Below are 144,179 nucleotides of genomic sequence, written 5' to 3' on the forward strand. Positions count from 1 at the left end.
TCGCAACCAAGTTGGAAATAACGGACAAAATCCTGACCACAAGTTGGAAATAAGGGACACATCCAAACCATAAGTTGGAAATTACGGACAAAATCCTAACCACAGTTTTGAAATAGGCTAAGGAACAAAATCCTAATCACAATTTTAAAATAAAGGACAAAATCGCAACCACAAGTTGGAAATAAGGGAGAATCCTAACCATAAGTTGGAATTAAGGAACAAAGTCCTATCCACAAGTTGAAATAAGGGAGAAATCCTAACCATAAGTTGGAAATAAGGGAGAAATCCTAACCATAAGTTGAAATTAAGGGAGAAATCCTAACCATAAGTTGGAATTAAGGGACAAAACCGCAACCACAAGTTGGAAATAAGGGACAAATACTAACATAAATTGGAATTAAGGGACAAAATCGCAACCTCAAGTTAGAAATAAGGGATAAATCCTAACCATAAATTGGAATTAAGGGACAAAATCGCAACCACAAGTTAGAAATAAGGGACAAATCCTAACCATAAGTTGGAAATTACGGACAAAATTCTAACCACAGTTTAGAAATAGGCTAAGGAACAAAATCCTAATCACAATTTTAAAATAAAGGACAAAATCGCAACCACAAGTTGGAAATAAGGGAGAAATCCTAACCATAAGTTGGAATTAAGGAACAAAATCCTAACCACAAGTTAGAAATAAGAGACAAATCCTAACATAAGTTGGAAATTACGGACAAAATCCTAACCACAGTTTCGAAATAGGCTAAGGGACAAAATCCTATTCACAATTTTAAAATAAAGGACAAAATTGCAACCACAAGTTGAAAATAAGGGACAAATCCTAACCACAAGTTGGAATTAAGGAACAAAATCCTAACCACAAGTTGGAAATAAAGGACAAATCCTAACAAGTTGGAAATAAGGAACAAAATCCTAACCACAAGTTGGAAATAAGGGACAAATCCTAACCATAAATTGGAATTAAGGGACAAAATCCTAACCACAAGTCGGAAATAAGGGACAAATCCTAACCATAAATTGGAATTAAGGGACAAAATCCTAACCACAAGTTGGAAATAAGGGACAAATCCTAACCACAAGTTGGAATTAAGGGACAAAATCATAACCACAATTTGAAAATAAGGGACAAAATCCTAACCACAAGTTGGAAATAAGGGACAAATCCTAACCACAGGTTGGAAATACGGGACAAAATCGCACAAACATTTCTACTCATTTTCCATCTTCAGAACACGAAAAAAACTACTAATAGCTACTGTAGATAAAGATGCTCCATTCGTATGCTGCATTAAATCACTGTGACTGCCATGCGCTATAGAAAATTCTATCTTTTCAACCTTCTTTGTAGCTATATATTACCACATACATCACGTCAGGGCACTTTTGCTTGAAATTCTCGGGCCTTCACGATGGTGTTGTGGTAAAGTCGTTTCTTTGCAATGAAGGGGTCCTGGGTTCGATACCCGTTGGAGGCACATAGTGTTTCGGATCCCACCTTAAACTGTTGGTCCAGTCCCGATTAACCTACCAGCGCATAAAGCGGACTTAAAGCTCAAACTCAAAATTAGACATTTTCATTAGCTCGTACAATTTTCCTCGTAAAAGGAAAGATTGTGGAAAGAATACATTAGAAACACACGCTCAATTACAGTCATTATAAAAAAACGAGGTGCTAAATCCTAAAGCTAATTGATCTAATTAAGGAACTAAACGAGCTATTCACAGCTCGTTACGTATCAGTAAACCGGCTCCCGTCTACCCATAATGCATTTCGATATGATGAATTTGTTGCGTCAGGTTCACTCTCTCGCAACACGGGTTGATCTTCCTTGACCTGCCTCGCCCAGTGCCTTCTTATAACAAGGCCCGTGCAGGGACTGTGTTTACAATCCACGTCATTGTCGGTAGGCCTTGGAGCGTAACGGGATATCAACATCACAGTCCGCGGATTTCACTACATTGAAGTTACTACACTTTATCCACACACACTGCGTTTAAACTATTTCAGTTTTCTGCCTATTCAACATACATTGTGTTACTGATCTCGTGTTGCTATGCGTAACCTTCCGATGATGACGTGGCGTGTAAACAAGGAATTTTTGCACAGGCCTTGTGGGCATGTTTCAGCAGTACAATCATGATCTCGCTACCGAAGGTTTCGGATTCGTGTCCCGGGCTTGGTGTTTGTGAGTGTCCCTTCATTGATTTTATTTTTAATCATTGTGGTCACGATGTCGCTTTGTAATCTGATCCCAGGTTCGATACTCGGGGAGACAAGTTGCATAGTTATTCGCAGCCCACTGCAGATCCAGTTCCGATTAGCGTAACTGTGCATAAAGCGGACTTAAAAACAAAAACTCAAACTCAGTCATCCATATCGTCGCGATTAGCCAAAACTGAATGAAAAGCAACGGAAAATAAGATAAATCCATATAAATATGAGACAGAACTCTCGGGGAATATATCTCGGTGTCGTCTCGATTTCTCGGTCTCGGTATATTCATGTTGTTTCTATATACGTACAAACGTCAACCTCTCTTTTACGTCTCATTTTGCAGACTATGAAGGTTCTGGCGTTTGAACTCACAGTCCGTGTGTGGGGCTTGGGTTATGCATTGCTCATGTATGTTTGTTGCTGTCCTCTCACCAATTTCATCTTATCACTTTTCATCCTCATCTTCGCGATCACCCAAATTGGCTGAAATGCGAAGTAAAATAAAACGATCAGGTTTTTACAATAGAAAGAAATACAGTGTGTCCGTAAACCTTAGGCGGGGTTTGAAAGCTACGTATTGAAAGATACATGAACAGTAAACGTTCCAACCTACATTACAACTCATAGAGTTGTCTTCTTACGTGTTTAATGCAATTCGATGTGTCTTCCATTATAGCTCTTTTCAGTTCTTACGGCGGGCGCTCTAGAATCTGGCAGGGGAAGTGGGGAGCGGGGATTACGCAACAAACCAACCAGACAACAGCAGTGGCGCCGAGACACACAACGCGGCCGGAAAAAGTGCTACGTGAAACTCATTGTACTGGCCGCTACGTTTCTTATCGTGCTGGATTGGTCGCTTCCCCGCTCCCCACTTCCCCTGCCAGCTTCTAGAGCGCCCGCCGTAAGAACTGAAAAGAGCTGTAGTTGGCCTACACTCCAGTTCTTGCCACAAAATACTACACTCAGAGAACTAAATGCATCATATCGATTGATGCAGCAGAATGCATCGATTAATGTACTAAAGTGTGTTTCATGGAATCTTCAAAGAATCAGATTCACATTTGATGCATTTGGGTGCATGTTTGTATGTCGTGAAGAAAACACAAAAGTGCATAATTTGATTCAAGTGAGGATTTCTTTCAGTCGAGATGCACTTCGATGCATCAGTTTATGCGTTTTGATGCACCTTCCTGCATCTATTTTGATGATTCACTTAAACGTTTCGTATCAGCTACATAAACTCTGTAGCTTAGACGAAACTTTAAGTGCATCGTCCAAAAAGACGCAGGAAGATGCATCAAGGAACATCAACTGATGCACTGAAGTGCATCTCGACTGAATGAAATCCTCACTTGAGTTAAATGATTCACTTTTGTGTTTTTTTCACGATATACAAACATGCACCCAAATGCATCAAATGTGGATCTGATTCTTTGAAGATGCCATAAGACACACTTTAGTGCACCAATAGATGCATTCTGGTGCATAATGGCCAAGCTTTTCTATCCATCCACTCCCTTGAACGCTGTGGAAATGTCATAGCCTATCCAGTGGAGCGATTTCCGTCACCGTCGTGTCACGTGACAGGTGTGCATCCCAGGTCTTCTCCACACCTCCGAAAGTCTTGGAGACGATTCTCATTGCAGTGTAAATCTCATGGTTTTATTATTTTTTTCTGATACTGTAGGATTCTGAAACCCCTGCCATGACTTTACAGCAAGGTTGTTAAAGATTCAGGAATTGTACATAAATTCAATTCCGGTCCAGGAGAGAAAATCAGCAAGCGTAGGTGGGTTCTGGACGTAAAGAACCTTTTTCATCTGTAAAGTGTTTCAATTCGGTCCAGGAACCTTTTTGCGGATGAATTTAAATACGGTCCAGAAACCTTTTCTCCGAATGAATTTAAATGCGGTCCAGGAGCCATTTTCCGATTAAATATAAATACGGTCCAGAAACCCTTTTTCCGGATCATTATAAATGCGGTCCAGGAACCTTTTTTCAATGAAACAATAAGTAACTTGGACCGAATTTAAATAGTGCGAGAAAAAATTCCGGTCCTGTTACGGAACGCAACCCTGCTTTACAGACACCCTGTATTTCTTAAATGTTTCATGAGTACCGAACCAAGATATTTGAAATTTTGCAGTTGCACACTTTTGACATAAGATAGTGAATAGAAATCAAGGCACTCATATAAAAAACACTCCCCACATGCTTGACGCCGACTCCGGAGCGCGACACTCTAACCCCTTCACCGCTGCTCTTACCGTAATGAGCCACTCGTGTCTACGCAATGGGAGACAAAGTGATCGAGGCGTAGCAGAAATTGGTTATGGTACTCGGGGAAAGAAGGTGTTTTGGTTAACAGTTGATGCACATTATATTATCCTCGTAATGGAATAAGTGGTTTGCTCCATCAGAGCCCGCCAAAAACCTTTTAGCGGGAAAAATGTTTACTCCGCGCCGCCAACAGATAGCGCAGCGGTCGCTGGCAGTTTCACCGGTGGGAAAGGATCGACCACTTTTTTTCACGCACGTTCTCACGCGAGGCTTAAATAGATCGTATCTACAAGTGGGAGTCCCAGTCTAACCAGTGTTATCATAAGAGCACAGCGCAATGATACATGCACGAGCATGCACGCTCGCGAAATCACTTAAACAAACCAAGAATTAAAGGTGTTTTTTTTTTAAAGCATAATAATGTTTCCGTAGACAGGAAGAATCATAAATTATGCTTAAAGTTTAATGACATATTAATCACAAGATGACAGTGAAGGTCATAAAGGTAGTATGAATAGAACTGAGATTAAAATTTAATTTTTCGAATTTTTGGAGCACCTAATGAATAGCATAGGTTGTGTGAATAGAACTGAGAGTTTACTTTCATTTACCTAATTGTTGGAACACGTGCTCTGTGTGAATGATTTGGATGAATAAAACAAAGATTTTATTTTCATTTTCCCAATTGTTGCAACACGTACTCGACTTAATTTGGGCAGGTTGTGTGAATAAAATTAAGGTCCTATTTTCATTTTTCGAATTCCTGGATCACATACTACACTTCACATGAGTAGGTGGTCTGAATAAAACTAGGGCGAACTTATACCAATACCGATCTATCAGTATCGGAATGTATCGGTTGGTTTATATTTACCGATACCTACTGATAGCTTCCAGGCATTTTGGTCTACCATGGGCTCCGCAACCCGCAAAAATGCCAAGCGACACTTTCGCGGATTCTTATTATCCTGGGAGTTATGCAAAATGCGAGGCTTCTTTTTATTTTATGCCAGTTTTGCATGGAAAAGCTTAATTTTGTGATTACATAACATGTAATTTTATATTCTTATTCTTCAATATTTAAAGCAACTTGGTAAATTGATGCCAGCAGAGTGACCTTAAGACATAATAAATATATACATTATTGTGACATAGGCAAATATGAACAAGCATATCGTCGTAGCTGTACATATAATCATATAAGGTTCCAAAAGTTCAATATAGCAGTTCCGTTGGACATTATTGCTTTATTACATGCACAAAGTTCCTACGGGAACAGAGAAAGTGATGTATTTTGTCGATCTGGGGAATATTGTCGATTGAAGTTGGTATCACTGATGCATGGCGGAAGCCTGGAAGAGAGGAGAGTGCCATCATCAAAGAAATCACTAAATGGGTCCACCTTTTGTTCATTTTATGGCAATTTCTTGCGAGTTACCGCAAAAACCATTCCTTTCTGAGGGACCCTGTCCATGCTGGTCCTCGCCCCAGGCCTCTGAGTGCCCAAAGTCTTCATGGCAAAAACCGAGCCGCTTATTTCTCTGCTTTTGTAAGTTTTTTGGCGCAAAGCCGCAAAGTTTCTTTACCTTCAGAAGTCGCCCGAAACCCTACAAAGTCACCCCCCTTCGTCGGTTTTACCCAGATTGCACCTGAAGGGCAACGGGCGAAGAATTTCCCCCCAAAACATGGCGGCAATAAAGTTGCCTCCCCTACTTTCTTCTTCATTTTCTTTCACCCTTCCTCGGGAGGGTTGAGCTTGGTGGATTGTGTGGCTTTTATTAAAAGGGGATAGGAGGGGGGAGGGGGTTTGATGAGTGGATGTCTCTATTGGTATCTTCGCTGCACCGCGTATCTTAATCTTCACACTACTTGTACAGTCGACGACAAAAGTAAGTTGCGGCTTTAAAATAAACCACTCAGACAAAACTGATTAGTTTCAATTATCAAAACACTTTGGTTTGAGGTTTTCTCAACCATAGAGAAATAATTTTATAGCAGTTACGACATTTGGTAATTTTGACCAAATTATTTGGCAACTCAAAACAAATGTGGACGATTACTAAAAAAGAATTTGGTACTGGTGAACAATCATTTGTGTGCAAGATTACTAAAAATAATTTGATCCTGGTGTGAACAATCATTTGTGCACAAGATTACTAGAAATAATTTAGTCCTGGTGAACAATCATTTGTGTGTACGATTACTAAAATAATATGGTACTGGTGGACAATCATTTGTGTGCACGATTACTAAAAATAATTTGGTCCTGGTGAACAATCATTTGTGTTGTGTGTACGATTACTAAAAATAATTTTGTCCTGGTGAACAATCATTTGTGTGTACGATTACTAAAAATAATTTGGTTCTGGTGAACAATCATTTCTGTGCAAGATTACTAAAAATAATTTGGTCCTGGTGAACAATCATTTGTGTTGTGTGTACGATTACTAAAAATAATTTAGTCCTGGTGAACAATCATTTGTGTGTACGATTACTAAAAATAATTTGGTTCTGGTGAACAATCATTTGTGTTGTGTGTACGGATTACTAAATAATTTGGTCCTGGTGAACAATCATTTGTGTGTACGATTGCTAAAAATAATTTGGTCCTGGTGAACAATTATTTGTGTGTACGATTACTAAAAGAATTTGGTACTGGTGAACAATCATTTGTGTGTACGATAACTAAAAATAATTTCGTCCTAGTGAACAATCATTTGTGTGCAATATTACTTAAAAAAATGGTCCTGGTGAACAATCATTTGTGTGCAAGATTTTCTAAAAATAATTTAGTCCTGGTGAACAATCATTTGTGTGCAGGATTACTAAAAAAGAATTTAGTACTGGTGAACAATCATTTGTGGGACTTGAAAAAACACAACTCTTGAACTGATCGTGTTGATTGGTAGGACTCACGATTTCGTTTCTCCAGGTTCAGGGTTCGAGTCCCGGCTTGGAAATGGGTGTCCTATCATCAATTTCATCTAATCATCACTCATCCTTACCGTTGTTATTTGCCAAAGGTAGCAGAATAGGAATGTTAATAAGTACGATACCAGATACAAATAGTTTCAATACTAATGCTAGTTTCTGGGAAGTGTGCAATTTGTTCACAGTTTTCAATAAAAATTTACACTTTTCACTTCAGTTTTCACTTTTGTTTTCCTGCAAATCCGCAAATTCTGCTTCAGAACGAAAACATTCTCTCTCCTCGCAAGGGGAATGATTCAACATTAATAGCACCTAATGAAAGGTCATTTGCATGTTTCGTCACTCACGTTCTGTTACTTTAAAGGAATGGGAAAGATGTTTAAGTTTATTGATACACACACATTCGACGAGAGATTAAATACTTCGTGCAGAATTGCGTTTTTATTGCTAAATGAGAAAACAAGTTATTTTAGTGTGTTGTGCATACGTGCATGTGTAGCTGAGGGAGAGAGATACATGTGGAATGTTGCCCGATCCAGAATTTTAACTATCGTGTCTATTTACGTGTGTGTGTGAGAGAGAAGGGTGTTATAATCCATGTTTTTACAAATCAACGCCTTCTTCTTTTTTCCCTCTCAATATCTCTTTTCTCCCCTGTTCTTTTTTCTTTCTCTCTCTCTCTTTCCATATACGTCTCTCTATGCTCTTCCCCTATCATCTGAACTCTTCCTCTATCTCCTGTTGCCCACATTGTTCTTCTTCTATCTCTCTCTATTCCTATCTCATCTTTTTCTTTAATCTCTCCTGTTTCTATCTTATGCTGTCTTTCTATTTCTCTATTTCTCTTTCTTTTCCTCTCTCCATCCCAGGGGCGATTTTAGTTACATGGTGCCCCTAGGCAGAAGAAAACTTCGCCACCTCATATACCGGGTGGTCCAAAAGTCCCGGAACGGTCACATATCGTGAGAAATACACATCGAATCGGAAAACGAAAAAATACGTGTTTAGTAAGTGAAAGAAAGCTATTCAATGATATCACACTTGATTAGTTTTAAATGGAAACCCCCATTTTGTATTGTAGAATCGGAAAGAGGACTTCATTCAGAGTCCCAAAAAAAAAAAAGAAAAAGTGAAAATTTCATGAAACCCAAAAAAATTTCAAAGGGCGATCTGCCCCTAATTGAGCTAGACTGAAAGCGATTGCAGATTCGGAATCTGCACGTTAAGACCTTTCAATAGAGTATATGGAAAGGGGGGGGGGGTGTTACACCGTTCCTAATTGAGCTAGGAGAATGGTTGATAGCTCGTTGTACTCGGAATGAAGTCCTCTTTCCGATTCTTCAATACAAAATGAGGGTTTCCATTTAAAATTTCACAGTTGCCCCCCGCTCCACCCCCAGTCGGCAGGGGTGGGGAATCAAGTGTGATATCATTGAATAGCTGTCTTCCACTTATTAAACACGTATTTTTTCGTTTTCCGATTCGATATGTATTTCTCACGATATGTGACCGTTCCGGGACTTTTGGACCATCACGTATATTATACAACCAACTAACTACATTAATAACAATAATATATGCATATTGAACTCACCAAGTGCTAGTAATGCAATGAGTATTTTACTGTGAGCCTTGTTTTGTTTTTGTTTTGTAAACAGCGCAACAATTTTGTGCACTCCTTCTCACTACCACTGCCCCAGCTTCTTGTCTTTCACAAATTTTCGGTGTTGACAACCAGTAAGCTTTACCCGAATGTCACTCATTTTTCACGAGTCAAAACGGAAAACCACAGAATCACAAAATTGAACGTTACAAATTATACTAATCAGCCGTTGCCTGGCCGCTAAATATTGCATTGTCTCTTTGCGCTTGTCAATTGTTGTAATCAATAGAATAAGAAGTGGTCATGCTGTAACTTATCATCACTTATTTAAAATAAACATTTTAAAGTGTTAAAATTGTAACTGTGGTGTATTATAAACGCAGAGAAACGAAAGCATTATCAAACATTAATGTGCCTTTTCCAATAAATTTGCCATCATTATTGTACGAACCAGATATTTGCATCTGATATATTATACTTGCTTTTTAAAGACAAGCTAATATGAAATTTTAAATTTTTATTTTATAATGAATGAGTGTGAAATATGTAAAATGTTACTTAAGAATGTATCTGAACTTCATACGTAGAAATGTACACGTAAAAATGTCTATTTATGAATTTAAAATTAATGCTGGGCGCAAACAGCCAAATGTAAATAATATGTATTGATGGTGATGACACTTCAAATATGTATAGCCTTGATTACTGTTGACAGTTAAGGAAATCAGTACCAACGTTTCTATTGTTGTCTAAGAATTGATGTAACATGTAGGGCTTATAAATACCGGTACAAGTGCAATATTTGTTGAGGTTTGCAATAGAAAGCGATATATGCGTATAGGGGGTGATATTTTACGTATATTGACTCTAGTTTGATGATAAATACATTACCTTGTAATATGAGTTCACATGGGTTTTACTCTTAAACTCTTACTTAATAGTCTGTCTAGGCATTAAGAATATCCCTACCCTATGCCCTTTCCTTCCTTATTTCTCTTACTTCTCTCTCTCTCTCTCTCTCTCTCTCTCTCTCTACTTCTTTTCTAGACATATGTTTCATTTCTCTCTCTTCTGTTTGTACTCTTTCTCTCTGTTCTCTTTTGCTCTACCCCCTCTTCCTTTCTCTTCCTCTATTCCTCCACTCTTCTCTACTCTAAGCAGTTTCTTCCCTTGTTCTCTTTCACTTTGTTCCCTGTTTTTCTTCTCCTCCTTCTCTCTCATTTTCTCCGTCAGTTCCAGAGGCGTCTCGTGAACGCATGCGGTGCATGCTGCGCATGCGTCAATTGTGGGAAAAAGGAGCTTGCTCTGCGACGACATTCATGAGCGTTTCTACATTCTACTCTCATCATATAGGAAAAGTATTCATTTTACACGAGAGCGCTCAACTAAGCTTATATTACATTTCTTGGATCTGAAGTGAAATAAAGTAATAATTATTTTCCCACAATTGACGCATGCGTCACTCCAACAAATGTAATATAATCTTAGTTAAGCGCTCTCGTGTAAAATAAATACTTCTATATGAAGACATTAGAATGTAGAAACGCTCATGAATGTCGTCGCAGAGCAAGCTGTCCTTTTTCCCACAATTGACGCATGCGCAACATGCACCGCATGCGTTCGCGAGACGCCTCTGGTCAGTTCTTTCCCTTTCTCACTCTTTCAGTTTCTGCAGTTATGCGTCTCCTTTTCCCTTTCTCAACTTCGTACTATTTCTCTCATTGCACATCTTCCTTTCTCTCCTCTTCTCTTCTTCTTCCTCCCTCATCTCTCTCCTCTCTCTTGTCTGTCTCCCTTTACATCTCTGAGAAGCTTTACCCTCCTCCACAACCTTTCCCTGGAATCGAACCTTTGACCAGTGATTTCGTACCGCGCCGCAGAGACCGTACAATTACTGCGATACAGACAGAGTATTCTCACTGTAGCCTCTGTAAGATGGAAACACTGCGGACGAGACGTGAAAGAAAACAGGCTGTGGTAATTCCCTGTTAACTACTGAAGCTGAAGAGACACGCTGTCTGAGTATGCTCGAGTGAATTATACAAGGCTGTTTTCTTTCGCACCAACTCCTGTTCGCCGTGTAAAAACAAGACGGGAAAACTGTTTTCACGAATGGAAATTTTATTTGATGACTGAGTGGTGCTCACGTTTATGCTCAGAAAGCGATTATATAAAGTGAATTCTCATGGCAATCCTTTTTCTTTTCTTTATGGGGAAACTAGTTTTCTTTTTTGTTCTTGTTTCCAGTTGTATTTCTTGACTCACGCGTGCATCTTCTCATATTAGCTTCAGCTGTTTTAAAAAAAGAAAAGGTAGATTGCATGTAAAGAATGGGGTGGGAAGCGAGTGCGAAATTAGACGATAAATGGTTACATAAGAGTAAGGTTCGAGTAAGATATTAAGCTTTGTTTCATTGGAAATTTATTTTGCCCTGGTTTGTTTCCCGGCTAAGACACATTTTGATGGTTTTTGAATCACAGTGATGCAACTGTGAACGGTAGCTTACGACGATTCTTGAGTCCCTCTCCCTCGTTTGGTAAAGTTCACCTGAACTGTACTTTGTCCCGTTAGCTCTGGAGCACGGGCGCGCATAGCGGCAGAGAAGAGGGCAAATCGAGTGGGCAGAGCGATGCAGTACACAGCATGCTGCGGAGGCTGGTAACTGCAGTTGATTTTCCCCTCCACGCAATCCCATTCCCTCTAACGTGTTCGTTGGTGGAGCCGTCTCGCGTCACTACTTGCGCAGAAACTTATTTTCGTTCGCCTGCTCTAGAGTTACCCGACACAGAGTATAATCCTCTGATTGGCTAAAAGGAACTGAACCTGGAGAAGAATCGAACGAATCTTTGCATCGCAAGGAGACAGCGTTAGCTAGTAGCTAGGGATGGACGAAATTTTATATCGCGATCGATATATCGTCAAGATATCGATATTTTTCCGTATCGTGATATCGGCGTTATATCGTCTCCAGTATACACCGCCAAATATTGTGACTATATATCGCCAAAATATCGTTAGGATATATCACCAACTCGATATACATCACCAATACATATATAGTGACGATATATCGTTTAGTTAATATTGCCTCGACCATATTTTCTTCAATATAGCGATATATCGTCTGGACGATGAGGTAACTAACTCTTCCTTAGTTGTAAATGCATCTCTCCTTCTAAGTATCTTCTCGACATACAAGTCTAGTCTCAACTAATAAGTACATTTCTCGGTCTCGTCTTGGCTAAAAAGTGCTTGCTACGTTAGGTCTTGTGCCAGCCAGTCTCGTTGAGTAATGACCGATCTTGCCTCGAATAACAAGTGCCTATCTAGTTTGTTTGTTTAAGTCCATTTTATGCACAGAAAGGCTAATCGGGACTGGACATACAGTTTAGACTAGGATCTGAACCACTATGTGAATCCACAGGATATCGAATACTTGGACCCTTGATTAAAAGGAGACGACTTCATCACCACGCCACCGCGAAGGCTGCAGATGTCCCGTTAAGTTTCATCTCGACTGGTAAGTGTATGCCCCAGTCTCGTCTATACTGTTAGGTTTCGTCTCGCCAACAAGTGCCTGTCTCTTTAAGTCTCGTCTCGGCTAGTAAGTGCATGCCTCAGTCTCGTCTATACTATGTTAGGTCTCGTCTTGCCAACAAGTGCCTGTCTCGTTAAGTCTCGTCTCGACTGGTAAGTGTATGCCCCAGTCTCGTCTAGACTATGTTAGGTCTCATCTCGCCAACAAGTACCGGTCTCGTTAAGTCTCGTCTCGGCTAGTAAGTGTATGCCTCAGTCTCGTCTATACTATGTTAGGTCTCGTCTCGCCAACAAGTAAAGGTCTCGTTAAGTCTCGTCTCGACTGGTAAGTGCATGCCTCAGTCTCGTCTAGACTATGTTAGGTCTCGTCTCGCCAACAAGTACCGGTCTCGTTAAGTCTCGTCTCGACTGGTAAGTGTATGCCCCAGTCTCGTCTAGACTATGTTAGGTCTCGTCTCGCCAACAAGTGCCTGTCTCGTTAAGTCTCGTCTCGACTGGTAAGTGCATGCATCAGTCTCGTCTATACTATGTTAGGTCTCGTCTTGCCAACAAGTGCCTGTCTCGTTAAGTCTCGTCTCGACTGGTAAGTGCATGCCCCAGTTTCGTCTAGACTATGTTAAGTCTCGTCTCGCCAACAAGTACCGGTCTCGTCAAGTCTCGTCTCGGCTAGTAAGTGCATACCTCAGTCTCGTCTATACTATGTTAGGTCTCGTCTCGCCAACAAGTGCCTGTCTCTTTAAGTCTCGTCTCGACTGGTAAGTGCATGCCCCAGTTTCGTCTAGACTATGTTAGGTCTCGTCTCGCCAACAAGTACCGGTCTCGTCAAGTCTCGTCTCGGCTAGTAAGTGCATGCCCCAGTCTCGTCTATACTATGTTAGGTCTCGTCTTGCCAACAAGTGCCTGTCTCGTTAAGTCTCGTCTCGACTGGTAAGTGTATGCCCCAGTCTCGTCTAGACTATGTTAGGTCTCGTCTCGCCAACAAGTACCGGTCTCGTTAAGTCTCGTCTCGGCTAGTAAGTGCATGCCTCAGTCTCGTCTATACTATGTTAGGTCTCGTCTTGCCAACAAGTGCCTGTCTCGTTAAGTCTCGTCTCGACTGGTAAGTGTATGCCCCAGTCTCGTCTAGACTATGTTAGGTCTCGTCTCGCCAACAAGTACCGGTCTCGTTAAGTCTCGTCTTGGCTAGCAAGTGCATGCCTCAGTCTCGTCTATTACATGTTAGGTCTCGTCTCGTCAACAAGTGCCTGTCTCGTTAAGTCTCGTTTAGCTAGTAAGTTCATGCCTCAGTCTCGTCTATTACTTGTTAGGTCTCGTCTCGCCAACAAGTGCCTGTCTCGTCAAGTCTCGTCTCGGCTAGTAAGTGCATGCCTCAGTTTCGTCTAGACTATGTTAGGTCTCGTCTCGCCAACAAGTGCCTGTCTCGTCAAGTCTCGTCTCGGCTAATAATTGACTGTCTCGTTAGGTTTCATCACAACAAACAACCAAGCGCTTGTCTTCTCTCTTTATCTGATCTCAGCTCCTCCAAACTGTTACTCCATTGCTATTAGCTTGCCTGGACATCAAGTAAACTTAAGAGAAATGAACTTGGAGAAACATTGCTTCACCTTGAGAACAATTATCAACTCGAAGGAAATAAGATGATAATATCGATGTTGTAAATCGTTTAAATCTGCGTGTCTGCGTGAAAATTACGCATTCCCTTCCAAACTCCTGTGGATGACTCTTTTATTAGTGCAGATTCGGTGTAGACAAAATCGTGCTGAAACATGCTCTTGATAAATTCGAATCGTGAGAATGTCCTGGTAATAAGCGGGCTTCGGGTTTGATCGGAGAAAGGCGGGGATGTGTGTAGTACAGCTTCACCACCGAGGAAGCCGTCACGTTTTATAAATCCAGTATTTATTGCTGCGAAAATACTCTCATGATAGTGGGATATTTGCGTGCAAGATCTTCACTTGATTCATGGCTGTTTGAGGAGGAATTTGATGGGAAGAAAATTGTGTCACGTTTTATAATAAATACTTGGGTGTCATCGACATTTGTATCTTTCAGCAGTGGCGTATTCATGATTTTATTTCGGGGCCTAGTTCTTTTTTTGTTTATCGGATTAGTCTTGCACGAGTACCTTATATCGTACAAGGCTAAACGGTGAAGTTATCCCCATCATGGCCTTCCCCCGTGGAGGCGTGGTTAGCACATCGCGCTACGAAGCTATGGATCCCCGGTTCGAATCGTGGCCTGGGCATGGATGTTTGTGAATTAGCCAAAAGTGGCACAAAAAGTGAAGTAAAATAAATCAAATCAATCAATCAATCAATTATCCCCACCATAATTAAGGAGTTCCGGGATTGACGCGCGGTAGAGGCACTTTTCACATTGATTCGATTGATTGATTTGTTGTTTTTAAGTCCACATTATGAACAGATAGGCTCTGTAGGTCCAGTCCCGATTAGCTTATCTGCGTGCAAAGTGGACTTAAACTTTGACAAATATACAAACACACTTTGGGATATGAACCGTGCCGTGAAGGAGCACACATACTCGATCTCGACCACTGTGGAGGTGATGTGGTAAGCACCACACTCTGGCAGTCGTTACCCGCGATGGTTGTCCCCAGGTACTCACTGACAAGAGGATGTGTGAGCCCCAGATCTTATCCATGCTTGATTTAGCTGTTGAAATAGTTACCACCGTAAATCATCTTCCTGGGAATCGTACCCAGATCTCCTGCGTGGCAGTCAGTCGTCTACCGACCTTTTTTTGCTATTAAATTAAAGCCTTCTTAGTGGTAGTTCCCCCCACCCCCTCAACATCACATCAATTTAACTCTTTTTGTTCTACTTTTTCGTTCAGGACTTCTGGACACAAACACAGATATTCATGCCTTGCCCGGGATTCGAACCCGGAACTCCTGGCGTCGTAGCGCGCTGGGATAACCAGTCCGCCACCCAACTCGACCACTGTAGATTATACAGTGCGGAAATACATTGCTGGGGGTGAAATCGAAAGTTTCGTGTTTTACAAATGCATATTGTGTCATTTTTCCTTACATAAACTCCCGTGTTCCTCTACTATTGTATAGCAGTGTTGCCACATGAAGGGAAATTTCCCCTTTTGCAGGGAAATTCGGACCGAAATTTTAGTCGAAAGGGAAAAGGAAATTTCGATGAAAAATACCACAATTGCAGGGAAATTTTAAGGTCATCTGACTACATTATTACAGTTTATGTTAATTTTGAATTCATATCCACATTCTTATGTTCTTTTTTCTTTTTTTGCTATTCATACTTCTTTCTGCTCCTTTAAGGTTATTGTACATTGCTTTTACGCATCTTTGGATAAATAGTAACGATGAGGATTAACGATTAAAGGATTCCTGACCAGGATTCAAAGTTGGGACATCTGGTCAGGAAGTAAGGAAACCGAAATATATATATATATATTTAAAATATTTTTTATTCAAACGAATAACGAATTCAACGGAATACTTAGCTACGTACTACTACTGCTTCCACCACCACCACTAATAATGCTGCTACTACCACTACTAATTATTATTATTATATAATTTGCTTAGGTGAAGGGAAAAATTGGTCCAAAAAGGGAAATTTTGGCCCTTGGTAAGGGAAATTGTGCGCTCATATTGTGGCAACACTGTTGTATAGTCGTCTTGTACGTAATAAAAGGGTCTCTGGTTCAGTACCCGATATGCCCCATTCCGATAAGTCTGTCTACCGACCTCTGCGGCGCTGTGGTTAACAGCACCAAGGGTCCCCGGTTCGAATCCCGGGTGTACTTGTGAGTGTTTCTTCATCAATTTCATCATATCATCACTCATCCTCATCGTCGCTTTTAGTCAAAATTGGCAGAAACACGATGCTAAAGAACCAAAGTAATTAAAGAAGATAAGACTCTCTGAGCATAAAGTAGATATACGACAAACAACAAATAAATCCGCCCTCTCTTTGTGATATGACTTGAGGAAATTTCGGGAGGAACTGAAGCGCTCCCTTAGATACGCCACTGAACTGGAGCGTATATTGAAGCAAATTCTGTGCAAGATTTCTCCTCATGTGTACAATGTCACGCATGTCACAGTATTTCGTCCCCATTCGGGGTCGCTGCTATGTAGATAAATCACGAGAAGAACACACGAGACGATGAGCTGTTATATCGTAGCGCTTCTTGCACGCAGCCAGATCCTTCTCTGAAGTGATATGTGGACGCGCATTGTCGTGCTGTCACTCCCCACAAAAGCAGCCAACCTGTGCCGGGCGAAAGTCTAGGGAAAAATATGCAGTCGGCTGATCATCGAATGTCCATTGAAACGTATGCAGCAATGAAACAACCGTAGATCATATCAATGGCCGAGAGAAATCCTTTCTCGCTTCGGACTTAAGCCGTTCGCGGTATCTGGACGCACCGAGCAGGCATTAACGAACAAAAGACGGTGTGGAGACAGTTATGGATGGGATGAAATACACGAATGTGTCGTAGAAGATTTTGAGTTATGAATGGAAAGGTGAGGGGGTCTACGATATATGGGGCTCACAGAATATTACAATGTGTCACTCCCGGGCTATTTTACGGCGTCTTCGACTCGATTTACGGCGACAGGACCGCCAAGGTATCAAAGAATCTTATCTCGAAGGATGCACGTCTGGGGAGTGATGCCATCCTCCGAAACCGCAGGCAGCTCTTCTGCTAATTTGGGTCTTCCTGATGCGCTTGCCTCGGAAAAGGGGATCATATTCCAATGTCTGCTGGCGGTGATTTCAACGAGCCAATGAGAGCGTTCGCTCGATCGCCTTGAAGCTTGTTCGTCTTATCGTGTTTCGGGCTGAACCCATAGGGTCATCTTCAGATGACCACATCCTTCGAGATGTGCATATGGAGGAACGTATGTAAATTCGTCCACGTGGAGGTCCTCCCCGATGGCGTCGTTTCCTCGTAATCAAGGGGTCCTGGGTTCGATACCTGTTGGCGCCACGTAGTGGTTCGGGTACCACTTTAAACTGTAGGTCCAGTCCCGATTAGTATAAAGTGAACTTAAAACACCTAATATTCCTCTAAATATATACGTGTGTTTGTGTGTGTATAAATTCTAAAGTGGCTAACATTTTCGAAACGGATAAAACATTGATAGCATCTATTTTAATTCCTATTGATGACCAAAAGGAATTTCACCTTTCAATCCAACACAAGTACCATTATTAAATACCGCAATTCTACTAGCGTCAGGAGTAATAAACTGCGACTACCTAACCGCTCATATTTACTCACAACATATACCAGAACAACAAAAACCGTTTGCCACTATTAAAATAACTACCCCATTTATTCCTCACGAAAACACATGGTGCAAGTATGGAGGTGGTGTATTAAAGGTACGTAGTGACTCATTAGAGGGTTGTGAGGTGAGGAACTCGGAAATTTAGATCGAATACCTCATTGCTGGACAAGTATCCTAATTTCAGAAAAAGAAATTTGCAGTACACATTTTTATTTTACATGCCACCGTATTCTTCCTATTCTAGCTGCTTTAATTTGGGAACTTCTGTATATACTCGCACATTATTTATTGAAAGCAGGACAAAAAACAATCTTTTGGAATAACTTTCTAATTTAATGGTTAGGCCTATATTGTACAGTCACAAGCACTCCTGTATTGTAATAACCTCATTGCATTAGGGCGTTACTTCTCAGAAGAGGTCGTGAGTGTACTGCAAATAATCATGTTGAATAATCATTAATATTAAATAATGAAGTTCTATTAGAGTTCTTACCTTTAAATGTGTCAGGCGCTGATAGGCAAAATAGGCACTAAAGATTGACGTATGCCGTAGCAGCTTAAATAGGTAGTTACGGGAACAATAAAATGTGTATATAATGTTGGTTGTAAACGTAGTTATCTACTGAATGTCAACAATTTCTTTCTGAGGAAGCATTACTAGCACAGGTGACCCGTTCTCGGTCTAGTTTCGATTTTCAAGTGCGTGTCTCGTTCGCGTCTCGAATTGCATGTGCGTGTCTTGCTCGTGTTTCGTTTGCAAGTGCGTGTCTCGCTTTGCAAGTGCGTGTCTTGTTAGCGTCTCGATTTCCACGTGCGTGTCTTGTTCGCATCTCGATTTCCACGAGCGTGTCTCGATTGCGTCTCGTTTGCAAGTGCGTGTCTCGATCGCGTCTCAATTTGCAATTGCGTGTCTCGTTCGCATCTCGATTTTCAAGCGCTTGTCTCGTTCGAGTCTCGATTTCCACGTGCGTGTCTCGATCGCGTCTCGTTTGCAAGTGTGTGTTTTGTTCGCGTCTCGATTTCCAAGCGCGTGTCTCGATCGCGTCTTGATTTCCACGTGCGTGTCTCGATCGCTTCTCGTTTGCAAGTATGTGTTTTGTTCCCGTCTTGATTTCCACGTGCGTGTCTCGATCGCGTCTCGTTTGCAAGTGTGTGTTTTGTTCGCGTCTCGATTTCCACGTGCGTGTCTCGATCGCGTCTTGATTTCCACGTGCGTGTCTCGATCGCTTCTCGTTTGCAAGTGTTGTTTTGTTCGCGTCTTGATTTCCACGTGCGTGTCTCGATCGCGTCTCGTTTGCAAGTGTGTGTTTTGTTCGCGTCTCGATTTCCAAGCGCGTGTCTCGATCGCGTCTTGATTTCCACGTGCGTGTCTCGATCGCGTCTCGTTTGCAAGTATGTGTTTTGTTCGCGTCTTGATTTCCACGTGCGTGTCTCGATCGCGTCTCGTTTGCAAGTGTGTGTTTTGTTCGCGTCTTGATTTCCACGTGCGTGTCTCGATCGCGTCTCGTTTGCAAGTGTGTGTTTTGTTCGCGTCTCGATTTCCACGTGCGTGTCTCGATCGCGTCTTGATTTCCACGTGCGTGTCTCGATCGCTTCTCGTTTGCAAGTGTGTGTTTTGTTCGCGTCTTGATTTCCACGTGCGTGTCTCGATCGCGTCTCGTTTGCAAGTGTGTGTTTTGTTCGCGTCTTGATTTCTACGTGCGTGTCTCGATCGCGTCTCGTTTGCAAGTGTGTGTTTTGTTCGCGTCTCGATTTCCACGTGCGTGTCTCGATCGCGTCTTGATTTCCACGTGCGTGTCTCGATCGCTTCTCGTTTGCAAGTGTGTGTTTTGTTCGCGTCTTGATTTCCACGTGCGTGTCTCGATCGCGTCTCGTTTGCAAGTGTGTGTTTTGTTCGCGTCTTGATTTCTACGTGCGTGTCTCGATCGCGTCTCGTTTGCAAGTGTGTGTTTTGTTCGCGTCTCGATTTCCACGTGCGTGTCTCGATCGCGTCTTGATTTCCACGTGCGTGTCTCGATCGCGTCTCGTTTGCAAGTGTGTGTTTTGTTCGCGTCTCGATTTCCACGTGCGTGTCTCGATCGCGTCTTGATTTCCACGTGCGTGTCTCGATCGCGACTCGCTTGCAAGTGCCTATCAGAACATAAGCTACATCAATTTTCCTAAATTTTCTGTAAACGCTAAAATCATTGCAAGCTACTGCCACGAGACACAAAAGCAAGCTTAAAAAAAATTTGAATGTAGGTTTTTAACACTTAAATGATATAGAAATAACTGATTAAATTATTACTATTTTTAAAAATGGTGAAGCTATAAAGATTTGTTGATATATTGCGGAATGACCCATGAACTAACGATCGAAACAAAAATATCTTAGAGTAAGTTTCCATTTTGTATCCATTTTACAGAGACCCATCTCGATCTCGTGTTTTGTCTCGAGAAGTATCGCAGGATGTTCTTGGTACCACCACTATAGACTATAAAAGCAATGCAAAGTAAAATGCAATCCTTCGACAGTCTTGAGCAGCCTTAGCATTACCATAGTCACCCTTATCAAACCTCCACTTGAATATTTAACTTAGGGTTGTTCCTTCATGGCTTGCAAATGAGAACATGATGTGTCTGAGAAGAAAGAAACGACAATTTCTTAAGGTGGGGCTCCGAAAGGCCATACCAGACGCCCAAACCGTCTCGAACCAATGACAGACGCTGAAAAACGTTGTGAAAAAACACCACGTGTAGAGGGGAACCTCGGTAGCAACTCGACTTGTAAATCGCGTCAGAAATATTACCTGGTACAAGGCAGAGCGTGGCAGTTAATCTGTCCGAACACGCGACTTATCTCCTATTTTCGATCTATATGAAGGGGATCCTGACACTTTATTCCTGCGATACACGTATCTCTCTAACGCCCTTGGCTTTTCGTGGTTCTTAATGTCTGTGGCATTTGAACAGTTTGACAGACGGAACTCCAAACCTGAAACGTTAGACAACTGTATAGCGTGGTGTGTAAAAGTGTTGCCAAGTCAAGGCATTTCGTAGAGCCCTTCCTTAATTTGTACACTCATCGTCAAAAGTTGTTGAGTTCACCGTAAGGAAAACGCCTGCATGGTTAGGCAAATTATTTTAGATTGCTGTATACCGGATTGCATATCGTTCCAGGATGAGAGAGTAATTAATTCCTGCGATACACGTATATCTCCAAAGCCCTTGGCTTTTCATGTCTGTGGCTTTTGAACACTGACAGACGGAACTCCAAGCCTGAGACGCTAGATAACTGTATAGCGTAGTGTGTAAGAATGTTGCCAAGTCGGAGACTCCCGTAGAGCCCTTGCTTAATTGGTACACTCATCGTCAAAAGTTGTTGAGTTCAGCGTAAAGAAATAGCCTGATCCGTTAGGCAATTCTTGTATATTTCTGTAAACTGATTTGCATATCGTTCCAGGATGAAAGAGTAATTAATTCCTGCGATACACGTATCTATCCAACGCCCTTGGCTTTTCATATATATGGCTTTTGAACGGTCTCTGAAACGCTAGACATGTATAGCGTGGCGTGTAAAAGTGTTGCCAAGTCAAGGTATTTCGCATACCCTTTCCTTAATTGGTACACTCATCGTCAAAAGTAATTTAGTTCAGCGTAAGAAAATCGCTGCACAGTTAGTCATTTTACTGTAGACCAGATTGCATACCATTCCAGGATGGAAGACTAATCGTGACTATAGTACACTTTGTCCCGGCAATCTCTGGAGCAAGTGAACGAAACCAAGTCATTGCGCAAGTAGTGACTTGAGAGGGCTCGACCAATGAACGCTTGAGAGGAGACGTGAACGCAAGGAGGAATCGCGGCTGCAGCTGTTTGCAACAGCGCGCACTTTGCTCCGCCCACTCCCTTTCTCCCCTTATCTACCACTTTCCGCAATCTTGCTCCACAGGCTCCCGAGACAGTGTAATTGTATGTAGTCTGAAAACGTGAAAATTCAGACATGACTGTAAAGATTTTTCTGATACGTGGAAAATAGAAATTCGAACGCACACCTATAATAAACATAATGAATAATTAGTATAATGTTGTTGCAAATTGCTGTACACATTGATTGATTCAGTAATTAGGTTTATTTTACTTGGCTTTTCTGCCACTTTTGGCTAATCGCGAAGATGAAATTGATGAAAGGACACTCATAAAGACCTTTATTAAAGCCGGGTTTCGAACCGGCTACCCCTGGCGTCGTAGCGGGCTAGCTATGATAACCATTCCTTCACGGGCATATAGCCTACATTGAGATTGTTTAAATGGAAATGTAATATACAATTTTAAAATATTATTATTAATTGTAAACTGTTTACGTATACTAATACTAAAATTACTACTACCACTATCAATTATAATAATGATAAAAAATAATTATTAACCCTTTTACAAATAACCATTAACATTAAGCAATAGTTATCACTGTTATTATTAAACTATTAAAATTTTACTATTCTTTGAGGTACTAAAAGTTGAAGCGGTCCCATGGTGATAGGCTTTAGTCACCCTGCAAACACGTAATCTGTCCATAGGCGACTTTGGTACTCATTCTAAGCATAAAAGTGGACTTAAAATTGTCAAACATTTTATTTTGAAACTGGACAAGTCTTTCTAAGCATAAAAGTGGACTTAAAATTGCCAAACATTTGATTTTGAAACAGGACAAGTCTTTCTAAGCATAAAAGTGGACTTAAAATTGCCAAACTTTTAATTTTGAAACAGGACAAGTCTTTCTAAGCATAAAAGTGGACTTAAAATTGTCAAACATTTTATTTTGAAACTGGACAAGTCTTTCTAAGCATAAAAGTGGACTTAAAATTGTCAAACATTTGATTTTGAAACAGGACAAGTCTTTCTAAGCATAAAAGTGGACTTAAAATCGTCAAACTTTTAATTTTGAAACAGGACAAGTCTTTCTAAGCATAAAAGTGGACTTAAAATTGTCAAACATTTGATTTTGAAACAGGACAAGTCTTTCTAAGCATAAAAGTGGACTTAAAATTGCCAAACTTTCGATTTTGAGACGGACCAAGTCTCGTCAAGTCGCCATCCATAGTTCGAACCACCAAACACGCTGTTTTAGCAGTGACGACAAAACCACAGATGTTCCACATGTCGTGGGTGGCGCTGTTTAGCCAGGCACACTTCCTCCTCGATACGTGACACTCGAGCCATTCTTCAAGGCGGGGTCCACTGGTGCCTGGTGCAGGCTGGTTGGTGCTCGGTTTATCTCCGTCCAGCCGGACTGATGTATGTGAACCAGGTGACTTTTCCCCTCTTCCCTCGAAAGGAATATGTGGCGTGGAGATTTGGGGAAGGAGACGTGGGGGACTTTTGCATGATGCGACCACCACGCACTAAATCTCTTGGAAGGATTCTTCAGGATAAGGCGAGAACACTCCGCATTTGTGTTCGATCGTGGAAAGGGGCGGTAGCTTTGCAGCATCTCAGCGGGGGGGGGGGGGGGGGTAATATCGTTTCCGGAGAAATTCCCTCAAGGGAGAAACTTTTTCACCCTCGTAACGTAATAATCCTCGTTCTAAGGGAAAGTTACTATTTCGAAATTGTTCCTCTTTATCTATCCAGAAATGTCACTTTGTATGTATTTAATTTTCCTTGTAGGCTAATGAAAAATGTTCTGTTTGCTTGTGAGAATGTCCTCTTTTCTTATGAGAATGTTCTTTTCTCTTGTGAGAATGTTGTTTTCTTATGAGAATGTTCTCTTTGCTTGTGAGAATGTTCTGTTTGCTTGTGAGAATGTTATGTTTGCTTGTAAGAAGTTCTGTTCTCTTGTGAGAATGTTCATTTGGTGAGATTGTTCTCTTTCTATTGAGAATGTTCATTTTTTTGTGAGAATGTTCTCTTTTCTAAGGAGAATGTTTCATTTACCAATAAATTATTCAAATTACAACCTAAGCAGCCACCAAGTAATACGTTCAAAATTTTCTAATTTTTCGATTCCTCTCTTAATAAATTTCCCTTTACACTCCGTAAAATCGTGTTACACTTAGATCAAAACTTCTGGATAAACCATGCTCTTCGTGGCCATTTATTTTCTATTTGGATTTCTTGTTTGTGAAAAACAGAGAATTTTAAAGTCGAAAAGGGATTTTGTTTCTGCATACGACAGGGAAATTTCCCGCTGGGCCAGGAACATCACTGTCACGCCAGAAGATCTTTTGTGTTGGCAAGAACGACCAACCTAATCATGTTCTCATCACGGATGGATTAATACATATGACATGCCTACAAAAAAAATCCTCCAATTAAAAACTTTGAACCGCCGCTGACCAATCAGGTCCCAGAACCGGATTTTTGTCTTCGGTAACCGCATCCAAATTCTTTTTTTCTAATTAGAATCAGATGTTTGGGCTGCTGGGTCCGAGATGAAGGCGTCTCTAAGCATCCGTTTTCCACGTTATTTAAGATGGACAGAGACTTATAAATAGTGGTCATTAGTGTGACAGGCTAGTATCCTGCGCGGATGTTGGCGGACATTTTTATATTCGATCGTAAAACGAGTGGAGGAACCAAGAAATTTAAGCCGCGTCCTTCGTTATTAGACAACAAGGAACCAGACAGTATGTCAGTAAGTTATTAGGCTTTGGGGCAGTCAAGATAAGAGAATTTGAAGTTGGAGAAACCAGTAATACGGAAAAGATTGGTCAATTTTTATTTATTTTTTAATGACAATATTTCACTTAAGACATATGCTTCTGCTGAAGTCCGGAATGATTATTCTCAATAGCGAGTGAACAATATGGAGCTGCGTTTATTGCGAAAGCTTGATGCTTGATTTGTGTGTGAAAAAAAATGGTTTTATTGAATCAATGAAAATTGTTTGGCTTGGATTTTGTGTAAGCGTATGTAGATCCATCTAGCGGCTGAGATTCAAAGCATGACCCCAAGACGTCCCTGTGTACATGCTCTGCGAACAATTCTAAATAGATCTAATTTCCCACAAGAAAACCAGTGTTGTTCTTCGAAACTTGGGGACTGTATTGAATTGTGTAGTTTTTACTAACTTATTTGGAAATATGCCCTATTACTGAAACTAGTTAAATGCATGAGCTCAAAACTCGATTTGTGCACGAAACAAAAGTGGTTTTGTGGAATTAATCAAATGTTTTGGGTTTGGATTTTGGATAGGCGTAAGTAGTGCCATCTAGCGGTTGATATTTGTAGCATGACCCAAAGTCCCTGTGTTCATGCTCTGTGAACAATTCTAAATAGATCTAATTTCCCACAAGAAAACCAATGTTGTTCTTCGAAACTTGGAGTCCTTATTGAATATAATAGTTTTTATTAAATTATTTGGAAAAATGTCCGATTACTGAAACTAAATTGATGCTGGATCTGAGAACACGTAATTAAACAGGTGCCTCCCCGATGGCGTAGTGGTAACGTCAGCACCTTGTAACTAAGAGGACCGGGGTTCGATACCCGGTGGACATAGTGGTTCGGATCCCACTTTAAACTGTAGGTCCAGTCCCAATTAGCCTATCTGGGCATAAAAGTGAACTTAAAACACAACTAAAACCAAACGCAATTAAACAACACGCTTCACGAGTTGTACGGTGTCTACGCAACAAATTTCATCCTTTTGTAGATATGCATGTGTGCCAGTTTGTAATATATGTGAGCGGTACGCTGGTATACAGTATGAGACTTTCCACTACGTAAGGTAAATTTTGACTTTTTAATTTTCAAGACACTATAGCTATACAATAAAAGCTGAGTTATCAGCATCACTTACAGATGGGAAGAAAAAAAACAAGCCGAAACTCGTTTATTTCAATTAAGTGTTGCATTTAAATTATGCAAAGACTCATCATTGTTCATCGCAGACAAAGGGTATTACATTGTTGCTTTCACCTACATACTTACATGATGGACAAATTGATAAAAAGTGGTAAAGGCGAGAAAACAAAAGTTCTCTTGCTGCACCCCCCTTTTTACTCCCCACTTCTCATGGCTCATTGTTGCATACATGCATAAGAAACAATGGTACATGCACGCATATGGAGATTCTTTCCTGTACGCCTGTCATAGCCATTCGTTTTGTATGTACAGTGCATGCGTCCATAAATTATTGAGCATTTTACAAATTGTTATACAGCATGTCCACAAAGTAGTGTTCGATCGTTTGCCTAGATTCAATACATTATAATTATACAAAGGATCGGTTCTAGGCATTTATAAGCTGGAGCGAAATTCTTTTGGGAGCCCACCTCCCTCCAAATCAAAACCTGCTGTACTGAAGCGTTCTTGTTCATGATTTACACTCTATCTGGAGCAGGCGAACGAAAACAAGTCTCTGCGCAAATAGTGACGCGATACGGGTCCACCAATGAACATGTGAGAGGAACGGGATTCCGTGGAGGGGGAAAGCGACTACAGTTACCAGCCTTCCCAGCAGCGTGTACTCCTCCTCCCTCCTTCTCTGCCTCTATGCGTGGCCTTTCTCCAGAGATAACTGGGACAGGTTATAGGTTGATACTTATTATGCAATTTTCAAAAATATTTTGTACGTAATTGCTTCACTCATATTTAACAATTTGTCACGTGTGATTTTTCTTTAGTTTTCATGAAAATAATTGCATGAAAGTAACAGAAAATACACATTTATCAGTATCTGTTGAAAAGAGGAGAAAGAGAAAACTCGTCCATAAGGCAAATAAAAGTGTATTAAAAAGTACTTCTCATTTTAGTTATGTTATTATTGTTGGGAACTATTATCAGTGTGGTATTTGAAAGTTACCAGTGGGGGCTTTAGGACAGGCTAAGGCAATATTTAGACGGGGGAGCTTGCCCATCATATCTCCCCCCCCCCCCCAAGATACATACTGACTACCATTATGGTATGTATGTTCAGGTCACTTAAACTAAAAACACCGCTCTGCCTTATCACTCAGTCTGTACATCGAATTACAATTCATATTTTATATCCTGACCAAAATAATTTAACATTACAGGAATTTTAGCCATTAATTCACAAGATGAAAAGATTCTCTCTTATTGTTATGTTTAATTTTGATAAACTCTGCGCCTCCTCAAGGGTTAATACAAACACAGAAAAGTAAATGCATCAGCTGAAACAAAAAATGCATAAAGTCTGCAGCTCAGACTTAAATGTTTAAGTGCATCATCGAGAAAGATGCATCAAAAATGCATCAGCTGATGCATTAAAGTACAGCTCGACATGGAAAGAAATACTCACTTTCATATGATGTACTTTGGCGTTACCTTTACAAATGATATACAAAAATGCATCAAACTGTAAACCTGATTCTTGGCAAAGTAAAAAAAAATACGCTTTGCTGCATCCATCGATGCGTTTCTGGTGCATAAAAGAGATTTGATGCATTTAGTTTAATGTGGAGAATGCCAACTTACAATGTTCTCTACCTCTAGTTAATTAAAAATCATTAATAAAATACTGCATAAAAACTTACTCTTACAGTTAATAAAGAAAAGAAGATAATAAATTACTGAACGAAGTCACAATACTCTGCATAAAAGTAGACATAAGTTTTGCACAGTACAATAATATGATTCAATTGTTGTATCCACTATAAATGCTAAAAAAATTTAATGTTACCATTTAAAATTGAATGAGAAATTCGGAAGTATTGTCAATCTATGTTAGTTAATTATGCAGCGCCATCTCTTATCTAAACATTCAATGTGGAACAAGGTTATCAATATTTCCGTTGACTTTCAGATCTAAACGTTTGTTCAGATTAGATTGGAATGAGTGTCTTGTGATAAATGCCTACACAATATTTGGTTTCATATGTATATTCAGATACCGTCTTCGGTCATGTTAAGCTGGCGTTACGCAATCTGTTTCCCCATTTCGTCAAATTGCTTTTGCGCATGCGCCGATACTGGAATGTTTGAATAGAACCGACCCAAGGAAGAATTGAATTTTCTTTTTTCTTTTTACTTTATTATCGTTAGGGTATGCAAATGCCCTGTCAGTTGCTGAATGAAGTTTGCAAAAGAAAAATTAGGTTCAAAAAATCTTTAATATTTTCTGTGAATTCCTTACGGACTCAGTTAATATCTGTTTTCAAATTGAAAAATTATACATGAAAATATAATGTATATTTGATGTTGAAATTAAAGAGAATATAGAAATTGATAAATGTATTACTTTTCTTATCATATATTGTAAAAGAATGCCTGCCTTTTTTTTTTATAAAGTGAACATTGAAATGTTACGTGATAGTTTGGATTTGAACATAGGTCAATTTACTAACTTAATTTTGACAATGCATTTCCTAGGTGTATTATAATTTATTTATCGTTATTATAATTACTTCAATTTCAGTGCTGAACATAGAGTGACATCAAAATACTACAGGAATATAAACACAAACTATCTCTTACTAAAATATTTATTTATTTCGTCTTCTTTTACATGGCGAAATTAAGGCTGTGGAGCCTTTTCTTCCACTTGACCATGTTTACAAAAAATTTTGAATGTGGAATATTGAAAAATTGAAAAAAGAAAGAAAATATATATAAAATAAAAAATATATAAATATATAAAAATAAATAAATATATATATATATTATGATTTACACTTACGACCGGATCAAGAAAGTTTGGGGCGTTACCCCCACACCCCCTATACGCCTTCATGGCGTGGTGCTAAGCACAGGGGAACACTTTACTTTTTTTACTTTACTTTATGATTTACACACAAAAATCATAGGCTAAATCCATTTCAAATAAAAAGAAATTTCATTTCTGCTTACGGTAACAATTATGCAGAATTTGAACATTAGTTACTACCCCGGTTTGGTAATTTTTTGTGCTAATAAAGTCTTATTTATTTTCTATTATCTAGCAATTAGAACAACGATGTGGCTAAGTTCTCTGATTCATAATTTTGATAATAAGAAATTGCCTCCCCAAAATTTTCAGTGCCTTGAGGAAATGTTTACTACTTAAAACTTGAAATAAACCTCCAAAATAATGTTATTTCAAAATTTTTGCATGTAGACCACAATCGGTTTCATTATTTTCGATATTGCACACACAGAAATGCGTCATACCTATTTGAGGAACCAGAAACTTATCGATTGATCGACTAAAGTGTGTTTTTTTGGTCGTTGCCAAGTATCAGCTTTACAGTTTCATGCATTCTTGTGCATCATTTATGAAAGTAACGCCAAAGTGCATCATTATGATGCAAGTGAGATTTCTTTCTGTGTCTAGCTGTAATTTAATACATCAATTGTTTCGTTTTTGATGCATCTTATTACATCTTTCTCGATTATGCACTTAAACATTTGGACTGAGCTACAGACTTTATGTATTTTTTGTTTCAGCTAATGCATTTAATTTTCTGTAAGTACTTGTTGGGACAGACTAAGTTCTATACAAATGTAATAATAATAACAATAATTTTATACTTATTTTTTTTAACAAACCGTTACTATATATTAATTAAAAAACCTTCAATGCACATACATTTGTTCCTGTATTTGTGTGGTTAATATATTATATATTGAAGAGCGTTAATATTTAGAAAACAATATACATAAGTCATATTAAATTATGTATCCACACACACACACATACCTACATAGCTACATATATATTTTCAAATTTGTACCCTTCAAACGTAGGAAGTCCGTGATAAAATTTAAAAATGAGGCACGCTTTGAAACCCGATGCCGGCCGCCATGATATTCTCCCCGCGCTGGGCGGGCGTAGACGGGAGGACGCGCGGTTGCCATGAGCGACGAGTGGAGGCCTTCGCCGATAACTCTTCCCGTCACCCCGCCCCTAAGATACGCCGCTCTCGACCAGCGGAAGACTCGACGGTCGGCCATGTTCCGTCGGACCTCAGAAGGACCAGCCGTGTCGACAAATTCACCGTGAGTATCCAAACGTTTTATTTCTCATGTCGCACTTTCTTTTGGTGTACTGCAAATTTGGAGTACCTCTGAGGTACACGTAGCGTGTAGGATCCGTTCCGAAAAACCGTCGGGAATTACTATCGTGCCAACCTCCCGTGCCGGAGTGGCTAGCGCAGTCCGTTACGAAACGGAGAGTCCCATTCGCGCGATAGAAAATGCAACAAATTTTAATTCATTTATCTCCTGGCACGATGCATTTTGATGCATCCAGAGAAAAATGCACCGTTAAGGTGAATAACGAGGCACACTGGAATGCATTTTTGTGTATTTGAATTCAAAATTAATGCAACTTTTTTGTGCGTTCGTACTTTCATTGCATCCTTAGTCAAAATGACTGGACTTAATCCCTGTTTTTTTTCTTTTATTCGTGTTAATTTCATGCTACAGATTTGAGGACAAAAAGTTCTCTCAAAAAATGAAACTGAAAATTCCCAATATTTATTACTTTATGCACCACATGACATTATTTCATCTCCACTCTGACGTTTAGGATGGATTAATTACATTTTATAGATTGGATATGATGTACTTTTCTTCGGAAGATGTTTAAAAAATATTTGACTATTACACTGCGTCGAATAATATAATTACGAATAATATTTCCAAAATCAGATGCATTTTAATGCATATTCAATATGGTGCTTTCAGATAATATTAGCTTAAGACTACAAATTTTATGTATTTCTTATAATTATTACGTTTGCTATTCTTTGTGTACCTTCCAATCTTGGATAAGACATACTCTGCAAAAAATTGTCTGGATCTAAGATCGTCTATTTTCGTTGCCATCCGACAACCGTAAAAAAATGTTCATGGCCGTTTGTAAAGTATTAAAAGCCATTTCAAGTTCCCCTCATTCTTGTATTTTTAATGGTTCAATTTATAAAAATATATTTTTGATAAACGCAACTGTAATTTATAATTATTATCTATCTTTATGCGTGATAAACTTTTCAAATTTAAATAAAAAAAAACGGTTGCGTCCAGTTCGTTTAAAAAAAAGTAACAGGTAAACCGTTAATTTTTTACGGTGGATAATTGTAAATTTTATAGTAACTTCTAATAGTGTAGACGAGTCATAGTTTGTTCTTTCATTTATTTCATCATTTATTCTGATCGTGGCGACACTGCGTGACAGTTTCAAACTACAAAAATACAAATTACCTTATTGTTTAGAGATTCTAGCGTTATTGATTTAATTTGTTTTCCGTTCTATACATTCTTCTCTTCCTATTTTTCTAATCAATTCCAAATTTTGTGCGTACCTGATACTAAAGTATAATATTATTTTACTACAATCACATTTTTAAAACAATCCAAGATTACACTCGACATTGTCCGTTTTGCTATTAAAACCCACAATGAGGAAATGTCAATAATGTTGAAAAGTTGCATAAAATACTTAATATATCTGAAACGTATAGCATAATTTAATCAGTTCTCATCCCAGCTTTCTAATAAAGGGATGTGTCGTGTTCGATTACTGGCAGGAGAGGGTTAATAAATATAACGTCCGTTATGTGATATATTATTTATGCGTTACCAGTAATCCAAAGTTGGAACAGTTGATTTTTTCTATTTTTAATAACAGTGCCATCTTTTGTAAATTATACATATTAATTATTGCAAATAACAATTTTCTTCAATTGAATATATCGATTGAGTTCTACATTTAGTGAAATTAAAACACATTCACATATTTTAAGCTTGGGAGTATTTTTGACAGAACTTGGAAAAATAAAATAACTTACAAGACGACATACAAAGTTAACGAATCCTTGCAACAAATGATGCGGTGAAACGAGCAAATCAAAGTTTTATGTCAGAAATAGCATTAAGTTTCTAATTGAAATACAATAAAAACATCGTATAGGACATGTGCATTGAACTTTCTTCTCTTTGTCCTGATCCGCTATATAGTATTGATCGTAGATGTGTCTGTAAAGATGCAAATAAATACACGGCGCTGTTTTGTTATTTGATTTTAAAATGCATGAAATGTGTTTGATGCTGGGTTATTCTTTAGTAACAAAACGATAAAAAGCTATAAATTCAATACCGGTAAGTAAATAGCGCTCAGGAATCAGCTTAGGAGTTATGTTCACTATATAAATTTGCATTTTTTTGTAACAGTGTCCGAAGGTATATTTCTTCTTATCAAAGATTTTTCATCATTACAATAGATTTGTGAGTGTTATGTAATAAACGACTGTAACAGTGCAAACGTTTTGTGCCTGTATTTCATAGTTGTTCATAGTCAGTGATGCTATCGTTAAACTGTTTCCAAAAACATGTACGATCTGAGAGATTTGCGTAATACTGAAATTAGAAAGAGGATTCCCAAAGTTTTTGTGGGAAGAATTGTTAGCAATTGATACTTTGCGAGGGCCTTTCCGATGGCGTAGTGGTAACGTCGTCGCCTTGTAACCGAGGGTTCTGTGAGGAGACATGTAGTGCTTCGGGTCCCACTTTGAACTGGGTCCAGTCCCGATTAGCCTATTTGTGCATAAGAAAGTTTGATATTTTTCGAAATAAAAATAAACTGTGTTCACCTCAACGTTGATCATAAGTGAAAAACATGAATTTTACACAATTGTAATAATATTAAACGTGATGCATTTGCGAACTAAGATGAAGATCATTAAAAACAAATTCAATTCTAAAAACTTCCATTTCTTTATATTATTATAGAATAAGAGGCACAGCTTGCCTACCTTCCACAACAGCAATCGACGTGAGTGTACCAGTAACAGCGTCGACGTGATTTAAGGGGGGTGAGCAATAGAGTTATTCATAATGTCACATAAACATGATCTTTTAGATCTCTGAATCAACATTTTTTAAAGTTTTTAAGTTTATAACTGCTATTGTTTCAAATTATTGTTTGTAAAATTTTAAATTTTGGAAATGAGCTGGGAGAAATCGCCTTGCTATGAGTATAGGCAGAATTCACATTTAATTGCTTCATGAAATTTCAGTTCACTACTGTACGTGAATATTTCGTTCACTTATTCAAACATTAGTACTCTACAAATTTATATGAAACAGTCTTTACTATCTATTCTTTCCAGTTGTCTTTATTTGTTTCTTATTTATGGGGCATGTGATGACAATGATATTTTTTTTAGAATTATTAAGGTAGTTGAGCAAAATCCTCTTTCCAATAGATGTTGAACATTTCCATTAGCATTGCTGTATTACGAACCATTAATGTAAGAAGGGGGAGGAAGTTCCAAAATTGCAATTCTTAGCTGCATGTTTCAGGATAATTACAAACTCAGGTTGGTATATTCTTGCTTCAGAAGATGATCTGATTTGATTTGATTTTTGTTATTTAAAGTCACTTTTCTGTCAAATTTGATTAACCGCAACGATGAGTATGAGTGATGAAGGAACACTCACAAAGAACACCCATACCCAGGCCGGGATTCGAACCGGGACACCCGGGTTCAGAAAATGAAAACGGTACATTTGGATGCACAAGTATGTCCATGACTATTTTCCTCAGTGTTTCCTTTGCATTTGAAGAGCTGATTTTTAAGTATGTTGAATCAGAACCTCTCAGGAGCTTGTTTTACGTTTTGCTTCAATTGGTAGAACAAATAGAATGAACACAGTGATGGAAAAGTTGCTTCGTAATACTTACGCATCCCACTGTACCTTTCTGCGACGACATTATGCTTAGGTTGAAAATGATGCAACAATATTATTATATTTATCCCCCCCTTATCATACGTTTTACTAATCTATAAAGAAAATCATAAAAACCGTCTACTAACCGTAAGCTTCATCTATTCAAACCGTTCTAAATACGAATCAATGTTGGCTTTTTCCCACTTCGAATAGTTCCAAAATCCCATAATCGACGCTAACTTACTATATTACGAACCACGGTACTATAATAATGCATATAGATTCTATTTTATATAAAACCACAATTTAATCTACAACTAAAAATCATGCAACTTTACATTACTGCATACTTGACAACGAAAAACAATAATTCAACATCGACTTGCAAAGACATTAATAACATTCGAGATGTTCAATAATCAATCCATCTTCTACAAGTGTCACAAGTCTATGTCTTCTTAACTTAAAAGTTAAACTCTTCTACATAGAGTATCAAATGTCAAGTATTGTATTTTTTAAATCAATGCAGAACTGCAATTTACATACCTAGTACAGCACAGGATATTATATTATTAATATTTTCAAGAATTATGTACTGATTTTCGTATCATTCATTGTAAAGTGGGATCCATGAGTATTACCGTGCAAATTGTCCATGACTATTTTCATTATTTTTTTCTCTTACATCTCATGTGTTTTCAAGTGATGGATTTTTATGTATGCTGGTGCAGAAGTTGTCAACAGCTTGTTTTGAGTTTTCTTTAATTCTTGAAACTCTTATTGGGTCAAATAAAGTGCACGAACCTGGTGATGGACAATTTGCACGGTAATACTCATGGATCCCACTGTACCTGTTATGCACACTATATTTAACATCAAAGATTGTGCAATAAACAGAGAATAAAATGTAAAGCAAAATCATAGAATAATGACAATTGCTAAACCTCAATACATCAGGATTTATTTATAATTAGCCTACAGAGAACAGCAATTGGTAAACATTATTTTCAGTAAAATATGATACTTTTGTTTACGTATTTGCTTCAATACATCTAGTACCGGTAATTAATGTATTGAACAGAATGAAAAATAATTTCAAGGTTGGATAAAATTTCCGTTACTGGAGTGAGAAATTTAGTAATATTGTTCAATAAATCGAGAAAAAGGATCGAACAATGCATTTTACAACTTCGTTTTCATTTTATTGTTATTATTATATGTGGGTACAGAACTTGCTTTTGCTTTGAAAGTATGCTTTTGAACAAAATATCCAGTTAAAGAGCATAAACGTGTCTTATAATATAATATATATTTCCATTCAAGTTGAATTATTGCATTATTTACTCGGTTAGTACATAAAGAAAATTTTAAAAATAGCCAGTACTCAATTTATGATTTTTAAAAGTATCCTACACTTATGGAAAAGTGCGTAATTTACTTTGTTTTCAAATTTATTAACTATTTATAACCTTTTGTAATTCTTTGTTAATAGCGATGATGTGAAGTAAGTAAAAAATGATAAAACAAGCACTATCCTGAGATTCGAATAAGGAATTCGTATTTAGGCATATATTTTTTAAGTGTGTGTGAAATAAGGTGGAAGCGTTTAACTATTTCATTGTCTCTGATATTCGTGTTGATACGAAATACAAGAAGCCTGTGTTTGTAAGGGGTAATTTGATATTCCTCTGTTTTCTATTCATAATAAAACTTAAAAAATGTTACAGATTAGATGTAGAATTTTTTTTCGATGATTACTCACACACTCTAGTAGACCTTTAATTTATTTCAAGTGGCCATATATTTTTTTATTTGTTTTTTGTCGGTTGTTCTTTGGTGCACACAGAACCCAAAATGTGTCAATTGACACATATATATTTTGATTTCAATAACACGTTAACGTGCATAAACTGCAAATGATGCACCTTTCAGTGTGTCAAAATACACATAGGAATGTACTAAAGGGTATTTTTATGAGATGAAGTTCCGTGTGATGCACTAAAATGCATCAATTTGGAAGATCAGACAAGATCATTTCGAAGATAACAAAATTACACATTTAACTGTGTCAATTGACACATTTTGGGTTCTGTGTGTGTGCGTATTGCACTCATGATTTTGTTGTTTTATTATAATTTATTTTAAGATGATTTGCATATTTTGTGGGGGAGAGGATATATATATATATATATATATATATATATATATATATATATATATATAGTAGTGAAGGTAAATAGTGGTAGGGTTCGAATCCCGGCATAGGTGTTTTTTCTGAGTGTCCTTTCATCGATTTTCATCTTCGAGATTATCCAAAACTTACAGAAAAGCGAAATAAAAATTATAGAATATTTCTGCATGCTTGTTGCCTCATCTATTTCATCATAATTCTTTCTAGTCGCGATTATTTCAAAGGACGATAGTAGGATACCCCCACTACACACACAAATACAAAAAATACGAGCTGAATGATTTGAACAAATAATAATTGCAGGAAGCGCCAGTGGTGCAGACAACTCGAAATTCATCAAAATGAAAAACGCGAATTTATTTGCATTTATCCATATTTTATACATTTTGGTGTGTTAATAGAGTCAGAAAATGCATATTTATATGCCAGTTTACATCCTCGTGCGGCGAGACCATGTGACAATATTTAATACAAAAATGTTTGTATTTGGTATTTTTTAAATGATATGACCACCGTGCACAAGCTAATGCAAAGCACGAAAGTGAAAGACGTGAAAACATTTGCAATTTTAAGTTGTTTTTTTAATAATAGATGGCAGTATGAATAGGACTTGACAAAGTGTGATTTTTCTTTTGCAAAATATAATAAGGATATAAGATAAATGATCCCTGTAAGCAGTAGGAAAAGCACTAGCCCCGCGACAGGTTAAGTTTGCATCAACTTTTCACATATATAGACCCAAACGTGCGCGCTGAAAATAGTTCCGCTGCAATCCTGCCTATTTTCTCACTGTCTGTGATATGAACAGCTCGGCGGTTAAGGCAAGACTTGCACAGGAGATGCTGAGCGCTGTTCTAGCGTGGATTAATACATAACATCTGCTGCAAAGTTAACCTGTCGCGGGGCTTAGATATCTCCTCTTCTCATTCTTACGCAACAGTTTGTCAACTACATGGGCTTGCCTAGTGTTTGGCTTTTCTTAGAATGGATCCTGCTTGCAAAGTATAAGAATTATAGGTGATTGTTGTACTGCACTCAACATGCATAATTCCTATCATTTTTTAATCTAAGGATTGGTGTGTTATTCGCAATATGATTGCGTATTTTCTTATACTTTATCGGACTTTGAACAGCATTCCTTGAGAACAGAGTCCATAGGCCTATAAATTTGTAATTGGCTTACTGAATTAAAAATTAGCGAAATGTACTTACTAATAGGTCTATACTCTAAGAACTTGAGTAATACGTACTGTGAAATATATGGAGTATGCTTAAGTTTCTCTGTTTATTTCTCTACAATGCGATGCGATGCAATGCGATGCGATGCAGGATAAAGTAATTCTTCCGAAATTCTGAAATTGGTATGCCACAAGGATGGTAAATGGAGGTAGATTTCAAGCATCCTGTAAGGTAGGTAATGTAAATTGAGTGCAGTGCGATTAATCTCGTTATCCCGTGCTTCACAACCACTGGCGTACGCAGGGGGAGCTGATAGGGCTACAGCCCCCTCCAGAAATTTCGAGAAAAATGACAGCAGGAAAAGCTCAAGTGGTAAATTCCCAACTTCTCATTTTTATCATTGAACAAAAAAACGTAGCTTCAAAATAATAATTACGAAATATTTTATACTGTATCCCGTCCTTACTTAGAACGCAGCTATTCTTTCTAATATATAAAAATGGATGTATGCATGTATGTATGTATGTTTGTTCCAGCATAACTCTCGAACGCCTGGAGCGGTTTCAACCAAACTTGGAACACGTATCACTTGCAACCTCGAAAAAAAATACTGTTTGGGTAAGACACCCCTGGCACCATTAGGGGGAGGGTGGGAAGGGGTGACATGAAAAATAATCGAAAACGACCGATATTAGTGTGGAATCCATAGTTTTCGGGGTCGCTAAGATGAATAGTGACACTCCCAATGCCATTCAACTCCAAGTTAATTTTACACTATAGTTACAATTCATTATATTCCTGTTTAATACAAGATTTGGATAAATAAATACCCGGGCAATGCCGGGCAATCAGCTAGTGTAACATAAACCTTTACAATTCTAGCGCTAGTGCTCCAAACCGCAGTAAAGAATTTCTATTTTAATGACTGTAGCGGTTGTGCTCAATGCGACTTTCGATCAGCATCACAAAAGCAACGTATCAAAATTAGCCAATTCGACAGAGGACCACTTTTCCTTAAGGTTCGTGGGTGGTCATTTCTTCATTCACCCTGTATTTCTTTTGAAGTCCAATGTCCGCCAAAGTATACGCACAGAAAAGTAAATGCATCATATCGATTGATGCACTAAAGTGTGTTTTATGGCCTCTGCGAAGAATCAGATTCACATTTGATGCATTTTTGTATGTCGTAAAGGAAACACAAAATTGCATCCTATGATACAAGTGAGGATTCCTTTCAGTCGAGATGCATGAGTTGATGTGTTGTGACGCACGTTCCTGCATCTTTTTCGATGATGCAGTTAAACGTTTGGTCTGAGCTACATATAGTCTGTAGCACTTTGGTGTTTCTTTTACGACATACAAAAATGCATGAAATGTGAATCTGATTCTTTGCAGAGGTCATAAAACACTTTAGTGTATCAATCAATGCGTTCTGGTGCATCAATCGGTATGATGCATTTAGTTCTTTCTCCGTGTGTATAGAAGGTACATTTGAACGAGGTTCCTGATGCACCCAACGTACAGTAAACGCTCCTTACAAACTGCAGCAAAGGGCGAGAACAGAAGCATGGCATAAGTCAAGAGCAACCCTCCAAAATGCGCATTTGGAGCTAATAAAAAGTTTGTTTACCCAAATCCGTATTTGCTGTAGTCAGGTAAAAAATATATAAATAACCAGCTTCGAGCTGCGACATAAACCCATCGACCGTGAGATAGCATTTGCATGTACATATTTCAATAATTCACCCATAATGCAACAGTAATGCGAGCGTGACGTTTAATCACCTGGCGAAGTAATGTAAGTGCATAATTATGCCATCAACACAATTTCATTGGCCCATTTAAATCTGACAGACGGAATGGCGTGGCTTATTTATGACGTCAGAACTTTTCATTTCCGACCTCTACCCCCTCCCCACACTTCTTTCTCCCCCCTTCCTTACTCCTGTCATTTCAATTAAACTGCCGATACATGAATATTTCATTTATTAACAAACATATAAAGCACTGAATGTGACTTCAAGCGCCTACAGCGCACGTTGATGTGGCAGCTACCGGTTACAAAATGAAGAACTTGGGTCTTACGGGATAGTTAAACCCTGTCCGAGCTAACTGTGGAGCAAGCCCGCGCATAGCGCCAGAGAAGCGAGGGAAATCGAGTGGCCAGAGCGAAGCAGTACACGCTTCTCGAAGGCTGGTAATTGCAGTCGCTTTTTACCCCCTCCACGCAATCCCGTTCCTCTCACGTGTTCATTGGTGGAGCCGTCTCGCGCCACTACTTGCGCAGAGACTTGTTTTCGTTCGCCTGTTCCAGAGTTAGCTGGGACAGAGTATAGGTTTAAGCCGCGAATGCACACAGAAACCTGAACGCATCAAATCGATCTGATTCACTGGCGTACGCTAGATTTTTTTTTGGGAGGGGCTGGAATTGTAAAGGTGGATAATACATAGCTGGTTTCTAGGAGCACAATAAAATATTTCATATATTTAAATTTGTCCACTCTCAAAAATGACAATCGGGGGTCATTTCACGGAAGATTTGCATTTACCACTGTTTTTTTTCCCGAATTTTTCAGTGCTTTTATTTGAAAATGTCAATTTTCTCAAAATTTAGGAGGGGCTGTAGCCCCATCAGCGTCCCTTTGTGTACGCCAGTGATCTGATGGAACAGAAAAGTATCGATTGATGCACTAAAGTGTGTTTTTTGGCCTTTGCAAAGAACCAGGTTTACAGTTTGATGCATTTTTGTGTATCGTTTTGTAAAGGTAACGCCAAAATGCATCGTACGATGCAAGTGTTTCTATGTCGAGCTGTACTTTTATGCATCAATTGATGCGTTTTTGGATGCAACGTCCTGCGTTTTTCTCCATGATGCACTTAAACATCTGCTCCTAATTATAGTCTTTAAGCATGTTTTTGTTTCAACTGATGTAAAGTTAAGCAGTCAATACAATATCCAAGGTTGTTTTCAAGTGGAGGGTGAATCCAGTATGTCTTTCACCAAGTCCCTAACAACGACAATTCCAACTCACTGTACAGCCACGGACATGTGTGGTTTATGACAAACCCATTGATTTTCAATGGAATCATTTCAACACACAAGTGCCCGTAGGCGGATATGGCGGCCATTTTTCAATATGGCGGACACACGAGATTGAAGCCTCTGTAAGCTGGTTTCTTTTACTAAAGATTAAATTCTGACGTTGAATAGCTTGTCTGTGCTGTTTAATATTGATGACAGTAACGAAGAAATATTTCTTGTGTGTGTCAGTTTCAAAATTAACTTTATAAATTAATCTTTCCGGATAAAGTAGGTTTCCGAAGTGCCTGCTCATTGTACACAGATTTCGACTCTATTGTGTTGTAAATGGTATTTTTATTTACTTGCAGGGGCGTAAGGGATGGCACTTTCTCAAGACACCTAAATGTCAAGCTCTCTTTCACGTAGTACCCTCTGGACTGCATTTTGCAGGCTATCGTTGACATCTGGATCCATGGTCCTTATAATCCTATGTGGAGATTGTATTTTGTACTGTCGATATGTGTGTGTGATTGTCCATTCATCCATCTTATCAATATCGTCACGATTAGCCAAAAGTTGCTGAAAAGCGAAGCAAAATAAATCACAGTCAATCACTTTTGTTCTTTTAAGTTCTGAGCAGTGGCATGCCCAAGAGGAGGTTGGTGGGGACCCCCCCCCACCACCATTTGGCCCAGGATTTCTAAAAAAAATGAACGTCAAAGGCAGAAAAGATGGCATAAAGAAAGCTGACATAAAATATATATATATAAGCTTAACACCACCCCCGCTACTTTCGAAAGTTTTGTGCACGCCACTGGTCCTAAGTTTGACTTCATTTCTTCTTCCTTCATCCATTTCAATATTTTCATCTCCATCGTCGCGAAAAGACAATAGTGTCAGTAAAGCGAAATAAGATAATATAAAACCCAATCAATCAATAATTTTCTTGGAAATCCTGAACAGTGGCGTGACGAACAGGGCTTCGTGGGGGTCATAACCCCCCTTGGACAAAGGTAGGAAAATATGGCAAAATGAGGGCTCACGAAACCCCTTTCTTGAAAATTCTGGTTCTGAGTTTGACTTCTATACCGGAAACTTATTCGTGCATCAGAGAAAAATAATAATAATGGGGGGGGGGGGCAAAATTCCTGAACAGTAACGAAAGTAATTAAGGGGAGGGTTGTAGGAGGGGGGACACTTTCTGCAGAGGAGGTAATTAAAGCGATATTATTTGTCTTTGTGCTTAAAATGAGCACAGGGCGTCGTTCCATCCCTTAACGACCCTGCAGCGCCGGACTTGGTTCCAACTTCTCACTAGCAAGTCGTAAAAGGACGCCGCCTGCAATCACAGTTGCTATCTATTTGTAAACAGACATTACGCGCCCTTCCACCCCCCTACTCTTAACCATGCCCACGTCCGTGCACCGTCTCGCAAGTTCCGAAATGCGGGAGTTTTGTCGGTTTAGGCAACATACGCTGTCGTATGGGCTACTGCTGTTGCTATGGCGATTTAGATGAAGAAAATGGTGGTACCAATGTGCTTTGGGGAGTGTGTGTGTGTGTTGTATGTGTATGTATATATATATATATATATATATATATATATATATATATATATATATATATATATATATATATATATATATATATATATATAGTATCTATTGATGCACCAGAACGCATCCAGCGATGCACCAAAGTGTGTTTAAGGCCTCTGCGAACAATCAGTTTTACAGTTTGATGCATTTTTGTGCATTTTTGTATGTCGAAAAGGAAACACCAAAATACATCCTATGATGCAAGTCAGTATTCTTTATGTCGAGATGAATTTTAATGCATCAGTTGATGCGTTTTGATGCACTTTCGTGCATCTTCCTTGATGATGATGCTGCAGACTTTATGTAGTTTAGACCAAACGTTTAAGCGCAGGAAGGTGCATCAAAACGCATCAACTGATGCATTAAAATGCATCTCGACTGATATGAATATACTCACTAGCATCATAAATGATGCACTTTGGTGTTTCCTTTACGAATGCACAAAAACATCAAACTGTAAACCTGATTCTTCGTAAAGGCTATAAAAACACATCTGTGCATCAATCGGTGCGTTCTGGTGCATCAATAGATGTGATGCATTTAATTTTCTGGATGTACTTGTCTCTTTTACCATGCAAAATTTGCCTTTTGGCGAAGGATTACCTGGCTGTAGATATCCGAAATGTTCTGTGACTTGAAAACCAGTAGGATATAACATGAAACAGTAACTGCATAGCATCTAAAGATTTTGCAGTAGTTTGCGTGAGCTATTCCTGTCAGATTTCAGGGGGGTACACTAGCGGTGGAGGGTGTAGTAAGACTGGAAGTTCTCTCACGAAACCTCCACAGAGGACAACTTCCACTGTTTCTTGTAACAGAATACGAAAGTAATACCAAACGTAGTAATAAAGTAAAAACTGTTTAATTCGTGCACTCTTTTAACCTCTCCCTCTGAAATCTTAAGTATCATTTCATTATAATTTACGATCAATTTTTGAGCTTTATTGCTCGTTTTATAGTTTTTACAAGCCATTATATTATAGATAACATTTGCCTTTTCCTCCCAAAACAATATTACACGTTTATTGAGGGACGGCGTGTGTGTGTGCTAGCGTGTGCTTCTTTGTTTTTTAAGCTTTCGTTTTTCCTTCCGTTGAAGGTGCCACATGGTCCATGTTAACCGACATGTTTGCTTGTGGACATGTGTAACAACATTCTTAATCGCATAGTGTTGTTAGTGTTATTATAAAGTCAAGTTGAATGCAGGTCGTCGGTACATGCAGAACCCAAAATGCATCAACTTAAAGTTGATGCAATTGTGTTGCATCAACTTGAGGTTGATGTATTTTTTGTGCATCAACGTGTATCTTTGGTTTCTTTGAAATCATCGTGTCCTCATGGAACAGCAGCTGATAAAAATTAACTTTGGTGCATTTTTGTGTGTATTTTGATGCACCAAAAGTGCATCATTAGTAGCTAGTGCACTTTGATGTGTTACTGGGGTCAACATATTTGTGTCAATTTACACATTTTTGGGTACTACATATATTTAAAACTGAACTCCATGGCACGACAGCCATCTATAGTTTGCACTTTGGACTGTAACAGTGGCGCCAGACAATTGCTATGTTTAGAGCTTAGAAAAATACATAATGGGCTTGGAGGGAGGGAAATCAACAGTCAGTATGTTTCAAACACATTAGTTACTGAATTTTTTCGTCGCCAAACAGTGTGCTGTTGCCGTCGATGAAAAACTATTATTACTGTACTATTTATAAGTTCAGCACAGGGTTAAGTAAAGGGTCCAATCCAAAATGTTTACATAATGTTTTGTAGTCGTTTCTGTGGTAAACAATATTCACTTTGAGACACAGCCATTTCACAAACTGCATTTGAACGCTCTCCACTTCGTCTTGCCATGTTGTGTACTGGGGATTCCATATGGGAGTGCAGTATTCGGGTGAAGGGCGAAAAAAGTGTAATGTGTATTTTTACAACTGTGGGCCCAGAAAAATTAAACAGAAAGTTTCTTCTAATGAAACCAACTAGTTTTAAACACTTTTTCACCATAGATTGATAATGGGTATTGAAAGACAGGTCAGATGTGAAGTGGACACAGAGGTCAACCACACCACTTGTACGCCTCACCGTCGAGCTGCCAATGTTATACATGTATTTAGCGAAGAATATTTTTCCAGGATTTGCGAAGGTGAAACTAATCTTGTATGGATTGATTTCAGAACAAAATTTAGTTACACATGGATATTTTACGAAAGAAAGAAAACGCGGCATTGAAGGAAGCATTTTATCACCATTTCTACAACTGTTATTTTTTTTTACGATGGTAACGTCACAAGCACATAAACGTTATACAATTTTACATAGATAGGGAACAAAAGTTATTGAACAGCAACGTGAACAGTAACATTTGAAGTTTAAAATACATAATAATTATAATTGTACATTTAAAAATGAACACAAGAGAAAATGGACTTGTGCTGTAATAAAGAACACCTACAACAGAGCTAATATCTCTGAGTGACTGTGATATAAAAGTCCTGTGAAACCTTAATGTGTAAACACCTAACAAAAAGGTTTGATTTAGTCGCATAAACCTAAAATAGGTTCTAACAAAACTTCATCGGTTGTTGCGTTTTTTAAATGCAACTTTTTCTTTCTTATTTACCTGCAAAGGAAAAAAGTTAAAAATCTGAAATCCGAGATCTAGTTATTCCCCCAAACATTCTTCTTTTTACGGCTGAACTGAACAAAGTTTTCTTCTTTGATTTGGTTTATTTCACTTCGCTTTTCTGCCACTTTTGGCTAATCGCGAAGACGAGGATGAGTAATGATTAAGGCCCGGGACTTTATGTTATAACATATTTTTCATTTGGCTTCGGATCTAATATTGGGGTGAGATCTTTATATATCTGATGAAAATCAGCCGAAATAGAAAAACTTGACAAAGCATATTTTGACTTATTTCACCAATTTCGCGTTTTTACAACATATTTCTTCAATTTTGTTGTAATAAGACATATTTCTGTATAATTTCGTAATTCTCTCGCACATAATCGGTTATTTCATAATTTTTTCTTCCTAGCTTTAGCACAACGGATAGTTCATATTGTCGATGGCGGGATATGGAAAGGTAGGAAGAAAGGTGCCGTCCTTTCTTAGTACAGAACAATAATATCCCACTTTTTTATCCCTCCGACAATTGATAGCCATGCAAACATTATTCAGGAAAAATGTTCTCTTTCATTGTTGCACGGGAAGTAAAGAAGTTTCGTTCTCATTTCTTTGCCTTTTTCGCTTTTCACAAAAATCAGTCAAAAGTAAAAATAACATTCGGTTCATTACAACCCCTATACTCTACTCTATCGGGTATGGGAGAAATTCGAGACTACTGTTGTGCATATTTTTGGCTTTACTGGGAATATTTCTGCATTTTTCTGATATATTTGTAATTTTTCATGACATAATTACATACATATTTTACAGTTTTATAGGACATAAAGTCCCGGGCCTTAGTAATGATACAATGAAATTGATGAAGGGACACTCACAAACACCCACGCCAAAACCGGGGATTGAACCACGGACCTCTGGCGTGCTGTGCCACGGAGACCGGCGAACTGAACAAAAAAAGAAACATCATTTGTTTCCAGACCAGGATATTCCCAAGCACATAACGTCGCAAAAATTATTTTCCTTTCGTGCCTGAGGAGAGAAAGCAGATGACGAAGAACAAAAGGGGGAAGGAGAGGAGGAGAAGAGGCATGTGTGCGTGACAAAAGAGCAAACGTGCGTTTTCGAACACAAATGTCCCGAACGCTGTTGTTCCCGTGCCCATAACAGCTCCAATCGTTTCTTGTGGTGTCTACAAGTCCTTTTCAAATCCTTCCCGTGTAAAACCAACACCGGTGTACTATGGAACTTGGTAGTAATAGAAGCCTGATATTCCCCCAAACTAACCTTATACAGTAAACCCTCACTAATCCGAAACTTGAGTTTAGTACGAGAATGCTCAAGTTTCAGGTCACAGCGCACACAAGGTTCTGGGTTTGAATCCCAGATAGAGAATAATTGTTTCTTTACGTTGACCCTCCACCCTTACCGTTGTGCTTATGATTATTATTTTTAAATCATCTAATTGAGAATTCTAAAGTTTAATTCGTGAAACCTTCCGAAACAATGTATTTTATTCAGTTTAGGAGACGTGGCGAAGGGGTTATCAGAGCACGCTACGACGCCAGGAGTCCCGGGTTCGAATCCTTGCCTGGGCATGGGTGTTCTTTGTGTGTGTCCATTCATCAATTTCATCATATCATCACTCATACTCATTATGGAGATAAGCCAGAAGTGGCATAAAAGCGAAATAAAATAAATCAAATCAAATCGATCATTCCATTTTGAATGAAATAAGAGAGTGACGAAATATCTCTAAATGAAGAGAGATAATTTATAAAAAATGTGAAGAAATACTTTACATGCAATACTGGGTGAGCATAAAGTCTTTCCCTGATTATGAATATTTATATCTCAACTTCCACGGTAGACAGGCAAAAAAAACCTAAGGCAACAAGTAGTGCAATACATCAAGTTTTTCCCATTTCTTTGTTTTGTCTGATTCCCATATCATGGCCACCGCGTTCGCCGGACATAACCCCTCTTGACCTTTTTTTTATGGGGTTACGTTAAGGACACAGTGTTTAGTTCACCAGTTCCTGATATGCAAACTCTTCAGACACGAATACGGGATGCTATAGAGACGGTGACGGAAGAGATGTTGGCAAAGACATGGAGAGAAATTGAGTATCGCCTAGACGTTCTAAGGGCAACAAAGGGAGCACATGTCGAAGTGTACTGATAAAAAACTTTATGAGTTAAGCTACCATTTCCAACAAACCGCATATCTGTATCTAGCATAATTCTTTAGCAATAAAAGTTTGTAATCAGGGAAAGACTTTATGCTCACCCTATAGAAATATGACTCATGAGTTTTCTTAATAATACAATCATTTACAGACAATACAACACTCTGTCTCAAGGGCCCCGGGTTCGAATTTCGGGCTGGGAATGGGTGTTCTTTGTGAATCTTCATCAATTGCATCATATCACCACTCATTCTAATATTCGCGACTAGCCACAAGTGGCAAAAAAAGGAAGTAAAATGAACCAAATCAGTCACATATTTTGTGCCAACTGCCTCAAAGTCTGCAGAGACTTCAACACAACGCTATACTCTGCTTCAGAAATCTGTGAGGCATGTCCGCACATAACGGTAGAGAAGGGGAGAAAGGGAGTGGGCGCGCTTTCCCCTCCATGCACTCACTTCTCATCTCATGCGTTCATTGGTCGGACCTCTAGACTCTACACAGAGTTGCTACTTGGGCAGAGACTTCTTTCCGTTCTCTTGCCCCAGCGACTCCCGAGCAAGAGTGTGGAAGTGGACATTCCAATACTCTTATCCAGGGCATCTCTGGAGGAACGCTGCGTATATAACGCCCCGACTAGCTGCTCTCAGAGAACTAAATGCATCATATCGATTGATGCACCAGAATGCATCTATTGATGCACTAAAGTGTGTTTTATGGCTTCTTCAAAGAATCAGATTCACATTTGGGTGCATTTTTGTATGTCGTGAAAGAAACACCAAAATACATCATTTGATTCAAGTGAGGATTTCTTTCAATCGAGATGCACTTCAATGCATCAGTTGATGCGTTTTGATGCACTTTGATGCTTTTTGATGCACCAGAATGCAGCTTTTTTGATGATGCACTTAAACGTTTCGTCCGAGCTACATAAACTCTGTAGTTCAGACCAAACGTTTAAGTGCATTATCCAAAAATATGCACGAAGGTGCATCAAGAAACATCAACTGATTCATTGAACTCGATTGAAAGGAATCCTCACTTGAATCAAGTGATGCACTTAGGTGTTTCTTTCACGACATACAAAAATGCATCAAATGTGAATCTGATTCTTTGAAGAAGCCATAAAACATACTTTAGTGCATCAATCGATGCATTCTGGTGCATCAATCGATATGATGCATTTAGTTTTCTGTGTGTAGACCGAAACTCGAACGCGGAACCTTCGATATCAACATCTTCAGCCCTGACGCTTTTGCTCACTAGGGGTAGAAAACAGGTGTAAATAGTCCGTAATTGATAAACAAGCTACATTAGGCCACTACCGTTGTCCATGTCAAGGTCGGGATAGACTGGTTTGGAAAAAAAGCCCTTCGCCAGGGACGAAACCGCATTCTTGAAGGGCTTTTGACACAGATAACGAAGGCGGTGAGGACGCCTCTCAGCCCTATAATATCGGCCATTACCCTCTATTACCTTCTATAAAACTCTAAACTTCGGTGGGAAGGGGATACGGCTGTACAAGGAGGAGAAAAAATGCCGAGCCGTCCAGCCGCGTATACCTGATGCTAGAATTGAAGCCTTCCGCTTGATTCTTGTAAAATAGAGGAAACACTTTTTCGAAAACAGAATGCCGTCGTTTCTGTCGTTAAATCGGCACAAAACCACTCAATCAGCTTTGGAGTGAGTTGGTTTACGTTGTCTGGTGCTTAGCTTATCGAGTTGTTTTGCTTTTTATTTCTGAAAAGAAATGACAGTCACTGTAACAGTTTTTACTTGGAAAGCCAGACACATTTCTACAAATGTATCTCGGGCCAGTTGTGGATGGGTGGTCACAGGTTTTCCCGACCAAGTGTCTCAGAATAAATAATAATAATAATATAAACGTTTGATTTAATAGTTAATATAGCTTATAGGTCTATTAATAACATGCAAATTAATTAATATTGTATTGTTATTTTTACATGAATAGGTTAATAAGACGGTTTTTGAATAGAGATAGCTAACAGCACGCATTCATTCGCGTTCTTAGAATCGCCAAAAAATGTAACAAAAACAACTGTTCTTGCAAGGAAACTAATGTCAAAATGATAAAGAAATTAATATTTATTGAACAACAAAAAAGGATGTTAGATCCAGTTGGCGAAAAATAAAGTTCCTGTTTAATATTTTATACATAGCATATTATTATGAATAGTAGTGTCTCTTTGGTACTGTCAAAGCCGTATGATCCAAATCTAAACCTTGCCTTCCAGGAAGTTCGGCGGAAATAAATAACCCTCGATTATGCAAGAAATGCTGATAAGTACATGGTGTCCGGATTGAAACGACCTAATGGCACATTTAGTACATTTTTCGTACATTTAGTACATTTTTGTACATTTAGTACAGTTTTAGTACATTAGTACATTTTTAGAATATTTTTGGTACATTTAATACATTTTCACATGAGTCGCACGGTAATACTCGATTTCCGTCCAGGTTGCCTGTACATTCAGAGAACTAAATGCATCATATCGATTGATGCGCCAGAACGCATCGATTGATGCACTAAACTGTGTTTTATGGTCCTTGGGAAGTATCATATTCACATTTGATGCATTTTGGTGCATGTTCGTTTGTCGCAAAAGAAACACCAAAGTGTGAAAGAATTCAGTCGGACTACACTTTAATGCATCGTTTGATGCGATTTGATGCACCTTCCTGCATCTTTTTTGATGATGCACTTGAACGTTTCGTCTAAGCTGCATAAAGTCTGTAGCTCACACTAAACGTTGCAGTGCATCATCGAAAAAGGTGCAGGAACGTGCGTTAACTGATGCATTGAAACGCATCTCGACTGAAAAAAATCCTCTCTTCCATCACTTTGGTGTTTCTTTTGCGACACTCGAAAATGCACGAAAATGCATCAAATGTGAATCTGATACTTTGCAGAGACCACAAAACACACTTTAGTGCATCAATCGATATGATGCATTTAGTTTTCTGTCCCAATGACAACTGTAATTCTTTCACGAAGATGTTCCATAATTGTCACTTTGGTTGGATACACTGAACATCCTCCGTACGACTCGTGGGGCGCATGTAGAAATACACTAAAAAAGGGCCCCACTGCGCATGAAGTGGGCTTAAAACATAATTGGACAAAAACTGTAAGATTGATTGCATCCACTTGTTTTTGTGTTTCACCTTGCAGCGTACCGTCGCCGTACGCTGTGTTTGAGTCCTGATTAAGACATGTTCTTTCTGTATCCTATTCTTATTAATTACAACAAAGATACGTCGATAAATTGCAAAACAAATTGACTGTTCTGATATCCAAATTTTCTTTCTTCTAAGGGGATTGTTTTGTGATGCGTTAGTTCCAGGAGTGTTTATTTCGATGTTAAACCGCTTCTTTTACGCTTATATTTTCTATTAGCTTTTTCTTTCAAGCGTCGCTATATCTTCTTACGTATATTTTGTTTCGTATCTGCCAATATCGCGGTTTTAATTCACGGGTCCGGTCGCGTTTAATCATATCGCACTTATTGTTTTCGCTGTATCTTTCGTTTGCACCGATCTGCACAGCTAACAGTGTTGCCATTTCTAAATCGGCCTGGAAAACTCGAATGAAATATTACAATATACATATTTCATTGTGCTATAAAAAGGAAATGAAGAAATATCGCCCTTGTATTTCTCTGAGGTCTGTTATATATGGACTGTAAATTTAATTCTGAATAATGAAGATGAGAAGAGGTATGGGTCTGGTACGCAATGTTTCAATCTTGTGTGTGAATACCACAATTAAAGACCTTTGTTTAAAATAGAAATGAAACAATAGTAAAATAGACGAAATTAGATATGAAGATAATGTTACCAATAATTAAAATTTATCTATGAAATAATGTTTATAGAGTAAACGATGAATACATAAAGCGTTTATTAAATTAAGCATGAAATTTCATACCGGTTGCCTGTAGAATAAATAGATGTACTATCCTCCCTCTCCACACGCACACGCACAATTTATGTGTGTGTGTGTGTGTGTGTCTGTGCGTCTCCCTAATGGCGTAGTGGCAACAACGTCTCAATGTAATCATTGAGTCCCGGGCTCGAACCCGGTGGAGGCACACAGTGGTTCTGATCCCAGTTTAAACTGTAGATCCAGTCCGAATTAGCATACACACACACATACATATCATCCGACCTCCGAGACGGAGTGGTTACCACATGTCTCTACACACAGAAAACTAAATGCATCATATCGATTGATGCAGCAGAATGCATCGATTGATGCACTAAAGTGTGTTTTATGGCTTCTTCAAAGAATCAGATTCACCTTTGATGCATTTGGGTGCATTTTTGTATGTCGTGAAAGAAACACCAAAGTGCATAATTTGATTCAAGTGAGGATTCATTTCAGTCGAGATGCACTTCAATGCATCAGTTTATGTTCCTTGATGCACCATCCTGCATATTTTTTGATGATGCACTTAAACGTTTCGTCTGAGCTATTATGTAGCTTAGACGAAACGTTTAAGTGCATCATCAAAAAAGATGCAGGAAGGTGCATCAAAACGCATCAAGTGATGCATTGAAGTGCATCTCGACTGAAAAAAAAACCTGACTTGAATCAAATGATGCACGACATACAAAAATGCACCCAAGTGCATCAAGTGTGAATGTGATTCTTTGAAGAAGCCATAAAACACACTTTAGTGCATCAATCGATGCATTCTGCTGCATCAATCGATATGATGCATTTAGTTCTCTGAGTGTACGACGCCAGCGGTCACGGATTCGAATTCGACCTGGGCATAGGTGTTGTCTAAGTGCCCCTTAATTAATTCCATCATGCCATCATACATATAAGATGTGTTTGTAGTAAATTTATAGTGCATACTTATTTAATGTATTTACCATATTGTACATAAATTGAGCAAGACTGAGAACAAATAGCTACGTAATAACAAGAAAAAAACTTCGAGAATGGCAAACGTGTCAATATTGTACTACAAGCAGATATTTCGTATTACGGGATAGTTCCGTGGTACTCGGCGTTTCAGTATTTAATGAAGCGTGCCCGGAACGCCTTCTGGAACGCTTGGTATCAATGATAGGAACGCCGCATCAGGCGGCATGGCTTTCCATTCGCCCTTCGTGTTCATATATCCTGAATGCGCATTTCACGATAAGAGTCAGGATGGCGATTGGGCGAATCAAGAGTCGCAATTAAAGCATATTTTGATAAGTTCTTGCCTAATTTCCCTCGGATTGTTATTTTTAATCGTACTTCTCTGTGTCTTTTCAGATCTGTGCGACCGGGTCTCCTGTAGCCGTATCAGGAATTTCACGGAAGATAGTCAAAAGCGCCGAAAGGTAAGTTGGCATGTCGTTTTTCCCTCCCGTGTCTACCCACAATGCACTTCACAGCATTGTTTCCAACCGCAGGAGCTTTTCACCGTAATTTGCTACACTATAAAATAACCATCGGCGGAAATTTTTGTAGGGGCGGTCAAGGCGTTGATGTAAGCTTGAGTAACTAGAAGTTATTATCAAATAACAATTATTGTTAAAACTAATAATAGCAAAGTATTATTTTATGGAAACTTTATTATTATTAGCTCCATGGAGAGGATGCTGAATGATTATTCGACAAGAACGGTTTTTCCTTATTTTTTTCACATTTCATACAGTTATTCTGTTTTGTTATATACTTTAGTACTTGTTTACAAAGAAAAATCCTTGTTAGGGATAAATTATGGTCATTAAGTTTCAATGACGGCAACGGAGAGGGGACAAAGGGGGCCGATGGCGTCTCCCAGATAACCCCCCTCTCCCAGCCAACAAGAATATCTCAGAAAAGGGTTCGTTTGCAATAACCAAAAAATAGTTTATGGTGACCAAATATTAGTTTTAAAAGGCAACAAACAAATGATTGTCCACCAGAAAGAAATTATTTTAGCAATAGTGCACATTTTCAACATTTAGTTAAAATTACCAAATTAACTAAATGCTACCAAATATTTTGTTTGAGGTTGGCAAAGAGCTTGCCGAAAGCGTTTTGTAAATTCAAGCAAATTCGTTTCTTTCTCTGCAGCAAGGTAAGTGTTCTTCTAGCGCATTGTTTCTTTTGTATGGTATTTCTAGAGGCAGCTCCCCCTATCTAGAAAATACCGCCCTACGGCTCCTAACTATTTTTTTCTGGAGTCCTCCCTGTATAATTTGTGTAGTCCGACCTCTCACATGAAAATCTCATTTTTGGAATTTCGAAAACTCGTGGAACCTTTTGGGATTAATTTTTCAAGCACTCCCTCCCCCCTTTTGGTTATTCTACTGGAACACAACTTAACTTTATTTCTGTTATCGACAATGAAAATAATAATGAGACATTTGCAACCCCCCCCCCTCCCAGGTTGAAAATATACGATGCCTCCCTCGCGGCCCATGAAATTGAGGAGTAGAGTTACATTAAGCTTATAGTCGTGAAAATATGTACTTAAGACTTGGTATACACTAATAGATCACTCCTTATGATGTTAATGCGTATCTGCCCTTTAACACTCATGTGTGCGTTGCACCACTTTTGGTGGCAACTGAATATCGTATTATTCAGGGTGATCCGGATTTTTTTTTAAATATAGCTAAAAGACATACAGTAAAATTTCGGTAATTCGAGTCTCGAAAATCCGGTGTTCCGTATAATCCGAGCACAAAAAAGATTTGTGAAGGGAAACGGTCCAACGTGCAGAAACACAAGACACTTGATCATTTTTTTAAAGCATAAATTCAATAGTGTTTTAACATTTCTTTCCCTAACATCATTGTTACTGCTGTACTGAGCAATGGAAGTACGATATTCATATCCTATTTTTAACATACTGTAGTGATATATTGTTTTTTTCTTTCGACTCTTCTGTCCAGGGTTCGAATCCCTGCCTGGTCATCGGTGTACTTTGTGAGTGCCCCTTCATCAATTTCATCATATCATCACTCATCCTCATCTTCGCAATTAGCCAAAAGTGGCAGAAAATCGAAGTAGCTAAAATCAAACTAACAAATAATTTTTCGACTCTTCCAACATTCCCTAGATTATTCCGTATTAGACTTCTTTGTAATTCAAGCTAGTCATTTGCCCGCATGATGCTGGGTCAACAACCATTACATGGGCGTATCCAGCGGGGGCAAGGACGCACTATCTCCCCCCTTGAAAAACGAGTGGATACAAGTTTCAGTCTCTTCCTTGCGTTTTTTCGTGGAAAATAAACTAAATGGTGTTTCCTTATCAAATAATTCAAAATTAAGCAATACCCTCGCTGATAAATTGCTGTTTGCTTCCCTTGGGAAAAAAATTGTTTGCCTACCCTGGGAAAAGGTAATATGAAACAGTTTACATTCAGAACTCTCATGGAAACATAACAATATTTAATATTACTGTTGTTTTGTTATGGCATGAATAAAAAATATATGTGCTGTCGTAAATTTGCACTATACTGAAAAATGAACGACAATGATTAAATAATGACTTCTCGTGAATTGTAGTTAAAACTTATGCGAGAAAATGTATAATTTTCTTTGTGCAGTGTTTTTTTCATTTAATTGTTGTTAATAAGAATATTAGTGTGCATTTATTTTTCACCTCCCTGTTCCTGAAATGAAAAGGTCAATTCGCACAAATTCGTGATTAGGGACTTTACCGAGAAGTGGTTGGCAACACTGCTTCACAGTCTTCGTAGCATGCTCGCCTCCATTGTCACGCTATATCCGAGACTCGTGATTTACGATCCTTGATTACACAGTTGTGAAGGCAAAGACTTTGCGAAAGATTTCTTTTCTTCTTCTTTTAGAATGACGACGCAGGATCCGAAGCATTGAGCACTGAGATAAGTCAAGGAAACCACCCTTTGAAGTCAGGAATGCCTTCAATATGTTAAACCACACGCGCCATCTTGCGTATGTAACTCGAAACAAAAGCCAGCGATATGATGTCGGAAGGGGACGTTGAAGGGGTTATTTTACTTGATTTCTAAATCGTAACACAACAGACGGAGCACATTTGGGTCATTCGTATGCAAACGAAAATTTGAGTTGGCTCCCCGGTTCACGCACACTGGCCGAATCCAATGTAATCTTTAGGCCCAGTCTCGATTAATCTTGCATATCATTAAACAGACTACAAACAAACTTTATTAAAACCTTTAACAAACAATAATAGTTCATGAAAAAGTCAACAAAGGAAATAAAAGTAAAGGTAAAGTGCTCCCCTGTGCATAGCACCACGCCATGAAGGCGTATAGGGGGTGTGGGGGTAACGCCCCACACTTTCTTGATCCGGTCGTGAGTAGGGGTGATGTGATCAGCATCACGCCCCTGACCGCCTTTACCCCCAGGGTTTCCCCCAGGTACCCATGTTATTCGACGCTGGGTGGGCGCCGGGGCCGCTTCCATAGTTAGAAAAGTTCCCGGGTTTTAACCGGCCGGGGATCGAACCCGGGACCTTTAGCATGGTAGTCAGACGCGTTACCGACTGAGCCACCGCGGCCAAAGGAAATAGAATTTGTATTTATATAATTTTTGTGTTTTTCACTTTCTTCACTATATCACAATTCCAATTTCAGGATCCTACCCAATTCCAGAATCCAATATCATAATTCCAATTCCAGAATCCTATACCACAATTCCAATTCCAGAATCCTATATCACAATTCCAATTCAAGAATCGTATATTACAATTCCAATTCCAGGATCATGTATCACAATTCCAAGTCCACGATCCTACATCACAATTCCAATTCTAGGATCCTATATCACAATTCGAATTCCAGAATCCTAACACCACAATTCGAATTCCAGAATCCTAACATCACAATTCGAATTCCAGGATCCTACATCACAATCCCGAATCCAAATTCCCATGTCAGAATCTCTAATCCATTATCCGATTAGTGGATTCGCAACCCAAATCCTGGATCTTGTATCGGTTATAGTGAATTCAAAATCTGAATATTCATTATTCCAATCCATTGGAATCCAATATTCTAATCTTCCGATAGACCCATCCCCTAGTAGTTAAATCCACAACTCCCCCACTTCTCATTAAGTATTTCATTGATTAAAATGCAACAACCATGTTTGTCAAGTATTTGACAGGCCACTATGGGACAAGCAGGACAAGATATAGTTGAGGAAAACCACTCGGATGAAAAGGAAGGATCATTTCTCATTTGGTGCCAGTAAAGACGTCCATGTGCTAAATAGAAGAGGAATCATAAGTGACATAGTGCAACGAGTGGGGAGATATTTGTGGGAAGTGAGAGAACGAGGAGGAAAGGCGATAGCGGATACCGATAAGAGCGAAGAAACCGCACGAAGTAGCCTTAGCTATAATACGTGGACTGTGGAACCAGCATTGTGCAATATATATATGTTCGTTTGTTTTTGTTTCATATTTTCAAACATTTGTCAAAAGAATAACCAATGTGAATGAACATGTAGTGCGTACAGCCAACGGCTCGCACATAGAAGTTCAAATATATATAAATAGCTATGCCGTGTCTGGTCTTTTGGAACAACAGCGGCACGTAGGAAGGATCGAACCAAGATACGCCGAAGGAGAATGGAAGTCCCATCGCATGCCGTGAGAGAGAAGCTCGCGTGATTCACGCCGCTTAGGGACACGGCAATTCCGGAAATGTTGCTTCACAGACACGAAAACCTCTTAAAACGCACGCTTACGTAATGTTAGCCTTGTGAGGCTTCCTGTTCCTCCAATTGACATTGGGTAACACGAGTACTTGGTATTTGCCCCCTTCCCTACGCTCAATCGGGTGTTCGTTTACCTGCTCTGGTCTTCGGTAAGGACGAACTCAAATTAGGTCCCCGTTCAACGATTATCAATCGTTGAAAAAACCTTTCAAGTAACCGATAGTTTCCTTAAAGTGATGCCTCTTGACCAGTTTTAGCAATGTTCCCATTGTAATTCGTACTGGTGTGATCTGATTTGTTATGAGGATGAGCGATGATATGGTGAAATTGATGAAGAGACCTCACAAAGAACACCCATGCTCAGGCCAGGATTCGAACCCTGGATCCTTGGCGTCGTAGTGCGCTGTGCTAAAACTGCATATATACGTTAAATAGCTAGAACTTAAGTTTGATTACGCAGACTCGTTGGCGTGTGCAAAGAACAGACGAGACAATAACGCACAGCGACCATTAAACATTGTATCTTCCCTATTAGTAATATTAGGGGTGGGCTTATGTTAATGTATGATGCTTGGGTTATGCTTTTAGTGGAAGTGCTTACGAAATTTTGTGCTTGCGTTTCTCTGCGTATACCAACTGCATTGTCTTCGTTCCCATTTTGTAATTTTTTCATTGTAATAGCAAACAGAAATAGGCCAATGAAGTTGAAGAGGAGGTATTACAGCCTTAATATCGCCACGTAAACAAAGTCATAAACAAGTCAAATAAATGATGTAAGTACCGGAAAATTAGGTAACGTTACCTGTGTTACATTACTTCTAACTCTGAATATAATGAATGCGTTATGTAATATAATTGAAGTAAACAAAAATAACACTGTAATTATAGTGCTCTTTATAGTGCTGGAATAATTTTGTTAGACTTAGGTCCATACTTCTTATGATAACATTTAAACGTAATTTAAAAACAGTTTATTTCCACTCTAAGAAAACCCCAAACTCAAACACAAAAAGAGCTATCGAACTCCCAACGCAGAAAACTTAACCAAATTTCTACTACCAAGTTCAAACCTAATGTTCATCTGGCCACACTCAGAGAACTAAATGCATCATATCGATTGATGCACCAGAATGCATCAATGATGCACTAAAGTGTGTTTTATGGCTTCTTCAAAGAATCAGATTCACATTTGATGCATTTGGGTGCATTTTTGTATGTCGTGAAAGAAACACCAAAGTGCATTCATTATTTGATTCAATTGAGGATTCCCTTCAGTCGAGATGCACTTCAATGCATAGTTGCTGAGTTTTGATGCACCAGAATGCATATTTTTGATGATGCAGGAAGGTGCATCAAGGAACATCAACTGATGCATTGAAGTGCATCTCGACTGAAATAAATCCTCAGTTGAATCAAATGATACACTTTTGTGTTTCTTTCACGACATACAAAAATACACCCAAATGCATCAAATGTGAATCTGATTCTCTGAAGAAGCTATAAAGCACACTTTAGTACATCAATCGATGCATTCTGTTGCATCAATCCATATGATGCATTTAGTTCTCTGAGTGTGCTCGATGAGGTTTGTCAGTTTCAAAATGTTGTCATTTTTTAATCGGCAGAGAAATCTTCGGTGACTGGGCAATTAATGAACACGGAATGATCTTTCAATTATGTTTGTTACATAGTTAGGAAATGGTATACTATATGGTTTCAGTTTCATTGTCTTTCAGGGGGATAATAACAGAGAGGCATGGATAAGAATAATTTTATTTTGCTGGGGATAATTTTTGTTGGGGGAAAATCCTCCGCATCCTCTCCGTTAATTCGCACACTGATTCTAGCCAGTCATTACCTATACTTGTCGATTCTTACCACAGATTATATATTTCTCACCCATCAAGATATAGTTCAATTTTCCACCACTGGCGGCACTTGTAGCCATGGAAAAGTTTTGGTGAAGCTCACCATATTTCTTTGGAGAAGTTATTTTTTCTGAAACATGGATCTTCCATAAAAGACAAAGATGGCAATGGTAGGTTTCCTTCCACCAGTTTGTTTCGTTACTGGCAGAACTCGTCGAGCCTCAGGAACTGGTTTGTGGGAATATCAAATGAAACGAAGGCATCCACTTGTCGACATACATTTTCCTCTTCTTCTTCTAAGAAAAAATAAAAGTGGCTTCGATTGGTCACCGCATGATGTGGTGCTATCTCAAAGGTATGCCTTTTCTCTCTCTTTCTTCTCTTCTATCTGCAAACGTGTCCGGGCGTCTAAACGATCTTATTTCAATTAACAGGGTTGGTAAATCAAGAAGGAACGTACTCCATCCTTATCGTCTCATCCTTAATTGTCCTTCAGGATCAGGTTTCAGGATCTGTTGTCAGCTCCCCTGTCCCAATCAACAGGATTGTCGGGCCTCGCGAGGAATGATTTAAATTCATCTTTCCAAATACGCCGTTGTTTCTTTTTTCCTTGCGAATTTCTTAGGTTCCTGAGATGAAGGGGGAGCAGGTAATTATTTACGCCTTTCGGTACGACGAGACGATAAGCGAATGGAAAAAGTGATGAAAAAAATGGGACGTTTTCCGAGATAAGGGATCGTGCATGGTGTCTCAAAAGATGACATGCTCTTACTGAAGACGCGTGCTTGAAATACGCACATGCGGAGACAAGAAGAGACGCTCTCAAACGGACAATGAAGGCACATTCATTATGATGGCATACTTTGCAATCCCCGCATGGTCCAACTTTTCAACTTGCAAATAGCTGACGCGGAATGTTACCACGATCTGTGCCTTTCTTTATGTATGATTCCTTATTCGTCTTGTTCATTTCTTTGTCTATTGTCTTCTCTTTGTTTGGGGTGGACCAACGATCGCTACTTACTACATGAGTGTCGTACAAATAGTGTAATTATATATTTCGTGTTTCCCCATACCGGTCACACGCACTGCCACATACACAAGGTAAATTTCATATGCGTGCACAACGCTAGAAAATAAGATACACCCAAGTATTCTGTCGCACCTCTCTTCTACTCTTCACTTTAAAGCATATGCAACTGCAAAAAGTTCACACAAAACGTGTCAATTTACACATAGGCCTATATGTTGACTCCAATAACACATAAACTGCAAATGACGCTCTTTTTAGTGTGTCAAAATACACACCGAAATGCACACGGGCACTTTTATCAGCTGATCATCCGTGTGATGCACTAAAAATGCATCAAGTGGGAAGATCAGACAAGATCGTTTCAAAGATAACAAAATTACACATTTAGATGTGTCAATTGATGCATTAAAAGTGAAATTTCGTTATCTTTGAAATGATCTTGTCTGAACTTCTTAATTGATGCATTTTTAATGGATCACACGGATCATCAGCTCATAAAAGTGCCCTTGTATGCATTTCGGTTTGTATTTCGACATACCAAAAAGAGCGTCATTTGCAGTTTGTGCACGTTAATATGTTATTGCAGTAACATATAAGTGTCAATTGACCCGCTTTGGGTTTTGTGTGTTGACTAAAGAAATGTTGGTCTAAGACCGTCAAGTTTCGCTGCCATCCAACTACCGTTAAAATTATCGTGACCGTTTAAAACACAGTAACGGCTATAGCATAGCTGCCGTAATTAATATATTTTGAATAATTCAGTTTTAAACAATATATTTATGGTGTAAGCAAGGGTAATCTATAATCATTATTGCATGATGAAATATTCACATTGAAACAGAAAACAGTTGTGTACCGTTATTTCTAGATTAACAGGCAGGCTGTTAAATTTTTAACTGTAGAATACTGCAAATGGTAAGGTAACTTCTAACTGTGCACCAAAACTGTTGTAACATCCTAATTGATGTAACACAACACCTGATCTAGTGTTGAACACTTGGTGCTGTTTGACAGTAAATGGCGTAATAAGACTCCAAAGATGGTGCTGCACAACGACAATTCCGCAAAAGGAGTGTCCTGTGGGCTGTGACCACCACTTTTGGTGACAACTCAGTTCCGTATTTATTAAAGTGCACTAATATCCAAGTTCTCTCAACCTGTAGTTAGATGGTAAATTCCACATATCTATCAGCCATTAGAAAATATTGCGTTTCCAATTTTCGAAATTTAATACAATTGCTATTATTCAGTCTTGTGAAACCAGTTTGAAATTCAAAATTTGAACTTCAAATTGATGAACATGTCTCCGAACTATTGTGTTTAAAATAGCTTAGCCATATCGGTTCATTGTATGATATCCGACCTCTTGCACATTGCAATGTGTCATGAAGACAAGTGGGGATGTGCAGATGATGTGATCAACGATCCGGCCCCCTTTTAACCATTTTGTTAAAGGCTCGGTAAACTCCATAGTCGCTGCAGGAACATTGCAGGACTCCACCTGAAATGACCCACCCAGGGAATCGAACAGTGGCTGGCAGGCAGACTACCGACTTTTTTCGCGCTTTTAAATTTATTTACAACGAATTTGGACATCACAGCACAGAAATACAAATGAATGGACTCACATACACAAAGCCCCCATAGACATACACATAGCCGAATAGTTATCTCTCGCCGTATATAGGCTATAGGGACAAGGCCAAAAATCAGATCGGTTTCGTCATTCACGAGACGTATTAATAGGATACTGAAGAATATCCTATTCAAGATGTAAATTATTGTGGAATATTTTGATAACAGTCAGTAATTAAGTTATGAGAATTCTTAAAGTGATGAAACATTGTTTTATCTTACGCGCTGTGGTTTTATTTCTAAAATAAAGTATAGTAATAAGCAAAATTATTGGGTGGCCTCGAGGTGCCTCCTCCACAGAAAACTAAATGCATCATATCGATTGATGCACTAAAGTATGTTTTATGGCCTCTGCGAAAAATCAGATTCACACTTTCATTCATTTTTGTACATTTCTGTGTATCGTGAAAGAAACACCAAAGTGCTTCATTAGATGCAAGTGAGGATTTCTCTCAGTTGAGATGCACTTTAATGCATCAATTGATGTGGTTTGATGCACCTTCATGCATCTTCCTCGATGATGTACTTAAACGTTTGGTCTGACTTGTATAAATTCTGATGCATTAAAGTGCATCTCAACTGAAAAAATCCTCACTTCTATCATATGATGCACTTCGGTGTTTCTTTTACGATACAAAATGTACAAAAATGCATCAAACTGTGAATCTGATTCTTCGCAGAGGCCATAAAATATGATATGATGCATTTAGTTTTCCGTGTGCGGGTCCATATAAGTTTGCACCACTGACTAGAGTTGTTCTTCTGCTGGAGAAGAGATTGTCCTCAGCTTATCCGTGCTTTTTGTTTCGATCCTTGAATCCCACGTTACGGAAAACAGAATGAATGAACATGCCTAGATATTTGCCGTTGGCTTTACGTCATCATAATTTACACTATTTCGTGACTAGTGCACATGACACAAACGCAAATACCCTTTTGGTGACATCGATCTGGATATGGCAACACTGCCACCGGGCGGAGGAGGTTACCGAATGGAGTCGATGAAGTTGAAGTCCTTGGGAGAAGCCGAACACATGTGAGATCATGCCTCTCCCCGCTCTTGGTTGGCTGGGCAGCGGCGGGAGTTGATGTATGTGAACCAGGTGACCAGTGGAGAGGCTGAAAAATATGTGGCGGTCTCGAGGAAAGAACTGGTTTCCTCACTCACCACCGCCCGCAGGCCCCTTATTGTTTCACCAAGGATTGAGGAGGGATGGAGGGAGGTAAGCCACCCTAAATCCTTCTCCGGAGATTTTTTTCTTCCAGGGGTGGTGACGATGAGAGACGCAGACAAGGGTGGTTGGAAGCTAGAAGTAAAAAAAAAAAGTCACCCTCGACTCTTTCAGATAGTCTTCAAGAAATTCCTCTTGGGATTGACAAAAAGTTAGGGTGAGGACTTGAAGAGAGAGACACGCAGATGCGCAGGGGCAAAAAAACAGACCCAACCCTCTGGGTTTGGCATTTGGAATTCCTCCTCTTCCCTTTTTTTTTTGGCTTCCTTGCTGCAAAAACAATCGAGCCCTTTTGTGTCTGCTCTGGTTTTGGCACCACAGCTCTGCCCTTGGTTCTCCCACTGTTTTTGCTACGTCCGCACAATTGTATTTTCTGCAAAAACACAACTTTCCCTTTTCGACCCCCGAAACTATTGCACCTTTTCCCAAAAACAGGTCACTGTGACTTCTACGTCCCCCCTTTTTTTGCTGTGGCGTGCCCGACCCATTACTGGCTACCTTTCTTTGTGTTTCAGTGTGAGCCATCTTTAAGCGTGAAATAAAATGGTACACAAACAGTTTTTTTATCCCTCTTATTTCCTTTTCCGTATTCTCTCCCCGCTACAATATACTTTTCCTTTCGTCGACCTACAAGAAAACTAAATGGATGGTCTGTAACCCAAAACAAGGTCCTTGGTCCTTCCTTAGTAACGCCTTCTCCTCGAAAATGTCTGTTGTTTCAAGTTTCTAATATTCGCGACAGTCTTGGTTTGATTTGTTTGTCTGTAATTGCAATAGATTCATCACGCCACAAGTCTATTACGAATACTTAGGCTACAGCGTGTTCATTCCTTGCCGAGAGTTTCCTTAGTTCTCTTGATGGAATTGTAAACAGAATCGAGAGATTTAGATGCGAGTGATATCTTCGAAACAAATTCCGTTAATTTGGTTTGTTTCAGTCAAGATTCTCTTGGAAAATTTCTCTCGTTTCGAAAAACCGCTACTATTCCAAATTCTGAAAAATTACACCCATTTAGAATTTCTTCTACAGCATTCGGGTGAATCTTCGTGAGGTTTGTTTTCACTGTAGTCTAGATATTTCCAATAGTTTCCTGGCTAGAAAACTAAATGCATCATATAGATTGATTCACCAGAATGCATCGATTGATGCACTAAAGTGTGTTTTATGGCTTCTTCAAAGAATCAGATTCACATTTGATGCATTTTTGTATGTCGTGAAAGAAACACCAAAGTGCATCATTTGATTCAATTGAGGATTTCCTTCAGTAGAGATGCACTTCAATGCATCAGTTGATGTTTCTTAATGCACCTTCCTGCATCTTTTTGGACGACGCACTTAAACGTTTGGTCTGAGCTACAGAGTTAATGTAGCTCAGACGAAACGTTTAAGTACATCATCAAAAAAGATGCATTCTGGTGCATCAAAACGCATCAAGGTGCAACAAAACGCATCAACTGATGCATTGAAGGGCATCTCGACTGAAATAAATCCTCACTTGAATCAAATGATGCACTTTGGTGTTTCTTTCACGACATACAAAAAATCACACAAATGCATCAAATGTGAATCTGATTCCTTGAAGAAGCCATAAAACACACTTTAGTATATCAATCGATGCATTCTGGTGCATCCATCGATATGGTGCATTTAGTTCTCTGAGTGTACGCAGGCCTATTTTCCATTACAATATCTAGCAAAGCAAAGCACTTCAAGATGCACTTGAATGCTCTAGAATGAATTGTAAACCGACGTAATTCTTGAGATTTTGGAACATCATATCGCGTTTTCGAACTGAAATTAAATTTGCAAAAGGTCATGGCTGAGTCACTGCCTTAAAGTTCGTTGATGAATGCTTTAACAACGGAAAACAGGGACGGTCCTGAAGTTCGTACAGCAATCCTCCAACACACTCGGAGAACTAAATGTATCATGTCGATTGATGCAGCAGATTGCATCGATTGATGCACTAAAGTGTGTTTTATGGCTTCTTCAAAGAATCAGATTCACAATTGATGCATTTGGGTGCATTTTGTATGTCGTGAAAGAAACACCAAAGTGCATCATTTGATTCAAGTGAGGATTTCTCTCAGTCGAGATGCATTTTGATGCACCAGAATGCATCTATTTTGATGATGCACTTAAACGTTTCGTCTGAGCTACATAAACTCTGTAGCTCAGACCAAACGTTTAAGTGCATCGTCCAAAAAGATGCAGGAAGGTGCATCAAGGATCATCAACTGATGCATTCAAGTGCATTTCGACTGAAAGAAATCCTCACTTGAATCAAATGATGCAATTTGGTGTTTCTTTCATGACATACAAACATGCATCAAATGTAAATATGATTCTTTGAAGAAGCCATAAAACACACTTTAGTGCATCAATCGATATGATGCATTTAGTTTTCTGTGTGCACTGGGACAGGCTAAAAATTCGTACAGGAATTCTTCGACTGACTAGAAGTAAGTATTTTAATCCTGCAACACTGGGACAGGGTAAAAGTCAGTAATTTAATTCCCAAAGACAGGTCAGGCAATCTCGGCATGTGTCCTTCTTATATTAGCCAAAAGTGGTAGAAAAGCACCGTTAAATAAAATAAATCAATCTAGGACAGGCTAAAAGTGCGTGCAGGAATTCATCAATACTGGGACAGGTTACAATTCAGTACTTCAATTCTGCAACACTGGGACAGGGTAAAAGTTAGTACTTTGGTTCTGCAACACTGGAACAGGCTAAAAGTTCGTACATGAAGTCTCCAAATACGGGCGGGCCTAAATTCGTCGATAATCTTCCAATTTTTAAAAAAATCCATTCCAGATTGATCACTATTTGACACATTATGTGTTGAAATGTGTGTTCAAAGTGTTCGAGACTGCTGAAAAAGATGTGTACTACAATGGCAGAGCAGTGTTGATAATTACAAGTTCGACAATTGAATTGTACTTTAGAAAACATTTTACTTTTAAAACACCAAAACCTTAGCAACATTAAAACAGAATTGCAAAAAATGAAAATGGCATCGCGCTCTTCAACCCACCTTCCCTTAGTAAAGGGTTACTGCAGGAGGTTACTGCAAATTCCCTTTGAGGTAACATAAACACAATTACACCCATGCTGCACATTCCAACATGCTCATTAATTGCCTGATTAGGCACGCGTCCATGCAATGCCCCCCCTCACTTGAAAAACTTCGACGGCACGCCACTAATTATATACACGCGTCATAAGCAGGGGTCACCGCACCCGTGCAATCAATGCCGCTCCGTATTAAACGACGTCCCATCGTGAAGCAACAATTAGCCCGAACACAATATGCGATTGGTTTGTCCAATACGGCATAGCCAATCCCTTGGAACCATTAAGTAGCTCTGCGTATGTACTGATGACTTGCAAGGCTCAAAACAATGGCTGTGGCGCCCTATGCTGACCTTTTAACAAGATAGACTCGCACCTTGTTGGTGGTTAATTGTGTTGCCAGCAGAGGAGAAAAAAAATACACCAAAATAACCGCCACGTTACGCAAAAACACCTACAGGTTAACTTCTCACAAGTGCAAGCATAAAACGGCAGATGAAATATCACCTGTTACAACTAAAAATCAATTACACTGTTGCGTTTCCTTGCAAAACCAATCGTAAACCAGGGATTTTTATGCTGGGTTTACAGTTCATAATAAGAGCCCTTAAGATCTGCAGACGGCCAGGGATGGCAATATAAATGCATGGACCCGTGATGCATTTATGAATTATGTGGTTACGTGTCATCACCTGACCCGCTTGCGTGGAGCCAACATGTTGTTAATGTTGCCTACAAATATGCAACGTGGCTACACATTATGGCGGCTCCGGTGCACCGCAACAATGCAGGTACATAATTCAGCCATTGGTTTTCTGCGAAGGCCTATCTTCTCCATTCCAGGCCGCGATTGGCGGAGGGGTCAGGTACCGAATCGAACTAATCGGAATTCAAGCCCAGCCTCGGTGGAATATTCTTCCATGGAAATAACCTCTGGCTTAGGAATTTTCAATGCTTCCACAGAGGAATAGCTTCGGAATCACCAGAGAAGGAAGCATGCACAAATTCTAGCTTCATGTGCATTTTTATGGCGAGTTCTGAGACCATACACACACACAAACACCCTCTCCCCCCATACATATATATGTGTGTGTGTGGGGGGGGGGGGTGTATGTATGTTGGAAAGTTTTCTCGATAGCGATATACTGTTATTAGAGAGAATTTCTTCAATAATTCTTCGCTTTGATTAACAACTAAAATTAACGTACAGAAAGCAATTGAATACAACGAATTATTCAAATAATGATGCAGTGAAATACAAAAATTATATCATTGGAATAAAATGCATTTGAATTGAAGGATGGTGACAGAACATTAATATTTATCTTGGAACAAAGAAACCAATAATTGCACTAATAGTTTACCAATTGATGATTAAAGCAACCCATTTGAACAGACGTGTATTACAGGGACTTGTAAACTCACGAGAAAATTGACATTCTTAAGGACTAATTGAAAAAAAAAAATGAAATTTCTAGCTTACACCCTGCACTGAAAAAGCAAGCTTAGATTCTGTTTTGCATGTGTTGAGTTTTATAAACAGTAAAAAATTAATAACACTATAGGGATTTGTGTGTGTTTTCATGATTTCCATAGCAACTGAAATTGTTTCCTGATGTACACTTTTCGGGTTACTCAGCATTGGGTATGCTTATGTTTATTATTTCCGTTGCTTGATCTTTTCCTTACTCGTTTACCTCGCCCTTAACGTCTTCGTTCTTTTCCTGTTTCTAAATATTACTTATGCTTTCCTTTCATTTCGTTTGTCGTTACCTCTTCACTCCCTTCCTGTGTCTAAGTATTACTTATGCTTTCCTTTCATTTCGTTTGTCGTTACCTCTTTCCTCCTTTCCTGTTTCTAAGTATTACTTATGCTTTCCTTTCATTTCGTTTGTCGTTACCTCTTCACTCCTTTCCTGTTTCTAAGTATTACTTATGCTTTCCTTTCATTTCGATCGTCGTTACCTCTTCACTCCTTTCCTGTTTCTAAATATTACTTATGCTTTCCTTTCATTTCGTTTGTCGTTACCTCTTCACTCCTTTCCTGTTTCTAAGTATTACTTATGCTTTCCTTTCATTTCGTTCGTCGTTACCTCTTCACTCCTTTCCTGTTTCTAAGTATTACTTATGCTTTCCTTTCATTTCGTTTGTCGTTACCTCTTCCCTCCTTTCCTGTTTCTAAATATTACTTATGCTTTCCTTTCATTTCGTTTGTCGTTACCTCTTCCCTCCTTTCCTGTTTCTAAGTATTACTTATGCTTTCCTTTCATTTCGTTTGTCGTTACCTCTTCACTCCTTTCCTGTTTCTAAGTATTACTTATGCTTTCCTTTCATTTCGTTCGTCGTTACCTCTTCACTCCTTTCCTGTTTCTAAGTATTACTTATGCTTTCCTTTCATTTCGTTCGTCGTTACCTCTTCCCTCCTTTCCTGTTTCTAAGTATTACTTATGCTTTCCTTTCATTTCGTTTGTCGTTACCTCTTTCCTCCTTTCCTGTTTCTAAGTATTACTTATGCTTTCCTTTCATTTCGTTCGTCGTTACCTCTTCACTCCTTTCCTGTTTCTAAGTATTACTTATGCTTTCCTTTCATTTCGTTTGTCGTTACCTCTTCACTCCTTTCCTGTTTCTAAGTATTACTTATGCTTTCCTTTCATTTCGTTCGTCGTTACCTCTTCACTCCTTTCCTGTTTCTAAGTATTACTTATGCTTTCCTTTCATTTCGTTTGTCGGTACCTCTTCCCTCCCTTCCTGTGTCTAAGTATTACTTATGCTTTCCTTTCATTTCGTTTGTCGTTACCTCTTTCCTCCTTTCCTGTTTCTAAGTATTACTTATGCTTTCCTTTCATTTCGTTCGTCGTTACCTCTTCACTCCTTTCCTGTTTCTAAGTATTACTTATGCTTTCCTTTCATTTCGTTTGTCGTTACCTCTTCCCTCCTTTCCTGTTTCTAAATATTACTTATGCTTTCCTTTCATTTCGTTTGTCGTTACCTCTTCCCTCCTTTCCTGTTTCTAAGTATTACTTATGCTTTCCTTTCATTTCGTTTGTCGTTACCTCTTTCCTCCTTTCCTGTTTCTAAGTATTACTTATGCTTTCCTTTCATTTCGTTCGTCGTTACCTCTTCACTCCTTTCCTGTTTCTAAGTATTACTTATGCTTTCCTTTCATTTCGTTTGTCGTTACCTCTTCCCTCCTTTCCTGTTTCTAAATATTACTTATGCTTTCCTTTCATTTCGTTTGTCGTTACCTCTTCCATCCCTTCCTGTGTCTAAGTATTACTTATGCTTTCCTTTCATTTCGTTTGTCGTTACCTCTTTCCTCCTTTCCTGTTTCTAAGTATTACTTATGCTTTCCTTTCATTTCGTTTGTCGTTACCTCTTCACTCCTTTCCTGTTTCTAAGTATTACTTATGCTTTCCTTTCATTTCGTTCGTCGTTACCTCTTCACTCCTTTTTTGTTTCTAAGTATTACTTATGCTTTCCTTTCATTTCGTTCGTCGTTACCTCTTCACTCCTTTTTTGTTTCTAAGTATTACTTATGCTTTCCTTTCATTTCGTTTGCCGTTACCTCTTCACTCCTTTCCTGTTTCTAAGTATTACTTATGCTTTTCTTTCATTTCCTTTGTCGTTACCTCTTCACTCTTTTCCTGTTTCTAAATATTACTTATGCTTTTCTTTCATTTCGTTTGTCGTTACCTCTTCCCTGCTTTCCTCTTTCTAAGTATTATTATTCTCTTTCCTTATTTTGCTCACTTTTATCCAACTTGCTCTCTTCCCATTTCTCACTCTAGTTTCTTCAAGCAGTGATACGCTTTTTTTTCTAAAGTAATCATTTTCTGGTCCAACTGCAGTAAGCTAACAGTAGTCAAATGCTTCACATAAATCTAGCCATGAGAAGCTCCGAGAAAATCTTCTAGGCTAGTCTGTTTTACAGTTTCTGGCTTGGCAAAATGAAGTCGGAACCGGTGAAAAGGGGAAAAAAATGAAGAAAGGGGACAGATAACATTAATTTAAAAAGGAACAGAGAGAGAGAAAGATAGAAAGAAGTTTTCCCCCATCGCAAGAGTCACGTAGTCCTTTATGGTTCCCCGAACGATCCATTTTGACCATCTAAGTACTGTTAAGCCCAACGTAAATATCTTTAGAAACCTTCGTCTTAATTAACTTCCAGGACCCTTCCCCCCCACCACATTTCCGCCCCTCCTTGCAGTACGCACGGCAGCAGTCGCACACAATTCCGCAGAAAAGTTTCTCTAAGCCCTCACCTCCCTTACTTCTCATATCAGGGACCTTCTCGAGGTCGTACGGTGGCATAAAAAAGGTTCAAGAAAACCGGAAGAAAAAGACTTCATTTCTTTGGATACTTTTCCAGCCATAACGGGGTCCGCACGCTCTTATATCTTTTGATACGTTTCTCTATCTTTCTCCTCTCTCTCTCTCTCTCTCTCTACTTCTTCATATTCTTGAGGAAGCCGGGCCAGGAATCGTCCTGACTGTGCAATAATGCCAAAGTTTTTCCATTGTCCCAGATGATAACCGAAGTATAAAATCAGGTCCAGTTTTTACGGCTTCTCCTCACCCCTCCTGGTGAACGTTGCAGCCCTGCGGCACCATCACCCAAAAACCCACCCACTTGCTTCACCAAACAAGGCTCCTATATTGAAAGAAGCTTGGAGGAGAGTCTATGCTCGTTTTTTTTACCTCCCTCTGCCCCGCTTCTTTTTCCAGAACACGGTTCTGTATTCCAGAGCGGTTTTTATGGTGTTTAGTGATAGCAAGATTGAGGTCTGGGTTGTATCATCTCCAGCAGCTCTTCTTTTGCCCACAAGAACTCGGGTTATTTCCAGCTCGGTCGGCATCTTCGCAAGAGTGTCCTGTGTAGCATCCGCAACGGGATAAAATGTACAAATGCGGGGCAAGAAAATTGTGTCTGCATTTCTTCGGCTACTTTGTGTGGAGTTGGGGGTCTTTTCTGATCGAAAGAGAAACAGATGCCCTTTGGAAACAAGCATAATCCAATGAAACGAGCTGTAGACGTCATAGGCTAAGGCGAACATTGACAGACGATAGGGCAAGATAAGAATGTCGTGCACCAGGAGCGTATATTCTAGGCTCGCTAGGCTATCTGCGAAGCCTGAAGTATAGAGAATAAAATACAGGAAAAAATCGATCAGAAATTGCAAAAAATATTGGTGGGATGATGATGCTGATTCTGGAGTTTGCAACCTGATTTCTTGTGAGTTGGCAACCTGATTTCTTGTGAGTTGGCAACCTGATTTCTTGTGAGTTGGCAACCTGATTTCCTATGAGTTGGCAACCTGATTTCTTATGAGTTGGCAACCTGATTTCTTATGAGTTGGCAACCTGATTTCTTACGAGTTGAAAACCTGATTTCTTACGAGTTGGAAACCTGATTTCTTACGAGTTGGCAACCTGATTTCTTAAGAATTGGCAACCTAATTTCTTATCAGTTGGCAACCTAATTTCTTATGAGCTTGAGATCTGATTTCTTATGAGTTGGCAACCTGATTTCTTATGAGTTGGCAACCTGATTTCTTATGAGTTGGCAACCTGATTTCTTATGAGTTGGCAACCTGATTTCTTACGAATTGGCAACCTAATTTCTTATCAGTTGGCAACCTAATTTCTTATGAGTTTGAGATCTGATTTCTTATGAGTTGGCAACCTGATTTCTTAAGAGTTCGCAACCTGATTTCTTAGGAGTTGGTAAATTTATTTCTATTCATAGCATAGTGCCACGTGACATAGCCCAGATCTTGGACTGAGTATACGCCACTGTATTTCACTTTTTTTTTTTTGTACACGTATCATATTCACACTTGTTTCCTTTGCTCTTCTTTTACTTACGTTCTTGTCCCTCTCCTCAACATATTTGCTATTTTCGTTCTTTGTCCACTTCTAAACCTTACTTTTTCATGTTCTTTCTTTCAGTGGCGTACGCAAGGGGGGGGGGGGTTACGGGGTTTAAGCCTCCCTTGAGCTTTTGAAATAATATGAAAAATGCTGTGGAAAAAAATAAAAATGGCCCATTTATCACAGTTAAAGATCTGCGACAATACTACTACTACTACTACTACTAATAATAATAATAATAATAATAATAGTAATTTGAATTATTATTCCCATGCAGCACGGAGAAAAGCACAGCATTCCAAGCACACGCGTCTTTCATGCCTTGAAAATAAACACGAATTCGTGAAAATAAAATATGACGGCAACTATGATTTAAAAGAGAGAAAAGTTGTTTTGTATCTCAGCTGCAACAATGTTCAATGAAAATGTATATTTTTGTGTGAACAATGAGCATTAACTAAAGAAAGTTCTTGGTTCGTTGCAAGCGGCTAATGTATAGACAAAGGCTAGGCAGACAAGAATATACTGTAACCTGTCCACCTTCCCATTGTTTACCAAGGCACGTTTGAATTTCTGAATTCCAATTACAACAATCTAAACTATTGTAAAATGTTTTGTTGGTAAGAACAGCGAGACAATCCAGATGTGAATCGGGGACATTTATGCGGGGACAAAGCCGGAAAAATTCCAATCAATTCCGGGAATCGAACCCGGATCTCCTGCGTGGTTGTCAGGTGCCCTATCGACTACCGCAGCTCCTTCGATGAGTTCCATACTTTGATTATTTCAATTTATTTTAATATATTTTCTTGTTTTTATGAATTTTCTTCTCACTTAAAATGTCTCACCTCGTTGACTAGACAATTACTTCGTAACAAAGAAACAAAAAAATAACTCATTTCGGTCTATTGCTTTCATAAATACTATATTTATATAGATCTGCCTAGTAGTATTAGTAGTAAATCAACTAATTAATTAATTATAAGTATTATTATTTAATAAAAGTATGATTAAACAATGGTAATGTGAATTTGGAGAAAGTTTTAGAAACAACCCCCCCCCCCCGCCCTTGAAATCCTGCGTACGCTACTGACTTTTTTGTACTCATCTTTTTTCCTCCTTTTTTTTCGCTCTCTGCTCTTTCTTTGGTTCGTCACAATTATTCTTTATGTCCTTTCTTATCGTTCTCTCTTTTCTAATTTCTTAGCATTACGATTGCTCTTTTCTCGTCTGTCGCTGATCCTTGTTCAATATCACACACAGAACCCAAAAGGTGTCGATTGTAACACATAAAAAGTCCACGAAATGTTAATGATGCACTTTGGGTTCTTGAAAATGCACACAACAAGGTATCAAAGGGTACTTTTGTCAGCCGCGGCTGTTCAATATGATGCAATGAAAATGCATCAGTTGAGAAGATCAAACCCGATCGTTTCAGAAAACACAAATACACAATTAACTGTGTCAATTGATGCACCAAAAGTGCATCAACTCTGAAGGTTATTTCGAGTTATGTTTGTGTACTTTCATTCTTACTTCACTCGTTCGTCCGTGTGTCTTTTTCACATGTTTGTTCCATTCCTTCAACATGTGCATTTCATCTTAGACTTGTGATATTTCGTATGCTGAAATTATAATCATCTAAATATATTGGAAATGGTTTTCAACTTAGGCATTCAGTACTTGAAATATTAGTTTTCTATTGCAAATATCTGTCGGACTAGCTAGCTAAGGGCACTGCTTTGAATCCCGGATAAGACATACGAGTATCATTTCGTTTGTGGCACCATTTGTTCATCATTCGTCTTCATCGTTACTATTCATCTAGAGTGGGAGACGTACATCGTAAATATATAAAGGAAGCTGAAATATTTTACAGAAAAGAAACTAACTAACTAACTAACTCCCTAGCCTTCTTAAACCCGAAGGTTCATGGCTGCAGCAACACAGGCCTTCCATCTGTCCCTATCTTGAGCAAGTTCTATATACTCTTTTCCATCCCTACCGATTTCCCTTAGGTCCATCTCAACGTTGTCCCTCCATCTTCGTCTTGGCCTTCCTACAGGTCTCTTACCATCAGGTTTCCCAACAAGAATCCTGTGAACTCCTCTTTCCTCTCCCATTCGTGCCACATGGCCTGCCTACCTAAGTCTTCTTGATTTAATTATTCTAATAATATCTGGACATGAATACAAATTATGTACTTCTAAATTATGTAACCTTCTCCACTCACCTGTCTCCTCATCCCTTTTAGGTCCAAAGATTTTCCTAAGGATCTTATTTTCAAATACTCTCAATTTATGTTCCTCTTTCAATGTAAGGGACCAAGTTTCACATCCATATAATACTACAGGCAAAATTACTATTTTGTATATTTTAACTTTTAGTTTCTTAGATATTAAACGAGAAGACAAAAGTTTATGAAGAGAGAAGTAACATGCATTTCCTGAATTAAGCCTACTTTTTATTTCCTCTTTAATATAATTTTCATTTGTTAATATTACTCCTAAGTATTTGAATTTGGAAACTGGTTCAAACGAGTTGTTATCAATAATTAGATTTTGATTATTACCTAACACTTGGTTTCGGCCTGTAAGCATATATTTAGTTTTCTCTTTGTTAACTTCCAAACCTATCTCTTTAGCAGTTTTGAAAAATATTTTAGCATTATTCTTAATTGTATTCACATCATCCCCCAGTAAGTCTACATCATCTGCATATGCTAACAACTGAGTCACACCATTTAATTTTAGTCCTTCTTTAGTTTCTTTTACCTTCCTAACAGCATATTCTAAGGCAAAATTAAAGAGCAATGGAGATAATGCATCTCCTTGTTTTAACCCATCATGAATTGTAAATTTGTCAGACATATTAATACCCAATGCATCGAATTTATTCACTCAAAATGCATATGCGCGTGTAATGGTTGATCCGATGCAAACATCAGGAGAAAACAGCTTTAAGATGACACGCTATAATACATTTATTTGTACTTGAATACAATATTTAATGTATTTTTGCATTTATGCCCTTCGTTACATCATTGGCTCGCGTAACTTGTTTATTTTCCATGCATTTTTCTGCAAATCATTATTAATACTTATTAATGTTGTTGCTGTTAATTTGTTGAAAAAGTTCTAACGTGTAACACGTCATGCAATATTCAACATTACTTCCTATGTTCCAGAAAACATTATTTCAAACTTCAGGATTGACTAATTGTATTTTAAGACTTATAAATAACTTATTTTTGTATGTGGTGGGGGTAAAGTCATAAAATATATTATGCATTTTTACTGAATCGAGTGATATGATGTAAATAGTTTCTCATGAAATTCAGATGCATTTACTCTTTGGCTTGTAGCTAAAACTTTTATGCACTTTTTGCGTTTATTAATGCGTTTACTTTTCTGTATATAGGAGCGAAACGGACAATGGAAAGAACAAAAGGTATTAAATGCAGAATGAACCAAAAAAAGTACATACCAAATCTCCCGTTATCTCATACCTCCAAGTACCAGCATGTGCATGTTCTACCATATTAGTGTACGAGTTGAGTTTTTTTTTAAGAGGAAAACTGGGAGAGAAGGGGAAAAAGATTCATAAAGGGGATTGTACGTGCTTGTTACGAACAACAAAACGTGGTCCCTTGTGATAAATGAAACGTGATTTTTATACGAAAGTTACAGCCCGACGTGGAGTGTTTTTCTCACTGAAATGTGGTGGCGAATTACCATTCCCAGCCTCCTCTGTTTTTTTGTTGTTACAATATGTGTTTACAGGTGCGACGAACGCCACAGTGACAAGTGGTATGTGTTTAGTAATGAGAAAACATGGTCCGAAGCTTAATGTATTTGCTTTCCCTTCACACTTTCATGGTGGAGCATTTTAGGTATGACAAATCGTCACAAGCTGTTTGTGTTCCTTCTTAAAAATCGCTTAGTACTACTTTCATGGTAACGTTTGAGCGAAAATACTATTGACCATGTCTTGCTTTGCGTGTTGCCTGCCATGCGTGTTTATATTTGTAATGTTCCATTGCTGCATGAACTTTTTTTTATCAGTTGGGAAATCGAGACAATCATGATGTATCATTTAACACAACGCGCTATGAACCCAGGGGTCCCGAGTTCGAACACCGGCAGTGAATTTCCCTTCATCAATTTCATCATATCATGTTCCCATCCTCATCGTCGCGATAATCTAAAAGTGGCAGAAAAGCGGTGCTCAATAACAAAAATCAAAATCAAATGATGACGTATCATCAAGAAACTAGTTTTGCATGGAAGCAATCATGCTGTACAAATTATAACTTGCTGGTAAGATACATGGGAAAGTAATGTGACATAAATGTTGTACAGAAAACGTTTTTGGAGTAAGCATCGCTTCGGTATCTAGAAGCGGAATACGAAGAAAAGAATACGGTCGTATAGGGAATGAGCTTTTGTTTTAAGCCACCTTTATGCACAGAAAGGCTAATCGGGACTCTAACTACAGTTTGAAGTGGAATCCGAACCACTATGTGCTTCCACCGGGTATCGAACCCGGAACTCTTTGATTACAAGTCGTGATGTACCATCAGGGAGGTCCATATAGGGAATGAATTAGAAAAACCGTTATTAATCCTTGACAAGGTGGGGCGCAGGGGGGCTCTAGCCCACCTGAAATTAGTCTTACCACGTCTTCTGCCTATGAGAACTTATCGCTAGTGCAAGAATCATATTCTCATGCGATCAATCAACTGCCCTATAAAATGAGGTACACCATATTATCACATTTTTTTACAACAGTATTTTCTTGTATTCCCTTTATAGAAATAACCTGAATTCGCCACTGCCTTGCGTTTCTCGTGACATTGTATTCTAGCAGAACCAACGTACATGTTCTGACGTCATAACTTACAAGTTCCAATCTTCTCCCATACAGTTTTCAATTAGATTATATGCTACTTCTTAACAGCAGAAATACCTGAATTTCATGCTCTAATGAGATGAATTTCAAACTTCATAAATTTTAAAAGAATTACTTCGGTTTTTTTTCCACGCCTCTTGCTGACACAGTTGGGTGACTTTTTATGTGAAGCATTATTGGAAATTATGGTTGTATGCTCTGCATATTATGAACATGATATTGAAGGCTTTTTCCTAACAATAGAACTTTTATTGAAGCTTGACAATGCTGTTTTAATTCAAAATGTATTGAAATTATGTATATGTTGTCTCAAACATTTCTGATTTGAATGAATGAATGAATAATGTAAAATTGTTGGTACACTTGAGAAAGGTTACAAGTGCAAGATTTTAACGGGGTCTGCACCGGACAAATCACTTCAAATGCATCAATCAATCAATGCATTTGGTTCGCAGTTGCTCGAAACTTCATATACGATGCATTTTAATGCATCAGGATAAAATATGGATGAATGAAGCGTATTAAAGGAATACATGTCTGCACTTCAATTCAAATGTAAAGTATTTTATTGCACTTATGCATTCCATTGCGCTATTAGTTCTTGTTTACTTTTCATGCATTCTTCTGATGATTGCTATTTTTTGTTAATTTGTTGACAAGAAAGATCTCTAAATAGTACTTGCTTTATGCATTATATACGCTACATTCCACAAAAGCACTGGCGTACGCATGGAGGATAATGTAACTACAGCCCCTCCGGAAATTTTGTGAAAATCAGAATTTCTAAATGAAAGCAGAAAACAACTCCAGAAAGTCTATAGTGTTACGTAAAAGTGAACCCTCTTAAAATACATTACATTACCATTTTTGTCTTTGAACGACTTTTAAACTGGAGGTTTAAAATGGCCCCTCCAAAACGCAGCTGTATAATACGCACCTTTAAATTCCAGCTCCCTCGAAAAAAACATCCTGCCTACGCCACTGCATAAAAGGGAACATTATTTTTAAACATCAGGATAAACTAATTATTTTTAAGAATTAAATGTCTTATCGATTCTGTTTGGATGTGAGTTTATAAAATATAGTATAAATAATATAAAAATTAATGCATTTTAGTGCATATTCATTATCTGATGCATTTATACGTTTGCTGTAATTCACTACCTTTCATGAATTAGTGTCTTTACTTCTCTATGTGTGGCATCCTGATGAAACTTCTGGTTCATCCCTGGCATTCCCTTAATCAGAAACCGCGTCCCATTCTTTATCCGCTCCTCCATCCAGTTTCCTCAACTTGGTCTTGCTAAAAACTGCACAACCCGTGCGAAGTCTTGCTTCCCTAATTTTCTCAACTGTTTTATATTTTAGCACGTTCCTCTCCGGTTCTTGTTCCCACTCTGGTCTCGTCTTCCCTTCTTCTCCTCTCATCTCCTTGAGCGACTCTAAAGTAAATTACAAAAGGGGAAGGAAGAAGAAGAAGAAGAGGAAGAAGAGAGAGAAAAAAGTAAAGGGTGTCATGAATGATGCAAAAACCTGATTCAACAAATATCGAATTCTGGGCGGCCCCGGAGAAGGAAGTCTCTTACACAATTTATTCAGGGGTCGTTCGTTCCCTTAAGCCTTCCCCCCGCCCCCTCAGCCCCCGCCGCTCTCAATTCTCCTCCTCCTTAGAGACACTCACACACGTACACCCAATGTCAGCCAAACTCCTCACGTTTTACGACGCCGAAACTTATTTTAGTTTCTTCTCCATCCTTCCTTAGTTCTTCTCCAAGTCCTTTCAAGCTGCAGTCCGTCCAAGAGCTACTTCAAGACCTCGCCCCCTCCTCCCCCCCAAACTTCTTTTCTTTCTCTTTTTTTTCCGCCTGGTCCTGGAAAATTCATTTCCTTCCACCCTTGTTCCCGTCCGCCATACTTCATATCTCTCCCCATCGTCCATCTTAGTTAGGGGCTTACTTTCTGCAGGATGATGCAGTGCTCATAAAAGTCCGGAACTTTCTTCCAAGGAAAAGACTTTGCCATCATAGTCGATTATGTATGCAAGCTTTTCCTCTAGACTTCCATCGACTTGTGTGCACTTCGCTGTCGCCTCCCTGAGGCACTTGCACACTGCATCAAGTTACACACTTCGGAAAGGTCAATTTTTGTGAATAACTCATGGTTACTAATTGGAAAAGTGGCAGTTACTTATTTGCGAAAGCAAGTAAGCTATGGTTGCTGATTGGGAAAAACGAGTAAGCTACAGTTCCTTATTGGAAGAAGCGAGTAAGACACAATTGCTTATTGGGGAAAAACGAGTAAGCTACAGTTCCTTATTGTAAGATGCGAGTAAGACACAATTGCTTATTGGGGAAAACGAGTAAGCTACAGTTGCTTATTGTAAGATGCGAGTAAGACACAATTGCTTATTGGGGAAAACGAGTAAGCTACAGTTGCTTATTGGAAGAAGCGAGTAAGACACAATTGCTTATTGGGGAAAACGAGTAAGCTACAGTTGCTTATTGGAAGAAGCGAGTAAGACACAATTGCTTATTGGGGAAAACGAGTAAGCTACAGTTGCTTATTGGAAGAAGCGAGTAAGACACAATTGCTTATTGGGGAAAACGAGTAAGCTACAGTTGCTTATTGGAAGAAGCGAGTAAGACACAATTGCTTATTGGGGAAAACGAGTAAGCTACAGTTGCTTATTGGAAGAAGCGAGTAAGACACAATTGCTTATTGGGGAAAACGAGTAAGCTACAGTTGCTTATTGGAAGAAGCGAGTAAGACACAATTGCTTATTGGGGAAAACGAGTAAGCTACAGTTGCTTATTGGAAGAAGCGAGTAAGACACAATTGCTTATTGGGAAAAACGAGTAAGCTACAGTTGCTTATTGGAAGAAGCGAGTAAGACACAATTGCTTATTGGGGAAAACGAGTAAGCTACAGTTGCTTATTGGAAGAAGCGAGTAAGACACAATTGCTTATTGGGGAAAAACGAGTAAGCTACAGTTGCTTATTGGAAGAAGCGAGTAAGACACAATTGCTTATTGGGGAAAAACGAGTAAGCTACAGTTGCTTATTGGAAGAAGCGAGTAAGACACAATTGCTTATTGGGGAAAACGAGTAAGCTACAGTTGCTTATTGGAAGAAGCGAGTAAGACACAATTGCTTATTGGGGAAAACGAGTAAGCTACAGTTGCTTATTGGAAGAAGCGAGTAAGACACAATTGCTTATTGGGGAAAACGAGTAAGCTACAGTTGCTTATTGGAAGAAGCGAGTAAGACACAATTGCTTATTGGGGAAAACGAGTAAGCTACAGTTGCTTATTGGAAGAAGCGAGTAAGACACAATTGCTTATTGGGGAAAACGAGTAAGCTACAGTTGCTTATTGGAAGAAGCGAGTAAGACACAATTGCTTATTGGGGAAAACGAGTAAGCTACAGTTGCTTATTGGAAGAAGCGAGTAAGACACAATTGCTTATTGGGGAAAAACGAGTAAGCTACAGTTGCTTATTGGAAGAAGCGAGTAAGACACAATTGCTTATTGGGGAAAACGAGTAAGCTACAGTTGCTTATTGGAAGAAGCGAGTAAGACACAATTGCTTATTGGGGAAAAACGAGTAAGCTACAGTTGCTTATTGGAAGAAGCGAGTAAGACACAATTGCTTATTGGGGAAAACGAGTAAGCTACAGTTGCTTATTGGAAGAAGCGAGTATGACACAATTGCTTATTGGGGAAAACGAGTAAGCTACAGTTGCTTATTGGAAGAAGCGAGTAAGACACAATTGCTTATTGGGGAAAACGAGTAAGCTACAGTTGCTTATTGGAAGAAGCGAGTAAGACACAATTGCTTATTGGGGAAAACGAGTAAGCTACAGTTGCTTATTGGAAGAAGCGAGTAAGACACAATTGCTTATTGGGGAAAACGAGTAAGCTACAGTTGCTTATTGGAAGAAGCGAGTAAGACACAATTGCTTATTGGGGAAAACGAGTAAGCTACAGTTGCTTATTGGAAGAAGCGAGTAAGACACAATTGCTTATTGGGGAAAACGAGTAAGCTACAGTTGCTTATTGGAAGAAGCGAGTAAGACACAATTGCTTATTGGGAAAAACGAGTAAGCTACAGTTGCTTATTGGAAGAAGCGAGTATGACACAATTGCTTATTGGGGAAAACGAGTAAGCTACAGTTGCTTATTGGAAGAAGCGAGTAAGACACAATTGCTTATTGGGGAAAAACGAGTAAGCTACAGTTCCTTATTGGAAGAAGCGAGTAAGACACAATTGCTTATTGGGGAAAAACGAGTAAGCTACAGTTGCTTATTGGAAGAAGCGAGTAAGACACAATTGCTTATTGGGGAAAACGAGTAAGCTACAGTTGCTTATTGGAAGAAGCGAGTAAGACACAATTGCTTATTGGGGAAAACGAGTAAGCTACAGTTGCTTATTGGAAGAAGCGAGTAAGACACAATTGCTTATTGGGGAAAACGAGTAAGCTACAGTTGCTTATTGGAAGAAGCGAGTAAGACACAATTGCTTATTGGGGAAAACGAGTAAGCTACAGTTGCTTATTGGAAGAAGCGAGTAAGACACAATTGCTTATTGGGGAAAACGAGTAAGCTACAGTTGCTTATTGGAAGAAGCGAGTAAGACACAATTGCTTATTGGGGAAAACGAGTAAGCTACAGTTACTTATTGGAAGAAGCGAGTAAGACAATTGCTTATTGGGGAAAATCGACTTGGTAATCTCCTTTTTCGGACAAGCGAGTAAGGTACAGTTGTTTATTGTGAAAAGCGATTTTGCACCACAAGTTTTACGGTGTGAACTCTAGTTTATTATATGTGCAAGCTTTTCCTCTAGACTTCCATCGACTTGTGTGCACATCGCTTTCCAGAGGCACACCAGCTTAAGTTCCAAATAAGGTCAGTTTTGTGAATAGTTGAGTTATAGTTACTAATTTGGAAAATTATATACTACTGGTTGCCACCAATAGATAACTGTAGTTTGGCCACCTTCCTCACAATGAAACACTGTAAAAACTGTGGCATAACACAACACCAATTCTAGTGTGAAAGCCCTTCCAACTTGGTGTTGATTGAAAGTCAATGGCCTAACAAGATATCGAATTGATTATTTACACCACCAGTTTTATACGTTGTTGACTCCAGTTAGGTGCATATTTTAGAAAAATTAAATAAGACAAAGTTACTTATTGGGAAAAATAATTAACCTGCAGTTACTTGTTGCGAATGGTACATAAGCCACTATTACTGATAGGAAGAACGTGAGTAAGACACAGTTCTTTCCTGAGAAAAGGGAATAACTCATGGCTATTTGTTGGAAAATTAAATAAACCAAGATTACTTATTTGCGGAAAGAGAATAAGACACAGTTCTATTTGGGGAAAAATACGTAAGCTTCACGTACTTACTCGGACTGGCAAGAGCGAGACAGATCCGGTTGCTTATTGGAAGAAGTGAGTAAGATACAGTTGCTTATTTAAAGAAATGATTGTTTGATTGATTGATTTGGTGTTTTAAGTCCACGTTATGCACAGTAAGGCTAATTGGAACTGGACCTACAGTTTAAAGTGGGATCCGAACCACTATGTGTCTCCACCGGATATCGAACCCGGGACCCCTTGATTACAAGGCGACTACGCTACCACTGCCCAATTTGGGAAGCCTTTAAATAAGTGAGTAAGTTGCTTATTGGGAAATGCGAAGAAGACACACTTGCATATTGGAAAAATCGTATAGGAAAGTTCCTTTTTCGGACACGCGAGTAAGCTACAGTTGCTTATTGGGAGAAGCGAGTAAGCTTTATGTTGAAGCGAACAAACCAACGTTGCTTATTGGGAGAAGCGAGTAAGCCAAGTTTGCTTATTGGAAAAAGCAAATAATATACACTAGCATATTGGAAAAATCAAATAGGAAAGTTCCTTTTTGGGACAAACGAGTAAGCAACCAGTTGCTTATTGAGAGAAGCGAGGAAGCTACGGTTGCTTATTGGAAGAAGCGTGTAAGCTACGGTTGCTTATTGGGAGATGAGAGCAAAACTCATTTGCTTATTGGGAAAAGTGAATGAGTCATAGTTATTTGCACACTCCACAGAAGAAGACTGTGAGACGATCACCTGGTCATCCTCCGCCCCTCTTCTCCCCGAGGGGAAGTCGAGCTATATTTTGGCATCTATTATAACAAAATAAAATATGAAGTTATGCACCAAGTAGAACATTGCGAATCAAGTAGAGCATTCCTTGTTGACATGTTTGCTGCGAAAATTGCATTTTTCCTCCCCTGCCAAAATAAACAAACTCTCATCTCACGGCGGCTGATATGACATAAAGACCAAGAGACTGGTCCATTAACCTTTACGATCTGGGCAACTGAGGAGATGAGTAAATATAAATTGTCGAATCTTCAATAATAACCCATGGCAAAGTCTTCATCTGTATGCATTTTTCTTCTTTTGATCTGAATATCAAGCGGTTGTCTCCGTCTCTGGAAGAATGGTAGATGTCGTAATGTCATTCTTTATTGCAATTTGGTGCCGACGGAAGACTGACGTTATTCAAGACGTTAAGAATTGGGGGATGGGATGCCAAGGGGAGGTAGAAGGGGGAGCTGTCGTAAATGACTTAGTCCTGTTCTAGGAATAAATGTTATTTTTTGGGTGCTGTCGAATTTTTGTATATTTGGCAAAAAAAAACAAAAACAGACGGTGTTTATAATAGTCAAAAACATTGCAGCCTAAAGCTGTCTTGTAAGCCAAGCATTCGGGATTGGGTACTTTTATCTCTTAGACTAAAGCTAAACTTAACCCCATGGTGCAGCAATGCTCTAAGTACCTGCCAAGCGGTCATTTCATTGGGTAACGCGTGGTCAGCTTATCGAGTCATATCTCCGCTGTTTTCTGGCTTTCGAGACCGGAGCTCGCTACTTCTTCTTCCTTCTATCCTCCCAACACTGGGTCCACACCAAAATTTTGGGCGCTTCCCTCCGGGAATCGAACCCGTGACTGCTAGCACCAATGGCTAGAACGCTAACTTTTTTAAGGAAAATTTCTAAGCGGTAGCTTTCCCCACATCAACATCATATCTATAGTTCTACTTTTTCATTCAGGACTTCAGGATAGACAAGCACAAACATCCGTGTCTTACCCGGAATTCAAACCCAGGATCCCTAGCGTCGTAGCGTGCTGTGCTAACCACTCCGCCACGGAGGTCGACCATTTGGTTAGGAATGGTTAGGAATTCGGACTACAATGTCAAAGTTTCAGGATTCGCAGAAAGAATCGTGGATAGGCGATTCTGCTATTAAATACAACATTTATTCTGTATTCGGGTAACTATTTTGGTAACAATATCAGTACTCTCATTTTGGTAACGAGTGCAAAGATCTGATACTCCGGAAATATATCCCAGATTCAAATTTCGTACAACAAATGAAAGACTTAGAATTGCCGTTACAAATCCAAAAATTCATATAACTAAAACTGCATATGAGATGGCGAAAATACTTGGATCTGGATATTTAATTTCCAGAATTTTGCACCCAACTCTGTTCTGCGTAAGACTACCGTCCGGGTCGTCAAATATCACCAAAGCTGCACGCAGATTCAAGCCAACCAATCCCTCCAGAGAGAGAGAGAGAGAGAGAGAGAAGACCAGAAAATCCCGCAGTCCCACCCGTTCAATCCATTAACCTCCTCGGGACATTCCCTCCTACCCCAAGATAATGCGAGGCCTCATTTTTTTTTCCTGCTGACGGGGCGAGGACCAGTGGAAGGCGTTCTCATTAGTGCCCTGGCTGAGTAACAAAGGAGGGGGAGGGGAGGGGGCTTTGGGAGAGCGTTATCTGAGACTGCCATCTTCATTCCTATATGGGCGCCCCAGGGCATCGGCGTTGATCTGGGGCCATCATTTCTCGTCACGTGGAGAAACAGATAGGCGGAAGGTTGTTGTGGATCCGTAGATGTAATCCAGCTGACTTTCTGGTTTTCCTTGGTGTGTGATAATCTTGTAGCTGGAGGGAATTTTGAAGTGAACGGCCCCTTTTGGAGGTCCGTGGGGATTGGAACTGGTGGAGGTTGACTCGGAAAAATCTCTTTAATGTTAGAGCTGTGTTTACTGCGCGAGGGTGAAATGCTCCATGGGTACTAACTGGAAATTGGAAAATGGATTGGGTCGAATTTTCATGAAATAACTCATCTTACGTATATGCTAGGATAGGTCTGCCGGCTTGGTCCTGTCACCAAAGAATCCGGGTTCAGATCCCGGCCTGGACATAAATTCCATCTAACCCTCACTCATCCTCATCGTCACGATTAACTAAAAGTGGAAAAAAGCTAAGATAAGTAACGAAAATAGCGTAACGCAATGTTAATACTGCGTTGGGATCGAACCAGAGACCCTGAACCGTCTATTGGGTGGCATAGCTCTTCATCATTTATCTTCCAGATTGTTATCACTCGCCTGGGACTATATATGAGATATGCAAGAGGTTACGTTCAAAGGAATGACAAAAGAATTTATATGTAGAATAAATGGATTTTGAACTCTCCACGACTGAATCGATATGGATGTAATTAGGAAAAGGACTTTACCTGCCTCTCGTCCGGATATTCCCACAGATCTTCCTCTGTATCATCTCAATTGTCAACGTCACATATCTGACCACCCTGTCAGAACTCACTCTCCTCACACCCTTGCGCACTTTATCCCTGATCCTGTCACCATCCCGTTTACTCTACAACTGTCCCCGCTCTCTCTCATTCCACAACAGCCTCTCAAGTCAATACCCTAACATTTGCATAATTACTTATTCAGCATCCCTTTCTCTGCTTCCTGCTATGTTAAGGATAATAGCAGACTTGTCACTTTTACTCAACACTTTGGGTACGATACGATAGACAAGACATTTGTGTCTTTTAAGTCTTCTTTATGCACAGGAAGGCTAATCGAGACTGTGCCTACAGTGTTAAAGTGGGATCCGAACTACCATGTGCCTCCAACAGGAATCGAACCCGGGACCCCTTGATTACAAGGCGACGACGCTACCACTGCGCCATCGACGACGCTACCACTAATAGACAACATATGATAGGTCTGTCAGTATACCAAATTTTGTCTTCTTATATACAATGGTTACTGAACAGAGTAGCGGTTGTCCAGTAATAGTGTGTCTGACTGCCACGTGTGGAGACCCGGGTTCGTTTTCTTGTATAGATCTAGAGGTTGGGAATTTTTCTGACTGTGTCCCTGCATAAAACGGCCCTGTTATTTGGCTCTGTTATTTAGAATAAACGGGTACGCAGACGAAAGAGTGGTGGGTTTAGACGTCAAGAATTATGCACTAAAATTTTGCATCGGGTGAACTAAGATGTACCGTGCTAGGACGCCAGGAGACCCAGGTTCGATTTCCGGTTTCGGAATGGGTGTTCTTTGTGAGTGCCCCTTCATCAATTTCATCACATCATTGGCGATTAGCCAAAACTGGCAGAAAAGCGAAGTGAAATAAACAATCAATATCAAAACAATAAATTCATCAATCCTGTACTTCTCTTACCATTGCATCGTAATTTTTAAATTTGTTTCCGTGTACCTTTTACGTTAGTAAAGATTTTACTAAAGTTTTGTTGCGATAATTCAGCTTGTCCTAGCATCACTGACGATACGAAAGAGTCGAGGCTGTTTCAGACAATGGGTCCTGAAGGAGAAGAAAGTTTCAGCAGTGCAGAATGTTTCAGAACTCGGGTAGGATTTGCAGAGACGCTGGCTGAAGGATTTCGAAGCGCCAGGACGAAGGATTTTCACGATTCCGACTCTGTATATGTGCGAGATGGGGAAGAGTCGGGGGCGGGAGGAGGAGGAGACGAAGAGAGATTTTATCCCCCTCACGGATCTCTCTCGGCTCCCTCCTCTGAAGCAGAAATAATTCCTTCAAACCTCGGAAATTAAAGTCGGGCGGGTGACATAAAATCCAGGAGTAATGGCGCGTTTCGCTTCGAGGTTTACGTTCAGGGATTCCTATTGGGGCCCAACGATGGTGTTTATGCGTTCCCGATTTCATAACAGGAGTAGAAGGGAGAGAGGCGAGAGTCCGGTAGTCTCCAACTCTTCTGCTCCCCCCTTCCCCCTCATCCTCACGCCATTTCCCATCGTTGAGACCGGGTTCTCATCCGAAAGACCTTCCTCCGTGTCAAATCTAACTGACCGACGCCTTCGAGCCGGTGCCAGACGAACAAACAAACAAACACAACGTACACAGACTTGGCAGAAGTGTCAGTCTGAAGCATCAGAGGTGTTTTCTGAGCAGAGCATGAAGAGTCCAGTCGCCTGTGAACCTGTTCACATGAAATTAATATGATTACACACATGAGTGTAAAGGAAATATGTTTTGAAATAACCTTCCAGAAATAGGTGACGGCAACCACATACTTCTAGCCTTCGCGGTGGCGTAGTGGTAACGTCATCGTCTTGGGATCATCCGGGTTCGATTCCTGGTGGATGTGCCGTCACTGTCAATAAAAATAGGACATCTACACACAGAAAATAAATGCATCATTTGGATTGATGCACTAAAGTGTGTTTTATGGCTTCTTCAAAGAATCAGATTCACACTTGATGCATTTTTGTATGTCGTGAAAGAAACACCAAGGTGCATCATTATGATTCAAGTGAGGATACCCTTCAGTCGACATGCACTTTAATGCATCAGGTGATGTTCCCCGATGCACCTTCCTGCATCTTTTCGGATGATGCACTTAAACGTTTGGTCTGAGCTACAGAGTTTATTTAGATCAGACGAAACCTTTAAGTGCATCATCAAAAGAGGTGCATTTTGGTGCATCAAAATGCATCAACTGATGCATTGAAGTGAGTGCATCTCGACTGTAATAAGTCCTCACTTGAATCAAATGATGCACTTTGGAGTTTCTTTGACGACATACAAAAATGCACCCAAATGCATCAAATGTGAATCTGATTTTTTGAAGAAGCCATCCAACACACTTTAGTGCATCAATCGATGCATTCTTGTGCATCAATCGATATGATGGATTTAGTTCTCTGAGTGTAGGTCTGGTAGCTTCGTTTAGTGTCTCTCCGAAAACATCAGCTGATGTTGTCCCGAGCATCGTCTCTTGCACACAGAAAACTAAATGTATCATATCGATTGGTGCACCAGAATGCAGCGACAGATGCACTAAAGTGTGTTTTATGGTTTCTTCAAAGAATCAGATTCACATTTGATGCATTTTTCAGGGTGGCGACAGACCTGGAAAACCTGGAAAACCGGGAAAAGTCAGGGAATTTGAGGTGTCAAAAAAAGTCAGGGAAATGTCAGGGAATTTCGTCTTCATTGATTTTTTATTTATTTTTATTTTTTTATTTAAAGATATCGTTATGGAACTCTGCACGGGAACAGGAAATCTCGTTCGCAAGTTTCGGCCTCAACTTTTAGGCCCCTTTCATTCGCAACACAACCACGGCGCCAGAAACCAGTTATGGCAGGAGGAGAGAGAGAGAGAGAGAGAGAAATTTCTCCTGTTCGGGCTTCTCGGCGGGAATTTTAAATTCGAACACTCTTTGGAGGAAAATTGTTATAACTCGGGCACTATGGGAGCAATCTACTTCGGATAACTTTTGTTTTGCACCTAGAACATCAGCGCATGCTACCGTGTATAATTTAGAACGCCGGACCGAGGAAGGGGGCTTGGGGGCACGACCCCCAAATTTCAATGAAAAAAAAACGTAAAAATCTGAAGTTTGCCCCTTCTTGCCTCGCTATTTTGGGGAGAGGTCGCGAACTTAAGTATTCTTTTCAAAGAATGGACATTTCTCAAGAGGATGAAATATATTTCATGTTCTTGTGTGCCATACAAGTTGAATAATAAGTCAAAATGTGATTTTTTTTACGAAAAATAGGTAATTTGTATTTTTGGAGGAAAATTGTTATAACTCGGCTACTATGTGAGCAATCTACTACGGATAAGTTTTGTTTTGCAGCTAAAACATCATACCATGGAACCGTGTACAACTCAGAACGCCGAACCGAGGAAGGGGGGTTTGGGGGTCGCGACCTCCGAATTTCAATGAAAAAAATAAGAATCTGGACTTTGCCCCCTCTTCTCTCACTATTTTGGGGAGAAGGCGCGAACTTTGTATTCTTTTCAAAGAATGGACATTTCGCAAGAGAATTAAACATATTTCATGTTCTTCGGTGCCATACAAGTTGAATAATAAGCCAAAATGTGAAACTCTGTTCGGAAATGTGGCATTGATATTTTGCGGAGAGGGGGAGAGGTTGGTCATCAATATGAATTTCCCAGGCTTGCTCCAGACCTGTGTCAGAGTTCCACCCAAATATAAGAGTATGAAGGTCCAAAGAGCACATTCATTTCGTAATCAGCACGATGATACCATATGGTATCATCGGGGGAGTAAAGGTTTAGTTTTGCCTCTAAATATTATGTGGAAAATGCATTGAATTATAATTTTTTCTTGTCCGTATGGGAGTAGTAAGGGGTCTTGTCAACAGATGGAGGGTAAAGAGCGGGTGGCGTCGTCCGATAGTAAGGCATTTTGTTGGGCAAACTGAAGAAATATGGGAAAAAATAGGTTCTATTGATACATACTATTTTTGGCGAATATCGCCAACCGACAAAGTATCTCACTACAACATGCGACAGAAATTGCATGGACTGCAACATCCAAAAAAAATTGCATGCATAAACAAGAAGAGCTTTACACTGAAAATATGCTGCTGGAATTTTATTACTCTTCTGGCTCACTTCACCTTATTTAACGTAGCAGTGCTTACGAAGGTTTTCTTTCATCATCCTGACGTATTACTGGTTTCGCACAAGTTAACATACGTTTACAATGACATTGCACTATCCTTAGATATCAAGAAGAATCCAACCAAACGGGCTATATATTGAATACTATCATGAAAAAGTGAAACATAAATCTGCATTGGTGAACGTTATAAAAATTGGCAAGTGCATGCTCGCAACCTCAAATTTACTGCAACACTAGTATTGCAATGAAATTAACGCCACTCTCTGTCCTGTCTGTTTGAACTCGTGAGAGATGGTCATTAATCTCTCACTGAGTGAAGTTAATGTCCAATATTATGAAATAAAATACTAATAATAAATACGTAAATATTTTAATATCATATTTACTCGAATCATTCAATCATAAAAGCAAATCACTTTCTTCAAGAATTGACTTTTCTCTGCCAGCCCTGCTAAATTTACACTTTCCATCTACTGATTTATACAAGGGGTGGCCAGAAAGTAATTTCCGATTAGTAGGGAACCGTAAACGCCAAAACCGTGAAATCTGGTAATTGCTGCGAAGTTATGTTGAAGAATGTGCAGTGATGTCTGGACACATTTTTCGCCCGTTCAAAATATCGAAATAATGCGAATTGTTGGCGTTTTAGCGATTTTTTTAAAAGAAATGTACTAAAACAACGAAAAATTCCATGAAATCCAACATTCTTGTCTTTTCTAGGCCATGTTTGTACATTCCAACATTTTACTCAAGAGTAAACTATAGAGTTATACTTATACGTACATGAAATAATTCCGACAGCCACATTAAATCATGTATTTCCCACGATTTTTTCAACTTCTATCGAAACCATTTACATCACAGAGCAAAGTGGCAGGGTTCTAACAGGAGATCGAGTGCGTATCTACTGTCACACGAGAGTCACATCTTCGTATTTGTCGCACGAGATATGTTTTGAATTACCAAGCTAAGTGCACACCATCTGCATTTGTCGAGCGAGTAATAATGGAGCTCAGTCGTTAGGGCATCTGACTACTATGCGAGAGACCCGGGGTCGATCCCCTGCAGGGGAGAACCGGGATGTTTTCAACCTATTCAAACTGCTCCGGCACCCACCCAGCATCATATGAAGCTGGTACCTTGAGGATACTTTGAGGGATAAATGTAACCAGGAGCGTGGTGCTGATCACATCACCCCCACCTTCGACCGTGATCAAGAAAGTGTGGGACCCTAACTCCACACCCCAATACACCTTCATGGAAAAGTGCTGGGGAGCATTTTACTTTTACTTCCTCAAAAATCTGTTCCAACATATCAAACTGTCACGAAAATATGTAGACCATGTGACCTACAATTTGAAATAATAGTTTAAACCACAATGGAGTATTAAGTTTCGGTATATCTGGCAGATAAATGTTCTAAAACAAAAACGCGCATTTTTGGAAACGTAACACTAACAAGTCAAAAAAGATAATGCCAATTTTTGGTGCCATAATATATCGGTATGTCACGTGAGATTGATTGATTTTAATTTTTTGGGTGCGTCGCCGCTTATGGTCATTATGCACCCTTCAGTATATACGGGGAGGATTCCATTATCTAAAATTATTACCTTAAAATTAAAAAAGGGGTATGGAAAATAACTTTCCCAAAATAACTTTAAAGATATCAAACTCTCACGAAGAGACTTAAGCCATGTGACTTACAATTTGAAACAGTAGTTTTAAAACACCATGAAGGTATAATTTCAGATATTTGCCAGAAAATGCGCTAAAATGAAAATTTGAATTTTGGGAAAAATAACACCGTACAGTAAAAAGTAAAAAATTAAGAAAATACACCAATTTGAAAAAAAAAAATATCAAAGAGTCTGCCGATTAGGTATGAATAAAACAAGAATATAAGTTGTAATTTATTGCATTAGTAACAGTGAGTCCTAACCTAATTTTCGGCATAAACACCACCGTTGTTCTGTCATTTGTCGTAGCATGGCACTAAATTTTGTATGTCCATGGTATATGTGTCTGACAGCAAAGACTGGAACTATCTCTACCGCAGTGTAGCTGTCAAATCCTTGCCCTGCCAGAAACCTCTTCACTTAAGCAAAGAGATGAAAGTCGGTACATTCAAGGCCAGGGCTGTTCAGGGAGTGGTCCAAGATCTCTCGCCTGAAGTGATGCAAAGGGCCCGTGTGTACTCAGCTGTATGGGGTTGTGCACATTCGATTGGCCTTCCGTGAATTGTCTGCACCATCGTCTGACCATACTATCACTCACGACGTCCAGTCTGCACACCTCACACGATTGCTGGTGGCTCTGAGCCAAATTCTGAGCTTGCAATGTAGGCTACATCGCAGTCGGTGCAATCTTTAACCTAGAACTGTCCTAAAACGGCTGCATTGCAACTGTATCAGATTACAGCTACATGCCACTTCTTCCTGCTTGCATGTGTGTGTGTTACTCTCCGACCACTAGTGCTGTGTATAGGCACCATTGGAGCTTTTTTCAGGATGCCCCTCGTATATGAACTTTCATAAGCTTTTATTATTAGTGTTTTCCTGTTTTAATGTGTGGTTAGCTAAATCAGGTACCTATACAATGCAATTCTATAAATTTCTTGCGTTAAATTTCTAATACCTACGTACCCTTTTCGTCAGCATTAATGGTATAACTGCATGTTGGCAATTTCACAGTACTTCACTTGGATATACTGTACTGAAGCAGAAATCCTATTGATAATGTAAGGAAATATGACACTTGATTTTGATCGATTCAATTGTTTCACTTATATGCAAGAGTTAAGTTGTTTGCTTTACAGAGAAAAGAGAAGTAGCTTTATGCATTGAAAAATGAGTCCGCACTCATGGTTTTTGCAAGCAGAGGGTTCCAAACCTCAGTGAAAATATTAATATATAATACCGAGAATGTATAAGGAGACTGATAAATTACAAATTGTATTTCTTAATCAATCTCTCTTCACTCTTATCTCATTTAGTCGTAACTTTAAAAATAATGAAGTATTTTGTTTTAAACTTACTGCGTATGACAAAATTCCGTAATCCTTCCGTAGCTTGTGAATTGTAATAATTTTCCAAATTCACTATTTTGCAGTTTGAATTCAAATCATAGAGAATAGAGAAATTAAGTCAATTTTATAGAAGATAATATTGGTACTTAACAAAACCATACGTGGATCTGTATGAGTTTATTATTTCAATTTGCAAAAACATCGATTTTGTTTAGTTTGTAATTGTCAGGGAAAAATGTAAATTTTGTCCTGGAAAACCTGGAAAAGTCAGGGAATTTCATTTCTGCTTGCTTGTAGCCACCCTGATTTTTGTATGTCGTGAAAGAAACACCGAAGTGCATCATTTGATTCAAGTGAGGATTACTTTCAGTAGAGATGCACTTCAATGCATCAGGTGATGTTCCTCGATGCACCTTCCTGCATCTTTTCGGATGAGCACTTAAACGTTTGGTCTGAGCTACAGAGTTTATATAGATCAGACGAAACGTTTGTGTGCATCATCAAAAAAGATCCATTTTGGTGCATCAAAACGCATCAACTGATGCATCGAAGTGCATCTCGACTGTAATAAGTCCTCACTTGAATCAAATGATGCACTTTTGTGTCTCTTTCACGACATACAAAAATGCACCAAAATGTATCAAATGTGAATCTGATTCTTTGAAGAAGCCATCCAACACACTTTAGTGCATCACTCGATGCATTGTGGTGCATCAATCGATATGATGCATTTAGTTCTCTGAGTGTAGATCCTGAAATACTCGCTTCACTCCAAAGCGTCATGTGTGTTGCATAACTCTCCGGCGATGAGTAAATTTTAAAAGGAAATTTTCAATGACACGTTCTGCCACCGCCGAAATGTTAGACAAAACACTTAACAGCTTGCAGAGAAGCGAGTATTTCAAGATGTGGGTGTCTCATTTTTATTGTCTGTGACTTTACAGTGATTCGGATTCCACTTTAAACTGTAAGACCATTCCCGATTAGCCTATTTGTGCACAAAGTGGACATCATAGAACACAACACTAACATGTGGTTTTCAAACAGAACCAATGTTTAAGAAACTGTGCAAATTGCGCAAGATGTGTAGTTACAAAATTATCAAATTTATTAGAAAAATATCTAGCATTTTGTTTCTTCTGTGGAGTTCCCAGATTTTTAGAACAATAATTATTTTCTGTGCATTTGGATATCTCGTAACGATTTAGAAATTCTGATAGAGCTAATGATAGAACAGTAAAGATGGGCGATGTCGATTTGTCAATATCGTTTGATTGTTGATATCAAGTCGATATGTCGATATTTTAGTCCGAAATTTGAATTGCAATTTTAACTATGAGAGTGAGAGAGAGAATCCTGTTCTTTTTGGAAAGGCAAAAATAGGAGAGAGAAATGAAAATGTAAGACAAAGAAAAGAAGAGGGAGATAATGAGAGAGGGAGGGAGAATGAAATGGAGATGTAGAGGGAGAAGGAGAGAGAAAGATAAAAGATAAAAAGATAGAGAATGAAAGAAAGAGAGAAGGAAAGAAAGAGAGAGAATGAATTGGAGATGTAGAAGGAGAAAGAGACGAGAGAAAGAGAAAAAGATTGAGAAGGAGAGAAAGAGAGAGAATGAAATGGAGATGTAGAGGGAGAAAAAGAGAAGGAGAGAGAAAGAGAAAAAGAAGGAAGGAGAGAAAGATAGAATTAAATCTAGATGTAGAGGGAGAGAGAGAGAACAAGAGAGAAATAGAAGAGAAATTATAAAAAGAGAGAAGGAGAGAGAGAAAATGAAATGAGATGTAGAGGGAGAGAGAGAGAAGGGGAGAGAAAGAGAAAAGAGAAAAACGAGAAAGAAGGAGAGAAAGAGAGAGAAAGAACTAGATGGTGACATATAGAGAAACGGAGCAAGAGAGAGAGAGAAAAGTCCGAAAGAAAGGAGATAAGGAAACAGATAAATATAGATGAAAAGAGAGATGGAGAAACAAGAACAGACAGAGATAGATCGAGAGAGAGAGAGAGAACGTTAAGTCACCAAAACAATGTTCACCTAAAAATATTTTGTCCACTCTTGAGCCCACCCGAATAAAATTCTTTGGCGACGTCACTGCCTGGAATGTAATTTCTGTGTGATTTGGCAAAGTACGTCCAACAGGGAATGAACTAGTTGCTTGATAGCAGCGGACCAAAAGAACAGATGGTTGTCTATTACGAATGTAGTACACATAAGATTGACTTAAATGAAGTGGGAATAGAGAAGGTAGAACCAAAGATAAACGTAAATGAAGGAATAAGTCACATAAGAGCGAGAAGAATAGTATATCGAATTGCTAGAAGACAGGCATTAGAGATACGTTCGATAACATGAAGAAGTGAAGTGTATATGTTGTGAAAGAAAAAGGAGTTCAGGGCTTTCAGATTAAGAAAGAAGATTGAGCAAAACGAACTGGATGACAAATTATGTAGTTGCCAAGGAGCCGAAATTGTTTGGTGTGCATAATATAGGTAAACAATTCGTCTATATTAAGAATTTAATTTACATCCTTCTATTTGCTAGATTCTGAGGGCAACATCAAGAGGAGAAAGAAAACAAAAGTAATAATGTAAAGTAGATATAAATAAAGGAAAATAGAGAAGATAAAAGATGAGAGTGTAGTAAAGAAAGATATGTAGTAAACTAAATAGGAAATAAAGAATCGAAGCAAATAATAATGAGAAGAGCAGCTAAGGCAATAGCGGAGAGGTTGTGAGGAGGGAGATAGAATGGAAGTTGAATATTCTCAAAACGAACTTGCAGTTAACTACGTAAATAACAAGGAAGGGAATTAATGCGGTGAAAAGTGTTGCAGCACAGCTAGAAGTATGAGGGAGAAGATTTTACAGGAAGAATGAAGCCACTTAATGAAAGGAAAGGATTAATACAGGGAGTAAGTTAAAGGATAGAAATCAAAATGGTAGAAGAGCGGAGGGGAAAAATAAATAGTTATCGAGATAATGAATTGATGTGAACTCAGCAATAGTGGAAAGTAGTGATGGCTACAAGGAGCAGTACTCGTAAGAGAAAATTCCATCAGTTCAGCAGTGGAATAGCAAACTGAAATGATAATGGTCTGAAAGAATGAAAAAGATAAAAATGAATGGAAGGAAAGAAAGAGATATACCGGGGAGAAAACACAGAAACAGATTAAGGGTGTAAGAAAGAAAGAGAGAGAAGAAGAATTTAAAAGAGATGGAATGAAAGAAAATAACAGAAAGAAGCAGTTTGAAGGTGTAAGAAAGAAAGAGAGAAATAGGTGTAAAATAGAACAGAAAGAAGCAAATTAGTTAGGTAAGAATAGAAAGGGAGAGACGGAGAGAGAGTTGGAAAGAGATGGAAGGAAAGGAAGAGATAACAGGAAGAAAACAGAAATATACAGTTTAAAGAAGTAAGAATGAAAGAGAGAACATGAGTAATCGAAAGAAAGAGATAGAAGGAGAAGAAGAGATAATCCAGATAAAATAGAAGCTGATTAAAGGGGTAAGATGCGAGGAGCGAAGGAAACAGATGAACGGAGTAAGTAAGAAAGAAAAAGGAAAGAGAGAGAGAAAGAGAAAAAAGAGAATAACAAAGAGAAGGAAAGAAAGACATAAACCAGTGAAAACAGAAAGAAACTGATTCAAGCTAAAGGGACAACAAGAACACGTACGAAATATATAACGAAGGAAAACAAGTAAAGTCAGAGAGCAAGGATACCGAAGCGAAATGAAGAGATGGATAAATTTTCATGAATTTTTAATTGCAATTGTAGCCATCAGCACCAAATTTCGCTCGCTATTAGGGAAAGAACTCTTTCTAGATGAGGCGAGAAAGCAGCACCAGGACAAAGTAATGAATCCTTTTTTACTCTCCCTCAACCCTTGGCCCTTTAAACTCCCAAGCAGTATCAGCGACTGAACGCAAGTAGGAGTAAATCCGAGCGTTTCCATTTTTTGAGTGTCAATCGGCAACCTATTCCAACGGGTCATTACGTCGACTCTCTGAGACGCTATACGCAGACTTTAAGAGCCACATCAAAGAGATTTGGTGTCCGTTCAAACTCGAGAACGACCCAAACAATGGAATTTTCTATCAACCCCCATTTACTCCCTTCTCCCAGCTTTTTTCGTCCTTAGTGAATAAGGGACTCGAGAAACAATGCAAATTCATTCAGCATCATCTCGAGAAGTGGCTGTGGAATGCTGAAGCTCGTACCCTTGGAAATGTTTCAGGGACTGTACTGTAATAACTGTTGTCTTTCTTTCTATTTCGGGTGTCTTACGCCGCTTCTCTGTCTCTTGGGTTAATCGCAACGCGGAAGAACTGATGACATGGATGATGTGGAAAACACAATGATGGCTTAGGCGGGCTTTAGACGAAAGCATTTCCTTTAACAGTTTTGCTAGCATAAATACTATGTAAATTCTTCCAAAAATCTCATAGCAGATAGTACTGGGTGAGTCTTTTAAAAGAGGCCCCGTGGAAAATGTGCTCCTTGCTTGTAGGCAACCCTGGTACACCGAAGAGAAGAGCGGGGCTGAGAACAATCCAGGATATGTCATGTCATGTCATGTTGTCGAATATGCTTGGCACCGATATCCTGGACTGTACTCTAACCCGCTCTTTTCTTCGGTGTACCCCTACATGGAAGGAGCACATTTTCCACGGGGCCTCTTTTAAAAAACTCACCCAGTACTTTACACGGAAGCATTTCATGTATCTTTTCGGCTAGTTTTTGCGATTGCAATGTATAACGTATACAGCACGAAATGCACGTCGAGTTACACCGTCTATGCTGAGTGCACGGTGTTTACATTTGAAACAACTAAAATATTCTTCCATACGTGTACTGTAAACGTTGTAAAGAATGTATTTAAGCAGTGCCATTGTTTTATACCTAATAATGTTTTATACGAAACGTTATTCCTCTCGGTTCAATAGTTATTGGCTTTTAAAAATGTGAAGTGATACATTGTTTACATCTCACGCGCCATTACAACTGCACTCGTGACCTAGAGGTCGCTTCTGATTGGTTACGCTACGAAAAATGCTACGGACCGAACCTATCCTTGAGAAATGCCATGAAATATGCCATGGCGTCTGAAATGCCATAACATTTCTCACTTTACACGGTAGCTTTTTGGTCATGGAGTAAATGTTAAGAAAAATGCTAAAGAAAATGCTTTCGTCTAAGGCGGGAGTTACACAGGGTTCGAACTTGGGACCTCTGGCCATTTAGCCACCGAGGCGATTAATAGCGTTGTCCAGCTTCATTTTCCTTTTGGCTCTGCAACCCGGAAATGTGTGGAGCAATGTCGCCCATAACGGTAGAGAATGGGAGAAAGCGAGTGGACGGGGCAAACTGCTAGTAGCTGTTTCCATGATAAGTCGATGGATGCACCAAAAATGGATCAACCCTGGCTTGATGCATTTATAGTTCTGTGTGTAGCTCGAAGGGAGTAAGTAGGGTATGCTTATGTACAATAGCACTAAATTCGGTGTCATTTGGTCATTCTCAGCTGCCATAGACTGACGATACAAACATGTAGATTCTGCACTATGTTTTATTTTCTGGTTTGCAAGTATGTTTAATTCAACCGCGGGTGTGGAAATCGAAGTAACTATCATACGCTAACCACTCCGCCACTGAGGCTGACAATTGGGTACAGGGGGTTTCTTTCGTAAGGGCCAAAGAACTTGAGCAAATCGCCAGCATTAGTACAATTCAACCACTAAAAACACAAGGGGAAATGTACAAAAATGTTGGAAAATTGAGGTGAACAGTATGGACGAATCATTCGTATAGCTTGATGCACCAGAACATGAAGGTACCAAGACGTACAACAATGGATAAATACAGTAAATCTTCAACATTTTTGCAAAAAGAAACACCACCACCTCTACCCCTTATTTGAGATGCATACATTCCGAACACAATAGCAACATAACAGGTACTCGTAAGGCCATTCGTCGAGCCAAGATCTGACAATTATTACCTCGGCGAATAGTGATTATTGATGACTTTTTTGCATCCGTGCGTTCTTGCGCTAAAGATACACCTTTTTTTCTTATTCATGAATGCATAAACAGCTCATTTCGAATTCCTTTTTTTTTGCAAAGAAGATCCGAGTCATAACTTTAACGACCGTCCTCCACTCTGTGCCCCCTTCCCCCCTCTTTGCCGAATTTCGTCACTGAAGATGCAGTACAGTGTTGCCAACTTGAACTAGTGAAAAGGGCTAAATCGTACACAAGAGTTTGTCGTTTCTCTACGAGCTAGTTTTAAGGTGAAGAGAGGCAGTGTTTCAACAGTTGTGCATTTATTTCAATTTCGTCCGACTGGGCACTGCTATTAAAAAAGATAATACGGCGTATGAATTTCTCCTCATGTAGCTAGTGGAAGCGTTTTCTTTTCTTTCTTTAAATTATTAAGCTAGACACGATATTTGAAAAATATGATGAATAAGAATTCTTAGAATTCCATGGAGAAAAACCAACTTCGACTTGAAGTCGCAGCTAATCAATGAAAGTTTCTACCTTTTCGCCTGTCAATTACATTTTCAATCTGTCCTCTTCTCGTTGATATATATTTCTTGTCTCTATCTATCTATCTATCTTTTCTTTCTGTTTTTGTTTTTGGCGTCTACCACTTTTGGCTAATCGCGACGACGAGGATAAAACTGATGAAATGATATTCACAAAGAATCATCCAGAGCCTCCCCGATGGCGTGGTGGTAACGTCGTCGGCTTGTAATAAAGGGGTCCCGGGTTCGATACCCGGTGGAGGCACATAGTGGTTCGGATCCAACTTTAAACTGTAGGACCCGTCCCGATTAGCCTATCTGTGAATAAAGTGGACTTAGAACAACAAATAAATCAACAAAGGATCGATCATCCGTGTCCACAGCAGGATTTAAACTTGGGAGCGTCGAGTATCACCCAGACGACTTTTCCTTCCATCTACAGTATATATCTATTTATTAGGACAAATTATAAAATAACATTTCATCAAGCCTTCGCTGACCCCTTGTGAGAGCATGACGACCCCCATGGGGGTCCACGAGCCACAAGTTTTGCCTTTTGTATTTGCATCTGATCACTATGGCATCCTTCTCCAAACAAGATATTCAACTCTCACACTTATCTGGAAATTAGAAGAATAATCGGAGCACATTTGTGTTTGAAAAAGTTACTTTTTCCTGTCTTAACTATCTCTCTCTTTTCTCTCTCTCTCTCTCTCTCTCTTTTTCTATTATCATCTCTCTCCTCTATCTTTTTCTCCCATTCTTTATTTTCCTTTCGCCTCTCTCTCTCTACCAAGAAAAAAATTATGTTTCCTTCTACCTTTCTATCTTTTCTCTTCCTCTCTCTCTCTCTTTCTCTGTCTGTCTCTCTTTCTCTCTCATCTCTTCCCCTCTATTCTCTCCGTTTTTCTCTTTCTCGGAGAGATGAGAGCAGAGGCGGGGCCTGAAAATTTTGACCGGGTGGTCACTGGTCAGGAGCCAAATATTGATAAATTAGGGTGGGCATAAAGTTTGTGTTTCACAAACACGTATTGTATTACTTTCCTTTGTCTTACTTTCGCCTTTTCTCTTTGCTGTTGTACATCTTATTTATCTTATTTATCCTTTTCCACCATTTTCTTCTGCTTGTATTATCCACCCGTCGCGCCGTCCCTGGATGAGAGACAGAGAGAAGCACCAGATATGGCTCAACTGAACATAGTTGGCAACGCTGGCACAGAAGGAGCAGTTTTGCGGGAAGATCCGCAAAGAAGAAAAAAGACTGGTAATTGAAGAAGAGGCGTAGAAATCCTGGACCAAATCCAAGAAGAAGCAAAAGCCTATGATTTCCAAAGGTATAAAGGTTGCTGGAAGGGGGGAGGAGGGGGGTGAAGCACCACCACAACAGCCACCACTTTTTAGAAGGTAATGAACATCCAGTTGCGGCGGCTATAAAAAAAAGCCACGAATAATAACCGAGAAGATAAGGCACAATGCCGCCTTCTTTCATGTTTATTGATGTGCATTGTCGACAGCTTCTGGTCATATGTGAACCGCACTCTGCCGCAATCTCGTCGCTCACACATGTGGAGTAATTGGTAATTGTTGTTTCTCATGTGTGCGTACGTTGCAAAGGTTGCAAGATGGCCATTGTGTGGCTGTCGATATGGTTCGTTTGCGGGATATTCGAAGCAAACAAAACAACGGTTGGTCTTGCTGCTATTGTGAAGCGTATGTTCTATTGTCTATTGATTCCTTTCTTTTAGTGTGGTGTGCTCTGGCTGCATTCTCCCTGAAGCAAGGAAACTCAAGACAAAGGAAGAAAAGATGATAAACCGTACACCTTTCCAAATAATTTTTAAGTAAAATCTTTTACCTTTGCAACTGGCAGAAGGCGTAATGGTTCTGTACTTGGTTTGGGTAGCCAGGGCCACCCTTGTGCCCACCCAAAAAGACTACATAAGAAATATTCATGTTCATGCACAGTGAAGCTTGAATTACTCGCATTGAGAGGGGTGAAGAGAGAAGAACAGAGAGAGATTTTGAAAATGTTAGAAACAGAAATAGAGATAGAATGAGAAACAGAGAAAGATGAAGAGAAAAAAAGAAAGATGAACAAGGCGAAGTAAAAGAGTAAAAGAGATAATTTGAGTAAGAAGGATCATTAGATAAAGAAAATAAAGATATAAACGGGGACTAGTAAAGATATAGTAATAAACGGGAAGCGTAACAGAAAGAAAGAAATGAAAGCGATAAACCGGGGAAAACAGAAACAGATTAAAGAAGTAAGAAATAAACAGAAAGAAGAAGAGTAACTGAAATATAGTAATTGAAGGAAAGGAAGAGATAAATCGGGAGAAAACAGAAACAAATTATAAGAGTTAGAAAGAAAAAGAGAGGGGAAGAGTAACAGAGAAAAATAGATAAATCGGAAGAGAACAGAAAGAGACAGAAGAAGTAAGAAAGAAACAGAAAGAAGAAAAGTAACTGAAAGATAGAAATTGAAGAAAAGGAAGAGATAAATCGGGAGAAAACAGAAACATATTTAAAGTAAGAGGCGAAGAATAACAGAGAAAATAGATAAATCGGAAGAAAACAGAAAGAAACAGATTAAAGGAGTAAGAAAGAAACAGAAAGAAGAGGAGTAACTGAAAGATAGAAATTGAAGAAAAGAATACATAAATCGGGAGAAAACAGAAACAGATTATAAGAGTGAGAAAGAAAGAGAGAGGCGAACAGTAACAGAGAAAAATTGATAACTCGGAAGAAAACAGATAGAAATAGATTAAAGGTGTAAGAAAGAAAGAGAAGTTGGTTAACAGAAAGAAAGAAATGGAAGGATAGAAAGATAAACCGAGGCAAACAGAAATACACAGAATAGGAAGAATGAGATATATGACGGAAGAAAAACAGAAAGAAAGCTATAAACGGTGTAAGAAAGTGAAGGAAAGAAAGAAGGAAGTGAGAATAAGAGAGAAATTAGTGGTCACGACGATGCACCTGAATATAGGTTCGTTTTCCTTGGAGCCCACGCGAACAAATATTAATTATGATAGCAATTTATCCTAATTAGCAATTTGCTCAAAACTATTACCAATAACTTGGGGGATATACAGTGCACTGATTAGTACCCATGGAGCATATCGCGGTTATGTGGAAAATGGAGCTCTAAGTTGTTTTTACAAGAATGTTTTAATTTTAAAGCGGACTGTTTGAGCAACGCTATGTCGCATGATACACGTCGCAGCATGGTTTTGAAACGGATTCGCTACTCTCCCCCCCCTCTCCCCCGTGAGGGTGTGAGGTTTCGAAAGGGGGCCTTCACACACACTTGTCGCACTGCTACATGGGAACAGATAGGACGACTGAGTTCTGTTATGTATACAGGTACTTGGTAGAAGGTAGTGTGTCATGACAGGGAAATTATGCTATTACAATTTAGTTTCGGCTGAGTTTTTTTTAATTCTCTTTTTGTGATTAAATAACTGTGCCTTTTTAATGAAATTTCGTTTTTTTCTCTTTCAGGTAAGTGTCCATAACTACAGAGGGAGATGTGAACAGTATTCTTGCATGTGTGGGTAAGTAACGAACAATTGTAAAGTTGACGAACTTGCTCGAAAGAGGTTAATGAAAGTACAAGCTCCGTCCTATATATTCGGTTTCGTTAGACAAGAAACCAATATTTTTATTCAAAGTTTCCCAGTTTAATGTGGTTTTTTTTGTTGAGTTTTTACCAGGGTTGTTAAACGTCCAGGAATTTTAAATAAATTCAATTCCGGTCCAGGAGAGAAAATCAGCAAGCGTAAATGGGTTCTGGACCGTAAAGTATTTCAATTCGGTCCAGGAACCTTTTTTCCCGCATCAATTTAAATACTGTCCAGGAACGTTTTTCAGGAACAATTAAAAATACGGTCCAGGGACCTTTTTTCAATGAAACAATACTCAACTTGGACCGAATTCAAATTGTGCTAGAAAAAAGGTTCCGCTCCTGTAGCGAAACCCAATAGAACCCAGTTAGAATTTATGGATTCCTGGACCTTAAACAATCCTGGTTTTTACATTAGCAACAAACGCAAGTATCTACAAATTGTAATAATTAAATAACACAATAATCAAATTACGTTTACTTTATAACAGTGATAGTGATAATGAGATATTATTCTTCTAATCAAAAATTTTCATCGTTATAATAAAATTGTCAGTGTAAAGAATGACAGTCACGATTCATTTCCTCATACGCGTATTTAGAGAAAGAATGAACTTGCTATTTAGTTCATGTGGTTTATATTTATATGCATTTTTGGTCCAATTATGTATTATTTTCATTTTAGATTATTTTCTGGTAATTTACTTACTTCTGGAACATATAATATTATGTTTAACGATTTAGTAATTTTTTTTCTGTATTTAGCCTAATGAGCCAATCTTCCTGGAAATGGAAGTCTACTGCTCCTCACTAATGGCTTGTTCCCGCACGTCAGTCTACGAAACTAAAGTACAACCTAGTGACATTATGTTTTTTAAAATATTTCCCTATTCAGTTGAACGTAGCTTTTTGATGTATAAAAATGCGTCATTTCTTTTTTAAAACTTGCAGAAAATCTTTGTTTCGTAGCTATTGCAATTCGAAGTTTAAACACTGAAGTCAAGATGAGTTGCAACTGATCGTTTCTGAAGTCGGAATAAAGAAACATTGTGATTTGAGTTTTTCAGTTTAATTTTGCTGGTTCAAATTATTCATTGGTAGCAGCATATTTAATATGAGGATGCCATTTTTTCAGTTTTCTAGGAAAGAAATGCATATGTTAAGTTTTTTTTGTGGATTTATTGGTGCGAAGATTTGATGAAATAGACGACTGAACTATCAGACGCACATGGACAGGATACAGAGGATTTTATATTTGTTGTGTCCAGGCGCCAGAGCCTCGTCAACCTGCAAAAATGCCGTTTCCGGAAGAGAGGTTGACATTTCTTTACACAACACACAGACTTAGTAGTCTCGTATTCTTGGAGAAGTGAGTCTCGATTCTCACACTCCCTATTCTCTCCCTATCATTCTCTTTCTTTCTCTCTATTCCTTTTGTTCTATTTTCCTCTTCCTCTATCTTGTTCTCTTTCTCTTCTCTTTTTTCTCTTTTCCACACTTTATTCTCCCTCTTTCTTTCTCATTTTCACTTCTCTTTTCATCTTTTTCTCTTCCTCCCTCTTTTCCTGTTTCTCTTTTTTTTCTCCATCTCCTTCTCTTTGTTTTCTTTGTCTTTTCCTCTCTCTGTTACTTCTGATCTTTCTCCTTTTCTCTTCTTCTCTTTACCTTTTTCTCTTTTCCTATCTTTTCTCTCCCGTTCCTTTTTCTTTTCTCTCTCTCTGTTACTCTTCCTCTTTCTATTTTCTTCTTTTTCCTCTCTACCTCTTTCTTGCATATCCTGTTCCATCCTCTGTTACTCTTTCTCTATGCCTCTTCCTCTCTCTCACTTACTATACGTTTCTCTTTTCCTCATTCTCCTTTGTGCAAAGTCGTCTTTATCTTTGATTTGACTAGACCGAGACTTATTGTCTCTCGGTAGAGTGAGAGTATTTCCGTAATATCTCTACTGTCTCGCTGCCTTAGCTGAGACCATAGACGGAAGTGCGCATGCGCCAACTGGACGTGTTCATTGGCAAAATAGGGGTGAAGCGCGTTCTGTGAAAATGGTCTGCTGCGGAAACAACAATGAAGCAAACGTAGTAACATCGCCGCCAAAATACGTAGATATGTTTTCGAATTATGTAAGGGTACAGAATGAAAAGAATAGCCATCCATATACTATATAAGCAAACAGAATATATCAGGAAAGTATTCATCACGTCACATTAGTAGATAAACTTGTTTGTAAACCAGTAACTTTATTTTGGATCATTCAATTAAATTGATCTCCTTAGTAAATATTATTGGTAGCACTGATATACACAGCAGTAATCAGGATAGTATTCACAGATAATAAAATTACTATTATTATATGTAGTATTATAAATATAATAAAGTAAATGTAGTAACTGAATGGTGTGTCATTGTGTATCCTATTATATCGGGGGCGTTTTGTAGAATGTGCAACAGGGATCACAACGACACAGTTTTCTTGGTTCTACTTCCAAACGCTTTGTTACGAATTGTAAGAGACATCACAAACACAACACAGCAAGCAGTAACAAACACAACAAGCGAACCTATACAAGCAAAGTGCCACAGGGTGGTGTGCTGAGTGTTGTACCTGCTTCCCCTCTCGCGTTTGGAATCGTACTTTCCAGCTAGTTTCGTTTCCCTTGGCCGGACTGTAGTTCTTATACATTTGCCAGAAGCCTCCAATCTAGAAGTGAGCGACTGACGTCATCTCAACGCAACACCTATCGCTAACGCTCTGTTGGTAGGCCCGCTAGAAAGATTCGCGTAGCCAGGTGTTTCCAAAGTAATCCGACTCTACCGTCCAGAGGTGCACAATAACACAGAACTTCTCCATGGACCAAATCTTTCGATATCTTGACAACTTCTCAAAGTTCCGCTTTGCGATAAACCGAAAACAAAAAGGCAAGCGGAACGACATTCGAAAAGTTATTGGTCGCGACGTTTGGCAACAAATCTGAATTTTTTAACGGTTCCTTTCTTCTTCCGAATGCGGAAGAAGGGAGTGGATTCCGGGGGGGAGAGGGAGGGAGGGTGGAGGAAGAGTGGGCGACAATATTGATCGTCCGGAGGCTCCGGGCCTTGTGCCGCTTCGTCTTCAACCCCTGTCTTTGATAACAGAGTTCTAGAGCAGGTTCACTTGTGCAAACTGGCATCTGCGAAGGATCAGATTCACGTTTGATGCATTTTCATGCATTTTTTGTGCGTCGTAAAAGAAACATCAAAGTGCATCATATGATGCAAGTGAGGATTTCTCTCAGTCGAGATGCACTTTAATGCATCCGTTGATAACGTTTTGATGCACCTTGCTGCATCTTTTTCGATGATGCTCCTAAATATTTCGTCTGAGCTACATAAAGTCTGAAGTCAAGTAAAACCATTTTCACGTTAAGCCATATTTCTTGCTACACATGATTTCTTTGAATTGACAAAACGCGTTTTGTTAAGCCATTTCGTAACCTTCAACCAAACAAAATAGTGACCTTTACAAAATTTGATGAATTTAACCAAATGTATTAATAAAAGTAAATAGATGTGCACGATTTCTAAGAAGCATTTGGCACTGTTCTACAATCATTGGTAACAGTTTCATACATCGGAGACACATTTCTTCATTTTTACATAAGAAACTACTTATGGAAATGAGTTTCTCTAAGGTTTCCAACGTTAGTCGAAGTATTTTCTTTCATCGTGGCATCTATTTGACCGGAAAATCATGTCAGTGTTTCGAACCCCTTTTTTTTAACTATGCTTGCCTAACCTAACGAAACCTAACCTAACCTTATCGGAATGGTTCGTGGAGCTATCCGTCAGCTACTCGCGCATAATGTACAATTTGCACACGTGACGAACACGATAGTAGGTATTTTTCGGTGAAAAAGGTTGATATTCGAAAACAAAAGAAGCGATATCACTCGCAAAGTAAGCGACATCGCACCGTTACTTGCGTTGGGTAGGACGTAGAAAAATACGTTATTTTAGTAGGAAAAGTGTTTGTTTTCGTGTAAAAAGCATAATGGCACCTTGAACTATGTTCCGCAATACACAATTGGTAAGCACGAACCATGCGAAACACAAAATATCCGATTTTAATGTGTCTCCGATCTATGAAACTGGTACCAAATCATTTGCTTGCTGCCCATTTGAATACATGTTTGGTTACCCACAAACGTTTATTTTTGTTATTCCAAACAAACTTTTTCTGTGTACTAACTTTACCATGTACAGTTCAATTTGATACATTGTATGTCGTTTGTAAAGGTGAAGGCAAATTAATTTGTTTCACATACAAATTTTACATTACTCTGTTTGCTTTACTACATAATTTCTTTCACATACAACTTCTACATTGGCATGTCGTGTCATAGTGTCTGTTTTGCCATGGTTTTTGTTTTGTGCCTTTTAGAATTTATTTTACATATTACTTTTAAATTAGCATGATGTCACAGAACATGTTCTTGTTTGGTGTGCTACATAATTTCTTTTACGTTACCATGATGTGACAGAATATATTTCTGATGTTTTGTGTCCTGCATAATTTCTTTCAAACAATTTTTAACGGACACTTCTCATTTCTTTTTCATTGCGCTTCCACCATTGAACAGATTTAATGGATTATTATTTTAAATCAGATTTCGCGTCATTATAATGCTTACTCCTCCATATTGAGGATAACTTCAAAAGTAAGTTACATATTGTCTAGTGGCTAGCGGCAATCAGATATACCGGGTGTCCGAATTGAAACGCCTTAATTTCAAATACTTATATTAAACATAATATCCAGGCAAGAACAGGTGGTAGGTGGTATATGCTAGAGTGAACGAGTTATATTTTTGCGGGTGAACCTTGACCAAGACTGGCTGCGCAGTAGCAAAGGGAGGAGCTACCGGCTGCGTTAGCCAATGGGTGTCATTCCCCTCTAACTTTGTAAGAGCTGTCGACCACTCAACGGCGAGTAGGTAGCATCTACGGACATGTATCTGCGCCAATTGGTCAAGGTCACCCGCAGAGATACAGCTCGTCAACTCTAGCATATCTGTGGAAATAGAATTGGGATCCATTATTGCAAGAAATCCGTTCGTACACAAAATTTGGGAGAGCAATCTCTCGTGGCCGTACGAATGGATTTCTTGGGACTTCTTGCAAATGCATCTGCAATGCGCTGAACGTTTTCCTCTGATGTTGGTGATCGGCCACCACCATGCCTCTTAGCGACAGATCCTGTCTCTAGAAACGCTGCTCTCCACGGCTTGATTCTCTTGGCATCGGAAGGGTCTCTGTGATACTCTGCACGAAACCGTCGTTGAACTGCAATAATGGATCCCAATTCTGCGTTCCACCACACAGTTTGCGCCTTTTCAGCATTGGTTGTCATTTTCACTTTTCACCCCCCCCCCCCCTGGAACGATACAAAACAAACGAATCCTTACTATTCATTACCTATTTAAAATTTCCACAACTAAGCTACCATATACCACCTACCACACTGTTCTTGCCTGTATATTATGGTTAATACAGTAAAAACTGCATATCCCGGAACCTCTATAAGAAGGAAACCTGTAAATACGGGAAAAAAAAGTCCACAGAACGGACAGATTTTATACCTGAAAATGACCTGCTTAAGGCGGAAACCTCCTTAACGCGGAAACGGAACACCATTTAAAGACCAACGAGATGTTTTTATTCTCAGTTAGACGGAAATTTCTTCCTATATTTTTTTCCCTCGCAAGAAAACAATGCGATACTGTAAGTTGAACACGCCTCTGTTGCCACTCGCTTATCGGTAACATTGTCGATATGAAAGAATGCGCTACAATACTCCTAGCTGTTACGATTCCGTTTCTTTCTTTCATCTCTTACCCTCTTTCTCCACCTTTCTTTGTCTATTTCTCCTCAGTTCTTTCGTCATCTTTCTATTTTTCTTGTTATCTCTCTTTGTTTCTTTCTTTTTCCTTCACTTATCTCAATCTTTCTTCACCTCTCTTCTTCCATCTTTCAATCTTTCTCTTTCCCTCTATGCACATCGCGCTACGACGCCAGGGGTCCCGGGTTCGAAAAGATACATAAGTACGTACTGTACGTTCTTACAATACTGTAAAAAGTGTACCAACATGTTGTGTAGTTACATAATTGTAATCTAGCTATGCTTATTGCGTCTGTATCGCATTTTTATTCATGTACGTACATGCATTAGTACTCTACATTATAAGTAATGCGAAATGTAAATCTGTCTTTCCATTATTTCCTGCAGCGCTCTATACTGTATTTAAAGTCAACCCTGTATAAGAAGGAAAACTGTTGAGACGGAAAATTTTGCTCGGAACCATCATGTTCCGGGATAGACAGGTTTTACTGTATAAGTATGTGAAATTAGGGCGTTTCAATTCGGACACCCTGTATTATATTCGTTGTTTAATGCGTAGAATTTTATGTATTTTGTTTGGTTATTAACGTTCGTCGTCGCCTTGTCATCATGGGATCTCGGGTTCGGTAACCAGTGGAGACACACAGTGGTTTAGATTTCACTTAACTGTAGTTCCAGACCCGATTAGTCTAGTTAAACAGCACGGACTACTCAATAATTATTTCGATATTCCTTTTAAAATTATAATTTCGAAAATCCAGAAGACTGTCTTCGTTGTAGAAAAGGACGTAAACTCTCAACGAGACGGTGGTTTGCAACACGAAACGAGACTTCCTGATTCATAAAACATCGTTTCGGCACAATGGTACGGAAACGGTGCAAAAAGAAAAGCATTTTTCATTGTTGCGCATCTGCTGCAAAAGGCACCACAAGCACCATTTCGTCGTTTTTTTTTTTGCAGAAACAGTTTTTTTGAGAACTTTTGCTTGGGTTCTTGGTTGCCCCGAGCTAAACCAGGGCTCATCATGGTCTTCCTTTTGGTGTGGCATACTCAACAATAGAGGAGCTTTCGAAGAGAAGGCAAGGTATGGAGGAAGAGAAAATGGTGGAGGCAAAAAAGCGAGAGTCGTCTGAAAGGAAACCATAAAACCATTAACGCACCAACGCTAAGAGAATCTAGTGACCATACGGTGATAAGTTTGGGGTCTTGGAAAAAAAATGTAGTGTCCTGGGGAGAAATCTTACAGAGAGGGGCTAACATCGGGGGAGGGATGGTGATGTAAAAATTAGGTGAACAACGCAACAGAATCATAAGAGAAGCGGCAACAAAAAAATAAAACCTTCCCAGGTACTTATCCTAGAGGACATGGCGTAGGAGTTCGGAATGGGAGTCGTAAGCTGGATGAGGGGGGGGGGGGGGGGGGAAGGAATGACTTGTGTGCTGGACCATTAAGACCGTGCCTGAGAACCAACGACTTGGCCTTTATAATTAGCAAAAGGCTATATCCACGGGACCGGCCAAGGGGAAAGATGTTATTCCTCGATGCTAATTCTTTTTCCTGCTTGGCAGTTCTCGAGCATCCACTGCACGAGGTGGTGATCCTTTCGCGTATGTTGAGAATGGTGTTCGGAAGTGTTCTCTTGGAGTGTGTTGCGTGTGCGGCCGTCCCGGGAACACATGTTGGCGGTGACGGTGTTTGGAGGACGCTTACGTGGATTGTCCGCGTGGTGTGCCTCTTAGAAGTGCGTTCCAGTGGTGTTCCAGCAGCTGTTTGTCCTGGCGTTAGTAAAATAATGCCAACGCCTTCTTCTACAACAAGGCCTGCACTGAGAGACTGTCCGTATGCAACGTCATCATTGGTAGGTCACGGTATCAGCATCACAGCCACGCTATATCATCATATTACACTGTACCAACGCATACTAAGAATACTACGTTCAGGCTTTGTCGATTTTCAACCTCTTCAGCACACTCTTGCGACTGTGAAGCTGATGTACCGTTGTGATCAATGACCTACCAATGCTGGCGTTGTATGGGTCTCTGCACAGGCCTTCTCTTTGTAAGAAGGCATTGATAGTGTTTCCAAAGCAGTTTTGGCTAGTGTCGTGGATACAGAAGTATTGCCAACAAGGGACACCCTTAGAAACTGATGAACATTGACAGTCAAAACTCATGGGTCATGATACAAAGTGGATACCCGTTGCAAGACATGACACTAAAGTGCCACCAAAAAGGTGTTATCCTCCTAGATGGTGCCAATCTACATACACCCAAGAGCGTGGCAAGCCTCCATATTTGCTGTCAAAAATCGTGGACCTCAACTCGGAGCGTTAGCTTGCAAAACTGCAGTCCAACCTCGTATTTTTGTCATTGACTCCTCGAATCACACCCTATGTTCCTCGGATGAACTAAACCCCATCACAAGCATAGTGCTAACATGCAACCAGCAACAGAGGCACGCTTATTCTTGTTTGAAGCAAGATTGCAAACAATTACCCGATCCAACAATCAAACAAAGCTGTTCCCAAGCAAAGTAACTTATTAGGAATCCAATGGCAGCAATATCTTAACATTTTTCGGATGTGAAAGGCGTCTTGTTCAAACGCTAGGACATTCTACATAATTTGGTGAGTAGTAGAGTGATGTGAAGCAAATTAGTTTTTACTTGGCTACAGATAAATAGTGTTATTTCTACTTGTTGGTACTGCAGATGAGAGTTGTAGAAGACAATATCTATTTAGCTTTTGTAGTCTACCTACCACATGTATTTTGCTTGTACTGTAAAAAGGTGATTCGAGAAATGAGGTCTGTCAATTTAGGCTGTCATCCAATTCCCGTATAAATGACCGTGACCGTTTTTAAATTGTTCAAGATTATTTTTTAGACGTATTTATATCCATTTACAATTTCTAGTCATTTTCTATCTAAATTTACTTGTAAATTTGAACGTTTTTTCCTCCTTGCATGTCTCCATGCTGTAGAATAGACCTATCTCTGCAAACACACACATACATGTACGGAAAAAAGGGTTACGTCTTGTTTTTGTTTTTTTCAAATTAACAGGCACACTGTTAAATTTTAATGGTAGAATGATGTAAATTTTACTTTACTTCTAAGAGCGTGGACACGAATACCAAATGTCCTAATACTTAAGTCTGGTTTTCAATGAATGCTTCTCAATTGTCATTAGACTTCCCAAAAGATTTATTTTAAACATTGTGTTTGTCTCGTTCTCATTGTCGCGATCGGTGCAAAAGCGACTGAAAATAACCGCAGTCGGAAGAAAGGTGACGAGGTAGGCATTTGTAACTTGAGACGAACAGTGGTCCCAGGTTCGAATCCGAGTCTTTGTGAGTGTCCTCTCATCAATTTCATCATATCATCACGCATCCTCATCGTCGCGATTAGTTCCACATTCGATACCCTTTGTAGCCACATTGCACAGTGGTTCGGATCCCACATTAAACTATAGGTCCAGTATGCCTCCATAGCGGGGAGGTTGGCGTATCGCGCTACGACACCGTGGTTTCCGGGTTTGAATCCTGGGCATGGGTGTTCTTTGTAAGCGTCTCTTCATCGACATCATCATATCATCACTCATCCCCATTCTCGAATAGAAAAGTGGCAGAAGAGCGAAGTAAAATAATTTAATCAATCAATCGTTTTGAATGACGTTGTTTGGTGATGGATGCTCTTGTGTCAAACAAGTACAGTGGTAGTGCTCTAAATAAAAGAGTGGTACTTTAACCATTGGCATTGTGCATAAGACAAAGGACATCGTATGGAGGAAGAAAGTTTTCAGTTTAACTTTACATTGCTGGTTCATGTAAGACTACAGTCTTGGTGTCTGAAGAATACATTTTGCACTCTCTCATCCACCTCAAGATGTTCGCGGTTCTCGTAGAGCGGTCTGTGCGAAACACTATGGGAGGTGTTCTTCCACGAGAGAAGCATCGGATGCTGCGTGGTTGGTCCAGCTACAGCCTCCTCGAGCCTGTGCCGCGGTGGGCGGTGACCGTTTGATGTCGGAGGAGCGCAGACGGGCAGAGAGCTGGCGCAGTGGAGCTCCGCTTGGCGAGTGTGCAACGGAGAGAGAGATAGCAAGAGAGGGAGAGAGAGAGAGAAGTTGCGGGGGTAGGGTCGCCATGCTGTTGAGGCCTGGCACCAGTACACCATCAGCAGCTGCATAACTGCTCGATCGCAACCCCTTTCTAGTCGCCTGAAACAGCTCAACCCCTTCGCCTCGCCCCATGGATCCGTGGGGGAGTTTGGAGACTTAGGTGAGTACCATGATCTCTAGCTTAAGCGTTTTCTTAAGTTGCTTTCGCGGTTCGATGAAAGCGTCCTTGGTTCGATACCATTCAGTGGAAATTAGTGAGCGCCACCCTTGCATTTGTGTGTATGAATATAGGGTGGTAAGAATATTCGGTAGTAGCCCTATACTGCGACCACTACAGTAGCCTCGGTGACGCAGCACGTTCAGTTCTGGACTCTCTACCTCGCCACCGACGGTCCAAGGTTCGAATCCTGACGGTTTTTCTTTTGTGAGTACCCCTTCATCAATTCCATCCAATCATCACTCATCCCCGTCATCTCGGGATCCGAAAAACGGCAGAAAAGTGACGTTAAACGCAGCTATCGATTTTGTTCTATTTTCATATCGCCTTTCTGCCGCTTTCATCGCGACGACGATGATGAGTGATATGATGAACTTGATGAAGGGACACTCACACCCATGCCGCTGTGCTAACCACTCAACCACGGAAACACAGCTATAGTCCCGCGATATAGGCACTGAAGGTTCGGGTTCGCATCCCGCTCCAGCCATGCGGTTGTGTCCTCAGCTTTATCCTCAATGTAAAATAGTAGCTCTACAATATAGACATTGCGGTTGCTATTGAATTGTGTAATTTGTACACCGTGACGGCGGCATGCAGCCGATAAATCACCGGTGTAACAGTGAGATATTGCACATCCGTACCGTAAATTGTTGCCACCGATTACGGTAACATGACAGCAAGGATCGTCATTGATTATTTTACGGTCATGCTACTCGTGTGTAAAGTGCCGTTGATCTAACCGTAATATTACGGTCTACTTTTTACAGTGAAGAGTACAGGCGGTATTTTTTGCTGATCTTGCAATCTGTGACGTAGGTTTGTATCAAAGCTTCGTTATTGGCCAAAGCGATAGTTGATTACGTCACAATGACATTATCTGATACCTTGACGATTCTAAAGTATGCCCATGCTGCTCCTTCTAGGCTGGTATAAAGCTTTGTTCTCAATTTCCAATTTAAGCGAGTAAAATTTAAGCCATCGTGGAAAAAAACAATGATCGAAAATTATCCAAATTGGTTTTCTAATTTGCAACCCTTCCTGCGCACGCCGTTTTGCGAAGAACAACAAAAAATATTTTCCTTTTTAAATTTTTAATGAGATCCGTGGTCGTCACATTTCCTCTCATGCCTACTTACCGTTATAGCACGTCATTTCTGACGTAATGACTCATAGAAATTATATTGCTCGCTGGATGTGTTCATTGCACTGAAACAGGACACTTGATGTGCAGCTAGAGGCACACAGTAAAGAAAATCCATAAAATTTAATTCATGCGCTTCAAATGCATCAAGTGATACAACCGTACGCGTAATTATGTACTGAAAATGCATCAAGTGATACAGCCGTTATTATGCATTTCAAATACATCAAGTGATACAACCGCACATGCAATTATGCATCTTCAAATGCATCAAGTGATACGACCGTACATACAATTGTTGGTTTCTTGTTGACAATGAGTCCCTATCTCATTCATTTTAATGCATCAGTGGAAAATTCAGTGTTAAGCCGAATCAAGAAACGCGCTGGGATGCATTTCTACACACAGAAAAAGTACAAGCATTAATTAAAGAAAAAAGGCGCATAAAAGTTGTAGCCATAAGCAAACGTCTAAATGCATCAGATATTCAATATGCATTAAATTGCATATGGCTTGGTAAATATTATCTATACTATATTAATCTATTCGTCAAAATGCATAAAGTACTCTATAGACTGTCTTGCAATGAAAACTAAATTATTTTGAATTCTTAAAATAAAATTACTTTAGTCTCATAGAATAATGAAGGAAATAATGTTATGTATTGCATAGCGTATTAGGCTATATTTGTGATTTTTAACTTTCTGTGTGATAGAGCTTTTTCCAAATCTTTAGCAATAAATTAACAAGTACCTATGATATCAAGAAGGATAGAAGAAAAATGCATCAATTAATGATGTAATAAAAGCATAAATGCAAGAAAACGCATTAAAGTTTAATTCAAGCACAAAAAAAGCATTGTATAGTGTGTCTGTTCATGTATCTCAACGCATCCTTTTCAGGTGATGCATTAAAATGCATCGTATCGTACCCGGTTGTATCATTGATGTATTTGAGGTGCATAAATTAAATTTGATGCATTTTATTTTGTGTGTGTATACATGAATCTAAAATTGAATGAATTTTCAGGGAAAAAATATTAGTATTATTAAGCATCGTTAATAATAAATCTGTATTTTCTTCCCTCAAAGTAAAAAAAAGAAGAAAATACATTGCATGGAACTACCAGTTTCATTTCTCGGCTGATCCGAACTTTTGACTTTTCGACTATTTTGTATGAAGTCCAGTGTAGCAACCTTGACTTTTAATTTCCATTCATTCAGACTTGCCACTGACCCACAACGACTATTCGCAACCTTGAGACTATTGTTAATTTATTTCCAATTAAAAATTCATTGATCCGTAGTTAAAAAATACGCATAGTAGACGTCTATGTTGTAGCACACGAAATGCCTTAAATGCATCATAGATGTTTAAAACAATTAATTAGTTCACTTTTGTACACACAGAAAGCATAAATGATATTGCAACATAAATCTTAAATCTTACACTTCACATGAGAAGGTTTATACGTGTTTATCTGATCGGCATCCATCGAATTTTTCAACGTTGTAATGATGCGATCATTACTGGATCCTTTTTATGTTATAAATTGTGTATGGCCATGTATTCCTGTACTTTTGGGTTCTTGGCCGTTGGGGAGCGGTAAGTTTCCAGTAACGGTTTAGGTCATTAGCGGGGCCTATAAATAGGAAGGGCAGAGGAGCAGTCGGCCTCAGATATTTGGCGGAGTACAGCAATGTAAGAGGTATCTTCTTCTCTGTGGGGAGCGGCTGGGCGAGCTTTCTTTCCTTACTATGTGAACCGACGGCGGGGATGTTAACTTTCTTTCTTTTAATACACACACTTGCTCTTTTCACATTATTACAATAGTTTATTTCATGTGGGAAACCGGGTACACAACACACATACCTTCAGCCACCTTTTTTGGTACTGAGGGTTATATTTTTTTTTTACTCGTGGAGCCAGTGGCTACGCGAGTCTACACACTCTCTTCGGGAAGGGGGTACAGGGTACACCAAAATGTAATTTTGCGAATAACGGCCAAGAATTAATTTCTGTAAATATATTATGAATAAACCTATATATATCTAAAAGGAAATGGGCGTTAAGTTGTAATTTGAAGAGGTACGTGTCTATTGCCTAAACTAGCATCCACAGAACTTCAGGTACTGCAAGTTTTGAACCTCGGGACAAGGATTCAAAAATGTATGGTAGTGTATATTGTGTATGTTGCTGAGAATCAGCTTAAAAGCACAAAATATACCGTTACAACGTGATGCATTTAAATGCATTTGTAGAGAAAACGGAAGTTATAGATTGACTCACGTGACAAATCACAATATTTCAATTCCCACTCGAACTGAGTGCATTTATTTGAGTATTCATAACCCTTGCTCAAACATTTGCTGAATACTGTTTTGAACAAATTTGCAGTATTGTTATAGTATCTAGGCCAGCAAGGGGGGGGGGGGCATGGCTCAACCTGGAAAATGAATGTTCACCTAAAAAGTAGATATATATTTCACACATAATTTATTTCAGTCACAGTAATTTATGATAATTATTATAAAGGTGTTGAAGGAACATGTTTTTTTGTTTTTTTTGGGGGGGGTCATTACTATTATTGGAAATAATATGCCTCCTTTGCCCTCCCCCCCAAAAAAAATTACCTTGCTTTTTCCTCCCTGGAAAAAATCTGCGGACGTCCATGTATGTAGCCATAACGTTAGCTATTTCAAACGTAACAATATATTTAAAACTGTTATCTTCTACAATAGTTTAAACAGCCGAAGAAATTAAATATGGTAAGGTTAGCTCAAATGATATAGGTTTCAATGGTGATAACGGGAGGCTTACGTACGTTCGAAATATTTGCGGTGAAGGTTGTCGTGTATATGTTCAGATATCGAACCACAGATGGCACTGTCGATTATTTCTAAAAACAGAACATCACTTTCCGTTACACTCCGTTCAAAAGCTTAGAGCTCTGATATTCAATGTACATAAAATAGATTCATTTTTTCTATGTAATTCCAATCCGGCTAGGAATCACTTGATTGAATTAGTTTCTGAATTAAATAAGTGACTCTCTTCATTTCAAATTACTATATGTTTTAATATGAACCCAAACCGCACATTGTAGTTCTTTTTTAATTACACTCTTTGCATTCTTTTACTCATGCAAATTCATAATTATTTTTGTTCTTTTGTGTCCACGCCATCATGAACATTTGTGCCTTTAATGCTGGATTAATTATTATTGTAGAAACATTAATTTATATTTCTTTAGAGCATCTTATGCATCACAGGTTCTTTGCCCTTCATTAAAGCTGACTCTCGCTTATTTAATTAGGTTCAATCTGTAGATTGGATATGAAGTGGATTATTACGGAGCTGTAGATATGTTTGTTTAGTAAAGTTCTGTCCCATAGAGCTAGATATTCTTAGAACGCCTTGAAAACTAGAAGTGGTCGCTCTCCGACTAGCTGGTCAACTGCTTTGCCAACTAGAAAACTAAATACATCAAATCTCTTTGACGTACTAGAAATGAATGGATTGATGCGCTAATGTGTATCTTTTTTGGCCTTTGCCAAGAATCAGGTTTACAGTTTGATGCATTTTTGTATTTTGCTTGTGAAGGTAACACCAAAGTGCATCCTATAATGCAGTGAGTATTTCTTTCTATGTCGACCTGAACTTTAATGCATCGATCGATGCATTTTGATGCATCTTTCTCGATGCACTTAAACATTTGGTTGGAGCTACAGACTTTATGCATTTTTTATTTCAACTGATGCATTTTTTTGTGTGCAGGACGTGTTCTATTTCGTTACTTGCTTCTGTGTCCTGCACAACCTTCTCTCAGGTTGCTTACGGTAATAAACAAGTGTTCTGTAATTTATACAACACAATTCAATGACCAATCACTGAACTGTGCAGCACACTTAATTCATTTAAACGTAATGAGGAAACTTTTCATCTTCACAGAGAAAGAATGAACCAAAGAAAAGGAAAATGTGTTTTGAACGCAATCGAATATTTGTTTTAATTCTCAAATGCAACCTTCTTCCTACACAGAAAGATTAATCGCGAGTTTAAGTTTTAATTTGAACTACTCTGACTTTAAGTAACATTAAACCGGGCTTCTCATATTACGAGGAGTAGACCTAACTATTAGATTACTAAGAAGATACCTTTGCAAGTACACATGGAGTAAAACAAAGAAATAATAATGTATTAAAGTAATTTTCAGAACATCAGAAGTTGTATGGTGGTAAACATGAATCTATTTTTATGCCTATGCTGTTGTAACTCTCAAGAGCTTTGAGTTCGAAACTCGGAAAGCTCTCAAATCGTGATATTGGACACGCAAGCATCGCAAACATGAGATTATTTTTTAAATGCACTTTCTCAGTGTAATCTACATCAGGAACCGGATTTTAAAGTTTATCGAACATGTAATTTGAATTTTGTGTTGGAACGTTATCACTAATATATCGAATTAGCAGTAACACACGCGCCGTTGTGACATAAATTACATCATAAGCGAACAAACCAGTTTTTCCAGGTGTAGCAGATTTTCTTCGAAGTAAATACTGTAGAAATCAAGTCGAAAGGAAAGTGAATATAGCTGTATATTTTTTTATAACTGAAAAAAAAGCACAAGTTCATTTAGATTTAGTACTAAGCTTTTCGAAAAATTCTGTATGATCAGACTTGGCAGTAGGGAAGTATAAAAAATACTGGCACTGTAGTATAGTACAACGTACTACTTTTATAATACCAATTCTTTGCTTAGATCTTGAGAAGCACGTACTGAAGGCAAAGAAAATATGTCCTTATTAATTTGATAGACATCTGATAAAAGATTTGATTAACCATAATTTCTCAATATTATGAGAAACATCTTCCGTCCAGAAAAATAGAGACAAAGTAACAATCTAGCTAGGATAATATTAACGACCGAAGAACCCTCTATTGGACGAAATGCTAAGCACGTGTATACATTTTCAAGTAAATTCAATTACTAAATGCGGACAAAAACATCTGTATAAATAGTGCATTAGATATGTCGCCTTGAACTAATATCTAGCATCATCGAACATAACTATGTGGAAAAATTCTCAAGTGTTCAACTAAAGCACTATTAATATTTATACTATTTAGGAACAAAATTAGTGTAAGCTCAACATTTTTGCAAGATTCGATTAACCGTGCTCATATCTCTGTAGTGAAAATTGTACTCAATATGATTTCTATATAAGTTCAAATTCTTAATTGTAATTTTGTTTTCATACGCTGTAATTGGCACACATAAATTAAGCAAACAATGATTAACGCAACAATATATATCCCATACTATTCTCCCTCTCAGAACTAAAATTAGAATAGATATCTCTAATAATGTTTACTTTATATTCACTTTCATAAATAGTAACAGAATATCTATTATTATCTCATTTAGACGTCGGCATTTTTAATACTTTAAAATTGTGACTGATGGTATTATTATTCGTATTATGACATTAGTGTTTGATTTCAGAATAAAATATTTCATAATAAACCTAACTATTTGTGACAATATATTTTATGAATCTTCAAAGCTTTATGAAGTTCATTACATATAGATTTTAATGTCAATTGCGTACTGTTTTCGAAGTTAACGGGAAACTACAGTTGATATAAATTTACGAGTAGCTTAAGACTTTCACAAAATTTATATAATTCCTTTTTGCACTAAAATACTCTCCACACAATGGATATTATTGTTTGATTTGCTTCTCCAAGTGAACATAAAAGAAATGCATAAATTTTTATGCTATTATTTGTAGAACGAAAGTGCCAAGGAAATTTCTGTATAAAGATTACAATAAGTTTCAATCGGTACGAACGTGTGTCTCATACTATTGTGCAGTGTGCACTTTATTGAATTTTACATCTAGCGTTACAACTGCGTTTGAAGTTTATTTTGTGCGTTCTTTGAGATTGTTTGACTAAGAAATTAGCTTTCGCGGAAACAATGCTAGTTTAATTTTGAAAATATTGACTCAAAAATTACGAAATATTTTAGGAGCCACAAGTTTCATTGTAGGTTTCATCTTGGTTTGTGTACCCACGTTTCCGCTAATGCGAAAGGTCAGTTTATGACAGCAAGAAGACATTAGTTACTTACTTTTAATAACATTTTGTAACAATACCGTGTGAGTACATTGACTACCATTCCAAAATATGCACTTTTCTTGAATTGAAAGCAGAGAAATTTAAAGCGAGTTACATTAAGTTTGACAATTTCGGTAAGTAGTATGTTGTACATGGGATAAACTACAATAATAATATATTAGATAATTCGTGCAGTTTCTATGCATTTTTAAAATCTTTGTATAAACATTGTAGGGCCGTTTTAACTTCACATATCTTCATCTGTCAAAGTGTTTTTATATTTAATACGCATTAGAATCGGTTAAATATCGATATATAAAACAGGTTTTACACATGTCTTGCATATATTTGGAAGCTTCATTCTTTAATTTTCTGAATAATTGTCCAAATATTAATCTTCAAATTGACCTTCAATTCCATTCAGATATTTCATAAACTCAACTCAAATGGACAATTGAGAACTAAAAGTGGTAAACGTTGTAAGTGCCAAAAGCGAAAGTGTTGGGAAATCGCATCGCCCTTAAGAACGTTCACACGCCCTTTGAACTACTTAGAGGGCTACCAGCCACTTTTCACGTTTACCACATTATAAAGCATGGCACATTTCACAGTTTAACGTGAAAAACGGTGTTTGAATTATTTTGGCACTTACAGCGTTTACCACTTTTAGTCTTCAATTTTACATATGTTAATACATTTACTAATAGCTTAATTAAGGAATACTTATATATTATATGACCTATTTGTGAATGTAATAATAATTTTATGGCAACTAGAATTTAGTTTTTATAGAGTCTGTTTTTATTAACCTCGTGACAACAATGAAACTTTTTAAAAATATACATACATACATTGCATATAGTGAATAACGAGATAATAAATTATTATTAATAATAACTTGTAATATAGTGTTGAACATTAAAAATTTAATTGCACACAAATGAATCATTTTGTACCCTATGAGATGCTTACATAGTATTATGGCTGTAGTTCGTCGTACATGGGCTTGTTAATGATTCAATTAAATATATGTATGTGTAATTTATGTTTTATGTAGTGCCAGTATGATCAATATAAATCTTTTGGACGAGAATTTTTAAACCATACAATTATTTTAAGTATTACTTGACTGTATTATAGTAGATTCAATCAAATGTAAATTACAATCTTATTGCTTTGTTAATTTCTTTAACAGAACTTAATAATATTTTGCGATTGGAAAGAGAACAGAATATGAGAATATGATGATGCGCAAATTGCAAGCTATATATACTTTTCCATTGTCTACTGAACCAAAAATTCCTTGAATTTCGGAAATTATGTGCAAATCATTGTTACCGGGAGTTACGTGTGATATTCTTCCTTATTCTCAAGTTTGAAAACAAAATCGGCGACTATCATGTAAGCTTTCAGACAGGTAATGTACGAATCCCAAAGGTGGCTCTCGCTTATGACACAAATTTTATCTGCACACTGTCATAATTCGCTAAGCATAATGACTATATTTAGTGCAAGATGAACTCTGGCATTTTGTACTAAGTAAATACATTCCCGTTGCATTATTTACTAAATTATATGTCCATAAATTATTCACCTCCTTGGTAAAATGTACAAGGACATAATTGTAAGTATTGAGTGTAAAATATTAATACCAATTAAATTTCTTTGTGAGAATTTTATTATTACGTTTGGATTTTCGGAAATTTCTACTTGAAAACCTGGAATTAACTGTGTTGTCTCGGTCTTAGAGTGATTACCGTGGGTTGGTTTAGATTATCGCAGTTAACTGACGCAATTATTACGATGCACGCATCAAACCAGTATCTACAATAATATCTATTGTTCATAAGGAAATATGGTATGGTTAATTGTAACCCTATTAAGATACGTAAATAGCAATAATAATAATAATAAGTAGCTTATATTCCGTGTACTTACTAGTAGTTAAACACATAATAGAGGAAAAGGTGTAAATGTGGCCCCCCTTTTAATTTTTTTATTTTGTAATTTTCGGAGGAAAAAAAATTAATATATCAAGCACCTGCCTTTAAAATGCATATCTATGAAATATATACTTAAATGTAATAGCATGCTAAAGTATAGAAGGTCTCAATTTATTTTTAAAAAAAAAAAACAATTTCCAAAAATGGTAAAATGATGTATTTCAAAATTGTGGTCTAAATATGGGCTACTAGTGCTGATAACTCCAAAACCCATATTTAAACCTTCGCCCATATCTAGACCTTCTCCACTATACTTGAACAAACATTATCTCAAAATGCACTCAAGAAACATTCTGGTGCGAAGTTGATACATTTATACTGCAATAAACTTAACATCCTTCCATAGCACACTGACTGCCCGCAGGCTTGCTTTGTTAAGAAAAGTGAAAAACATTCGAAATATTTCGAGAGTAAATCTGACGTTCATGCAGTAAATGAAAATACCAAACAGTCATTCTCTTGAAACATTGTTTTTGAGTATACAAGTAAAATTTGAAAATTTTCTGTGGATCGGTTCTCGAGATAATCGTGACCAAAACTAACCCCGTAAGCTTTCACAGGCTATTGAGGAAAACGCTAAAATCTTTACCGCACCTTAATACCTTTCCTCTTGATACATTAAAAATTCAGAAGTTTGGAACAAAGAAACCAACAATTACATGTACGGTTTTTTGATGCATTTAAAGTACATGAAAAAATTTATGCATTTTTTTTTGTTTGTTTTCTGTGTGTAGGCTGTACAAAGAACGTAAGACCGAGTTGGTCAATAGCGAAACATTTTTGGAAGAGAATGGATAAGGGGGAGGAAAAGAGGTTGGGGGGGGGGGTATAATACAGTCTCTGTTCATTGCCACTTATTCCGTATATCGCTCAATTATTGGAATGAGTGGCAGTTTCGGGCGTCTTTTATGAAACAGGGAAACGGAATTGAAAAAGAGCTTTATGAACATCGCTCCATCGGATCTCAGGATATTTCCCCATCGCCATGGGGTGAAGCTCTGTTTTCGACACCGTCACTGTCTCGTTAGGGTGGTGGGGATCGACGCTGATGATTTATTTAGCCCAACAATCGCATGATATGTCTCCAATAACGCCATGTGCGATAAATAAGAGTATTATTCATTGATTATTTCCATTGTCCATATCGCACTAACGGTCACAGTTGCTGAGTAACGTAATGCATTACTCTGTAAAAAGTTGACCGGAAAAATGACTGTCAATATTCACTATCATTCAACTACCGTAAAAATGATAATGACCGTTTCTAAAGTATATTAAGGCTATTATATACTTAACTGTAATGCAAATTTAATGATTAATGCACACAAAGAAAAAAGTGTGTTTGGAAGAACTAAAAAATAGTTTCCTTAGCAGGATTAAACGTCTTGTAGTAATAAATCGTAATGTACCGAGAAATTCATCTTCAGGGCTTAAACTGCCACACTTTTTCGCCTTTAGATGGCGGCTGCTGATAAGGAATGAGCCCCTCCCCCCCTGAAATAATAGTGTGAAACTATTTTTGCTATAGTATATCGCATTTTATGCAGTCCGTGCATATTGTAGTGTCAAACTGTACCCCACCCCCTCCTCGCGATTAAAATAAACGTTTCACAAAGGTTGCGGAATGCATTTGAAATTATTTCTCTCCTACTTAGGGTAAGAAACTGTAGAACGAAGTTGCGGCGAATCATCAGTACATTTTACGGCGTTGTCGTCGTAAGGTTACGGATTATTTTTACAGTACGTGGCAGAGTGGTTAAAGTTTACATGCTACGAAATTAGACGTAAGGCATGACTGCACCATTGTGTTTGATCCATTGTCTATTTAATCAGTCGTTGCCGCGATTAGACTTAGAGGTAGAAAAGCGGCGTCGAATAATCGAAACGTGAAGAACATCTCGGTGTGTAGTACGGCGTTTTGCCGCGGTGAAGAGCGACACGCCGACCGGTGACGGAAGGATCAACTAGCGGTGGACGATACTTGCCAGCCTTCCGATGTTTACCTCTTCGTGTCACCAGTGAATCAAACAAGCAAGCAGTCATATTTCAAAACGGTGCTTCTACAAATCTAATTATACATAAACCCAATAATTTCCACTGGTTTTAGCCTTACTGTGCATAAAATGGACTTAAAACACCAACTCGATCCAATCCAATCCCCTGGTTTTATTCATAAGCGTCAAATTTCTGCCGCTAAAACTAGTGTTGCCCACGGGACGAGACGGGACAGGCTTTTAAAAATTCGAGACGAGACGAGATTGATCATGTGTCCCGAGACAAACGAATATTTTCGAGACGAGACAGCATTTCACAGCATTTCCACGAGACGAGACAGGCCAAAGTCTCGTCTCATGGGCAACACTAGCTAAAACTCCATCACGCGGCAGAAAAGATAACTAAATTCAGAAAGTATATTTGAAATGCACCAGCTTCTTCGTCCGTTGAATATGCATAATGGGAATATCAAAATAGTTCTTATTATTCAAATTGAAATCACGATTCCGTGCAGCAAGAAAAAATTGTTATTGCAATTTTACTCGTGACCGTGGTTGTACTTTTACATGTGTTAATTCTACATTCATTTTACAATAGAACAATTCTATGCTATTCGGGAAAAAGTACATAAGTTAGAAAATGAAATTTTACTGCAGACAGTTTATTCTTTTAATAGCAAACATTACACACATTACATACATATTGAATCATCACTGTTTAGAATATTTACACATGCTCAATTTAAAATTAAATGAAACCAACAGAAAATCGCAGTTTGTGACTTATGTATCTTTCCCCGAACACCCTATAGAATTATTGATCAATGGTAAACCTCATATATTTTTGTATATTTTTTCAAAGATAACGTGCACTTTCCATACTATTTACATTTATTTTTTCCTAACAGTCTGAACAAGTTTTATGTAGTTTCTTACGTAAATGTTATATAAATACATAAGTTATGCACTATATACGACTAAAGTTTCCTTGGCTTTCATTTTTAAAAAATGTCTTAGTGTCTGTATGTTCTTAATGATCTCTCTCTCTCTCTCTCTGTCTGTCTTTCTCTCTCTCTCTCTCTCTCTCTCTCTCTCTCTCTCTCTCTCAGTTTTATCTCCTTTAGTCCATTAATTTAGTTGCTATTTATTTCAGAATTTTTCTCATCTTGTTTCCATTCAATTTTTCTCATAATATTCACTTTTCCTATGCATATAGAATTCTTCGTCTTTTTTTTTTCTTTTTGAAAATTAGACAGGTACTAGACGTGGATTATTTTGAATTTTGATCGAGAATGTTAAAAATTAACTATTTGGAGATGTTCATACTAAACAGTTGCAGTCAAACATTCGTAAATGTTATATTCCATATTCATTCATAGTTGTTTCGCATTTGAGAAATTTATGGAAAACGTTCTTCACGCTTGCACGGATAAAGCAACACGTGCGTCATTTGCTTTTCTGGATAGGTGTGTGCACGAAGTCCTCTTATCCTTGGGACCACTCCCCCTCCCCTCCAAGCAAACAAAACTAGTCCACTTCCTCCTCTGTTTTGATACTGTCCTTTGTTAATGTCAAGGATGCCTGAGAGATAGTAAACAAGGAAGTGACGTCACGGTTTCGTTATGCATCCTGGTTGTTATGTTAAATTTTCTTGAATTTTATTCTTAATGAATATGCGAGACTGGAAACAATCCTCACACACAGAAAACGAAATGCGTCATATCGATTGATGCACTAAAGTGTGTTAATGCATTTTTGTATGTCGTGAAAGAAACACCAAAATGCATCATATGATTCAAGTGAGGATTCCTTTCAGTCGAGATGCACTTCAATGCGTCAGTTGATGTTCCTTGATGCACCTTCCTGCATCTTTTTTGGATGATGCATTTAAACGTTTGGTCTGAGCTACAGAGTGTATGTAGCTCAGACGAAACATTTAAGTGCATCATCAAAAAAAGATGCAAGAAGGTGCATCAAAACGTATCAACTGATGCATTGAAGTGCATCTCGACTGAAAGGAATCCTGACTCGAATCAAATGATGCACTTTGGTGTCTCTTTCACGACATACAAAAATGCACCAAAATGCATCATCAAAGGTGAATCTGATTCTTTGAAGAAGCCATAAGACACACTTCAGTGTATCAATCGATGCATTCTGGTGCATCAATCGATATGATGCATTGAGTTCTTTGAATGCAGGTGGAGGCAGAGGATTACATTTGAAACTGTAGGACTATATGAGAGTAAACGGGATTTAAACTTTGACAAAATTTTTGAAACATCAAAACTACAATGCAACGTATAAATACACAAAAACACATATGAATACGGTTTTGTTCTTATTCTACAGATAATGCAGGAACACCAGACGTAATGTAAGTTATAGGATTATATGAAGTATAGCTATATGTCACGTAATTTACCTAACAAAATTATTTCAATCCCGCATATGCTTTAATTGAATGTACGGTATTTTGCAACATTAATCCTTTAATGTTACTTTTAAATGTTGTACACTGTTACATGTTACCGTAAATTCTACAATATTCTACCGTTAAATTTTAACGGTCCGCCTGTTAATTTACAAAACCGTTCTTTTATTTATTTATTTAAACTTGAATATTCCATGGTGCATTAGGATAGACAATGGTTATAAATTGTAGTTACGTGAATAATAACTGAATTATATAAATTAGATTAACTATGTAATAGCCATTAATACTTTAAAAACGGTAATAGTAATTTTTGACGGCAGCGGAAACTGACGGTTTTGGACCGTTTCCTTGCAGCGTGATTCTCTCAATAGCCTACTTTTGTAATTACCTGAAAATATAATTGAGTATTGTGTAAAATGGTGCCTTTTTTTGGTACAGCATTAATCGCTCTTTTTCGCTTTTCCTCCCTCACGTTAATCGCAATGATGAGGATGCATAATGATGAAATATTCCTTTGGCGTCGTAGCAGGAGTGACTCCAAGTCCAAAATTGAACGCACAGAGAACTCGAAATGCATCAATTGAAGTTTGATGCATTTTTGGTGCATTAATTGATTTCTTTGAAGGGATCGTGTTTGATATTCTCAATTGTTGCATTCCTATTGCATCACACGAATCAGCAGCTGATAAAAGTACCGTTTTATGCATTCCTGTGAATTTTGATGCACCAAAAGTGCATTAGTACGACACTTTAATGCGTTATACATATTTTGTGTCAATGGACACGTTTTTGGTTCTGTGTGCGCTAGCCTATATGTGAGCTCTAAGATGGAGTCGATATGTAAGTGTGGAGAAATTTAGTATTCGTTGGCTTAACAAAGACGTTAACATTATTTATGCAAAAGGGAATTCCCTAACGAAAAATAAGAAACGATTGTTGACACCGTAAAATAATTAGGCTTGAAATTTCGTAATAACATTTGTCAAACCTGCATTTTACTCTTGAAGTTTGTCTTGGCGCCAGATGTGCAGCAAATTTCTTATTCAGTTCCTGCTAATTTCGTTTTGTGTTTCTTTTACTTGTGTAGTTTTTTGTATTCACTGTTATTTAACTCTGCAACTTAAAGCTATTGGCAACAACGATGATGAGCGATTATTATGACAACAGATGGCGCACAATAGCAAAGAAACAATTCGTTCTTTCAGTGGCACAGTGGTCAGTAGATTGCTTAGTACATTCGGCCACAATTGGGGAATTATTCTATCCTTATTAAAAAATATACTAAAGTCACTTTTCTTTACCTATTGTTTTTCCTTGCCTGTTTGTTTTGTCTGTTCTCTTTAACATTTTTATCCTCTTGCAACTATTTGATTAACCTTTTGTCATTTTTATTACCATTCCATCGTCGTCCATTTCTCTCTGATTTGCTTTTATAATTCATTTCTTTTTCATAGTGTTAACGTTATTTCCACACTCAGAGAAATAAATGCATCATATCGATTGATGCATTAAAGTATGCTTTATGACTTCTTCAAATAATCTGATTCACATTTGATGCATTTGGGTGCACTTTTGTTTGTCGTGAAAGAAGCACCAAAGTGCATCACTTGATTAAAGTGTGGATTTTTTTCAGTCGAGATGCACTTCAATGCATCAGTTGATGCGTTTTGATGCACCTTTATGCATTTCGATGCACCAGAATGCATCTTTTTCGATGATGCACTTAAACGTTTCGTCTGAGCTACATAAACTCTGTAGCTCAGACCAAACGTTTAAGTGCATCATCCAAAAAGATGCAAGAAGGTGCATCAAGGAACATCAACTGGTGCATCTCGACTGAAAGAAATCCTCATTTCAATCAAATTATGCACTTTGGTGTTTCTTTCACGACATAAAAAAATGCACCCAAATGCATCAAATGTGATTCTGATTCTTTGAAGAAACCATAAAACACACTTTAGTGCATCAATCGATGTATTCTGGTGCATCAATCGATATGATGCATTTAGTTTTCTGTGCGCTCTATTCTGCTTGTTTTATGATTTAATTGGCGTCTTCTCGCTTGTTTGCTTGTTCCAGAACTAAAAACCTTGTTTTAGTATCACGCGCAGTAAACATTTCAAAATTTCTAAGGACTTCGCTGCACATAAGAAACCTTTAGAGCGAGTTTTAGCGGCAATTAATGTCCCGGCTACCTCCTTGCATTATGAAGTTCGGGGAGACAGATTCTTATTTCACTGTGATGATGCAACTTCGTTCCTTTCGGTCCTCCATTACCTCTCATGCACTCGCGCGCTCTCTAGCGGCAGATCTGAGCAACTGCTTCCTTGATATTTATCGCTCTGCTAACGGTACGGCACTCTTTTGAATAAAACCGCATTCGACCGCAAATGTTTCCTTGGTTTATTTGAAAATCGAATCGCCAGTGACTTGCTTACGCCGTTTCGAGTGTTTTTTTTGGCAACTAAGGATGTTTTCTCGTGCTGGAATTGGCGTAAACATTGTTGTTTGCTGGGATCTGGCAAAACATCCCACCAAAGAACCAATTAAGTGAAATTTGCGGAATTTTTCTCAATTTTGTACAGGGATATCGTCTCCAAAAGTAACTGTTGTCTCACAATCTCGCTAACGAAACCTCCGTGTTCGAATCCCGGCCTGCCCCTTAAGCAATATCAAATAATCATAATTCTTCTTCATTGTCGCAATCAGGCCCGGATTAAGGGGGCCTGAGGGGCAACAGCTCCGGGAATACATCTGCAAAGTGACGTCCCATTGTAAAAAAAAAAAAAAAAAAAAATTGCTGTGAAGGGCCACAAAAATTGAGAAAATGGATAACCTATTTGAAATGCGGTAAAAATATAAAAACAATAATTTACAATATTACACTGTTAAAATTATAAAATTTACAATATTTTATAAAGATTGATTGATTGATTTGGTCCATTTTACTTGGCATTTCTGCCACCTTTGCTAATCTCGATGGGTGATGAATGATGATATTGATGAAAGGACACTCATAATGAACGCCCATGCACAGGTCGTTATTCGAAAGGACCCCTTTCGTCGTAACGCGCTGTGCTAACCACTCCTCTATGGAGGCCGGCATGGATATAAATAGAAAATGATTATAAATTGCAGTATCATGCCCCATATATATATTTTAAAAAACGGAATCATGACATTAGATCAATTAATTTAACTATGTAAGTCCGTTAATACCTTAAAAATAGTTATTTTTATAGTACTTTGATGGAAGATAAAATTAATGGTGTTTCCTCCATTGAACGATTAATCAAATATGACGTGAAAAACGACGAAACGTATATAAGAAATACAATAAACAGGAAGTAGGAGAGTATTTGGGGTATTGGGGAGTATTACTGTTTTGTGTACTTTAACCTTTATGTTCTTGCACCTAACATTTTGTGATTAGAAAGAATATTAATTTCTTTCTTTGCATCTCCTGCATCAAACGTGAGGCATGCCAATATAATATTTGCAATGTATGGGCGCTTGGTTAAACATGCACGGAGAGATATTGGATCTGCTTTCTTAATTCTATTAATTTCTTTTTTCATTAATTCTATTGATAGCTTTACCCTCCTGATGTAAGGAAATAATGAGTTTTAAAAGTATTAAAGTTATTACATTCTTAACTCCAATGAATTTTTATTGATTCACTAAAAGTATACCTATTATTGATAAAATGCACACAACTGGAATTTACACAAAGGAAGTTTGTTTGGAACAATTTCTCGTAACGAAATAGTTGTTCAAATGGGCGACAAACAAAATATTGTTGATCATCAGAACGAAATTCTTTACCAAATAATTGTCCAAATTTAACAAAGAAGTATAACCAAACGTGTTTTACTAATTCAAACTAATCCGTTTTTTGTGTGTATGCAATGCACAGGCTGGCCCGTATATTTGTGAAGGGAATATATATACCTACTTTTGAACCACCCTGTACAACATTTAAAATTAAATATCAGCTTCTGTCCTTTGTCTCAATGCTATACAATAGGCCTATATATATAGATATATAACATTCATGAGTGTGTCTGTGTGCGCCATCTTTACTTCTTATTTACAGGCACAGTACAGAGAAGTGACGTCATGCTTGCGCAGGCGCTCACGACGAAAGCACTTGCGTCCCGTTTTTGTAAATTAACATGCACACTGTTAAATTTTAACGGTAGATTACTGTAAATTTTACGGTGACTTACAACAGTGTAGTTATGTGTGTATAATGAAAACTAAACTATATTTTATTTTATTGAAATTAAACTTTGTTGGTTTGCTTCGTGTCCACGTGGTTCTTTGTTGGAATCTGTTCCATACAAAGACGTTTATTATTATTGCTATTTGTCCGTAATTGGGAGCTTACGACCTTCATTTAACATTCCGAGTTATCAAATAATAAATTTTAAAAGCTTTTCTACGTTTTCCGCAGTAATCACGTGGTTCGATAGCTACATCCGGCGTGGCGGTGTATCTCAAGCCTTGTGTTTCATAAACAATGTTCTTTAGCGGCGAGCGTACTGCAGTAACCTTAATCCGGTGTTGCACTGTGTCGAATCGCTTGTCGACATACCGTCCACATACTAGCATGCAAATTATGTAAAAACATACATGCTTTGTGTTGTTTTTTTTATCGTATCGCATGGCTGATTTGAGAACCGTTCTTGAGAATTCTACAGGTTTTATATAGGTTCTATATTATTAAATGAGGTTTTTGTGTTTGTGAATGCCGCAGAAAGCTAGCGCGGTCTTCTAGAATGTTGTAACGTGCAAAAGCGGTGGCTTTCTTCAAATCAAACCCTTTGATTATAAAATTGCCTTATCGTTTGTCGAGTCATTATGTGTTGGACCATCGTATAGAGCACGCACGCCAGCACTAGAGGCTCGTTAGTGGGGAGGTACGGATGCATACAATCACTTGTTGCTCTCTGATACATGTTCGCAAAGAATAAGGCGTGACCGCTAGGATTGTTCTGCTTCGACTGTGATTTTCATTCCGTAAAAGGGACGCAGCATTGGTAAAGTTGAAAGGAGTATAAAACGTTGTACACAAAAGGCTCTTTATCTTGCTGGCTAGGAGATTTTTTTTTTATCCTCCGCCTTGCGGTTTTGCGCCCAATTCCTAATCGTAAAAATGAGCAGAAGAAGAAATTATATGAGCGTGTGTGTTGTGTTGACTACTATGGTGTCCTATGTATCTATGTATGTGTGTGTGTAGCCTGATTACCTCTCTCTCTCTCTCTCTCTCTCTCTCTCTCTCTCTATATATATATATATATATATATATATATATATATATACGTATATATATATATATACACACACACACACACAGTAGCGTGTACGCGGGATTTCATCAGGGGGGGGTTATTTCTAAAACTTTCTCCAAATTCACATTACCATTGTTTTATTATACTTTAATTAAATAATAATAATAATCACAATTAATTAATAATACTTATAATTAATTAATTTGCTGAATTACTACTAATAATACTACTAATACCACTATCACTATTATGTAGTAGAGATCTGCATAAATATAGTATTTATGAAAACAATTTTTATAAAATCCTGGGAGCATTTTTTTGTTTCTTTGTTACGAAATAATTGTCTGGTCAACGAGGTGAGACATTTTAAGGATGAAGAAAATCCATAAAAACAAGAAAATATATTAAAATAAATTGAAATAATCAAAGTATGGAACTCATCCAAGGAGCTGCGCTGGTCTGGTCGGTAGAGCGTCTCACAATCACGCGGGAGATCCGGGTTCGATTCCCGAAATTGGTTGGAATTTTTCCGCCTTCTTCCCCACATAAATATCTCCGATAATTCACATCTGGATTGTCTCGCTGTTCTTGCCAACAAAACATTTTACAATAGTTAAGCTTATTGTCGTTTGAATAATTGTCTAGTCAACAAGGTGAGACATTTTAAAGAGAGACATTCAAACGTGCTGCGGTAAACAATGGGAAGGCGCCTAGCCTTTGTCTATACATTAGCCTCTTACAACGTACCAATAACTTTATTTTGTTAATTCTCATTCTTTACACAAAAAAAAAATACATGTTCGTTGAACACTGGCGTACGTAGAGGGATGGCCGATGGTGTTCCAGCCCCTGCCGAACTTTTGAGAAAATCAGAATTTTCAATTAAAAATCCGTTAAGAACTTTAAAAGATCAAAATGTGTAAATGCGAAACCTCTTTTCAAGTGAGTCCCGATTACCATTTTTGACTTTGAATACAATTTTAATAGACTCAAAAGCTCCAAAAATACGAAATATTTTATTATGCATCCTGCCCTCCAAAACGAAGCCATGTGCTATCCACATTTACGATTTCAGCCCATCCCGAAAAAAAATCCTGCGTACGCCAGTGTATTGAACATTGTTGCAACTGAGATACAAAACATGTTTCTTCTGTTTTAAATCATAGTTACCCTCATATTTTATTTTCAAGAATTCGTGTTTATTCTCAAGGCATCACTCTGAAAGACGCGTGTGTTTGGAATGCTGTGCTTTTCTCATGCTGCATGGAAATAATAATTCAAATTATTATTATCAGTAGTAGTAGTAGTAGAAGTAGTAATAGTATTGTCCCAGATCTTTGACTGTGATAAATTGGCCATTTAATTTTTTTTCCACAGCATTTTTCATAATATTTCACAAGCTCAGGGGGGGGGGGGTTAAACCCCGTAACCCCCTTGCGTACGCCACTGTACACACACACACACACACACACACACACACACACAATACAGTAGCCTACATGCAGTTTGTCGACCTCCGTGGCAGAGTGGTCAGTGCAGCGCGCTACGACGCCAGGGGTTCCGGGTTCGAGTCCCTGTTAGGAGGATGTTTGTGTTTGTCTGACCTGAATGAAAAATTATGTTTTTGTGTACTGTGTGTACATATGAATTTGAATTGAATTTAAGTAAGCTTTGTGGGCAGATAGGCTAATCGGGACTCAACTTACAATTTGAAGTGGGATAAGTAAATTGTTGATGCAACAATTCATTAATTTGTGGGTGTAATTTTGTTCTTAGTTAATTCCTGTGTTCGAAATTGTCAGCAAAGTAACCTTGAGATATGGTAACACATTTGGTGAAATTCTTATATTTGTCCGAAATTTGATACGTTAACCCTCATAATACTAATTTATGAGTGTTGCCTTTTATTATTTCGTGGAGCGAATTTTAAACTTTCGCTGTTATGTATGTGTGTGTGTTGAAACAAATTTATAGATGTTTCAACATATACGTCATACCATAATAATCTGTGAGTCATTAATCACACTCAAGAAGAGTAAATCTTACATTAATGAACGTAACAATTGTCTCGCCCCCTAAGATTCTTATTATCGTATACAAAATATAAAAATTTCAGACGCCAGCCCGCTTTTCCCAGAAGCCAGTCCGAACCCCTCAAATACGGTTCAACTAAGATAAAGGTACACATTTTAAAGTGTAACCAAAAGAGATTGAATTTATCAATTAATACAAGATTGGATTAAAAATAATTAATTGTTATCCAGGGTGGCCTTCCTATCTATACCAAACAGCATTATATTCTAATATATACCGCATCGTTGCATGTTTTAAAATTAGTCTCTAGCAACAGTGCAAGAATTTAAAATACAATACAATATAATGATACACGCGATACAGAAAACAAACAAAATGTAAAAACTTATATTCTATGCGTTATTTTCTTAAATATTACATAAATTTCCTCTACACACAGAAAACTAAATGCATCATATCGATTGATGCACTAAAGTGTGTTTTATGGCTTCTTCAAAGAATCAGATTCACATTTGATGCATTTGGGTGCATTTTTGTATGTCGTGAAAGAAACACCAAAGTGCATCATTTGATTCAAGTGAGGATTTATTTCAGTCGAGATGCACTTCAATGCATCAGTTGATGCGTTTTGATGTACCTTTATGCATTTTGATGCACCAGAATGCATCTTTTTTGATGATGCACTTAAACGTTTCGTCTGAGCTACATAAACTCTGTAGCTCAGACCAAACGTTTAGGTGCATCATCCAAAGAGATGTAGGAAGGTGCATCAAGGAACATCAACTGATGCATTGAAGTGCATCTCGACTGAAATATATGCACTTGTGCCCAATATTACGTATGTGGAACATTTTGGATCGAACACATTTTGTTCAAACTCAAAGTGTTCGAAGTATAACCCTTAGAAGTACAATTGGTATTTGCATACCAAAAACAAGAAATCAAAAAACATAACTGGCCTCACTAATAAATTTCCACACAGAACTCAAAATGCATCAAATCAATGTTGATGCACTTCTGGTTCATCATTTTCACAGCTAAACGTGTAGTTTTGGTTTCATTGAAATGAACGTGTTGATTATACATTTTTAGTGCATGACACGGAACAGCAGCTGATAAAAGTACACAAAGAAAACTGCATCGATTGATGTACCAGAATGCAACGATTGATGCACTTAAGTGTGTTTTATGGCCTCTGCGAAGAATCAGATTCACATTTCTGCATTTTTGCACACCGTAAAATTAACGCCAAAGTGCATCATATGATGCGAGTGAGGATTTCTTTCACTCGAGATACACTTTAATGCATCAGTTAATGCGTTTTAATGCATCTTTTTCGACGATGCTCTTAAAAGTTTGGTCTGAGCCTCTGAGCTACAAACTATATGCATTTGTTTTGTTTGTTTGATTTAGTTTATTTTACTTCGCGTTTTGTGCCTCTTGGCTAATTTGCGAAGATGAGGATGAGTGATGAAAGGATGAAATTGATGAATGGACATTCACAAACAACCAAGCCCGACCGGGATTCGAACCCGGGACCCTTGCATTTGTTTGAAATGATGTATTTATTTTTCTGTGTATACCGTTTGATGCATTTCTGCACCATAGGTGGATCATAAGTAATTTATGCACTGTAAAGTGTGTTAATTCCAGATTTTGGGTTCTGTACTCAAACACGGCCGGCTGTGTACTTTTTGAGTATTTTTTTTGCATTTACGACTGCGAGTAATCTGAACAAAACTTAAAATTTTATCCATTGAGCAAATGTATCAGAATTTGAAAGCAACCTTTTCCAAGATGCCAATAAGACGCAGAAATCACATAGCGTATATTTTTTTTTTACGAAAATTCGAATCTGCCAAAAACAATCTTTATTCGAATGCATATCCCGTAGCGCCATCTACCCTTCCATATTTCGGTACATTGGAACTTACCATAAATGCGAGATACTACAAGCCTTCGCCCATGAAATTCTGCTCCCGGTCCTATCGTAAACTGATATTGATCGGCTTTATTATCAGGATTATATACCACGCCATTTCCCGGCATGCATCACGACAACTGACATCTGCCTGGACGCATTCTGGAAGCCGTAAATACATACACATGCATTCATATTTCACGTCTCTATCTGCATGCAGAATGATATGTGTATCGTGTGTTCCCCCACTCTGTCCTAACCCGTTTCTCTCCCCCTTTTTTTTACCGTGTTGTGGACGTGTTTGATTCAGAGTAAGGGCTGTGCGGGGCGAAAACATAGAAGGTACTGGAGATTACAATCTCTGTTATTTATGATGATGATGATGATGATGATGATGTTAATCTATTATCTTTTGTTTGTGCCAGTACACAGAAAAAATGCTTGTTGAATATAAACAAAATTTGAAACAGGTAACCAAACAGACAGACGAAAACAAATTACTGTTCAATACTAACAATTGTATTTAGTAAGACTAATCAAATCGCAACAATTTATTTAGGGTTACCATCAAATAATTTACATCAATCAATATTATAGCCGACCTCCGTGGAGGGGTGGTTAGCACAGAGCGCTACAGCATCATTGGTTCCGTGTTCGAATCCCGTGCTGGACATCGGATGTTCTGTTCAATTAAGTTATCAGTCATCCTCATAGCTGCGATTATCAAAGTGGTAGAAAGGGACATAAATTAGATGATATTTCTCTTAATAGATGGCGCTCGCATTGTATTTATTGAATTATGAGGTTGAATTTCACGAAAAGATCCCTTGATTTGCTTTCATCAAGTCGCTTAAATTTACAAATATAAAGGAAAGATAAATATATTTAACATAAATAAGCAATACAATAAACAATATGTTATATATCGTTTTTAATAACATTAGTTTCGTTAGGATATTTTTTATACAAACATATTTTTGTGGAGAGGTGGGTGTTACGATCATATGGTTGATTTTGAAAATCTGCTTATACATTTGAGATGTACAATTCTTGAAGATTTATTGAGTATTTTAATTTTGAAAATAACGTTATTGTACACGTGGATGTTCTATCATATAAGAGGTCATAGTTACCGGAATAAAATTTTGCTACATAATTATAAGAATTATATAATCTGCGGTACTTCTCTTCCTACACCTTATCGTAATGTACAGTCACGGTCAATACAAATGGGACACCTAGACCCTTAAATACTAGTTTCTCTGCAATGCATTATGTGTGTTGCCTATCTCTAAGGCGCTATGTGGATTTTAATAGCAAATTTCCAATTGCAAATTCTACCACCGCCGTATAGTTAGGCAACACATATAATGCATTGCAGAGAAGCGAGTATTTAAGGGTCTAGGTGTCCTATTTTTATTGACGGTGACTGTACCTGTTGGAAATTACTATATTTTGACAGTTCTGCGTCGGTCTTGTATTTCTCAAGGTTAATCACAGCGATAAGAAAGGCTTAAAACACCATTATGCATACTCACATAGCGACCATATGTAACTTCTTTTACTGCATAACATACTGAAGTGCATAGGTTGTGGTGCAGCACGTATAGATGCAGGAAAATAACTTTGTCAGAAGAAACGATGTAGACAAACATATAAAAATGATGTATTTCTTCCCCTGCTGTCTTTAGATGCATTAAAATCGGCAGATCAGGCAGAACCATTCTAAAGATACCAGAAATTACATAGTATTTAATTGGTGCACCAAAAATGCATCAACTTTTCTTTGATGCATTTTCAGTTAGGTGTACCGCTTCCACATCTTCCAAACTATTGGAATGAGCAATGTAATGTGAACATCAATAATGTATTGATTGATTTGCTTTACTTTACTTCGCTACTTTTGGCTAATTTCAGAAGATGGGGATGAGTGGTGATATGATGAAATTGATGAATGTATACTCACAAACATCCATGCCCAGGCCGGGATTCGATGTGCTGCCTTGATGCATTTTCCACATTTGAAGACAATTGCTAAGGCATTTAATTTAAGGTTGTTTCTGCAGTACAGAGCTCTGCATGTAAATCATGCTTATAGCACGTGTTATTGCTGTGGGAAAAAGTAAGAATTATGTAGTTAATTCTTTCGAAGGCTCTTGCACTTACAACTATTAAATTCTTAAGAGCGCTCACTATGCTTGTCGACCTCCGTGGCGGAGTGGTTAGCAGAACGCGCTACGTCAGGGGTTTCGGGTTCGAGTCCCGGGTAAGGCATTGGTATTTGTGTTTGTTCAGATGATAAGAAACTGAGAAACTGTAACAATTGAAAAGTGTAAAAGTGAGAAAAGTGTGAATGGTGGAGGATACCTCCGTGTAGGGGGTATTTCCTACATGTCGAAAAGAAGAAGAAGAAAAAGTGGTTAGCACATCGTGCTGCGACGCCAAAGGTCCCGTTCGGGCTTGGTTGTTTGTGAATGTCCATTCATCAATTTCATCACTCATCCCCATCTTCGCAAATTAGCCAAGGGGCACAAAACGCGAAGTAAAATAAATTAATCAATTTTTTTAAAAAAAATCAACCACACAAAATACAAAATGTGTTACTGTAGCGAAAAAAAACGAGCTGAATAAGAGGGAGACCCATGTCTAGAATTTCATTTCGGCTCATTCATTTAGTGGGTTTAGCCCCCCCTCCCCTTCGCCCCGGAAATTGGCATCATTCATTTCATGTTACAAATAGAAAAGCAGTATGCTTTTTATTTATTGAAGATAGGTGCAGAGCCGAATCTGTAAAAGTTATGCTTTTCCATCTCTCCACTTCTAATCAGTGATGTGCGTCTATGCGTAAACAACCATAGTCTACATTCTACACGTAGACAATTTATACACGTAGATTACGTAATCTATGTAAACAACATGGCGAAAGGTGATAACTTAGCAAAGGGCGATGTGGAATTAAAAGAAACTTATACTGCGTATCAGTTGCTGATGTGTGAAGAGAACTTTTCATACTCTTTCTTCAAAATTCCAACAATTTCTCACCTAGGAAGAAACCTAATAGCTACAGGAAATATTCTAGTGTTTTATGGGGAAAAGACCACTCTTGCCTCACGACTGCCATCTGTTGTTGTTTTTTGCATACTCTTTATCTTCTTCCATAGTTAATGATAGAAGAGAAGAGAAATTTTGTTGTAAATAGGATTCTTTTCATTTCGTTAGGAACCAATATAGTTGAAAATGTCACTTTCCTTTCATGAAAGCCTTGAAAATTAATTTTAATGCACTTTAGATTGTCTACGTAGTCTATGTAAATTACAACCCAATGTAATCTACGCGTAGATTATATGTAGACAACGCATGTAGACGTAAACTTATAGTCTATGGCACATCACTGCTTCTAACCAACGATCCGATATGCACTGACAAAGCTCCATACCGCTGTGTATGACATTCCAGCCTTATTTCCTGTGGAGGATTTTCCGCTCAGGATAGAGGCTTTTGTCCTTTCATCGAAAGGTAAGAACAAAGGTTAAGGAATGAGTATAAAACATTCTGCAAGGTCAAACCCGCGGGGTTGGCATTAAGAATTCGTAAGGTATAAGTGAGTGCTGGATCGTGGTAGTTCCAGGCACAAATAACCTAAGGTGCGAGACACCTCAGTAGGTTGCACCTCGAACCAAGGACAATACATGGATTAACATCTCGGTCGGATCTAGGTAAGTGTGGAGGGAAATCAGCTCTGTTATCCTCTTCTTTCTTCTCCATGACAAATAAGGCAATTTAACATTACAAAATGAAACCTCTCGCATTGCATAATTAGTTACATCCACTGATGTGCCGTAGACTATAAGTTTACGTCTACATGCGTTGTCTACACGTAATCTACGCGTAGGTTACATTGGGTTGTAGTTTACGTAGACTACGTAGACAATCTAAAGTGCATTAAAATTAATTTTCAAGAGTTTCATGAAATCAAAGTGACATATTCAACTGTATTGGTTCCTAACGAAATGAAAATAATCCTATTTACAACAAAATTTCTCTTCTCTTATATTATCAACTATGAAAGAAGATAAATAGTATGCAAAAAACAATAACAGATGGCAGTCGTGAGGCAAGAGTGGTCTTTTCCCCATAAAACACTAGAATAATTCCTGTATTAGGTTTCTTCCTAGGTAAGAAATTGTTCGAATTTAGAAGAGAGAGTATGAAAAGTTCTCCTCACACATCAGGAACTGATACGCAGTATAATTTTATTTTAATTCCACGGTGCCCTTTGCTAACCTTTCGCCATGTTGTTACATAGATTACGCCATCTACGTGTACAATATAGTCTACGTGTAGAATGTAGACTATCGTTGTTTACGCGTAGACGCACATCATTGGTTACATCCCTCGTGACTCTAAGATTCCCTATTTATGAAATGAGTCACACTTCATTATATAGTTGATAACAGAAGTTCTGTTGGTTGGTATCCCAACAAAAGAACCAATGTAAAAAAATTTCCATTACGTCTATAATGTAAAATACAGGAACTGGTTTATTTTTTCATATTCTACCATGTATTCCAAGGAACATATGGTTTCATAGTTTTCAAAATTCCAAAAAGTAGTTTCATTTGAGAGGTCACACAAGATAAACGTTATGACTACAATTTCCTCCCTAACTACTAAAGCTATTCCTAGAAGGAAGTGTGTAAGAGTCAATAATAAAATACAGTACACTAACTGTATTCAATTTACAAAAGAAAAGAAAGAAAATGATTTTCCTTGCTGGATATTCACTCATCTGATGGATCCAGTACCAAACTCTCTAAGGTTGTAATAGTAGTAGTAGGAAATTTGGAATAAAATGGATTTATTTTATTACTTGATAATAGTTATCATCTTTAATAAAAATAATTATTGTCATTATTTCTACTAGTCAAGCTTTACAACGCCCTGAACCCGTCTTACACTAGGCTTTACAGTTTGATGCATTCTCGCATACTGTTTGTAATGGTAACGCCAAGGTGAATCATATGATATTGTGGGTATTTCTATGTCGAGCTGCACTTTAATGCATCAGTTGATGCGTCTCTTAAGGTACCTTCCTACATATTTCTTGACGATGCACTTAAATATTTGGTCTCAGCTACAGACTTTATAACGTCCGTGAGCCTGCCCCTCCCCCATAGAGCACTAACGAATCTAGTTGTGTCAATCGTTAGTGCTGTCAACTACTGTTAACCATTTCGTTAGTGCTTCATTAGAACAAGAGTAATTACAAAAAAAACTGTTGGGGGCTAAGTTCACGTTGCCTCCCCCCACATGGAGCACTGACGAATCTAATAGTGTCAATCAAGAGCGTATATTCTAGGCTAGCTAGGCTATCTGCGAAGCCTGAAGTCTAGAGAATAAAATACAGGAGGGAAATCTATCAGAAATTGTAAATAAAATTATTCATATGCGTGAAATGATGATGGTGATTCTGGAGTTGGCAACCTGATTTCTTGTGAGTTGGCAACCTGATTTCTTGTGAGTTGGCAACCTGATTTCTTGTAAGTTGGCAACCTGATTTCCTATGAGTTGGCAACCTGATTTCTTATGAGTTGGCAACCTGATTTCTTATGAGTTGGCAACCTGATTTCTTATGAGTTGGCAACCTGATTTCCTATGAGTTGGCAACCTGATTTGTTATAAGTTGGTAAACTTATTTCACGTGACATAGTGAGATAGCCCAGATCTTGATTTTTGATTTGATTTTGAATTTAAAATTTTGGGAGCGTCAGCACTTAGGCTATTTTGCTCCCGTCACATTATACAGGGGCCAGCCCCTTATCATTACAAATAACAACTCTAGCGTTGCGTAGCTAAAAATGTTAAAATGTTCTGACTTCTGTTAAAAGCTGAGGCCGTAAACTGGCACTCAGCACACACAAGGACAACAAACAGGACAACACACACAAAATTATACTGGCCATAGTGCCAGTCGCCAGAGCCTCGTTAGTCATTAGTCCAGGGTGCACTACGTGGAAGTGAGGTTGACTTTTGGGCGCCTACGTCAAAGGTCACCCCTTACACCCCATAGCCCAGATCTTGGACTCAGTATACGCCACTGGTGTCAATCATTAGTTACGGATGTGACTTTATGCATGTGTTTATTTCAACTGATACCTGTACTCATCATCATCCTTCGACGTTTCCTTCCTCTGGCTGGGTCTGCATAGAAGTCAAGCATCTCCATTTTCTTCTGGTCTTCCACCACTTCTCTCTTTCCACGGTGTTCCAATCTTGTCCTCTTCTCCTAACACTCTCCACTATCTGCTCCTTCCACCGACATCTTGATCTCCCCCTTGGCCTTATTCCCACTCCTTGTGCATTGTAACCTCTTAATGGTAGTCTTTCTGCATCCATCCTCTTCTTATGTCCGAATCATCTCATCTGTGCCTGATCCATCCTGTCCTGAAGCTTCACCACCTCCACTGTCTGTTGGATCTTCTCATTCCTTATTCTATCCCTTCCAGTCTTCCCCAATATACTCCTTATAAATTTCATCTCCACTGTCTGCAATCTTTCTTTTGTCTCTCTTTGTCATTGTCCAAGTCTCTGCTCCGTACGAAATTACTAGCACATAGTATGTGTTATATATTATCTTCTTGCATTTCATAGGTACATCCCTGTTTCATATTAATCTTCGAACACTTTCATATAGTCCACCACCCATTTATCCTCTACTGTTTCCCTCCTCATTTATTCTTCCACTTCTCTCAATTATGCTTCCTAGATATTTGAAGCTCTCCACTACCCTCAACTCTTCCCTGTCCATATTTATTCTTGTTCATTTCTAGCTCTGTTTCTTGTTGTTAGCACCTCGCTCTTTTCTGCACTGACTTTTACAGAGTGGAAATCAAAGAAAGTCGAAAAACTGGCAACAGATGGCTCTGTTCAATGGAAACATTAAGTTGAAGAGTGATTGTCGTTCGTCTTTCTCTGCAACAAATAAACAGCAAGTACAAGTCACTAATTATCAGACTTATAAGAATCTTTATCTTTCTTGATGATTGACAGAAAATGTCCTCATATAATTGCAATATTAGAAGAAATCCCTTAAGTAAGTAGCACAGATAAATGTTATATAAAACGTTTATCTGTGATGAAACAAGTTCCCTTACACAGAAAACTAAATGCATTATATTGATTGATGCACCAGAATGCATCGATTGATTCACTAAAGTGTGTTTTGTGGCTTCTTTAAAGAATCAGGTTCACATTTGATGCATTTGGGTGCATTTTTGTATGTTGTGAAAGAAACACCAAAGTGCATCATTTGATTCAAGTGAGGATTCCTTTTAGACGAGATGCACTTCGATGCATCGGTTGATGCGTTTTGATGAACCTTGATGCGTTTTGATGCACCTTCCTGCATCTTTTTTGATGATGCAGGAAGGTGCATCAAGGAAATCAACTGATGCATTGAAGTGCATCGCGACTGAAAGAAATCCTCACTTGAATCAAATGATGCACTTTTGTTTCTTTCACGACATATAAAAATACACCCAAATGCATCAAATGTGAATCTGATTGTTTGAAGAAGCCATAAAACACACTTTAGTGAATCAATCCATGCATTCTGGTGCATTAATCGATATGATGAATTTAGTTCTCTGAGTGTAGATTAGCGCACCTTACAAATATGGGGTTAAGATTTGATTGGATTTGATTTGGTCCTATTTCACTTCTCTTTCCTGCCGCTTTTGGCTAAATGCGAAGATGAGTATATGATGAAATTGATGAAGGGACACTCCCTGTGAACATCTATGCCCAGGCATTCGAACCAGACTTTCGTAGTGCGCCGTGGTAACTGTTCCTTCACGGAGGTCGGCCGGGGTCAAGGTTCAAAGACCGCTACATTATATTTACTTCCTTCTCACCGTAGGGCAAAAAATAATGCAAAGTAAGTTCTTACATGTGGTATTACAATTCATACAATGTGAAGACCATCTGGCTAATTTGAAATTACACGCTTTATTAGGCAATAAAAAGAACGTCCATACGATGCTTATTACACATATACTACAGTGTAAAGTTGATGTAGCATTTCCCATCCACTGCCGATATACAGGGTGGCTCAATAAGTCACTTAACACCCCCAGTACAAGGCCACTGCAGCGCGCAACATGGAAATGGTGATGACCAATCGTTATCAGGCCAAGGGGGAACCACATTGACGCCACCCACACGGTCGGCGGCCATCTTGATGTCCGCCATCTTGAATTCAACTTCAGAATTTTAAATGGGAAGGGGGTCGTGCGACATATCAAAATGGGCTAGAATTTCACGAGAAATGCAATGGTGAAGGGTTTTTCGATGTATCTTTAACCAGTAAAAAGTTATGACTGAATTCTTGTACCAATTTGCTCCTTTTCGAGGTGTTAGAAAAATGTCTTAAAATTCGTTTAGCGCTTCGGTAATGCATCGAGATCAAAGTGACGTCTATGGAGAGACGTTCGCATGCCATTGCACATTATTTTAATCGGATACATCCATGAAGAGCTGTGCATTATGAATGGTTGTCGCGAACAATTTACAGTGTGACGCTTCCATTGAATTAAAAGTCCTTCACAGTGACAAGGTTAATGTTTATGTTCATAAGGACGTTCATAAACAGAATATTCGATGATTTTTATCTGATAACCCATTTTCGACAGAGCAAAGCTGAATGGTTAGTGTTGGTAAGTTAATGGTGTTGCGTGCTGTGTGGAACACGATTGGTTAGTCAATTTTCCATCAACGGAACCTTAAATGCTTTGGGCTACTTGGATTTGTTAAATAAAGAGTTTTTTCATCCTTGCTTATGGAAGAAGGTACTTTTTACAGAGTTTTTTCAATATGAAGGAACACCAGAACACTTATGGGAACGTTTTGAACCAGTTTTTGTCCAAAGTTAGTTATCAGATGACAAGGGTCGCATATTCTGTTTATGAACGTCCTTATGAACATAAACATTAGCCTTGTCACTGTGAAGGACTTTTAATTCAATGGAAGCGTCACACTGTAAATTGTTCGCGACAACCATTCATAATGCGCAGCTCTTCATGGATGTATTCGATTAAAATCGTGTGCAATGTCATGCGAACTTCTCTCCCTAGACGTCACTTTGATCTCGATGCATTACCGAAGCGCTAAACGAATTTTAAGACATTTTTCTAACACCTCGAAAAGGAGCAAATTGGTACAAGAATAACTTTTTACTAGTTACAGATACGTCGAAAAAACCTTCACCATTGCATTTCTCGTGAAATTCTAGCCCATTTTGATATGTCGCACGACCCCCTCCCCATTTAAAATTCTGAAGTTGAATTCAAGATGGCGGACATCAAGATGGCCGCCGACCGTGTGGGTGGCGTCAATGTGGCTCCCCCTTGGCCAGATAACGATTGGTCATCGCCAATTTCAAATTCCATGCCGCAGTGGCCTTG

Source organism: Lepisma saccharinum, chromosome 24 (assembly GCF_977018435.1).
Source record: "Lepisma saccharinum chromosome 24, izLepSacc3.1, whole genome shotgun sequence".
NCBI classification, from domain to species: Eukaryota; Metazoa; Arthropoda; class Insecta; order Zygentoma; family Lepismatidae; genus Lepisma; species Lepisma saccharinum.